This window comes from Carassius gibelio, chromosome B24 (assembly GCF_023724105.1).
Source record: "Carassius gibelio isolate Cgi1373 ecotype wild population from Czech Republic chromosome B24, carGib1.2-hapl.c, whole genome shotgun sequence".
Taxonomy (NCBI): domain Eukaryota; kingdom Metazoa; phylum Chordata; class Actinopteri; order Cypriniformes; family Cyprinidae; genus Carassius; species Carassius gibelio.
Window position 1 is genome coordinate 23574777 of NC_068419.1, and position 144179 is coordinate 23718955.

The 144179-nt window shown below is 37.8% G+C and overlaps 1 protein-coding gene and 2 long non-coding RNA genes across 5 annotated transcripts; all 3 read left to right on the forward strand.

Moving 5' to 3' along the window:
- Positions 1–11553: 11553 nt before the first annotated feature.
- On the forward strand, positions 11554–71147 carry LOC128012873 (uncharacterized). 2 transcript variants are annotated; one of them, XR_008183200.1, is made up of 4 exons: positions 11554–11695; positions 42374–42608; positions 57732–58035; positions 70470–71147. It is a non-coding gene; the product is annotated as an uncharacterized LOC128012873 (long non-coding RNA). The 2 variants fall into 2 exon arrangements; XR_008183199.1 differs by lacking the exon at positions 11554–11695 and having other exon boundaries at positions 42115–42608.
- Positions 71148–74353: 3206 nt separating this feature from the next.
- On the forward strand, positions 74354–93000 carry LOC128012874 (uncharacterized). 2 transcript variants are annotated; one of them, XR_008183201.1, is made up of 3 exons: positions 74354–74512; positions 82099–82326; positions 92930–93000. It is a non-coding gene; the product is annotated as an uncharacterized LOC128012874 (long non-coding RNA). The 2 variants fall into 2 exon arrangements; XR_008183202.1 differs by lacking the exon at positions 74354–74512 and adding an exon at positions 80023–80146.
- Positions 93001–98243: 5243 nt separating this feature from the next.
- LOC128012857 (uncharacterized) lies at positions 98244–100994 on the forward strand. Its single transcript, XM_052595424.1, has 2 exons — positions 98244–98417; positions 98510–100994. Exon 2 carries the CDS (start codon positions 98739–98741, stop codon positions 100737–100739), a length of 2001 nt encoding a protein of 666 aa, XP_052451384.1. The 5' UTR covers positions 98244–98417; positions 98510–98738; the 3' UTR covers positions 100740–100994.
- Positions 100995–144179: the final 43185 nt, after the last annotated feature.

A 144179-nucleotide genomic window follows, 5' to 3' on the forward strand; every position in this document is an offset into this window, starting at 1 on the left:
AGTGGTGGCGCTAGAGAGTAGGAGATAGAGACTTCAAATTTGCTATAGTTAATGTTGGGACTGTCCTCTATCAGTGTGCCAAATTATACAACTTTCCCGCAATCGGTTCTATGGGCTGCCATAGACTTGCGGCGGAAGAAGAAGAAGAAGAAGAAGAAGAAATATAGCTGCAAGCAGCAATAACGGGGCCAAGCACTACAGCAGCAAGCTTCAGACGAACGGCAGGAATGAGTAATTAAGACAGTTTTAAGATTATTTTAGGCAAAATGGTTTGAAAACAATAAACACAACAACTAGTAATAGGATTTATTTGCTTATCACGTGTAACCAATAGGTGGCGCTGTTACCAAATTAGTTTGGAAAGGTCAGTGTGAGGTGACGATGACACATACAAAGTTTGGTGCAAATATGTCAAAGCTTTGCAGAGATACAGCCTCAAAGGCATTTTGGCACCCTTCCAGCAGATTTGTTGATGCGCTAAATGAGAACCGCTTCGTATATCGATACGAAATCCATAACATTTTGCCAGGATGGTCTGAAAATGATCCACGTCAAATTTGGTGAAAATCAGACAAACGGTCTAGGAGGAGTTCGAAAAAGTAGGTTTTCAACATTCATCAAAATGGCGGACAGGAAGTTCAGCCAAATAAGAAAAACTTTATATCTATGTTCTCGGCGTGACCCAAGGAATCTATGAAGACCAGCATGATGTCAATAGCCAGATTTATTCAAAAGTTATTAGCCTTTATGTAAATTGAGTTATAACTTTTGACCACTAAGTGCGGCTGTTTCAAAATATTTTGAGTACCTTCAGGGGATGGTGTTGTTGGCACATTCTGAGTTTCGTAACATTACACCAATGCATTTGTTTAGTATAGCATTTTATTTCTCAAAACTGTATTGAAGTCAATGAGAATTTCATGTTTTGTTCTATTATAGCGCCACCAAGAGGCTCAGTCCCACCATTTTTTTTATGTTTGCTCAGAGTGAGCCCATACATATGTGTGTCAATTTTGGTGAAAATATCTCAATTCACTTCAGAGTTATGGACATTTATATGAAAAAGCATGTAAAAATTGACTGACTCTTGACTTTGATTGAATATTACTACCCCTTACTATCAATATTTTGGCATTTGGGCATTGGCATATAGCTATCGACCTATGTTTTCGAACTTCTGACGGTGGTTTCGTCTCGATCAGACAAGCGGTTTCAAAGATATAGCCAGATGTTTTTTAAGCGCTAAATCACAACGCTACACAAACCATAAGGCGAAACCTAGCATGTTGGGTATCATAGGACTCAGTAAGGTTTCAGGAGTCTAATTTGGTGAGTCTCGAGAAAATAAGTTGACCACACCCAAGGTTATAAGCATTTTAAATAGAATGATCACCACTAGGTGGCGCTGTTTCGAAACTTCTCACGCTCCTTCAGGACATTGTGCTGATGACCCATACCATGTTTCGTAACAATCCGTTGATGCGTTATGAAAATACAGCATTTTAGCACAAAATTCAAAATGGCCGACAGTCAAAATGGCCGAGATGGTAAAATTGGATAGCAGTCGACTCGGCATGTTGCCCTGAATCTAACAAGACCAATGTTATGATTTTTGGACAAACTGTTTAGAAGTTATAAGCAAAAATAGCAATTTTCCATATCTCTGGACCAGTAGGTGGCGCTGCGCCGAAACGCAGCAAGTTGCCTCAGGTCATGCTTGTTATGACATGTACCAGGTTTGGTCTGAATACGATAAATTGTTGCAGAGATACAGCCTTACGACTGTTTTTGTAAGCGTTTCGTAAAATTTGTTTGAGCATTTATCGAAAACGGTTTGACGAATCAATTTGATTTGCATAACTTTTGGTCAGCACTGCCTGAAGATGATCTGGTTCAATTTTCGTGTGAATCGGACAAACCGTCTAGGACGAGTTCGAAAAAGTAGGTTTTTCAAAAAATTCAAATTGGCGGCCATATTTATATGATGGAAAATGACGTCATAGGGTGCAATCGAATTGGCATGAGCTCAGAAATCAGAGGAAAAAAGAATTTTGTTGATTGGCCTTACGGTTAAAAATGTATTAACAAAATTAAAGTGAAATTTTGGACAGTTGGTGGCGCTAGAGGGAATGTCTTAGACACACCAAAATTGGTGTATTTAATGTTGGCACTGTCCTCTATCAGAATGTCAAACCAAAACAACTTTCCCGCATTCGGTTCTATGGGCTGCCATAGACTCCCAGTCGGAAGAATAATAATAATAATAATAATAATAATAAGAACGCCAACAAAAACAATAGGTGCCTCGCACCTTCGGTGCTTGGCCCCTAATAATAACGCCAACGATTACAATAGGTGCCTACGCACCTTCGGTGCTTGGCCCCTAATAATAATAAGAACGCCAACAAAAACAAGAGGGTCCTACGCACCTTCGGTGCTTGGCCCCTAATAATAATAAACGAAGCAGATACAATAGGGTCCTCACACCTTCGGTGCTCGGGCCCTAATAATAATAAACAAAGCAGATACAAGAGGGTCCTCGCACTTCGGTGCTCGGGCCCTAATTAAAGCTGCAAGCAGCGATGAACGGGCCCTCGCACCCGGGCTCACCGCCATCGTGTGGCTTTAGTAAAAAGGTGAACATTGAGAAATATGCATTTAATGTCCTAAATATAAGTGGAATATATCAAAGTATATCCCATATATGTGCCAATCTTACCGTTGCCAGCAGGTGGCGCTATCATTATAATAGAATATTGGCCTTCAGATGTGTTCAGGCCAAGACTCTTATCAAACATGTGAAGTTTGGGGAAGATTGAACATTTTATGCTTGAGCTACAACAACTTCTCTTGCTGTGGCAAGACATCCAATTTTGTCATGGCGCCATGGAAACGCCCTTTAACAAAAACTCAAGATCTCCAAAAGTTAACATTGCACAGGCCTTTAGATTAGACTGACCACAAAATATATGTTAATCTCAAAATATTATAGGAGTAGTTTGTCGCAGCGTAAAACATGTCACTTCCTGTTGCCAATAGGTGGCGCTATGAGTATAACTGAATGTGGGCATGTAGATCTGTTAAGGGCAGAAGTTTTATCTAACATGTGAAGTTTGGGGCAGATTGGACATTGTATGTCTGAGTTACAGCAACTTCCTTTTCCATGGCGAAACATCGAAATTTGTCAGGCCGCCATGGACACGCCATTTAACGAAATCTAAAGATCTTCGCAATTTAATATCGCAAAGGGCTTAAGATTACACTGACCAGGTTTGGTGTTGATCTGAAAAAATCTCTAGGAGGAGTTCGTTAAAGTACAACCCCTGAAAATGGCAAAAACAACGCCAATTTTGCAGAGAAAATTCTAAATAACCGACTTCCTGTTGGGATTCGGATTTCGTACCAAGAGACTTTTTTGTAGGTATTGGTGTGTTACATGTGTACACCGATTTTTGTACATGTACGTGAAACATAGCTCGAGGCGCACTCTGTTGAAAGTGTATAGGTGGCGCTATCGAGCCATTTTGCCACACCTGATGGAATATTGGCCTTCAGATGTGTTCAGGCCAGGGCTCTTATCACACATGTGCAGTTTGGGGAAGATCGGACATTTTATGCCTGTGTTATAATATATTTTATTCCCATGGCGAGACATCGAACTTCGTGACGGCGCCATGGACACGCCTTTTAACAAAAACTAAAGATCTTCACAACTTAACATCACACAGGCCTTTAGATTAGACTGACCACAAAAAATACATTGATGTCATAAAATTTCTAGGAGTAGTTCGTCGCAGTATAAAATATGTCACTTCCTGTTGCCAATAGGTGGCGCTATGACTATAACTGAATATGGGCATGTCAATCTGTTCAGGTCAGGAGTCTCATCAAACATCTGAAGTTTGGGGCAGATTGGTCATTGTATGTCTGAGTTATAGCAACTTCCTGTTTCATGGCGAATCATCAAAATTCGCCAGGCCGCCACGGACACGCCCATTAACGAAAACTCAAAAGCTTCGCAATTTAACATTGCAAAGGCCTTCAGATTAGGCATACCAAATTTGGTGTTGATCTGAATGAATCTCTAGGAGGAGTTCGTTAAAATACAACGCATGGAAATGACAAAAATGACACAAAATTTGTTCATAATATTAGCAATAACTGACTTCCTGTTGGGTTTCGGATTTTGCTCCAAGAGACTTTTTTGTAGGTATTGGAGAGTTACATGAGTATACCGATTTTCATACATGTACATGAAACGTAGCTCGAGGCGCACACCGTTGAACGTGTATAGGTGGCACTGTTGAGCCATTTTGCCACACCCACTTCTGAAACCCATATCAGACGTACATTTTCGCCAGTTCTGAGGTGTGTGCAAAGTTTCATGACTTTTCAAGCATGTTTAGGCCCTCAAAAATGCGATTCATTTTGGAGAATAATAATAATAATAATAATAATAATAATAAACGGAGCAATTCCAAGAGGGTCCTCACACCATCGGTGCTCGGGCCCTAAATATAGCTGCAAGCAGCGATGGCGGGCTCAAGCCACCAATGCCATCGCCACCCCGGTGGCATCAGGTAAACTGTGCCCAGCGGGCACATGCATTCACAATATCCCTCTGGCGGTGAGGTTTTAAAGGATATTGCAGTTAAAGAGTTAATCTGAATCATCTAGACTTTAAAATGATATTCACAGAACAATATATATATATATATATATATATATATATATATATATATATATATATATATATATATATATATATATATATATATATATATATATATATATATTTATTTATTTAGTAACACTTTACAATAAGATTTCATTTATAAACATTATGTTAACGCGAACAAGATTTATATAGCATTCATTCATGTCAGTTAATATTCCAAACTTAAACATTAAAACATTGTTTTATTGTGATTTTTTTCCAAGCACATTTTACCAATTCCAAACCATATCAATCTTAATAACTACCATTATTTTTTATTTAATCATTTATGAGTGCCATACAATAGTCCAGGAAAGCTGGAAGAGAAAAACTCCTTATATTCATGTGTGCAGAATTATTAGGCATGTTTTCTTTTACAGATGAAATGCGCTAAAAAAGAGTTTTAACTCAAACTGTTTTAACTCAAAGTCGAAAATTATGAAATACCCATGAGAAATATCAAACACAAATGCAATACAGAAATGGATAAGTTAAGACTTGACCATTGTACAAAAATGCTGACTGGGTCATGAGGTCAGAAAAGAAGAAGAAAAAAAAAACAGGTCAAGAAGAACTGACAAAAATAATTGCAAAATAATTAAGAATTAATGTGAAGATTAATTTTTAGTCAATTCTGCAAGACAGACTTTCAGGAAAGGAGGTGGAATAAAAATGAGCTCCTAAATCTTAATCCCGGATTCAGGAAAATATATTCCTCAAACCATCGGACAAGAGGAGGTGGTGCTGGTCCTTCACGAGTCACTCTAATCTGTTCATAAAGCCTACATATAAAGTCTTAATATATAGTATTTCACAATACTTCATGGTATTCTAATTAAATCATTTTTTGGAATCTTAGATCTCTCAGAACCTGACACATTGTAATTCTGAGACTCCAGAAAAGTGGCAGTTCTGTAAAATGTTGGCGCTGGAGACTAAATGCTCCCTGATAGTTTCACACCTAATTCACTTAACACACACACACACACATTACCCACATGACAGAGTGACATCAGATGTATGATAGTTTTTTAATTTTCTATCATCCATATAGTGTTGTATAGTCATGAAACTATGCATATTTCCTCAGAATGACTTGTCTTCTATGTGTACATTTTTTTGAAATGTTTAGAAGCTGCACTTAAAAAAAATAAAAGACATTTACTGGTTACTTTTTTACTGTTATTTCAAAAAATCACCACGACAAAACCATTCAAGCTATTCAAAATTCATCCGCACCTGTTCTGTAAGATACATTCTTTAAACAGTGGTAAAAGAGGGTGTGGTGCTGATCCTTCGAGACTCACTCAAAACATATCTGTCCAAAAAGCCTATAAAGAATTATTCTTAATATACGGTTCACAATACTTCAGCTTGTTATTCTAATTAAGTGAGGGTCATTTTATCAGTAAAATACATAAAATTCATATTATTTTTCTTTGAAAAATTTCTATAAATGATTTAAATCATACTTGTTTCTACAATAATTATTTAAAAGTAATCCTAGCTCCATCTGGTGGTCATTATTGGTAGTAAGAATTGTAAGCTTGATTTATATGTTATGATAGTTTTAATTTTATGCTGGCTCTTGAAAATGATAAAGCTATGAAACTCACTGTGCTTCCTTCAAATGATGACTTCAACGTATATAAAAAATTATGAAGAGTTGGAATTAAAAATTTTAAAGATATAGTAAAATAACTATTGTATTTTTTTATGTTACTTTAATAAATCGCTATGGCCACACCATTTAAGGTATCCTAAACCCATCTTCAGTATATTGGCTTCATGTTAAAAAAGTTTGGTGTGAACTACTTGTGTCTTCTTGGAGGAGAATGAATTCATTTACAGGCTGAGTTTATCATAAATCCACAATAACATTTCTGAGTTCTGTATCAATCTGTGTTGTTGTTTGTTTATTTTTATTTTTTTATTTTTCATAGGAAGATAACTGACCCTTTACTCTCCTTTTTAATAAATGTGCTTATAAACCAAGAACAAGCTATTTATAGCTGTATTTATAAACTGCTTACTACTGACTATTAATATTGGGACAAGGCTTTATGAAGAATGAACTGACTATTTACTAATGAGTGCAGTTATTATAAAGTGTTATCAATGCATTTGCTAATGTTAACAAATTAGACATTATTTTAAAGTGTTATTAAATCCGTTAAATGATTTGTAAGTGTTTTGTAATGATTATTGACTTATAAGCATTTGTGAAAGTTCTGCTTGCATTACAGCTTAGTCTTGATCTGTGAGCTGAACAGATTTACTGTTACATCCATGAGATTATGTAAATTCAAATAAATATCATGTCACAGGATGTCATAGGTCAGTATCAAATGAGTTTGGAGTGGCTACATTTATTTATGTTTTTATAATTATAATAAATAAACTATGAAATTATACAAAATGTATAAAAAAGTAAATAAATAAATACGCACACACATTTAAAAAAAGCAGCCAAGACGAATGAGTTTCCTTTTGTATATATATAGATTAAAATTGAAAACAGAAGCAGGTAAATGCGGTCACTTAATATTCAAACCCAGTAGATCCACTTCAGATTTACTTCTCAACCGTTTATGTTCACGTGGCTGTTTTCGTTAATATTAGCCAAGCTATTATGTATTTTGAAATAATCTTGTCCGTGATGTGTTCGTTCGTACGACGAAAGGCAGGATCCTGCAGCTCGAGAGATGTTATTCTGCCAGTCGCGCTTTCAAATAGTCTTGCACACTTAAACGGGTCACAAACACCTGCGTTTAGTTCTTGTTGTGTTATAATGGGTGTATTGTGTGCATTTGTGGCAATATTCTATTTTAAAAAGCTCTTAAACAAGAATAAATTTGCTTGTTTTGACATCGTGACACTGTACGCGCTGATCGGAGCGGTGATTTCAGATATAGGCAGCCTCAAATATTTCATTTTCACACAAACAGTTAAAAAACATCTGAATTTAGCTCTTGGTGTGTTCTAATTGGTGAATTGTGTTTTATCGCTTTAATATTTTAATTTTAAAAGCTATAAAACAAGAATAAACTCATTTTTCTGAGCTCGTCATTCCACACGCTGGTGCTCAGAGCCGTGATTCATCTCTCGTGTTTCTCACGTATCACTGACCACACATCCATTATTAATGAGCCCTGACCCGGTAATAATCATATATGTTGGTTTAGCTTGTCAGTGTGATTTAAATCTAAGTATTTATTTGTATTTTAACCGATTTAAAAGTGAAACCAAAAGAGAAAGTCTCCTCCCTTTCAGTCGAATTTCCCTTTCAGGAATTGCACCTGTAGGGGCGCATTTTCTCTCAGACAATGTAAGTCTCAGCACATAATACTCAAACAGAGGGACAGAGTGAGATGAGATGTCTGACAGTTTTTTAATTTTCTGTTACCCATACAGTTTTGTAAAGTCGTGAAACTATCCATATTTACTCAGAATTACTTTTTTTTCTGTATGAAAAAAGGTTTTGAAGTGTTTGGAATTTAAAAATGCAGGATAATTAATAATTCCCTTTTTACTGTCATTTAAAAAAATCACCACGTCAAAACCATTCAAGCTATCCAAAATCCATTGGTAATTTAAGTTCCTCAATGTTTTTTCAACATGTAGACAAAGTTTGGTGTGTATAGTGTTACTCTCCGCTGAGCAGTATGCATTAATTCACAGCTAAATGTAAAAAAAAATCCACATTCAAATCAAAATAGCCGACTTCCTGTTGGTCGTAGCTGATGACTGTGAATTAGAAAGTTGTCCGTCTTAATAAGAACAATTTATGTACCGAGTTTGGTGTCTGTAGCTAAAACTAACCCCCCCACTTTTGACAAAAGGTGGCGCTATAGAGTGCCTCTTCCACGCCCTCTTATGAACTTTTGCCAGTGTCTAGCTGTCACTAATACTGATATGTGTTCTGAGTTTTATGAAATTCTAAGCATGTTATATGCCTCAAAATCACCTGAGAAGTATTCCAGTTTGGCATGTTGCCACGTCAACAATATTATTAGATATCAATATCCCCCCAGCAGATTCATATCGGCTGTGTTTTTACATTATTCTGATGAAGTTTGAAGCAAATCGAGTAAAAATAAGATGCTGAATTCAAAGCATTTTGAAAATGACACACTTCCTGCTGCCAGTTGGTGGCGCTATAACTTTGACTCCTAATAGTCACATATATGCGATCAACATCATACAACGAATAATCTAAGTGAAGTTTGATTAAAATCAAGAAATGTATGTGGATGGTATTAGACACTCCCTGTTTCTCATTTCTCACCATAATTTCAATGCCTCGCCACGAGCAAACCGTTCGAGATATCAAAAATCCCCTGGCAATTTTTCATCCCCAATGTCTTGAGATCATGTTGACCGAGTTTGGTGGCAATCGTGTAAAAAACCTATGACAAGTATTTCAAATTCCAGAGCATGCGCTTTTTACATAACTCTAAATAGTTGACTTCCTGTTGGGCGGAGCCTATGACATGCAATACGCAAGTTGTTCGGCACGATGAGATCTATATGTGTACTGAGTTTCATATTAATAAGTGCAAGTATGTGTGAGCTATACATCAACATTTATGACTGTGTTCCAGGGGGCGCTGTAGAGCCCCTGTGCCACGCCCGGGTCCCAGCCTCTGCAGGCTCCTTAAGGCCACAGATTCCAAAGTGTGCACAAATTTTCAAGAGTTTTTGAGTATGTTAAGGACCCCAAAAGCCCCCACAACTTTGACAACAAATATGAATAATAAACCCCAAATAGCCAACTTCCTGTTGGGCGGAGCCTATGATATGCAATACAAAAGTTGTTTGTATTGATGAGTTCTATATGTGTACCGAGTTTCGTATGTCTACGTGCAAGTATGTATGATATATGGCCCTCAGTATTCCAGGGGGCGCTGTAGAGCCCCTGTGCCACGCCCGTGTATCAGTCTCTGCCCGGCCCTAATGGCCGCAGGTTCCAATCTGTGTGCCAATTTTCAAGACTTTTTAAGCATGTTAAGGGCCCCAAAAGCCCCCGAAACCTTGAAGAAAAATAATAATAATAAATAATAATAATAATAATAATAATAATAGCAAATAATCCTAAGGAAAACAATAGGGCTCTCGCCCTCCAGGCTTGAGCCCTAATAATAATAATAATAAACAAAGCAGATACAAGAGGGTCCTCGCACCTCGGTGCTCGGGCCCTAATAAGAATAATAAGAATAATAATAAACAAAGCAGATACAAGAGGGTCCTCGCACCTCGGTGCTCGGGCCCTAATTAAAGCTGCAAGCAGCGATGAACGGGCCCTCGCACCGGGCTCACCGGCAGCGAGCGGCTTTAGTAAATAGGTGAGCGGTGAGAAATATGCATTTAAACTCATAAATATAAGTGGAATATATCAAAGTTATTCCATATATGTGCCAATCTTCCTGTTGCCAGCAGGTGGCGCTATCATTATAATGGAATATTGGCCTTCAGTTGTGTTCAGGGCAGGACTCTTATCGAACATGTGAAGTTTGGGGAAGATCGAACATTTTATGCCTGAGTTACAACAACTTCCTTTACTGTGGCGAGACAACAAATTTTGTTATGGCGCCATGGACACGCCCTTTAAAAAAAAACAAGATCTCAATAATTTAGCATTGCACAGGCCTTTAGATTAGACTGACCACAAAAACAAAAACATTAATGTCATACTATTTCTAGGAGTAGTTTGTCGCAGCGTAAAACATGTCACTTCCTGTTGCCAGCAGGTGGCGCTATGAGTATAACTGAATATGGGCATGTAGATCTTTTAAGGGTCGAAGTCTTATCTAACATGTGAAGTTTGGGGCAGATTGGACATTGTATGTCTGAGTTACAGCAACTTCCTTTTTCATGGCGAAACATCAAATTTTGTCAGGCCGCCATGGACACGCTCTTTAACGAAACCTCAAGATCTTCGCAATTAAATATCACAAAGTCCTTTAGATTTAACTGACCAAGTGTGGTGTTGATCTGAATAAATCTCTAGGAGGAGTTTGTTAAAGTACAACCCCTGAAAATGGCAACAAAAAAAAAAATAACCGACTTCCTGTTGGGATTCGGATTTCGTACCAAGAGACTTTTTTGTAGGCATTGGTGTGTTACATGTGTGTACCGATTTTTGTAACTGTACGTGAAACATAGCTCGAGGTGCACTCCGTTGAAAGTGTATAGGTGGCGCTATCGAGCCAATTTGCCACACCCAATAGAATATTGGCGTTCAGTTGTGTTCAGGCCAGGACTCTTATCAAACATGTGAAGTTTGGGGAAGATCAGACATTTTATGCCTGAGTTACAAATTTTATTCCCATGGCGAGACATCAAACTTTGTCACGTCGCCAAGGACACGCCCTTTATTGAAAACTCAAGATATTCACAATTCACTATCGCAAAGGCCTTTAGATTAAACTGACCATAACACAATTTTGATTTTATTCGATTTCTAGGAGTAGTTCATTGCAGCGTAAAGCATTCACTTCCTGTTGCCAGCAGGTGGCGCTATGTCTATAACTAAATTTGGGAATGTTGATCTGTTCAGGTCAGGAGTCTTATGAAACATGTGAAGTTTGTTGCAGATTGGACATTTTATGTCTGAGTTATAGCAACTTCATTTTTCATGGCGAATCATCGAAATTCGCCAGGCCGCCACGGGCACACCCTTAAACGAAAACTCTAGATCTTCGCAATTTAACATCGCAAAGGCCTTTAGATTGGGCATACCAAATTTGGTGTTGATTTGAAGAAATCTCTAGGAGGAGTTCGTTAAAATACAACACATGGAAATGACCAAAATTACACAAAATTTGCTCATAATATTACAAATAACTGACTTCCTGTTGGTTTTAGAATTTTGCTCCAAGAGTCTTTTTTGTAGGTATTGGTGTGTTACATATGTGTGCCAATTTTCGTGCATGTACCTGAAACATAGCTCGAAGGCTGTTGATTTTCTTGGTATAGGTGGCGCTGTCGAGCCATTTTGCCACACCCTCTTCTGAATCCTATATCAGACGAAAATTTTCGCCAGTTCTGAGGTGTGTGCAAAGTTTCATGACTTTTTGAGTATGTTTAGGCCCTCAAAAATGCGATTCATTTTGGAGAAGTATAATAATAATAATAAATATAGCTGCAAGCAGCGATGGCGGGCTCAAGCCACCAATGCCATCGCCACCCCGGTGGCATCAGGTAAACTGTGCCCAGCGGGCACATGCATTCACAATATCCCTCTGGCAGTGAGGTTTTAAAGGATAAGGCAGTTAAAGGGTTAATCAGAATCATCAAGACTTTAAAATCACATTCACAGAACAATATATATATAACTTTAGTGACACTTTACAATAATATTTCATTTCTAAACATTATGTTAACATGAACAATATTTATATAGCATTCATTCATGTCAGTTAATATTCCAAACTTAAACATTAAAACATTGTTTTATTGTGATATTTTTCCAAGCACATTTTACCAATTCCAAACCATATCAAACTTAATAACTACCATTATTTTTTATTTAATCATTTATGAGTGCTATACAATAGTCCAGGAAAGCTGGAAGAGAAAAACTCCTTATATTCATGTGTGCAGAATTATTGGGCATGTTTTCTTTTACAGATGAAATGCGCTAAAAAGAGTTTTAACTCAAACTGTAAAGCCCATGAGAAATATCAAACACAAATGCAATACAGAAATTGATAAGTTAAGACTTGGCCATTGTACAAAAAATGCTGACTGGGTCATGAGGTCAGAAAAGAAGAAGAAAAAAACAGGTCAAGAAGAACTGACAAAAAGAATTGCAAAATAATTAGGAATTAATGTGAAGATTAATTTTTAGTCAATTCTGCAAGACAGACTTTCAGGAAAGGAGGTGGAATAAAAATGAGCTCCTAAATCTTAATCCCGGATTCTGGAAGATATATTCCTCAAACCATCGGACAAGAGGAGGTGGTGCTGGTCCTTCACGAGTCACTCTAATCTGTTCATAAAGTCTATATATAAAGTCTTAATATATAGTATTTCACAATACTTCATGGTATTCTAATTAAATAATTTTTTGGAATCTTAGATCTCTCAGAACCTGACACATTGTAATTCTGAGATTCCAGGAAAGTGGCAGTTCTGTAAAATTTTGGCACTGGAGACTCAATGCTCCCTGATAGTTTCACACCTAATTCACTTAACACACACACACACACACACACACACACACCCACAAACACACACAAACACACACACACACATTACCCACAGTGACAGGGGGACAGAGTGACATCAGATGTATGATAGTTTTTTAATTTTCTATCATCCATATAGTGTTGTATAGTCATGAAACTATGCATATTTCCTCAGAATGACTTGTCTTCTATGTGTACATTTTTTTGAAGTGTTTAGAAGCTGCACTTTAAAAAAATAAAAGACATTTACCACGACAAAACCATTCAAGCTATCCAAAATTCATTCACACCTGTTCTGTAAGATTAATTCTTTAAACAGTGGTAAAAGAGGATGTGGTGCTGAACCTTCAAGAGTCACTTAAAACGTATCTGTCCATAAAGCCTATTAAGAATTATTCTTAATATACAGTTCACAATACTTCAGCTTGTTATTCTAATTAAGTGAGGGTCATTTCATCAGTAAAATTCCTAAAATACATATTATTTTATTTGAAAGATTTCTATAAATTATTTAAATCATACTCGTTTCTCCAATAATTATTTAAAAGTAATCCTATAGCTCCCTCTGGTGGCCATTATAGGTACTAAGAATTGCAAGCTTGATTTATAAGTTATGATAGTTTTAATTTTATGCTGGCTCTTGAAAATGATAAAGCTATGAAACTTACTGTGCTTCCTTCAAATGAGGACTTCTACTTATATAAAAAATTATGAAGAGTTAGAATGAAAAATTTTAAAGATATAGTAAAATAACTATTGTATTTTTTATGTTACTTTAATAAATCTCTATGGCAACACCATTTAAGCTATCCTAAACCCATTCACAATTTAACATCTCAGTATATTGGCATCATGTTGAAAAAGGAGTATGGAGTAGTATGAGGAGGAGTATGAATTCATTTACAGGCTGATTTTATCATAAATCCACAATAAAATTTCTGAGTTCTGTATCAATCTGTGTTGTTGTTGTTTGTTTATTTTTATCTTTTATTTTTCATAGGAAGATAACTGACCCTTTACTCTCCTTTTTAATAAATGTGCTTATAAACCAAGGACAAGCTATTTATAGCTGTATTTATAAACTGCTTACTACTGACTATTAATATTGGGACAAGGCTTTATAAAGCATGAACTGACTATTTACTAATGAGTGCAGTTATTATAAAGTGTTATCAATGAATTTGCTAATGTTAACAAATTAGACATTATTTTACAGTGTTATCAAATCCTTAAATGACTCATAAGCATTTGTGAAAGTTCTGCTTGCATTACAGCTTAGTATTGATCTGTGAGCTGAACAGATTTACTGTTACATCTATGAGATTATGTAAATTCAAATAAATATAATGTCACAGGATGTCATAGGTCAGTATCAAATGAGTTTGAAATTATTATTTGCAGCACAAATAAGTTTTTTTTTAGGATTTTTAAAAATCCCTAAAACTGTCAGAAAAAGGTTAAGGCCTAAGCTATTTCTATGTGAGTGGCTAAATTTATTTTTGTTTTTATAATTGTAATACACAAACTATGAAATTATACAAAATGTATAAAAAGGTAAATAAATAAATACGCACACATTAAAAAAGCAGCCAAGTCGAATGAGTTTCCTTTTTTATATAGATTAAAATTGAAGACAGAAGCAAGTGGTAAATGTGGTCACTTTAATATTCAAATCCAGTAGATCCAGTTTATGTTCACGTGGCTGTTTTCGTTTATATTCTCCAAGCTATTATGTATTTTGAAATAATCTTGTCCGTGATGTGTTCATTCGTACGACGAAAGACAGAAACCTGCAGCTCAAGAGATATGTTATTCTGCCAGTCGCGCTTTCAAATAGTCTTGCACACTTAAACGGGTCACAAACACCTGCATTTAGCTCTTGTAGTGTTACAATGGGTTTATTGTGTGCATTTGTGGTAATATTTTATTTAAAAAAGCTCTTAAACAAGAATAAATTCGTTTGTTTTGAGCTCGACACTGTACGCTCTGATCGGAGCGGTGATTTCAGATAGGCAGCCACAAATATTTCATTTTCACACAAACAGTTCAAAAACATCTGAATTAAGCTCTTGGTGTGTTCTAATTGGTTGATTGTGTGATATCGCTGTAATAATTTATTTTTAAAAGCTTTAAAACAGGAATAAATTCGTTTTCTCTGAGCTCTTTACTCCAGACGCTCGTGATCACAGCGGTGATTCATCTCTCCTATTTCTCACGTATCTCTGGCCAGAAATAATTTATCCATGAGCCCTGAACCGGTAATAATCAGATATGTTGGTTTAGCTTGTCAGTGTGAATTAAATCTAAGTATTTATTTGTATTTTTAACCGATTTAAAAGTGAAAGTAAAAGTTCGGGAATTGAACCTGTAGGGGCGCAATTTCTCTCAGACAATGGAAGTCTAAGCACATACACTCAAACAGAGGGACAGAGTGAGATGAGATGTCTGACAGTTTTTTAATTTTCTGTTATCCATACAGTGTTGTAAAGTCGTTAAACTATGCATATTTACTCAGAATGACTTTTTCATCTGTATGAAAAAATTATTTGACGTGTTTGGAAGCTGCAATTTAAAAATACAATAATGATTCCCTTTGTAAGGTCATTTAAAAAAATCACCACGGCAAAACCATTCAAGCTATCCAAAATCCATTCACAATTTAAGTTCCTATCAGAAATACTGATGTGTGCTCAGAGTTTTGTGAAATTCTAAGTATGTTATTTGCCTCAAAATCACCTGAGAAGTATTCCAGTTTGACATGTTGCCACGCCAACAATTTTTTAGATATCAATATCCCCCTTGCAGATTTATATCGGCTGTGTTTTAACATTATTCTGATGAAGTTTGAAGCAAATCGAGTAATAATAAGATGCTGAATTCAAATCATTTTGAAAATGACACACTTCCTTCTGCCAGTTGGTGGCGCTATAACTTTGACTCCTAATAGTCACATATATGCGATCGACATCATACAACGAATAATCTGATGAAGTTTGATTAAAATCAGGAAATGTATGTGGACGGTATTAGACACTTCCTGTTTCTCATTTCTCACAATAATGTCAACGCCTCGCCACGAGCAAACCGTTCGAGATATCAAAAATCCCCTGGCAATTTTTCATCCCCAGTGTCTTGAGATCATGTTGACCGAGTTTGGCGGCAATCGAGAAAAAAACCTATGACAAGTATTTCAAATTCCAGAGCATGCGCTTTTTACATAACTCTAAATAGCTGACTTCCTGATGGGCGGAGCCTATGACATGCAATATGAAAGTTGTTTGGCACGATGAGATCTATATGTGTACTGAGTTTCATATGAATATGTGCAAGTATGTGTGAGCTATACATCAACATTTCTGACTGTGTTCCAGGGGGCGCCGTAGAGCCACTGTGCCACGCCCGGGTCCCAGCTTCTGCAGGCTCCTAAAGGCCACAGATTCCAAAGTGTGCGCAAATTTTCAAGAGTTTTTGAGTATATTAAGGACCCCAAAAGCCCCCACAACTTTGACGAAAAATTTGAATACTAAACCCTAAATAGCCAACTTCCTGTTGGGCGGAGCCTATGATATGCAATACAAAAGTTGTTTGGATTGATGAGATTTATATGTGTACCGAGTTTCATACGTCTACGAGCAAGAATGTATGATATATGGCCCTCCATATTCCAGGGGGCGCTGTAGAGCCCCTGTGCCACGCCCGTGTATCAGTCTCTGCCCGGCCCTAATGGCCGCAGGTTCCAGTCTGTGTGCCAATTTTCAAGACTTTTTAAGCATGTTAAGGGCCCCAAAAGCCCCCGAGACGTTGGAAAATAATAATAATAATAATAATAATAATAATAATAATAATAATAATAATAATAATAATAATAATAATAATAATAATAATAAAAAATATTCCTAAGGAAAACAATAGGCCTCTCGCCCTTTGGGCTTGAGCCCTAAATATAGCTGCAAGCAGCGATGGCGGGCTCAAGCCGTCAGTGCAACACCACCCCGGTGGCATCGGGAAAACTGTGCCCAGCGGGCATAAGCATTTACAGTAACCCTCTGGCAATCAAATTTTAAGGGATATGGCAGTTAAAGGGTTAATCCGAGCCGTCTAGACTAGACTTTTCCCTAAATTTGAGACTCTCGAATGTCCAAAGTCAAGCCAACTTTATGCCTGTTTTTGTTTTGTTTTTTACTTTATTTTTCTTTTCTCTGTGCCGGATTGCTGATGTCTTTTACCCGGGCATAGATGTCCATCCATCAATTACGAACATTCATCCGCAAATGTCCGAGCGGTCGCGAGCACAGATGGGAGAATGGCGCATGGTTTTTTTTTTTTTTTTTGAGCAACTGGGATGGTGCCCCCTCTGGGAGTTGGTGCCCTACGAAGACTGCGTATTCTGCATATAGGGAGCGGCGGTACTATCTGGAAGATATATTCCTCAAACCGTCGTACAAGAGGAGGTGATGCTAGTACTTCAAGAATCTCCCAAAACCTATCTTTTCATAAAGCCTATATATAAAGTCTTAATATAGTATTCCACAATATGTTGTGCTATTCTAATATTATTGTGTTTTTTTATTGACATTGTTTTTTGCTGTTATTTTTTGTTTTAATATTGTTACTGTTGTTACTTGTTGTACGGTGACCTTGAGTGGTTTGAAAGGCGCCTTAAATAAAATGCATTATTATTATTATTATTATTATTATTAGCTGTACACTTGATAAAAAAAATTTAATATTAACTTATGCAATTATATATATATATATATATACATATATATATATATATATATATATATATATATATATATATATATATATATATATATATATTATATATATATATATATATATATATATATATATATATATATATATATATATATATATATATATATATATATAGTGTACAGTTTTCTTTTATTGCATCTTGAAATAAATGTTTCTGAGTTCTGTGTTTGTTTATTTTTTATTTTTATTTTTTATTTTTTTTTAGGAAGATTACAGCCTTTAATCTCCTCAAAATAAATGTGCATATAAACCATGAACAATTTAATTATAGCTGTATTTATAAAATGCTTACTAATGACTATTAATTTTGGGAGTAGGCTAGCAACAGTTGATGTTGAGGCCTAAGATATTTCTTAAGCTGTAATGATGAAAAAACAACAACAACACCAAATTGCTTTTTTTTCTGCTGGTGATTAAAGAGATGATTAAGTCTCCCTCCCTCTCTCTCTCTCTCTCTCTCTCTCTCTCTCTGACACCAAGCCCATCCCCTCTCCCACACATTCACACAAACTCAGCACACACACTTAACACACACACACTTAACACACAAACAGACACACACACACACACACACACACACACACACACACACATTACCCAGAGGGACAGTGACATCAGATGTATGGTAGTTTTTTAATTTTCTATCATCCATATAGTGTTGTATAGTCATGAAACGATGCATATTTCCTCAGCATGACTTGTCTTCTATGTGTACATTTTGTTGAAGTGTTTAGAAGCTGCACTTAAAAAAATAAAAGACATTTACTGGTTCCTTTTTTACTGTTATTTCAAAAAATCACCATGACAAAACCATTCAAGCTATCCAAAATTCATTCGCACCTGTTCTGTAAGATAAATTCTTTAAACAGTGGTAAAAGAGGATGTGATGCTGATCCTTCAAGAGTCACTCCAAACTTATCTGTCCATAAAGCCTATAAAGAATTATTCTTAATACACAGTATTTCACAATACTTCAGCATATTATTCTAATTAAGTGAGGGTCATTTTATCAGTAAAATACATATTATTTTTCTTTGAAAGATTTCTATAAATGATTTAAATCATACTTGTTTCTACAATAATTATTTAAAAGTAATCATATAGCGCCATCTGGTGGCCATTATTGGTACTAAGAATTGCAAGCTTGATTTATATGTTATGATAGTTTTAATTTTAAGCTGGCTCTTGAAAATGATAAAGCTATGAAACTTACTGTGCTTCTTTCAAATGATGACTTCTACGTATATAAAAAATTATGAAGAGTTGGAATGAAGAATGTTAAAGATATAGTAAAATAACTATTGTATTTTTTTATGTTACTCTAATAAATCGGTATGGCCACACCATTTAAGGTATCCTAAACCCATTCGCAATTTAACATCTTCAGTATATTGGCATCATGTTGAAAAAGTTTGGTGTGAACTACTTGTGTCTTCTTGGAGGAGTATGATTCATTTTCAGGCTGAGTTTATCATAAATCCACAATAAAATTTCTGAGTTCTGTATCAATCTGTGTTGTTGTTTGTTTATTTTCATTTTTTTATTTTTCATAGGAAGATAACTGACCCTTTACTCTCCTTTTTAATAAATGTGCTTATAAACCAAGATCAAGCTATATATAGCTGTATTTATAAGCTGCTTATTAATGACTATTTAAGTTGGGACAAGATTTTATAAAGCATGAACTGACTATTTACTAATGAGTGCAGTTATTATAAAGTGTTACCAATGCATTTACTAATGTTAACAAATTAGACATTATTTTACAGTGTTATAAAATCCTTTAATGACTTATAAGCATTTGTGAAAGTTCTGCTTGCATTACAGCTTAGTCTTCATCTGTGAGCTGAACAGTTTTACTGTTACATCCATGAGATTATGTAAATTAAGATAAATGTCATGTCACAGGATGGAATAGGTCAGTATCAAATGAGATTGAAATTATTATTTGCAGCACAAGTAAGTATTTTTAGAATTTTGTTTTTAATTCCTGAAACTGTCAGAAAAGGATAAGGCCTAAGAGATTTCTTAAGCTGTAATGAAAACAGCAATGTTAGCAAAAGCAACAAAAAATAACAATTTAAAATACTTTTTTTTTCTGGTGATTAAAGAGATGATTAAGTCTCTCTCTCTCTCTTTCTCTCTCTCTCTCTCTCATTGTGTCTGCCACTCAGCTCATGCCCATCCCCCACTCACACACACACACACACACACACTCAGTCAGCACACATACATTCCTCAAACAGAGGGACAGAGTGAGTTGAGATGTCTGACAGTTTTTTAATTTTCTTTTAATCATACAGTGTTGTAAAGTCATGAAACTATGCATATGTCCTCAGAATGATTTGATCTCTGTATGAATTTTTATTTTTTTTTTAAGTGTTTTTTTTTAAGTGTTTGGAAGCTGCAATTTAAAAATACAAGACAATTAATGATTCCCTTTTTACTGTCATTTCAAAAAATCACCACGACAAAACCGTTCAAGCTAACCAAAATCCGTTCGCAATTTAAGTTCCTCAATGTTTTTTCAACATGTAGACAAAGTTTGGTGAGTATAGTGAACATTTCCTGTGAGGAGTATGCATTAAATCAGAGCTCAATTTAAATATTCAAATCAAAATAGCCGACTTCCTGTTGGTCGTAGCTGATGACTGTGAATTAGAAAGTTGTCCGTCTTGAAAAGAACAATTTATGTACCAAGTTTGGTGTCTGTAGCTAAAACCAACCCCCCCACTTTTGACAAAAGGTGGCGCTATAGAGTGCCTCCTTCACGCCCTTTTAAAAGCTTTTGCCATTGTCTAGCTATCACTAATACTGATATGTCTTTTGAGTTTCATGTAAATCTGAGCTTGTTGTCTGCCTCAAACTCACCATAACAGAACATTCAAGTTTGACACGTTGCCATGGCAACACTATATCAGATATCAATATCCCCACAACAGATTTACATCGGCCGTGTTTTGTCATTATTCTGATGAAGTTTTAAGTAAATAGAGTAAAAATAAGATGCTGAATTCAAAGCATTTGGAAAATGACTCACTTCCTGCTGCCAGTTGGTGGCGCTATAATGTTGACTCTTAATAGTCACATATATACGATCGGTATCATACAACGAACAAACCAATGAAGTTTGATCAAATTCAGGAAATGTATGTGGATGTTATTAGACATTTCCTGTTTCTCATTTCTAGCCATAATTTCCAAGCCTCGCCACGGGCAAACCGTTCGAGATATCAAAAATCCCCTCGCAATTTTTCATCCCCAATGTCTTGAGATCATGTTCACAGAGTTTCGTGGCAAATGGGTTGAAAACCTCAGAGGAGTATTTCAAATTCCAGAGCATGCTTTTTTTAAACAGCCCTGAATAGCTGACTTCCTGTTGGGCGGAGCCTATGACATAAAGTGTGAAAGTTGTTCGGCTCAATGAGATCTATAAGTGTACCGAGTTTCATATAAATACATGCTAGTGTGTGTGAGCTATGGTTCAAGATTTCTGACTGTGTTCCAGGGGGCGCTGTAGAGCCCCTGTGCCACGCCCGGGTCCCAGGCTCTGCAGCGTCCTGATGGCCGCAGATTCCAATGTGTGTGCCAATTTTCAAGAGTTTTTGAGCATGTTAAGGCCCCCAAAAACCCCCGGAAGGTTTAATAAAAAATAAAAAAAATAATAAGAAGAAGAATAATCCTTAGAAGAACAATAGGGCTCTTCGCCCCTTCGGGCTTGAGCCCTAATTAAAGCTGCAAGCAGCGATGAACGGGCCCTCGCACCCGGGCTCACCGCCATCATGTGGCTTTAGTGAAAAGGTGAATGTTGAGAAATATGCATTTAATGTCCTAAATATAAGTGGAATATATCAAAGTATATCCCATATATGTGCCAATCTTACCGTTGCCAGCAGGTGGCGCTATCATTATAATGGAATATTGGCCTTCAGAGGTGTTCAGGCCAGGACAACTCTTATCAAACATGTGAAGGTTGGGGAAGATTGAACATTTTATGCTTGAGTTACAACAACTTCTCTTGCTGTGGCAAGACATCACATTTTGTCATGGCGCCATGGAAACGCCCTTTAACAAAAACTCAAGATCTCCAAAAGTTAACATTGCACAGGCCTTTAGATTAGACTGACCACAAAATATATGTTAATCTCAAAAAAATTATAGGAGTAGTTTGTTGCAGCGTAAAACATGTCACTTCCTGTTGCCAATAGGTGGCGCTATGACTATAACTGAATGTGGGCATGTATATCTGTTAAGGGCAGAAGTTTTATCTAACATGTGAAGTTTGGGGCAGATTGGACATTGTATGTCTGAGTTACAGCAACTTCCTTTTTCATGTCGAAACATCGAAATTTGTCAGGCCGCCATGGACACGCCCTTTAACGAAATCTAAAGATCTTCGCAATTTAACATCGCAAAAGGCTTAAGATTACACTGACCAGGTTTGGTGTTGATCTGAATAAATCTCTAGGAGGAGTTCGTTAAAGTACAACCCCTGAAAATGGCAAAAACAACACCAATTTTGCAGAGAAAATTCTAAATAACCGACTTCCTGTTGGGATTCGGATTTCGTACCAAGAGACTTTTTTGTAGGTATTGGTGTGATACATGTGTATGCCGATTTTTGTACATGTACGTGAAACATAGCTCGAGGCGCACTCTGTTGAAAGTGTATAGGTGGCGCTATCGAGCCATTTTGCCACACCTGATGGAATTTTGGCATTAAGATGTGTTCAGGCCAGGACTCTTATCACACATGGCAGTTTGGGGAAGATCGGACATTTTATGCCTGAGTTATAACATCTTTTATTCCCATGGCGAGACATCGAACTTCGTGATGGCGCCATGGACACGCCTTTTAACGAAAACTCAAGATCTTCACAACTTAACATCGCACAGGCCTTTAGATTAGACTGACCACATAAAATACATTGATGTCATAAAATTTCTAGGAGTAGTTCATCGCAGTGTAAAATATGTCACTTCCTGTTGCCAATAGGTGGCGCTATGACTATAACTGAATATGGGCATGTCAATCTGTTCAGGTCAGGAGTCTCATCAAACATGTGAAGTTTGGGGCAGATTGGTCATTGTATGTCTGAGTTATAGCAACTTCCTGTTTCATGGCGAATCATCGAAATTCGCCAGGCCGCCACGGACACGCCCTTCGATGAAAACTCAAAATCTTCGCAATTTAACATCGCAAAGGCCTTTAGATTAGGCATACCAAACTTGGTGTTGATCTGAATAAGTCTCTAGGAGGAGTTCGTTAAAATACAATGCATGGAAATGGCAAAAATGACACAAAATTTGCTCATAATATTAAAAATAACCGACTTCCTGTTGGGTTTAGAATTTTGCTCTAAGAGACTTTTTTGTAGGTACTGGAGAGTTACACATGTGTACCGATTTCCATACATGTACGTGAAACATAGCTCGAGGCGCACACCGTTGAACGTGTATAGGTGGCGCTGTCGAGCCATTTTGCCACACCCACTTCTGAAACCCATATCAGATGTAAATTTTCGCCAGTTCTGAGGTGTGTGCAAAGTTTCATGACTTTTTGAGTATGTTTAGGCCCTCAAAAATGCGATTCATTTTGGAGAAGTATAATAATAATAATAATAATAAACGGAGCAATTCCAAGAGGGTCCTCACACCATCGGTGCTCGGGCCCTAATTAAAGCTGCAAGCAGCGATGAACGGGCCCTCGCACCCGGGCTCACCGCCATCGTGTGGCTTTAGTAAAAAGGTGAACGTTGAGAAATATGAATTTAATGTCCTAAATATAAGTGGAATATATCAAAGTATATCCCATATATGTGCCAATCTTACCGTTGCCAGCAGGTGGCGCTATCATTATAATGGAATATTGGCCTTCAGATGTGTTCAGGCCAGGACTCTTATCAAACATGTGAAGTTTGGGGAAGATTGATCATTTTATGCTTGAGTTACAACAACTTCTCTTGCTGTGGCAAGACATCAAATTTTGTCATGGCGCCATGGAAACACCCTTCAACAAAAACTCAAGATCTCCACAAGTTAACATTGCACAGGCCTTTAGATTAGACTGACCACAAAATATATGTTAATCTAAAAAAAATTATAGGAGTAGTTTGTCGCAGCGTAAAACATGTCACTTCCTGTTGCCAATAGGTGGCGCTATGACTATAACTGAATGTGGGCATGTAGATCTGTTAAGGGCAGAAGTTTTATCTAACATGTGAAGTTTGGGGCAGATTGGACATTGTATGTCTGAGTTACAGCAACTTCCTTTTTCATGGCGAAACATCGAAATTTGTCAGGCCGCCATGGACACGCCCTTTAACGAAATCTAACGACCTCCGCAATTTAACATCGCAAAGGGCTTAAGATTACACTGAACAGGTTTGGTGTTGATCTGAATAAATCTCTAGGAGGAGTTTGTTAAAGTACAACCCCTGAAAATGGCAAAAACAACGTCAATTTTGCAGAGAAAATTCTAAATAACCGACTTCCTGTTGGGATTTGGATTTCGTACCAAGAGACTTTTTTGTAGGTATTGGTGTGTTACATGTGTGTACCAATTTTTGTACATGTACGTGAAACATAGCTCGAGGCGCACTCTGTTGAACGTGTATAGGTGGCGCTATCGAGCCATTTTGCCAAACCTGATGGAATTTTGGCCTTCAGATGTGTTCAGGCCAGGACTCTTATCACACATGTGCAGTTTGGGGAAGATCGGACATTTTATGCCTGAGTTATAACATATTTTATTCGCATGGCGAGACATCGAATTTCGTGACGGCGCCATGGACACGCCTTTTAACGAAAACTCAAGATCTTCACAACTTAACATCTCACAGGCCTTTAGATTAGACTGACCATAAAAAATACACTGATGTCATAAAATTTCTAGGAGTAGTTCATCGCAGTGTAAAATATGTCACTTCCTGTTGCCAATAGGTGGCGCTATGACTATAACTGAATATGGGCATGTCAATCTGTTCAGGTCAGGAGTCTCATCAAACATGTGAAGTTTGGGGCAGATTGGTCATTGTATGTCTGAGTTATAGCAACTTCCTGTTTCATGGCGAATCATCGAAATTCACCAGGCCGCCACGGACACGCCCATTAACGAAAACTCAAAAGCTTCGCAATTTAACATCGCAAAGGCCTTCAGATTAGGCATACCAAATTTGGTGTTGATCTGAATGAATCTCTAGGAGGAGTTCGTTAAAATACAACGCATGGAAATGACAAAAATGACACAAAATTTGCTCATAATATTAGTAATAACCGACTTCCTGTTGGGTTTCGGATTTTGCTCCAAGAGACTTTTTTGTAGGTATTGGAGAGTTACATGAGTATACCGATTTTCATACATGTACATGAAACGTAGCTCGAGGCACACACCGTTGAGCGTGTATAGGTGGCGCTGTTGAGCCATTTTGCCACACCCACTTCTGAAACCCATATCAGACGTAAATTTTCGCCAGTTCTGAGGTGTGTGCAAAGTTTCATGACTTTTCGAGCATGTTTAGGCCCTCAAAAATGCGATTCATTTTGGAGAAGAAGAATAAATATAGCTGCAAGCAGCGATGTCGGGCTCAAGCCGTCAGTGCAACGCCACCCCGGTGGCATCGGGAAAACTGTGCCCACCGGGCATAAGCATTTACAGTAACCCTCTGACAATCAAGTTTAAAGGGATGCGGCAGTTAAAGGGTTAATCCGACCAATCTAGACTTTGAAATCACATACACAGAACAATATATATAACTTTAGTAACACTTTATTTTTATATTTATTTATAGATGTATTACTGCTTAATAATGACTATTATTAAGGGAAAAGGCTTTATAATCATGAACTATTTACTAATGCTTAGCTAATGAGTGCAGTTATTATAAAGTGTTACCAATGCATTTACACAAATGCTATTGAGCTTCAAATTTGCATTTGAGCCCATGTGAAAAAGTAGGATAATTTACATATGACTTACAGTTTGTTATAATAAATATCAAACATTCAAATTAATTGTGCATTATAGCTGTCACCTAGATGAACAATTACAGTTGTTTTTATGACTGTAAGTCATTCTCTTCAAATGCTACTGATGTTAGAAAAGTGTATAACAATATCACATGTAACTTTAGAGACCGGCCCTAAATTTGAGACTCTCGAATGTCCAATGTCAAGACAACTTTATGCCTGTTTTTTTTTTCTTTAGTTTTCTTTTCTCTGTGCCGGATTGCTGATGTCCTATACCCAGGCATAGATGTCCATCCATCAATTACGAACATTCAGCCGCAAACATGAGGTGTGAGCGGTCGCGAGCACAGATGGGAGAATGGCGCATGTTTTTTTTTTTTTTTTTTTTTTTTTTTTTTTTGAGCAACTGGGATGGTGCCCCCTCTGGGAGTTGGTGCCCTACGAAGACTGCATACTCTGCATATAGGGAGCGGCAGTACTATCTGGAAGATATATTCCTCAAACCATCGTACAAGAGGAGGTGATGCTAATCCTTCAATAATCGCTCAAAAGCTATTCAAGTGTACAGTTACCTTTTATTGCATCTTGAAATAAATATTTCTGAATTCTGAATCAAACTGGGTTGTGTTTATTCATTTATTTTATAAGACAACCGAGACTTTAATCTATTTTGTAATATATGTGCTTTTAAACCAAGAACAATTTATTTATAGATGTATTACTGCTTAATAATGACTATTATTAAGGGAAAAGGCTTTATAATCATGAACTATTTACTAATGCTTAGCTAATGAGTGCAGTTATTATAAAGTGTTACCAATGCATTTACTAATGTTAACAAATTAGACATTATTTTACAGTGTTATCAAATCCTTAAATAATTTATTAGTGTTTTGTAATGATTTTAATGACCTATAAGCATTTGTGAAATAGTTTTGCTTGCATTGCAGCTTTATCTGTCAGTTGAATAGTTTTACTGTTACATCCATGAGATTAATAAATGTCATGTCACGTCACAGGTTGTCATAAGTCAGTATCAAATGAGTTTGAAATTATTATTTGCAGCACAAATAAGGATTCTTAGGATGTTTTTAAATCCCTAAAACTGTCAGAAAAGGATAAGGCCTAAGAGATTTCTTAACCTGTAATGAAAGGAAAAAACACCACCATTAGCAACAACAAAAACAATAAACATTGAAAATACTGATTTTTTTCCCCCTGATGATTAAAGAGATGATTAGGTATCTCTCTCTCTCTCTGTCTCTCTCTCTGCCAGATAGCACCTCCCCTTCCTACAATCCACACACACTGTCAGTCACCAAAAATGCAGTCAGTCACCAACCCCCTCACACTCCCCCTCCCTCTTCCCCTCCCTTCCCTCACACAGACAGGGTGGCCAGAGTGAGATCATGTCAGTTAAGAAGTCTGACAGTTTTTAAATCTTCTGTTGTCCATACAGTGTTGTAAAGTCGTGAAACTATGCATATTTCCTCAGAATAACTTTTTTTCTGTATGAAAAAATGCTTTGAAATATTTGGAAGCTGCAATTTAAAAATACAAGCCAATTAATGATTCCCTTTTTAGTTCTGTGTTTGTTTATTTTTATTTTTTTATTTATTTTTTATTTTGGATGATAACAGCCTTTAATCTCCTCAAAATAAATGTGCATATAAACTATGAACAATTTAATTATAGCTGTATTTATAAAATGCTTACTAAAATATTAATTTTGGGAGAAGGATATATAAAGCATGAACTGGCTATTTACTAATGCTTAGCTAGGAGTGCAGCTATTATGAAGTGTTACCAATGCATTTACTAATGTTAACAATTGAGACATTATTTTAAAGTGTTACCAAATCCTTAAATAATTTAAAAGTGTTTTGTTATGATTTCATTAACCTTTAAGCATTTGTGAAATAGTTCTGCTTGCATCACAGCTTAGTCTTCACCTGTGAGCTGAACAGTTTTACTGTTACATCGTTGAGATTATGTAAATTCAAATAAATGTCATGTCACAGGGTGTCAGAGGTCAGTATCAAATGAGTTTGAAATTATTATTTGCAGCTAAAATAAGTATTTTTAGACTTTTTTTAATCCCTGAAACTTTCAGAAAAGGATAAGGCCTAAGATATTTCTTAAGCTGTAATAAAAACAGCACAATTAGCAACAACAACAAAAAAAATAACAATTTAAAATAATATTTTTTTCTGGTAATTAAAGAGATGTTTAAGTCCCTCTCTCTCTCCCTGTCTTGTCTGCCACTCACCTCACACCTCACACCTCTCCCCCACTCACACTCACTCACACACACACACACACACAGTCAGCACACATACATTCCTCACACAGAGTGACAGAGTGAGATCAGATGTCTGACAGTTTTTTAATTTTCTGTTAATCATACAGTGCTGTAAAGTCATGAAACTATGCATATTTCCTCAGAATCACTGGTTTTCTAAATGAAAAATGTTTTTTAAAGGTTTGGAAGCTGCAATTTAAAAATACAAGACGATTAATGTTTCACTTTTTACTGTTATTTCAAAAAATCACCACGACAAAACCGTTCAAGCTATCCAAAATTCATTCGCAATTTAAGTTCCTCAATGTTTTTTCTTAATGTAGACAAAGTTTGGTGTGTATAGTGTACTTCCCCTGGGAGGAGTATGCATTAATTCACAAAAGAAAATTCCCAAAAATCCATATTCAAGTCAAAATAGCCAACTTCCTGTTGGTCGTAGCTTATGACTGCGAATTAGAAAGTTGTCCGTCTTGATAAGAACAATTTATGTACCAAGTTTGGTGTCTGTAGCTAAAACTAACCCCCCCCACTTTTGACAAAAGGTGGCGCTATAGAGTGCCTCTTCCACGCACTTTTAAAAGCTTTTGCCATGGTCTAGCTATCTTTAATACTGATATCTGTTTCGAGTTTCATGTAAATCTGAGCTAGTTATCTGCCTAAAAATCACCAGAACAGAACATTCAAGTTTGACACGTTGCCATGGCAACACTATATTAGATATAAATATCCCCACGACAGATTTTCTTCGACCGTGTTTTGTCATTATTCTGATGAAGTTTGAAGCAAATCAAGTAAAAATAAGATGCTGAATTCAAAGCGTTCTGAAAATGATTCACTTCCTGCTGCCAGTTGGTGGCGCTATAACTTTGAGTCCTAATAGTCACATATATACGATCGGTATCATACAACGAACAAACCAATTAAGTTTGATCAAAATCAGGAAATGTATGTGGATGTTATTATACATTTCCTGTTTCTCATTTCTCGCCATAATTTCAACGCCTCGCCACGGGCAAACCGTTCGAGATATCAAAAATCTCTTCGCAATTTAGCATCCCCAATGTCTTGAGATCGTGTTCACCGAGTTTTGTGGTGAACGGGTGGAGTTCCTCAGAGGAGTATATCAAATTCCAGAGCATGTGTTTTTCATAAAACCCTAAATAGCCAACTTCCTGTTGGGCGGAGCTTATGACATGCAGTGTGAAAGTTGTTTGGTTTGATGAGTTATATATATGTACCAAGTTTCATATCTATGCGTGCAAGTATGCATGATATATGGCCCTCGGTACTACAGGGGGCGCTGTAGAGCCCCTGTGCCACGCCCGTGTATCAGACTCTGCACGGCCCTAATGGCCGCAGGTTCCAAGGTGTGTGCCAATTTTCAAGAGTTTTTGAGCATGTTAAGGACCCCAAAAGCCCCCGAAACCTTAGAAAAAAATTAGAAGAATAAAGAAAAAAAATAAAAATAATAATCCTAAGGAAAACAATAGGGCTCTCGCCCTCCAGGCTTGAGCCCTAATAATAATTAAAGCTGCAAGCAGCGATGAACGGGCCCTCGCACCCGGGCTCACCGGCAGCGAGTGGCTTTAGTTAATAGGTGAACGGTGAGAAATATGCGTTTAAACTCATAAATATAAGTAGAATATATCAATGTTTATTCCATATATGTGCCAATCTTCCTGTTGCCAGCAGGTGGCGCTATCATTATAATGGAATATTGGCCTTCAGATGTGTTCAGGGCAGGACGCTTATCACACAAGTGAAGTTTGGGCAAGATCGGACACAACATCCTATTTCATGGCGAAACATCGAAATTTGTCAGGCCGCCATGGACACGCCCTTAAACGAAACCTCAAGATCTTCGCAATTTATTATCGCAAAGGGCTTTAGCTTACACTGACCAAGTTTGGTGTTGATCGGAATAAATCTCTAGTAGGAGTTCGTTAAAGTACAACCCCTGAAAATGGCAAAAACAACACCAATTTTGAAGGGAAAATTCAAAATAACCGACTTCCTGTTGGGATCCGGATTTCGTACCAAGAGACTTTTTTGTAGGTATTGGAGTGTTACATACGTGTACAAATTTTTGTACATGTACGTGAAACATAGCTTGAGGCGCACTCCGTTGAAAGTGTATAGGTGGCGCTATAGAGCCATTCTGCCACAACCGGTGGAATATTGGCCTGCAGATCTGTTCAGGCCAGGACTCTTATCACACATGTGAAGTTTGGATAAGATCGGACATTTTATGCCTGAGTTATAACATCTTTTATTCACATGGCGAGACATCGAACTTCGTGATGGCGCCATGGACACGCCTTTTAACGAAAACTCAAGATCTTCACAACTTAACATCGCACAGGCCTTTAGATTAGACTGACCACAAAAAAGACATTGATGTCATAAAATTTCTAGGAGTAGTTCGTCGCAGCGTAAAATAAGTCACTTCCTGTTGCCAATAGGTGGCGCTATGACTATAACTGAATATGGGCATGTCTATCTGTTCAGGTTCGGAGTCTCATCAAACATGTGAAGTTTGGGGCAGATTGGACATTGTATGTGTGAGTTATAGCAACTTCATTTTTCATGGCGAATCATCGAAATTCGCCAGGCTGCCACGGACACGCCCTTCAACGAAAACTCAAGATCTTCGCAATTTAACATCGCAAAGGCCTTTAGATTAGGCATACCAAATTTGGTGTTGATTTGAAGAACTCTCTAGGAGTAGTTCGTTAAAATACAACACATGGAAATGACCAAAATTACACAAAATATGCTCATAATATTAAAAATAACCGACTTCCTGTTGGGTTTAGAATTTCGCTCCAAGAGTCTTTTTTGTAGGTATTGGTGTGTTACATATGTGTGCCAATTTTCGTGCATGTACGTGAAACATAGCTGGAAGGCTGTTGATTTTCTTGGTATAGGTGGCGCTGTCGAGCCATTTTGCCACACCCTCTTCTGAATCCTATATCAGACGAAAATTTTCACCAGGTTTGACGCGTGTGCAAAGTTTCATGACTTTTTGAGCATGTTAAAGCCCTCAAAAATGCGATTCATTCGGGAGAAGAAGAAGAAGAAGAAAAATAATAAATATAGCTGCAAGCAGCAATGGCGGGCTCAAGCCACCAATGCCATCGCCACCCCGGTGGCATCAGGTAAACTGTGCCCAGCGGGCACATGCATTCACAATATCCCTCTGGCAGTGAGGTTTTAAAGGATATGGTAGTTAAAGGGTTAATCCGAATCATCAAGACTTTAAAATCACATTCACAGAACAATATATATAACTTTAGTGACACTTTACAATAATATTTCATTTCTAAACATTATGTTAACACAAACAATATTTATATAGCATTCATTCATGTCAGTTAATATTCCAAACTTAAACATTAAAACATTGTTTTATTGTGATTTTTTTCCAAGCACATTTTACCAATTCCAAACCATATCAATCTTAATAACTACCATTATTTTTTATTTAATCATTTATGAGTGCTATACAATAGTCCAGGAAAGCTGGAAGAGAAAAACTCCTCATATTCATGTGTGCAGAATTATTGGGCATGTTTTCTTTTACAGATGAAATGCGCTAAAAAAAGAGTTTTAACTCTGTAAAGCCTGTGAGAAATATCAAACACAAATGCAATACAGAAATTGATAAGTTAAGACTTGGCCATTGTACAAAAAATGCTGACTGGGTCATGAGGTCAGAAAAGAAGAAGAAAAAAACAGGTCAAGAAGAACTGACAAAAAGAATTGCAAAATAATTAGGAATTAATGTGAAGATTAATTTTTAGTCAATTCTGCAAGACAGACTTTCAGGAAAGGGGGTGGAATAAAAAAGAGCTCCTAAATCTTAATCCCGGATTCTGGAAGATATATTCCTCAAACCATTGGACAAGAGAAGGTGGTGCTGGTCCTTCACGAGTCACTCTAATCTGTTCATAAAGCCTATATATAAAGTCTTAATATATAGTATTTCACAATACTTCATGGTATTCTAATTAAATCATTTTTTGGAATCTTAGATCTCTCAGAACCTGACACAGAGTAATTCTGGAGACTCCAGGAAAGTGGCAGTTCTGTAAAATGTTGGCGCTGGAGACTAAATGCTCCCTGATAGTTTCACACCTAATTCACTTACACACACACACACACACATTACCCACAGTGACAGAGGGACAGAGTTACATCAGATGTTTGATAGTTTTTTAATTTTCTATCATCCATATAGTGTTGTATAGTCATGAAACTATGCATATTTCCTCAGAATGACTTGTCTTCTATGTGTACATTTTTTTGAAGTGTTTAGAAGCTGCACTTTAAAAAAATAAAAAGACATTTACTGGTTACTTTTTTACTGTTATTTCAATAAATCACCACGACAAAACCATTCAAGCTATCCAAAATTCATTCGCACCTGTTCTGTAAGATAAATTCTTTAAACAGTGGTAAAAGAGGATGTGGGGCTGAACCTTCAAGAGTCACTCAAAACTTATCTGTCCATAAAGCCTATAAAGAATTATTTCTTAATATACAGTTCACAATACTTCAGCTTGTTATTCTAATTAAGTGAGGGTCATTTTATCAGTAAATACATAAAATTCATATTATTTTTCTTTGAAAGATTTCTATAAATGATTTAAATCATACTCGTTTCTACAATAATTATTTAAAAGTAATCCTATAGCTCCATCTGGTGGCCATTATTGGTACTAAGAATTGCAAGCTTGATTTATAAGTTATGATAGTTTTAATTTTATGCTGGCTCTTGAAAATGTTAAAGCTATGAAACTTACTTTGCTTCCTTCAAATGATGACTTCTACATATATAAAAAATTATGAAGAGTTGAAATGAAAAATTTTAAAGATATCGTAAAATAACTATTGTATTTTTTTATGTTACTTTAATAAATCGCTATGGCCACACCATTTAAGGTATCCTAAACCCATTCGCAATTTAACATCTTCAGTATATTAGCATCATGTTGAAAAAGTTTGGTGTGAACTACTTATGTCTTCTCGGAGGAGTATGAATTCATTTTTACATGCTAATTTTATCATAAATCCACAATAAAATTTCTGAGTTCTGTATCAATCTGTGTTGTTGTTTGTTTATTTTTATTTTTTTTATTTTTCATAGGAAGATAACTGAAAAGATTACTCTCCTTTTTAATAAATGTGCTTATAAACCAAGAACAAGCTATTTATAGCTGTATTTATAAACTGCTTACTACTGACTATTAATATTGGGACAAGGCTTTATAAAGCATAAACTGACTATTTACTAATGAGTGCAGTTATTATAAAGTGTTACCAATGCATTTACTAATGTTAACAAATTAGACATTATTTTACAGTGTTATTAAATCCTTTAATGACTTATAAGCATTTGTGAAAGAAGCTTAGTCTTCATCTGTGAACTGAACAGTTTTACTGTTACATCCATGAGATTATGTAAATTAAGATAAATGTCATGTCACAGGATGGAATAGGTCAGTATCAAATGAGTTGAAATTATTATTTGCAGCACAAATAAGTATTTTTAGAATTTTGTTTTTAATTCCTGAAACTGTCAGAAAAGGATAAGGCCTAAGAGATTTTTTAAGCTGTAATGAAAACAGCAATGTTAGCAACAGCAACAAAAAATAACAATTTAAAATACATTTTTTTTTCTGGTGATTAAAGAGATGATTAAGTCTCTCTCTCTCTCTCTCATTGTGTCTGCCACTCAGCTCATGCCCATCCCCCACTCACACACACACTCACACACACACATGCACTCAGTCAGCACACATACATTGCTCAAACAGAGGGACAGAGTGAGTTGAGATGTCTGACAGTTTTTTTTTTAATTTTCTTTTAATCATACAGTGTTGTAAGGTCATGAAACTATGCATATGTCCTCAGAATAATTTGATCTCTGTATGATTTTTTTTTAAAGTGTTTGGAAGCTGCAATTTAAAAATACAAGACAATTAATGATTCCCTTTTTACTGTCATTTCAAAAAATCACCACGACAAAACGGTTCAAGCTAACCAAAATCCGTTCGCAATTTAAGTTCCTCAATGTTTTTTCAACATGTAGACAAAGTTTGGTGAGTATAGTGAACATTTCCTCTGAGGAGAATGCATTAAATCAGAGCTCAATTTAAATATTCAAATAAAAATAGCAGACTTCCTGTTGGTCGTAGCTGATGACTGTGAATTAGAAAGTTGTCCGTCTTGATAAGAACAATTTATGTACCAAGTTTGGTGTCTGTAGCTAAAACTAAACCCCCCACTTTTGACAAAAGGTGGCGCTATAGCATGCCTCCTTCACGCCCTTTTAAAAGCTTTTCCCATTGTCTAGCTATCACTAATACTGATATGTGTTTTTAGTTTCATGTAAATCTGAGGTTGGTGTCTGCCTCAAACTCATCATAACAGAACATTCAAGTTTGACACGTTGCCATGGCAACGCCATATCAGATATCAATATCCCCACAACAGATTTACATCGGCCGTGTTTTGTCATTATTCTGATGAAGTTTTAAGTAAATCGAGTAAAAATAAGATGCTGAATTCAAAACATTTTGAAAATGACTCACTTCCTGCTGCCAGTTGGTGGCGCTATAACGTTGACTCTTAATAGTCACATATATACGATCGGTATCATACAACGAACAAACCAATGAAGTTTGATCAAATTCAGGAAATGTATGTGGATGTTATTAGACATTTCCTGTTTCTCATTTCTCGCCATAATTTCCACGCCTCGCTACGGGCAAACCGTTCAAGATATCAAAAATCCCCTCGCAATTTTTCGTCCCCAATGTCTTGAGATCATGTTCACCGAGTTTCGTGGCGAACGGGTTGAAAACCTCAGAGGAGTATTTCAAATTCCAGAGCATGCTTTTTTTAAACAGCTCTGAATAGCTGACTTCCTGTTGGGCGGAGCCTATGACATAAAGTGTGAAAGTTGTTCGGCTCAATGAGATCTATAAGTGTACCGAGTTTCATATAAATACATGCAAGTCTGTGTGAGCTATGGTTCAAGATTTTTGAAGGTGTTCCAGGGGGCGCTGTAGAGTCCCTGTGCCACGCCCGGGTCCCAGCCTCTGCGGCGTCCTGATGGCCGCAGATTCCAATGTGTGTGCCAATTTTCAAGAGTTTTTGAGCATGTTAAGGCCCCTAAAAACCCCCGGAAGGTTAAATAAAAAATAAAAAAAATAATAAGAATAATCCTTAGAAGAACAATAGGGCTCTTCGCCCCTTCGGGCTTGAGCCCTAATAATAAACAAAGCAGATACAAGAGGGTCCTCGCACCTCGGTGCTCGGGCCCTAATAATAATAATAATAATAATAATAAACGGAGCAATTCCAAGAGGGTCCTCACACCATCAGTGCTCGGGCCCTAATAATAATAATAATAATAATAATAATAATAATAATAATAATAAACGGAGCAATTCCAAGAGGGTCCTCACACCATCGGTGCTCGGGCCCTAATAATTAAAGCTGCAAGCAGCGATGAACGGGCCCTCGCACCCGGGCTCACAGCAATCGTGTGGCTTTAGTAAAAAGGTGAAGGTGAGAAATATGCATTTCAAATCGTTAATATAAGTGGAATATGTCAAAGTCATTTATATGTGCCAATTTTCCTGTTGCCAATAGGTGGCGCTATCATTATAATGGAATATTGGCCTTCAGATGTGTTCAGGCTAGGAGTCTTATCGAACATGTGAAGTTTGGGGTATATCGAACATTTCAAGCCTGAGTTACAACAACTTCTCTTGCTGTGGCGAGACATCAAATTTTGTCATGGCGCCATGGACACGCCCTTTAACAAAATCTAAAGATCTCCACAATTTAACATTGCAAAGACCTTTAGATTAGAATGACCAAAATAAAATGTTGATGTCATAAAATTTCTTGGAGTAGTTCTTTGCAGTGTAAAACATGACACTTCATGTTGCCAGCAGGTGGCGCTATTACTATGTCTGAATATGGGCATGTAGATCTGTTAAGGGCAGAAGTCTTATCTAACATGTGAAGTTTGAGGCAGATTGGACATTGTATGTCTGAGTTACAGCAACTTCCTTTTTCATGGCGAAATATCGAAATTTGTCAGGCCGCCATGGACACGCCCTTTAACAAAACCTCAAGATCTTCGCAATTTAACATCTCAAAGGGCTTAAAATTACACTGACCAAGTTTGGTGTTGATCTGAATAAATCTCTAGGAGGAGTTCGTTAAAGTACAACCCCTGAAAATGGCAAAAACAACACCAATTTTGCAGGGAAAATTCAAAATAACCGACTTCCTGCTGGGATTCGGATTTCGTACCAAGAGACTTTTTTGTAGCTATTGGTGTGTTACATATGTGTACCGATTTTCGTACATGTACGTGACACGTAGCTCGAGGCGCACTCCATTGAAAGTGTATAGGTGGCGCTATCGAGCCATTTTGCCACACCCAATGGAATATTGGCCTCCAGATGTGGGCAGGTCAGTACTCTTATCAAACATTTGAAGTTTGGGCAAGATCTGATATTTTATGCCTGAGTTACAACAACTTCTACTCCCATGGCGAGACATCGAACTTTGTCACCGCGCCATGGACACGCCCTTTAACGAAAACTCAAGATCTTCACAATTTAACATTGCACAGGCCTTTAGATTAAACTGACCACGAAAAAGACATTGATGTCATAAAATTTCTAGGAGTAGTTCTTCGGAGCATAAAATATGACACTTCCTGTTGCCAATAGGTGGCGCTATGAATATAACTGAATATGGGCATGTCAATCTGTTCAGTTCCAGAGTCTTATCAACCATGTAAAGTTTGAGGCAGATTGGACATTGTATGTCTGAGTTATAGCAACTTCATTTTTCATGGCGAATCATCGAAATTCGCCAGGCCGCCACGGACACGCCCATTAACGAAAACTCAAAATCTTCGCAATTTAACATCGCAAAGGCCTTTAGATTAGGCATAGCAAATTTGGTGTTTATCTGAATAAATTTCTAAGAGGAGTTCATTAAAATACAACGCATGGAAATGACAAAAATGACACAAAATTTGCTCATAAAATTAAAAATAACCGACTTCCTGTTGGGTTTAGAATTTTGGTCCAAGAGTCTTTTTTTGTAGGTATTGGAGAGTTACATGTGTATACCAATTTTCATACATGTACATGAAACGTAGCTCGAGGCGCACACCGTTGAACGTGTATAGGTGGCGTTGTTGAGCCATTTTGCCACACCCACTTCTGAAACCCATATCATATGTACATTTTCGCCGGTTCTGAGGTGTGTGCAAAGTTTCATGACTTTTTGAGTATGTTTAGGCACTCAAAAATGCGATTCATTATGGAGAATAATAATAATAATAATAATAATAATAATAATAATAATAATAATAATAATAATAATAATAAACGGAGCAATTCCAAGAGGGTCCTCACACCATCGGTGCTCGGGCCCTAATTAAAGCTGCAAGCAGCGATGAACGGGCCCTCGCACCCGGGCTCACCGGCAGCGAGTGGCTTTAGTAAATAGGTGAACGCTGAGAAATATGCGTTTAAACTCATAAATATAAGTGGAATATTTCAAAGTATCTTCCATATATGTGCCAATCTTCCTGTTTCCAGCAGGTGGCGCTATCATTATAATGGAATATTGGCCTTCAGATATGTTCAGGCCAGGACTCTTATCAAACATGTGAAGCTTGGGGAAGAACGAACTTTATATACCTGAGTTAAAAAAAAAACTTCTCTTCACATGGTGATACATCAAATTTTGTCATGGCACTATGAACATAACCTTTAACAAAAACTGAAGATCTCCACAATTTAACATTGCACAGGCCTTTAGATTAGACTGATCACAAAAAATACATTCATGTCAAAAAATTTCTAGGAGTAGTTTGTTGCAGCGTAAAATGTGTCACTTCCTGTTGCCAGCAGGTGGCGCTATGACTATAACTGAATATGGGCATGTAGATCTGTTAAGGGCAGCAGTCTTAACTAACATGTGATTTTTGGGACAGATTGGATATTGTATGTCTGAGTTACAGCAAGTTCCTTTTTCATGGCGAAACATCGAAATTTGTCAGGCCGCCATAGACACGCCCTTTAACGAAACCTCAAGATCTTCGCAATTTAACATTGCAAAGGCCTTTAGATTACACTGACCAAGTTTGGTGTTGATCTGAATAAATCTCTAGGAGGAGTTCGTTAAAGTACAACCCCTGAAAATGGCAAAAACAACACCAAATTTGCAGAGAAAATTCTAAATAACCGACTTCCTGTTGGGATTCGGATTTGTACCAAAATACTTTTTTGTAGGTATTGGTGTGTTACATGTGTGTACCGATTTTTGTACATGTACGTGAAAAATAGCTCGAGGCGCACTACATTGAATGTGCATATGCACTCCGTTGAAAGTTTATAGGTGGCGCTATCGAGCCATTTTGCCACACCCAATGGAATATTGGCCTTCAGATCTGTTCAGGCCAGGACCCTTATCACACATGTGAAGTTTGGGCAAGATCAGACACTTTATGCCTGAGTTATAACATCTTTTATTCCCATGACGAGACATCGAACTTCGTCACGGCGCCATGGACACGCGTTTTAACAAAAACTTAAGATCTTCACAACTAAACATCACACAGGTCTTTAGATTAGACTGACCACAAAAAAGATATTGATGTCATAACATTTCTAGAAATAGTCTGTCACAATTTAAAATATGTCACTTCCTGTTGCCAATAGGTGGCGCTAGGACTATAACTGAATATGGGCATGTAGATCTGTTCAGGTCAAGAGTCTCATCTAACATGTGAAGTTTGGGGCAGATTGGACATTGCATGTCTGAGTTACAGCAACTTCCTTTTTCATGGCGAAACATCGAAATTTGTCAGGCCGCCATGGACACGCCCTTTAACGAAACCTCAAGATCTTCGCAATTTAACATCGTAAAGGCCTTTAGATTTAACTGACCAAGTTTGCTGTTGATCTGAATAAATCTCTAGGAGGAGTTCGTTAAAGTACAACCCCTGAAAATGGCAAAAACAGCGCCAATTTTGCAGAGAAAATTCTAAATAACCGACTTCCTGTTGGGATTCGGATTTCGTACCAAGAGACTTTTTTGTAGGTATTGGAGTGTTACATTTGTGTACCGATTTTTGTACATGTACGTGGAACATAGCTCGAGGCACACTCCGTTGAAAGTGTATAGGTGGCGCTATTGAGCCATTTTGCCACACCCGTTGGAATAATGGCCTTCAGATGTGTTCAGGCCAGGACTCTTATCACAGATGTGAAGTTTGGGGAAGATCGGACATTTTATGTCTGAGTTATAACATATTTTATTCCCATGGCAAGACATCGAACTTTGTCACGCTGTCATGGACACGCCCTTTAACGAAAACTCAAGATCTTCACAATTTAACATCACACAGGCCTTTAGATTAGACTGACCACAAAAAAGACATTGATGTCAAAAATTTCTAGGAGTAGTTTGTCGCAGCGTAAAATATGTCACTTCCTGTCGCCAATAGGTGGCACTATGACTATAACTGAATATGGTCGTGTCAAACTGTTCAGGACAGGAGTCTCATCAAACATGTGAAGTTTGGGGCAGATTGGTCATTGTATGTCTGAGTTATAGCAACTTCCTGTTTCATGGCGAATCATCGAAATTCGCCAGGCCGCCACACACAGGCCCTTCAACGAAAACTCAAAAGCTTCGCAATTTAACATCGCAAAGGCCTTTAGATTAGGCATAGCAAATTTGGTGTTGATTTGACGAAATCTCTAGGAGGAGTTCGTTAAAATACAACGCATGGAAATGGCAAAAATGACACAAAATTTGCTCATAATATTAAAAATAACCGACTTCCTGTTGGGTTTAGAATTTTGCTCCAAGAGTCTTTTTTGTAGGTATTGATGTGTTACATGTGTGCACCGATTTTCATACATGTACGTGAAATGTAGCTCGAGGTGCACACCGCTGAACGTGCATAGGTGGCGCTGTCGAGCCATTTTGCCACGCCCACTTCTGAAACACATATCAGAGGTAAATTTTCGCCAGTTCGGAGGCATGTGCAAAATTTGGTGACTTTTTGAGTATGTTTAGGCCCTCAAAAATGAGATTCATTTTGGAGAAGCGGAATAATAATAATAATTAAAGCTGCAAGCAGCGATGAACGGGCCCTCGCACCCGGGCTCACCGGCAGCGAGTGGCTTTAGTTAATAGGTGAACGGTGAAAAATATGCGTTTAAACTCATAAATATAAGTAGAATATATCAATGTTAATTCCATATATGTGCCAATCTTCCTGTTGCCAGCAGGTGGCGCTATCATTATAATGGAATATTGGCCTTCAGATGTGTTCAGGGCAGGACTTTTATCGAACATGTGAGGTTTGGGGAGTATTGGACATTTTATGCCTGAGTTACAACAACATCCTATTTCATGGCGAAACATCGAAATTTGTCAGGCCGCCATGGACACGCCCTTTAACGAAACCTCAAGATCTTCGCAATTTAAGATCGCAAAAGGCTTTAGATTACACTGACCAAGTTTGGTGTTGATCTGAATAAATATCTAGGAGGAGTTCGTTAAAGTGCAACCCCTGAAAATGGCCAAAACAACACTAATTTTGCAGAGAAAATTCGAAATAACCGACTTCCTTTTGGGATTCGGATTTCGTACCAAGAGACTTTTTCGTAGATATTGGTGTGTTACATATGTGTACCGATTTTTGTACATGTACGTGAAACATAGCTCGAGGCGCACTCCGTTTAAAGTGTATACGCACTCCGTTGAAAGTGTATAGGTGGCGCTATCGAGCCATTTTGCCAGACTCTATGGAATATTGGCCTTCAGATCTGTTCAGGCCAGGACCCTTATCACACAAGTGAAGTTTGGGCAAGATCGGACATTTTATGCCTGAGTTATAACATCTTGTATTCCCATGGCGAGACATCGAACTTCATCACGGCGCCATGGACACACCTTTTAACAAAAACTCAAGATCTTCACAACTAAACATCAAACAGGTTTTTAGATTAGACTGACCACAAAAAAGACATTGATGTCATAAAATTTCTAGGAGTAGTTTGTCGCAGTGTAAAATATGTAACTTCCTGTTGCCAATAGGTGGCGCTATGACTATAACTGAATATTGGCATGTAGATCTGTTCAGGTCAAGAGTCTTATCCAACATGTGAAGTTTGGGGCAGATTGGACATTGTATGTCTGAGTTACAGCAACTTCCTTTTTCATGGTGAAACATCGAAATTTGTCAGGCCGCCATGGACCCGCCCTTTAACGAAACCTCAAGTCCTTCGCAATTTATTATCGCAAAGGGCTTTAGATTACACTGACCAAGTTTGGTGTTGATCTGAATAAATCTCTAGGAGGAGTTCGTTAAAGTACAACCCCTGAAAATGGCAAAAACAACACCAATTTTGAAGGGAAAATTCAAAATAACCGATTTCCTGTTGGGATCCGGATTTCGTACCAAGAGACTTTTTTGTAGGTATTGGAGTGTTACATGTGTGTACCAATTTTTGTACATGTACGTGAAACATAGCTCAAGGCGCACTCCGTTGAAAGTGTATAGGTGGCGCTATAGAGCCATTCTGCCACACCCAGTGGAATATTGGCCTTCAGATCTGTTCAGGCCAGGACTCTTATCACACATGTGATGTTTGGGGAAGATCGGACATTTTATGCCTGAGTTATAACATCTTTTATTCCCATGGCGAGACATCGAACTTCGTCGCGGCGCCATGAACAAGCCTTTTCACGAAAACTCAAGATCTTCACAACTGAAAATCGCACGGGCCTTTAGATTAGACTGACCACAAAAAAGACATTGATGTCATAAAATTTCTAGGAGTAGTTTGTCGCAGCGTAAAATATGTCACTTCCTGTTGCCAATAGGTGGCGCTATGACTATAACTGAATATGGGCATGTCAATCTGTTCAGGTTCGGAGTCTAATCAAACATGTGAAGTTTGGGGCAGATTGGAAATTGTATGTCTGAGTTATAGCAACTTCATTTTTCATGGCGAATCATCGAAATTCGCCAGGCCGCCACGGACACGCCCTTTAACGAAAACTCAAGATCTTCGCAATTAAACATCGCAAAGGCCTTTAGATTAGGCATACCAAATTTGGTGTTGATTTGAAGAAATCTCTAGGAGGAGTTCGTTAAAATACAACATATGGAAATGACCAAAATTACACAAAATTTGCTCATAATATTACAAATAACCGACTTCCTGTTGGTTTTAGAATTTTGCTCCAAGAGTCTTTTTTGTAGGTATTGGTGTGTTACATATGTGTGCCAATTTTCGTGCATGTACGTGAAACATAGCTCGAAGGCTGTTGATTTTCTTCGTATAGGTGGCGCTGTCGAGCCATTTTGCCACACCCTCTTCTGAATCCTATATCAGACGAAAATTTTCACCTGGTTTTACGCGTGTGCAAAGTTTCATGACTTTTTGAGCATGTTTAAGCCCTCAAAAATGCGATTCATTTTGGAGAAGCGGAAGAATAAGAATAATAATTAAAGCTGCAAGCAGCGATGAACGGGCCCTCGCACCCGGGCTCACCGCCATCGTGTGGCTTTAGTAAAAAGGTGAACGTTGAGAAATATGCATTTAATGTCCTAAATATAAGTGGAATATATCAAAGTATATCCCATATATGTGCCAATCTTACCGTTGCCAGCAGGTGGCGCTATCATAATGGAATAATGGCCTTCAGATGTGTTCAGGCCAGGACTCTTATCAAACATGTGAAGTTTGGGGAAGATTGAACATTTTATGCTTGAGTTACAACAACTTCTCTTGCTGTGGCAAGACATCAAATTTTGTCATGGCGCCATGGAAACGCCCTTTAACAAAAACTCAAGATCTCCAAAAGTTAACATTGCACAGGCCTTTAGATTAGACTGACCACAAAATATATGTTAATCTCAAAAAAATTATAGGAGTAGTTTGTCGCAGCATAAAACATGTCACTTCCTGTTGCCAATAGGTGGCGCTAGGACTATAACTGAATGTGGGCATGTAGATCTGTTGAGGGCAGAAGTTTTATCTAACATGTGAAGTTTGGGGCAGATTGGACATTGTATGACTGAGTTACAGCAACTTCCTTTTTCATGGCGAAACATCGAAATTTGTCAGGCCGCCATGGACACGCCCTTTAACGAAATCTAAAGATCTTCGCAATTTAACATCGCAAAGGGCTTAAGATTACAATGACCAGGTTTGGTGTTGATCTGAATAAATCTCTAGGAGGAGTTCGTTAAAGTACAACCCCTGAAAATGGCAAAAACAACGCCAATTTTGCAGAGAAAATTCTAAATAACCGACTTCCTGTTGGGATTCGGATTTCGTACCAAGAGACTTTTTTGTAGGTATTGGTGTGTTACATGTGTTTACCGATTTTTGTACATGTACGTGAAACATAGCTCGAGGCGCACTCTGTTGAAAATGTATAGGTGGCGCTATCGAGCCATTTTGCCACACCTGATGGAATTTTGGCCTTCAGATGTGTTCAGGCCAGGACTCTTATCACACATGTGAAGTTTGGGGAAGATCGGACATTTTATGCATGAGTTATAACATCTTTTATTCCCATGGCGAGACATCGAACTTCGTGACGGCGCCATGGACACGCCTTTTAACGAAAACTCAAGATCTTCAAAACTTAACATCGCACAGGCCTTTAGATTAGACTGACCACAAAAAATACATTGATGTCATAAAATTTCTAGGAGTAGTTCATCGCAGTGTAAAATATGTCACTTCCTGTTGCCAATAGGTGGCGCTATGACTATAACTGAATATGGGCATGTCAATCTGTTCAGGTCAGGAGACTCATCAAACATGTGAAGTTTGGGGCAGATTGGTCATTGTATGTCTGAGTTATAGCAACTTCCTGTTTCATGGCGAATCATCGAAATTCGCCAGGCCGCCACGGACACGACCATTAACGAAAACTCAAAAGCTTCGCAATTTAACATCGCAAAGGCCTTTAGATTAGGCATACCAAACTTGGTGTTGATCTGAATAAGTCTCTAGGAGGAGTTCGTTAAAATACAACGCATGGAAATGGCAAAAATGACACAAAATTTGCTCATAATATTAAAAATAACCGACTTCCTGTTGGGTTTAGAATTTTGCTCTAAGAGACTTTTTTTGTAGGTACTGGAGAGTTACACATGTGTACCGATTTTCATACATGTACGTGAAACATAGCTCGAGGCGCACACCGTTGAACGTGTATAGGTGGCGCTGTCGAGCCATTTTGCCACACCCACTTCTGAAACCCATATCAGATGTAAATTTTCGCCAGTTCTGAGGTGTGTGCAAAGTTTCATGACTTTTTGAGTATGTTTAGGCCCTCAAAAATGCGATTCATTTTGGAGAAGTATAATAATAATAATAATAATAATAATAATAAACGGAGCAATTCCAAGAGGGTCCTCACACCATCGGTGCTCGGGCCCTAATTAAAGCTGCAAGCAGCGATGAACGGGCCCTCGCACCCGGGCTCACCGGCAGCGAGTGGCTTTAGTTAATAGGTGAACGGTGAGAAATATGCGTTTAAACTCATAAATATAAGTAGAATATATCAATGTTTATTCCATATATGTGCCAATCTTCCTGTTGCCAGCAGGTGGCGCTATCATTATAGTGGAATATTGGCCTTCAGATGTGTTCAGGGCAGGACTTTTGTCGAACATGTGAGGTTTGGGGAGGATTGGACATTTTATGCCTGAGTTACAACAACATCCTATTTCATGGCGAAACATCGAAATTTGTCAGGCCGCCATGGACACGCCCTTTAACGAAACCTCAAGATCTTCGCAATTTAAGATCGCAAAAGGCATTAGATAACACTGACCAAGTTTGGTGTTGATCTGAATAAATCTCTAGGAGGAGTTCGTTAAAGTCCAACCCCTGAAAATGGCCAAAACAACACTAATTTTGCAGAGAAAATTCTAAATAACTGACTTCCTGTTGGGATTCGGATTTCGTACCAAGAGACTTTTTCGTAGATATTGGTGTGTTACATGTGTGTACCGATTTTTGTACATGTACGTGAAACATAGCTCGCGGCGCACTCCGTTTAAAGTGTATACGCACTCCGTTGAAAGTGTATAGGTGGCGCTATCGAGCCATTTTGCCACACTCGATGGAATATTGGCCTTCAGATCTGTTTAAGCCAGGACCCTTATCACACAAGTGAAGTTTGGGCAAGATCGGACATTTTATGCCTGAGTTATAACATCTTTTATTCCCATGGTGAGACATCAAACTTCATCACAGCGCCATGGACACACCTTTTAACAAAAACTCAAGATCTTCACAACTAAACATCACACAGGTCTTTAGATTAGACTGACCACAAAAAAGACATTGATGTCATAAAATTTCTAGGATTAGTTTGTCGCAGTGTAAAATATGTAACTTCCTGTTGCCAATAGGTGGCGCTATGACTATAACTGAATATTGGCATGTAGATCTGTTCAGGTCAAGAGTCTTATCCAACATGTGAAGTTTGGGGCAGATTGGACATTATATGTCTGAGTTACAGCAACTTCCTTTTTCATGGCGAAACATCGAAATTTGTCAGGCCGCCATGGACCAGCCCTTTAACGAAACCTCAAGTCCTTCGCAATTTATTATCGCAAAGGGCTTTAGATTACACTGACCAAGTTTGGTGTTGATCTGAATAAATCTCTAGGAGGAGTTCGTTGAAGTACAACCCCTGAAAATGGCAAAAACAACACCAATTTTGAAGGGGAAATTCAAAATAACCGACTTCCTGTTGGGATCCGGATTTCGTACCAACAGACTTTTTTGTAGGTATTGGAGTGTTACATGTGTGTGCCAATTTATGTACATGTACGTGAAACATAGCTCGAGGCGCACTCCGTTGAAAGTGTATAGGTGGCGCTATAGAGCCATTCTGCCACACCCGGTGGAATATTGGCCTGCAGATCTGTTCAGGCCAGGACTCTTATCACACATGTGAAGTTTGGGGAAGATCGGACATTTTATGCCTGAGTTATAACATCTTTTATTCCCATGGCGAGACATCGAACTTCGCCATGGCGCCATGAACAAGCCTTTTAACGAAAACTCAAGATCTTCACAACTGAACATCGCACAGGCCTTTAGATTAGACTGACCACAAAAAAGACATTGATGTCATAAAATTTCTAGGAGTAGTTCGTCGCAGCGTAAAATATGTCACTTCCTGTTGCCAATAGGTGGCGCTATGACTATAACTGAATATGGGCATGTCAATCTGTTCAGGTTCGGAGTCTCATCAAACATGTGAAGTTTGGGGCAGATTGGACATTGTATGTGTGAGTTATAGCAACTTCATTTTTCATGGCGAATCATCGAAATTCGCCAGGCCGCCACGGGCACGCCCTTCAACGAAAACTCAAGATCTTCGCAATTTAACATCGCAAAGGCCTTTAGATTAGGCATACCAAATTTGGTGTTGATTTGAAAAACTCTCTAGGAGGAGTTTGTTAAAATACAACACATGGAAATGACCAAAATTACACAAAATATGCTCATAATATTAAAAATAACCGACTTCCTGTTGGGTTTAGAATTTCGCTCCAAGAGTCTTTTTTGTAGGTATTGGTGTGTTACATATGTGTGCCAATTTTCGTGCATGTACGTGAAACATAGCTGGAAGGCTGTTGATTTTCTTGGTATAGGTGGCGCTGTCGAGCCATTTTGCCACACCCTCTTCTGAATCCTATATCAGACGAAAATTTTCACCAGGTTTGACGCGTGTGCAAAGTTTCATGACTTTTTGAGCATGTTAAAGCCCTCAAAAATGCAATTCATTCGGGAGAAGAAGAAGAAGAAGAAGAAGAATAATAAATATAGCTGCAAGCAGCGATGGCGGGCTCAAGCCACCAATGCCATCACCACCCCGGTGGCATCAGGTAAACTGTGCCCAGCGGGCACATGCATTCACAATATCCCTCTGGCAGTGAGGTTTTAAAGGATAGAGGGGAGCGTAGAGGGGAGCGTGCATTTGCAGTGGCTGGGCCACGACTCTGGAATACCCTGCCTTTAGAGATCAGACTGGCCCCTTCCTTGTCTATTTTTAAATCTTTGCTAAAAACTTTTTTATTTTCCTTAGTGTACTGACTACTGTGTTATGCTACATTTTGAAATGGGTGGTTTTAAATTTTTTGTCTGGTCTATTTTTATGTATGTGTAATATTCTTGCTCTTATGTTAAAGCACTTTGGTCAGCCAGGAGGCTGTTGTAAATGCGCTATACAAATAAATTGAACTTGAACTAGAACTTGAACTTGATATGGCAGTTAAAGGGTTAATCCGAATCATCTAGACTTTAAAATCACATTCACAGAACAATATATATATATATATATATATATATATATATATATAACTTTAGTAACACTTTACAATAAGATTTCATTTATAAACATTATGTTAACATGAACAATATTTATATAGCATTCATTCATGTCAGTTAATATTCCAAACTTAAACATTAAAACATTGTTTTATTGTGATTTTTTTCCAAGCACATTTTACCAATTCCAAACCATATCAATCTTAATAACTACCATTATTTTTTATTTAATCATTTATGAGTGCTATACAATAGTCCAGGAAAGCTGGAAGAGAAAAACAGGTCAAGAAGAACTGACAAAAGAATTGCAAAAGAATTAGGAATTAATGTGAAGATTAATTTTTAGTCAATTCTGCAAGACAGACTTTCAGGAAAGGAGGTGGAATAAAAATGAGCTCCTAAATCTTAATCCTGGATTCTGGAAGATATATTCCTCAAACCATCGGACAAGAGAAGGTGGTGCTGGTCCTTCACGAGTCACTCTAATCTGTTCATTAAGCCTATATATAAAGTCTTAATATATAGTATTTCACAATACTTCATGGTATTCTAATTAAATAATTTTTTGGAATCTTAGATCTCTCAGAACCTGGCACATTGTAATTCTGAGACTCCAGGAAAGTGGCAGTTCTGTAAAATGTTGGCGCTGGAGACTAAATGCTCACTGATAGTTTCACACCTAATTCACTTAAAACACACACAAACACACACACACAGTGACAGAGGGACAGAGTGACATCAGATGTATGTTTTTTAATTTTCTGTCATCCATATAATGTTGTATAGTCATGAAACTATGCATATTTCCTCAGAATGACTTGTCTTCTATGTGTACATTTTTTTGAAGTGTTTAGAAGCTGCACTTTTTTTTACTGGTTCCTTTTTTACTATTATTTCAAAAAATCACCACGACAAAACCCTTCAAGCTATCCAAAATTCATTCACACATGTTCTGTAAGATTAATTCTTTAAACAGTGGTAAAAGAGGATGTGGTGCTGAACCTTCAAGAGTCACTCAAAACGTATCTGTCCATAAAGCCTATTAAGAATTATTCTTAATATACAGTTCACAATACTTCAGCTTGTTATTCTAATTAAGTGAGGGTCATTTTATCAGTAAAATTCCTAAAATACATATTATTTTATTTGAAAGATTTCTATAAATTATTTAAATCATACTCGTTTCTCCAATAATTATTTAAAAGTAATCCTATAGCTCCCTCTGGTGGCCATTATAGGTACTAAGAATTGCAAGCTTGATTTATAAGTTATGATAGTTTTAATTTTATGCTGGCTCTTGAAAATGATAAAGCTATGAAACTTACTGTGCTTCCTTCAAATGAGGACTTCTACTTATATAAAAAATTATGAAGAGTTAGAATGAAAAATTTTAAAGATATAGTAAAATAACTATTGTATTTTTTATGTTACTTTAATAAATCTCTATGGCAACACCATTTAAGCTATCCTAAACCCATTCACAATTTAACATCTCAGTATATTGGCATCATGTTGAAAAAGGAGTATGGAGTAGTATGAGGAGGAGTATGAATTCATTTACAGGCTGATTTTATCATAAATCCACAATAAAATTTCTGAGTTCTGTATCAATCTGTGTTGTTGTTTGTTTATTTTTATCTTTTATTTTTCATAGGAAGATAACTGACCCTTTACTCTCCTTTTTAATAAATGTGCTTATAAACCAAGGACAAGCTATTTATAGCTGTATTTATAAACTGCTTACTACTGACTATTAATATTGGGACAAGGCTTTATAAAGCATGAACTGACTATTTACTAATGAGTGCAGTTATTATAAAGTGTTATCAATGAATTTGCTAATGTTAACAAATTAGACATTATTTTACAGTGTTATCAAATCCTTAAATGACTCATAAGCATTTGTGAAAGTTCTGCTTGTATTACAGCTTAGTATTGATCTGTGAGCTGAACAGATTTACTGTTACATCTATGAGATTATGTAAATTCAAATAAATATAATGTCACAGGATGTCATAGGTCAGTATCAAATGAGTTTGAAATTATTATTTGCAGCACAAATAAGTTTTTTTTAGGATTTTTAAAAATCCCTAAAACTGACAGAAAAAGGTTAAGGCCTAAGCTATTTCTATGTGAGTGGCTAAATTTATTTTTGTTTTCATAATTGTAATACACAAACTATGAAATTATACAAAATGTATAAAAAGATAAATAAATAAATAAATACGCACACATTAAAAAAGCAGCCAAGTCGAATGAGTTTCCTTTTTTATATAGATTAAAATTGAAGACAGAAGCAAGTGGTAAATGTGGTCACTTTAATATTCAAATCCAGTAGATCCAGTTTATGTTCACGTGGCTGTTTTCGTTTATATTCGCCAAGCTATTATGTATTTTGAAATAATCTTGTCCGTGATGTGTTCGTTCGTACGACGAAAGACAGAAACCTGCAGCTCGAGAGATATGTTATTCTGCCAGTCGCGTTTTCAAATAGTCTTGCACACTTAAACAGGTCACAAACACCTGCATTTAGCTCTTGTAGTGTTACAATGGGTTTATTGTGTGCATTTGTGGTAATATTTTATTTAAAAAAGCTCTTAAACAAGAATAAATTCGTTTGTTTTGAGCTCGACACTGTACGCGCTGATCGGAGGCGTGATTTCAGATAGGCAGCCACAAATATTTCATTTTCACACAAACAGTTCAAAAACATCTGAATTTAGCTCTTGGTGTGTTCTAATTGGTTGATTGTGTGATATCGCTGTAATAATTTATTTTTAAAAGCTTTAAAACAGGAATAAATTAGTTTTCTCTGAGCTCTTTACTCCAGACGCTCGTGGTCACAGCGGTGATTCATCTCTCCTATTTCTCACGTATCTCTGGCCAGAAATAATTTATCCATGAGCCCTGAACCGGTAATAATCAGATATGTTGGTTTAGCTTGTCAGTGTGAATAAGTATTTGTTTGTATTTTTAACCGATTTAAAAGTGAAAGTAAAAGTCCGGGAATTGAACCTGTAGGGGCGCTATTTCTCTCAGACAATGGAAGTCTGAAGCACATATACTCAAACAGAGGGACAGAGTGAGATGAGATGTCTGACAGTTTTTTAAATTTTCTGTTATCCATACAGTGTTGTAAAGTCGTTAAACTATGCATATTTCCTCAGAATGACTTTTTCATCTGTATGAAAAAATTCTTTGACGTGTTTGGAAGCTGCAATTTAAAAATACAATAATGATTCCCTTTGTAAGGTCATTTAAAAAAATCACCACGGCAAAACCATTCAAGCTATCCAAAATCCATTCACAATTTAAGTTCCTATCAGAAATACTGATGTGTGTTCAGAGTTTTGTGAAATTCTAAGTATGTTATTTGCCTCAAAATCACCTGAGAAGTATTCCAGTTTGACATGTTGCCACGCCAACAATTTTTTAGATATCAATATCCCCCTTGCAGATTTATATCGGCTGTGTTTTAACATTATTCTGATGAAGTTTGAAGCAAATCGAGTAATAATAAGATGCTGAATTCAAATCATTTTGAAAATGACACACTTCCTTCTGCCAGTTGGTGGCGCTATAACTTTGACTCCTAATAGTCACATATATGCGATCGACATCATACAACGAATAATCTGATGAAGTTTGATTAAAATCAGGAAATGTATGTGGACGGTATTAGACACTTCCTGTTTCTCATTTCTCGCCATAATTTCAACGCCTCGCCACGAGCAAACCGTTCGAGATATCAAAAATCCCCTGGCAATTTTTCATCCCCAGTGTCTTGAGATCATGTTGACCAAGTTTGGCGGCAATCGAGAAAAAAACCTATGACAAGTATTTCAAATTCCAGAGCATGCGCTTTTTACATAACTCTAAATAGCTGACTTCCTGATGGGCGGAGCCTATGACATGCAATACGAAAGTTGTTCGGCACGATGAGATCTATATGTGTACTGAGTTTCATATGAAAATGTGCAAGTATGTGTGAGCTATACATCAACATTTCTGACTGTGTTCCAGGGGGCGCCGTAGAGCCCCTGTGCCACGCCCGGGTCCCAGCCTCTGCAGGCTCCTAAAGGCCACAGATTCCAAAGTGTGCGCAAATTTTCAAGAGTTTTTGAGTATGTTAAGGACCCCAAAAGCCCCCACAACTTTGACGAAAAATTTGAATACTAAACCCTAAATAGCCAACTTCCTGTTGGGCGGAGCCTATGATATGCAATACAAAAGTTGTTTGGATTGATGAGATTTATATGTGTACCGAGTTTCATTCGTCTACGAGCAAGAATGTATGATATATGGCCCTCCATATTCCAGGGGGCGCTGTAGAGCCCCTGTGCCACGCCCGTGTATCAGTCTCTGCCCGGCCCTAATGGCCGCAGGTTCCAATCTGTGTGCCAATTTTCAAGACTTTTTAAGCACGTTAAGGGCCCCAAAAGCCCCCGAGACGTTGGAAAAAAATAATAATAATAATAAATATAGCTGCAAGCAGCGATGGCGGGCTCAAGCCACCAATGCCATCGCCACCCCGGTGGCATCAGGTAAACTGTGCCCAGCGGGCACATGCATTCACAATATCCCTCTGGCAGTGAGGTTTTAAAGGATATGGCAGTTAAAGGGTTAATCCGAATCATCTAGACTTTAAAATCACATTCACAGAACAATATATATATATATATATATATATATATATATATATATATATATATATATATATATATATTTAGTAACACTTTACAATAAGATTTCATTTATAAACATTATGTTAACATGAACAATATTTATATAGCATTCATTCATGTCAGTTAATATTCCAAACTTAAACATTAAAACATTGTTTTGTGATTTTTTTTCCAAGCACATTTTACCAATTCCAAACCATATCAATCTTAATAACTACCATTATTTTTTATTTAATAATTTATGAGTGTTATACAATAGTCCAGGAAAGCTGGAAGAGAAAAACTCCTTATATTCATGTGCAGAATTATTAGGCATGTTTTCTTTTACAGATGAAATGCGCTAAAAAAGAGTTTTAACTCAAACTGTTTTAACTCAAAGTCGAAAATTATGAAATACCCATGAGAAATATAAAACACAAATGCAATACAGAAATGGATAAGTTAAGACTTGACCATTGTACAAAAATGCTGACTGGGTCATGAGGTCAGAAAAGAAGAAGAAAAAAAAAAAACAGGTCAAGAAGAACTGACAAAAAGAATTGCAAAATAATTAGGAATTAATGTGAAGATAAATTTTTAGTCAATTCTGCAAGACAGACTTTTCAGGAAAGGAGGTGGAATAAAAATGAGCTCCTAAATTTTAATCCCGGATTCTGGAAGATATATTCCTCAAACCATCGGACAAGAGGAGGTGGTGCTGGTCCTTCACGAGTCACTCTAATCTGTTCATAAAGCCTATATATAAAGTCTTAATATATAGTATTTCACAATACTTCATGGTATTCTAATTAAATAATTTTTTGGAATCTTAGATCTCTCAGAACCTGGCACATTGTAATTCTGAGACTCCAGGAAAGTGGCAGTTCTGTAAAATGTTGGCGCTGGAGACTAAATGCTCCCTGATAGTTTCACACCTAATTAAATTAACACACACACACACACACACACACACACACACACACATCACCCACGGTGACAGAGGGACAGAGTGACATCAGATGTATGATAGTTTTTTTAATTTTCTATCATCCATATAGTGTTGTATAGTCATGAAACTATGCATATTTCCTCAGAATGACTTGTCTTCTATGTGTACAATTTTTTTAAGTGTTTAGAAGCTGCACTTTAAAACAATAAAAGACATTTACTGGTTCCTTTTTTACTATTATTTCAAAAAATCACCACGACAAAACCATTCAAGCCATTCAAAATTCATCCGCACCTGTACTGTAAGATACATTCTTTAAACAGTGGTAAAAGAGGATGTGGTGCTGATCCTTCAAGAGTCACTCAAAACATATCTGTCCCTAAGCCTATAAAGAATTATTCTTAATATACAGTTCACAATACTTCAGCTTGATATTCTAATTAAGTGAGGGTCATTTTATCAGTAAAATACATAAAATTCATATTATTTTTCTTTGAAAGATTTCTATAAATGATTTAAATCATACTTGTTTCTACAATAATTATTTAAAAGTAATCCTATAGCGCCATCTGGTGGCCATTATTGGTACTAAGAATTGCAAGCTTGATTTATATGTTATGATAGTTTTCATTTTATGCTGGCTCTTGAAAATGATAAAGCTATGAAACTTACTGTGCTTCCTTCAAATGATGACTTCTACGTATATAAAAAATTATGAAGAGTTGGAATTAAAAATGTTAAAGATATAGTAAAATAACTATTGTATTTTTTATGTTACTTTAATAAATCACTATGGCCACACCATTTAAGGTATCCTAAACCCTTTCGAAATTTAACATCTTCAGTATATGGCTTCATGTTAAAACAGTTTGGTGTGAACTACTTATGTCTTCTTGGAGGAGAATGAATTCATTTACAGGCTGATTTTATCATAAATCCACAATAACATTTCTGAGTTCTGTATCAATCTGTGTTGTTGTTTGTTTATTTTTATTTTTCATAGGAAGATAACTGACCCTTTACTCTCCTTTTTAATAAATGAGCTGTATTTATAAACTGCTTACTACTGACTATTAATATTGGGACAAGGCTTTATGAAGCATGAACTGACTATTTACTAATGAGTGCAGTTATTATAAAGTGTTATCAATGCATTTGCTAATGTTAACAAATTAGACATTATTTTACAGTGTTAATAAATCCTTTCAATGATTTGTAAGTGTTTTGTAATGATTTTATTGACCTACAAGTATTTGTGAAAGTTCTGCTTGCATTACAGCTTAGTCTTGATCTGTGAGCTGAACAGATTTACTGTTATATCCATGAGATTATGTAAATTCAAATAAATATCATGTCACAGGATGTCAGAGGTCAGTATCAAATTAATTTGAAATTATTATTTGCAGCACAAATAAGGTTTTTTAGGATTTTTAAAAATCCCTAAAACTGTCAGAAAAGGATAAGGCCTACGATTTCTATGTGAGTGGCTAAATTTATTTGTTTTTATAACTATAATGCATAAACTATGAAATTATACAAAATGTATAAAAATGTACAACAGTTATTCTTTTCCAATGTTTTTTATTTATTTATTTATTTTTTTTATTTACATTTAAAAAAAATTAGCCTACGCAATCATTCTAAACAGCTTGAATAAAACCTGTTAATAGTTATTATAGACCACTATAACTGTGTATAATCTAACAAACAAGTTTATTATGAAAATATAAGTGTGTACACCAGATAAATTGGACGATAAAGAAATTGCTAACAATAATATAATAGAGCATGTTTTAGGTTTTTAGGCGTTTAGATGCAGAAATGGACAAATCAAATGTAAAATAAAATGTAATTGATTTAATTAAATATAGATTAAGTCTTGTTAGAGCAAAATAATAAATAAATACCTACACACATTAAAAAAGCAGCCAAGATTAATGAGTTTAATTTTTTATATAGATTAAAATTGAAGACAGAAGCAGGTATATGCGGTCACTTAATATTAAAATCCAGTATATCCACTTCAGATTTATTTCTCAACAGTTTATGTTCACGTGGATGTTTTCGTTTATATTAGCCAAGCTATTATGTATTTTGAAATAATCTTGTCCGTGATGTGTTCGTTCTTATGACGAAAGGCAGAATCCTGCAGCTCAAGAGATATATGTTATTCTGCCAGTCGCGCTTTCAAATAGTCTTATACACTTAAACGGGTCACAAACACCTATATTTAGCTCGTGTTGTGTTATAATGGATGTATTGTGTGCATTTATGGCAATAAGTTATTTAAAAAAGCTCTTAAACAAGAATAAATTCGTTAGTTTTGAACTTGTGACACTGTGCGCGCTGATCGGAGCAGTGATTTCAAGATAGGCAGCCGCGAATATTTCATTTTCACACAAACAGTTCAAAAACATCTTAATTTAGCTCTTGGTATGCTCTAATTGGTGAATTGTGTGATATCGCTGCAATACTTTATTTTTAATAGCTATAAAACAAGAATAAACTCGTTTTTTCTGAGCTCATCATTCCACACGCTCCTGCTCAGAGTGGTGATTCATCTCTCGTGTTTCTCACGTATCACTGACCACACATCAATTATTAATGAGCCCTGACCTGATAATAATCATATATGTTGGTTTAACTTGTCAGTGTGAATTAAATCCAAGTATTTATTTGTATTTTAACCGATTTAAAAGTGAAACCAAAAGACAGTCTCCTCCCTTTTTAAGTCCGGTAACTGCACCTGTAGGGGCGCTATTTCTCTCAGACAATGGAAGTCTAAGCACACTCACTCAAACAGAGGGACAGAGTGAGAGGAGATATCTGACAGTTTTTTAATTTTCTGTTATCCATACAGTGTTGTAAAGTCATGAAACTATGCATATTTACTCAGAATAACTTTTTTTTCTGTATGAAAAAAGGTTTTGAAGTGTTTGGAATTTAAAAATGCAGGAAAATTAATAATTCCATCTTTACTGTCATTTAAAAAAATCACCACGACAAAACCATCCAAGCTATCCAAAACCCATTCACAATTTAAGTTCCTCAATGTTTTTTCAACATGTAGACAAAGTTTGGTGTGTATAGTGTTACTCTCCTCTGAGCAGTATGCATTAATTCACAGCTAAATGTAAAAAACAATCCACATTCAAATCAAAATAGCCGACTTCCTGTTGGTCGTAGCTGATGACTGTGAATTAGAAAGTTGTCCGTCTTGATAAGAACAATTTTTGTACTGAGTGTGGTGTCTGTAGCTAAAACTAACCCCCCCACTTTTGACAAAAGGTGGCGCTATAGAGTGCCTCTTCCACGCCCTCTTATGAACTTTTGCCAGTGTCTAGCTGTCACTAATACTGATATGTGTTCTGAGTTTGATGAAATTCTAAGCATGTTATTTGCCTCAAAATCACCTGAGAAGTATTCCAGTTTGACATGTTGCCACGGCAACAATATTTTTAGATATCCAATTTCCCCCAGCAGATTCATATCGGCTGTGTTTTAACATTATTCTGATGAAGTTTGAAGCAAATCGAATAAAAATAAGATGCTGAATTCAAAGCATTTTGAAAATGACACACTTCCTGCTGCCAGTTGGTGGCGCTATAACTCTGACTCCTAATAGTCACATATATGTGATCGACATCATACAATGAATAATCTGATGAAGTTTGATTGAAATCAGGAAATGTATGTGGATGGTATTAGACACTTCCTGTTTCTCAATTCTCGCCATAATTTCAACGCCTCGCCACGAGCAAACCGTTCGAGATATCAAAAATCCCCTGGCAATTTTTCATCCCCAATGTCTTGAGATCATGTTGACCGAGTTTGGTGGTAAACGAGTAAAAAACCTATGACAAGTATATCAAATTCCAGAGCATGCGCTTTTTACATAACTCTAAATAGCTGACTTCCTGTTGGGCGGAGCCTATGACATGCAATACGAAAATTGTTCGGCACAATGAGATCTATATGTGTACTGAGTTTCATATGAATATGTGCAAGTATGTGTGAGCTATACATCAACATTTCTGACTGTGTTCCAGGGGGCGCCGTAGAGCCCCTGTGCCACGCCCGGGTCCCAGCCTCTGCAGGCTCCTAAAGGGCACAGATTCCAAAGTGTGTGCAAATTTTCAAGAGTTTTTGAGTATGTTAGGGACCCCAAAAGCCCCCACAACTTTGACCAAAAATATGAATAATAAACCCTAAATAGCCAACTTCCTGTTGGGCGGAGCCTATGACATGCAGTACGAAAGTTGTTTGGATTGATGAGATCTACATGTGTACCGAGTTTCATGTGTCTACGTGCAAGTATGTATGATATATGGCCCTCAGTATTCCAGGGGGCGCTGTAGAGCCCCTGTGCCACGCCCGTGTATCAGTCTCTGCCCGACCCTAATGGCCGCAGGTTCCAATCTGTGTGCCAATTTTCAAGAGTTTTCGAGCATGTTAAGGACCCCAAAAGCCCCCGTAACGTTAGAAAAAAAAAAAAATAATAATAATAATAATAAAAAATAATCCTAAGGAAAACAATAGGGCTCTCGCCCTCCAGGCTTGAGCCCTAATAATAATAATAATAATAATAATAATAAAAAATAATCCTAAGGAAAACAATAGGCCTCTCGCCCTTTGGGCTTGAGCCCTAATTAAAGCTGCAAGCAGCGATGAACGGGCCCTCGCACCCGGGCTCACCGCCATCGTGTGGCTTTAGTAAACAGGTGAACGTTGAGAAATATGCATTTAAACTCATAAATATAAGTGCAATATATCAAAGTTTATTCCATATGTGTGCCAATCTTCCTGTTGCCAGCAGGTGGCGCTATCGTTATAATGGAATATTGGCCTTCAGATGTGTTCAAGCCAGGACCCTTATCACACATGTGAAGTTTGGGCAAGATCGGACATTTTATGCCTGAGTTATAACATCTTTTATTCCCATGGCGAGACATCGAACTTCGTCATGGCGACATGGACATGCCTTTTAACAAAAATTCAAGATCTTCACAACTAAACATCACACAGGTCTTTGGATTAGACTGACCACAAAAAAGACATTGATGTCATAAAATTTCTAGGAGTAGTTTGTCACAGTGTAAAATATGTCACTTCCAGTTGCCAATAGGTGGCACTATGACTATAACTGAATATTGGCATCTAGATCTGTTCAGGTGAAGAGTCTTAACAAAAATGTGAAGTTTGGGGCGGATTGGACATTGTATGTCTGAGTTATAGCACCATCATTTTTCACGGCGAATCATCGAAATTTGTCAGGCCGCCATGGACACGCCCTTTAACGAAACCTCAAGTCCTTCGCAATTTAACATGGCAAAGGGCTTTAGATTACACTGCCCAAGTTTGGTGTTGATCTGAATAAATCTCTAGGAGGAGTTCGTTAAAATACAACCCCTGAAAATGACAAAAACAACACCAATTTTGCAGGGAAAATTAAAAATAACCGACTTCCTGTTGGGATTCGGATTTTGTACCAAGAGACTTTTTTGTAGCTATTGGTGTGTTACATATGTTTACCGATTTTCGTACATGTATATGACATGTAGCTTGAGGCGCACTCCATTGAATATGTATAGGTGGCGCTATCGAGCCATTTTGCCACACCCAATGGAATATTAGCCTCCAGATGTGTTCAGGTCAGTACTCTTATCAAACATTTGAAGTCTGGGCAAGATCTGATATTTTATGACTGAGTTACAGCAACTTCTACTCCCATGGCGAGACATCGAACTTTGACATGGCGCCATGGACACGCCCTTTAACGAAAACTCAAGATCTTCTCAATTTAACATTGTACAGGCCTTTAGATTAGACTGACGACAAAAAAGACATTGATGTCAAAAATTTCTAGGAGTAGTTTGTCGCAGCGTAAAATATGTCACTTCCTGTTGCCAATAGGTGGCGCTATGACTATAACTGAATATTGTCGTGTCAAACTGTTCAGGACAGGAGTCTCATCCAACATGTGAAGTTTGGGGCAGATTGGTCATTGTATGTCTGAGTTATAGCAACTTCCTGTTTCATGGCGAATCATCGAAATTCGCCAGGCCGTCACACACAGGCCCTTCAACGAAAACTCAAAAGCTTCGCAATTTAACATCGCAAAGGCCTTTAGATTAGGCATACCAAATTTGGTGTTGATCTGAATTAATCTCTAGGAGGAGTTCGTTAAAATACAACGCATGGAAATGACAAAAATGACACAAAATTTGCTCATAATATTAGAAATAACCGACTTCCTGTTGGGTTTAGAATTTTGCTCCAAGAGACTTTTTTGTAGGTATTGGAGAGTTACATGTGTATACCGATTTTCATACATGTACATGAAACGTAGCTCGAGGCGCACACCGTTGAACGTGTATAGGTGGCGCCGTTGAGCCATTTTGGCACACCCACTTCTGAAACCCATATCAGACGTAAATTTTCGCCAGTTCTGAGGTGTGTGCAAAGTTTCATGACTTTTCGAGCATGTTTAGGCCCTCAAAAATGCGATTCATCTTAGAGAAGAATAATAATAATAATAATAATAATAATAATAAACGGAGCAATTCCAAGAGGGTCCTCACACCATCGGTGCTCGGGCCCTAATTAAAGCTGCAAGCAGCGATGAACGGGCCCTCGCACCCGGGCTCACCGGCAGTAAGTGGCTTTAGTAGATATGTGAACGGTGAGAAATATGCATTTAAACTCAGAAATATAAGTGGAATATGTCAAAGTTTATTCCATATATCTGCCAATTTTCCTGTTGTAAGCAGGTGGCGCTATCATTATAATGGAATAATGGCCTTCAGATGTGTTCAAGCCAGGACTCTTATCGAACATGTGAAGTTTGGGGAAGATTGAACATTTAATGCCTGAGTTACAACAACTTCTCTTCCTATGGCGAGACATCAAATTTTGTCATGGCGCCATGGACACACCCTTTAACAAAATCTCAAGATCTCCACAATTTAACATTGCAAAGAACTTTAGATTAGACTGACCAAAATAAAATGTTGATATCATAAAATTTCTTGGAGTAGTTATTTGCAGTGTAAAACATTGACACTCCCTGTTGCCAGCAGGTGGCGCTATGACTATGACTGAATATGGGCATGTAGATCTGTTAAGGGCAGAAGTCTTATCTAACATGTGAAGTTTGAGGCAGATTGGACATTGTATGTTTGAGTTACAGCAGCTTCCTTTTTCATGGCGAAACATCGAAATTTGTGAGCCGCCATGGACACGCCCTTTAACGAAACCTCAAGATCTTCGCAATTAAACATCGCAAAGGGCTTAAGATTACACTGACCAAGTTTGGTGTTTATCTGAATAAATATCTAGGAGTAGTTCGTTAAAGTACAACCCCTGAAAATGGCAAAAACAATGCCAATTTTGCAGAGAAAATTCTAAATAACTGACTTCCTGTTGGGATTCGGATTTCGTACCAAGAGACTTTTTCGTAGATATTGGTGTGTTACATGTGTGTACCGATTTTTGTACATGTACGTGAAACAGCTCGAGGCGCACTCTGTTGAAAGTGCATATGCACTCCGTTGAAAGTGTATAGGTGGCGCTATCGAGCCATTTTGCCACACCCAATGGAATATTTGCCTTCATATCTGTTCAGGCCAGGACCCTTATCACACATGTGAAGTTTGGGGAAGATTGGACACTTTATGCCTGAGTTATAATATATTTTATTCCCATGGCGAGACATCGAACTTCGTCACGGCGCCATGGACACGCCTTTTAACAAAAACTCAAGATCTTCACAACTAAACATCACACAGGTCTTTAGATTAGACTGACCACAAAAGAGACATTGATGTCATAACATTTCTAGAAATAGTTTGTCGCAGTCTAAAATATGTCACTTCCTGTTGCCAATAGGTGGCGCTATGACTATAACTGAATATGGGCATGTAGATTTGTTCAGGTCAAGAGTCTTATTCAACATATGTAGGTTGGGGCAGATTGGACATTGTATGTCTGAGTTACAGCAACTTCCTTTTTCATGGCGAAACATCGAAATTTGTCAGGCCGCCATGGACACGCCCTTTAACGAAACCTCAAGTCCTTCGCAATTTAACATCGCAAATGGCTTTAGATTACACTGACCAAGTTTGGTGTTGATCTGAATAAATCTCTAGGAGGAGTTTGTTAAAGTACAACCCCTGAAAATGGCAAAAACAGCACCAATTTTGCAGGGAAAATTCAAAATAACCGACTTCCTGTTGGGATTCAGATTTCGTACCAAGAGACTTTTTTGTAGATATTGGTGAGTTACATGTGTGTACCAATTTTTGGACATGTACGTGAAACATAGCTCGAGGCACACTCCGTTGAAAGTGTATAGGTGGCGCTATCGAGCCATTCTGCCACACCCAGTGGAATATTGGCCTTCAGATGTGTTCAGGCCAGGACTCTTATCACACATGTGAAGTTTGGGGAAGATCTGACATTTTATGCCTGAGTTATAACATCTTTTATTCCCATGGCGAGACATCGAACTTCGCCATGGTGCCGTGGACACGCCTTTTAACGAAAACTCAAGATCTTCAAAACTGAACATCGCACAGGCCTTTAAATTAGACTGACCACAAAAAAGACATTGATGTCATAAAATTTCTAGGAGTAGTTCATCGCAGTGTAAAATATGTCACTTCCTATTGCCAATAGGTGGCGCTATGACTATAACTGAATATGCGCATGTCAATATGTTCAGGTTCAGAGTCTCATCAAACATGTGAAGTTTGGGGCAGATTGGACATTGTATGTGTGAGTTATAGCAACTTCATTTTTCATGGCGAATCATCGGAATTCGCCAGGCCGCCACGGACACGCCCTTCGACGAAAACTCAAGATCTTCGCAATTTAACATCGCTAAGGCCTTTAGATTAGGCATACCAAATTTGGTGTTGATTTGAAGAAATCTCTAGGAGGAGTTCGTTAAAATACAACACATGGAAATGACCAAAATTACACAAAATTTGCTCATAATATTAAAAATAACCGACTTCCTGTTGGGTTTAGAATTTTGCTCCAAGAGTCTTTTTTGTAGGTATTGGTGTGTTACATATGTGTGCCAATTTTCCTGCATGTACGTGAAACATAGCCGGAAGGCTGTTGATTTTCTTAGTATAGGTGGCGCTGTCGAGCCATTTTGCCACACCCTCTTCTTAATCCTATATCAGACGAAAATTTTCACCAGGTTTGACGCGTGTGCAAAGTTTCATGACTTTTTGAGCATGTTTAAGCCCTCAAAAATGCGATTCATTCGGGAAAAGAAGAAGAAGAATAATAATAAATATAGCTGCAAGCAGCGATGGCGGGCTCAAGCCACCAATGCCATCGCCACCCCGGTGGCATCAGGTAAACTATGCCCAGCGGGCACATGCATTCACACTATCCCTCTGGCAGTGACGTTTTAAAGGAAACGGCAGTTAAAGGGTTAATCCGAATCATCTAGACTTTAAAATCACATTCACAGAACAATATATATATATATATATATATATATATATATATATATATATATATATATATATATATATATATATATATATATAACTTTAGTAACACTTTACAATAAGATTTCATTTATAAACATTATGTTAACGTGAACAATATTTATATAGCATTCATTCATGTCAGTTAATATTCCAAACTTAAACATTAAAACATTGTTTTATTGTGATTTTTTTTCCAAGCACATTTTACCAATTCCAAACCATATCAATCTTAATAACTACCATTATTTTTTATTTAATCATTTATGAGTGCTATACAATAGTCCAGGAAAGCTGGAAGAGAAAAACAGGTCAAGAAGAACTGACAAAAATAATTCCAAAATAATTAGGTATTAATGTGAAGATTAATTTTTAGTCAATTCTGCAAGACAGACTTTCAGGAAAGGAGGTGGAATAAAAATGAGCTCCTGATAGTTTCACACCTAATTCAGTTAACACACACACAAACACAAACACACACACACACACACACACATACATTACCCACAGTGACAGAGGGACAGAGTGACATCAGATGTATGATAGTTTTTTAATTTTCTATCATCCATATAGTGTTGTATAGTCATGAAACTATGCATATTTCCTCAGAATGACTTGTCTTCTATGTGTAAATTTTTTTGAAGTGTTTAGAAGCTGCACTTAAAAAAAATAAAAGACATTTACTGGTTACTTTTTTACTGTTATTTCAAAAAATCACCAAGACAAAACCATTCAAGCTATTCAAAATTCATCCGCACCTGTTCTGTAAGATACATTCTTTAAACAGTGGTAAAAGAGGATGTGGTGCTGATCCTTCAAGAGTCACTCAAAACGTATCTGTCCATAAAGCCTATAAAGAATTATTTCTTAATATACAGTTCACAATACTTCAGCTTGTTATTCTAATTAAGTGAGGGTCATTTTATCAGTAAAATACATAAAATACATATTATTTTTCTTTGAAAGATTTCTATAAATGATTTAAATCATACTTGTTTCTACAATAATTATTTAAAAGTAATCCTATAGCTCCATCTGGTGGTCATTATTGGTACTAAGAATTGCAAGCTTGATTTATAAGTTATGATAGTTTTAATTTTATGCTGGCTCTTGAAAATGATAAAGCTATGAAACTTACTGTGCTTCCTTCAAATGATGACTTCTACGTATATAAAAAATTATGAAGAGTTAGAATGAAAATTTTAAAGATATAGTAAAATAACTATTGTATTTTTTAATGTTACTTTAATAAATCTCTATGGCCACACCATTTAAGGTATCCTAAACCCATTCGCAATTTAACATCTTCAGTATTTTGGCTTCATGTTAAAAAAGTTTGGTGTGAACTACTTGTGTCTTCTTGAAGGAGTATGAATTCATTTACAGGCTGATTTTATCATAAATCCACAATAACATTTCTGAGTTCTGTATCAATCTGTGTTGTTGTTTGTTTATTTTTATTTTTTTATTTTTCATAGGAAGATAACTGACCCTTTACTCTCCTTTTTAATAAATGTGATTTATAAACCAAGAACAAGCTATTTATAGCTGTATTTATAAACTGCTTACTACTGACTATTAATTTTGGGACAAGGCTTTATGAAGCATGAACTGACTATTTACTAATGAGTGCAGTTATTATAAAGTGTTATCAATGCATTTGCTAATGTTAACAAATTAGACATTATTTTACAGTGTTATCAAATCCCTTAAATGATTTGTAAGTGTTTTGTAATGATTTTATTGACCTACAAGCATTTGTGAAAGTTCTGCTTGCATTACAGCTTAGTCTTGATCTGTGAGCTGAACAGTTTTACTGTTACATCCATGAAATGATGTAAATTCAAATAAATATCATGTCACAGGATGTCAGAGGTCAGTATCAAATTAGTTTGAAATTATTATTTGCAGCACAAATAAGGTTTTTTAGGATTTTTAAAAATCCCTAAAACTGTCAGAAAAGGATAAGGCCTAAGATTTCTATGTGAGTGGCTAAATGTATTTGTTCTTATAACTATAATGCATAAACTATGAAATTATACAAAATGTATAAAAAAAGTACAACAGTTTTTCTTTTCCAATTATTTTTTTTTTTTTTTTTTGATTTACATTTAAAAATATTAGCCTACTGCAATCATTCTAAACAGCTTGAATAAAACCTGTTAATATTGATTATAGACCACTATAACTGTGTATAATCTAACAAACGAGTTTATTATGAAAATAAAAGTGTGTACACCAGATAAATTGGATGATAAAGAAATTGCTAACAATAGTATAGAGCATGTTTTAGGTTTTAAGGCGTTAAGATGCAGAAATGGACAAATCAATTGTAAAATAAAATGTAATTGATTTAATTAAATATAGATTAAGTCTTGTTAGAGCAAAATAATAAATAAAAACGTACACACATTAAAAAAGCAGCCAAGATGAATGAGTTTAATTTTTTATATAGATTAAAATTGAAGACAGAAGCAGCTGGTATATGCGGTCACTTAATATTAAAATCCAGTAGATCCACTTCAGATTTATTTCTCAACAGTTTATGTTCACGTGGCTGTTTTCGTTTATATTAGCCAAGCTATTATGTATTTTGAAATAATCTTGTCCGTGATGTGTTCGTTCTTACGACGAAAGGCAGAATCCTGCAGCTCGAGAGATATATGTTATTCTGCCAGTCGCGCTTTCAAATAGTCTTGCACACTTGAACGGGTCACAAACACCTGCATTTAGCTCGTGTTGTGTTATAATGGATGTATTGTGTGCATTTATGGCAATAATTTATTTTAAAAAGCTCTTAAACAAGAATAAATTCGTTTGTTTTGAACTTGTGACACTGTGCGCGCTGATCGGAGCGGTGATTTCAGATAGGCAGCTGCAAATATTTCATTTTCACACAAACAGTTCAAAAACATCTTAATTTAGCTCTTGGTGTGTTCTAATTGGTGTATTGTGTGATATCGCTGCAATAATTTATTTTTAATAGCTATAAAACAAGAATAAACTCGTTTTTTTCTGAGCTCATCATTCCACACGCTCCTGCTCAGAGCGGTGATTCATCTCTCGTGTTTCTCACGTATCACTGACCACACATCCATTATTGATGAGCCCTGACCTGATAATAATCATATATGTTGGTTTAGCTTGTCAGTGTGAATTAAATCCAAGTATTTATTTGTATTTTAACCGATTTAAAAGTGAAACCAAAAGACAGTCTCCTCCCTTTTTTATTCCGGTAACTGCACCTGTAGGGGCGCATTTTCTCTCAGACAATGGAAGTCTAAGCACACACACTCAAACAGAGGGACAGAGTGAGATGAGATGTCTGACAGTTTTTTAATTTTCTGTTATTCATACAGTGTTGTAAAGTCATGAAACTATGCATATTTACTCAGAATGACTTTTTTTCTGTATGAAAAAAGGTTTTGAAGTGTTTGGAATTTAAAAATGCAGGAAAATTAATAATTCCATCTTTATTGTCATTTAAAAAAATCACCACGACAAAACCATCCAAGCTATCCAAAACCCATTCACAATTTAAGTTCCTCAATGTTTTTTCAACATGTACACCAAGTTTGGTGTGTATAGTGTTACTCTCCTCTGAGCAGTATGCATTAATTCACAGCTAAATGTAAAAAACAATCCACATTCAAATCAAAATAGCCGACTTCCTGTTGGTCGTAGCTGATGACTGTGAATTAGAAAGTTGTCCGTCTTGATAAGAACAATTTTTGTACTGAGTTTGGTGTCTGTAGCTAAAACTAACCCCCTCACTTTTGACAAAAGGTGGCGCTATAGAGTGCCTCTTCCACGCCCTCTTATGAACTTTTGCCAGTGTCTAGATGTCACTAATACTGATATGTGTTCTGAGTTTGATGAAATTCTAAGCATGTTATATGCCTCAAAATCACCTGAGAAGTATTCCAGTTTGACATGTTGCCACGGCAACAATATTTTTAGATATCAATATCCCCCCAGCAGATTTATATCGGCTGTGTTTTAACATTATTCTGATGAAGTTTGAAGCAAATCGAGTAAAAATAAGATGCTGAATTCAAAGCATTTTGAAAATGACACACTTCCTGCTGCCAGTTGGTGGCGCTATAACTTTGACTCCTAATAGTCACATATATGCGATCGACATCATACAACGATTAATCTGATGAAGTTTGATTAAAATCAGGAAATGTATGTGGATGGTATTAGACACTTCCTGTTTCTCATTTCTCGCCATAATTTCAACGCCTCGCCACGAGCAAGCCGTTCGAGATATCAAAAATCCCCTGGCAATTTTTCATCCCAAATGTCTTGAGATCATGTTGACCGAGTTTGGTGGCAATCGGGTAAAAATCCTATGACAAGTATTTCAAATTCCAGAGCATGCGCTTTTTACATAACTCTAAATAGCTGACTTCCTGTTGGGCGGAGCCCAATGACATGCAATACGAAAATTGTTCGGCACAATGAGATCTATATGTGTACTGAGTTTCATATGAATATGTGCAAGTATGTGTGAGCTATACATCAACATTTCTGACTGTGTTCCAGGGGGCGCTGTAGAGCCCCTGTGGCACGCCCGTGTCACAGCCTCTGCAGGCTCCTAAAGGGCAAAGATTCCAAAGTGTGTGCAAATTTTCAAGAGTTTTTGAGTATGTTAGGGACCCCAAAAGCCCCCACAACTTTGACGAAAAATATGAATACTAAACCTTAAATAGCCAACTTCCTGTTGGGCGGAGCCTATGACATGCAGTACGAAAGTTGTTTGGTTTGATGAGATCTACATGTGTACCGAGTTTCATGTGTCTACGTGCAAGTATATATGATATATGGCCCTCAGTATTCCAGGGGGCGCTGTAGAGCCCCTGTGCCACGCCCGTGTATCAGTCTCTGCCCGGCCCTAATGGCCGCAGGTTCCAATCTGTGTGCCAATTTTCAAGAGTTTTCGAGCATGTTAAGGACCCCAAAAGCCCCCAAAACCTTGAAGAAAAATAATAATAATAATAATAATAACAAATAATCCTAAGGAAAACAATAGGGCTCTCGCCCTCCAGGCTTGAGCCCTAATAATAATAATTAAAGCTGCAAGCAGCGATGAACGGGCCCTCGCACACGGGCTCACCGGCAGCGAGTGGCTTTAGTAAATAGGTGAACGGTGAGAAACATGCATTTAATTTCATAAATATAAGTGGAATATATCAAAGTTTACTCCATATTTGTGCCAATCTTTGTGTTGCCAGCAGGTGGTGCTCTCATTATAATGGAATATTGGCCTTCAGATGTGTTCAGGGCAGGACCCTTATCACACAAGTGAAGTTCGGGGAAGATCGAACAAATTATGCCTGAGTTATAACAACATCCTATTTTATGGCGAAACATCGAAATTTGTCAGGCCGCCATGGACACGCCCTTTAACGAAACCTCAAGATCTTCGCAATTTAAGATCGCAAAAGGCTTTAGATTACACTGACCAAGTTTCGTGCTGATCTGAATAAATCTCTAGGAGGAGTTTGTTAAAGTACAAACCCTGAAAATGGCCAAAACAACACTAATTTTGCAGAGAAAATTCTAAATAACTGACTTCCTGTTGGGATTCGGATTTCGTACCAGGAGAGTTTTTCGTAGATATTGGTGTGATACATGTGTGTACCAATTTTTGTACATGTACGTGAAACATAGCTCGAGGCGCACTCCGTTTAAAGTATATACGCACTCCATTGAAAGTGCATAGGTGGCGCTATCGAGCCATTTTTCCACACTCGATGGAATATTGGCCTTCAGATCTGTTTAGGCCAGGACCCTTATCACACAAGTGAAGTTTGGGCAAGATCGGACATTTTATGCCTGAGTTATAACATCTTTTATTCCCATGGCGAGACAACGAACTTCATCACGGCGCCATGGACACACCTTTTAACAAAAACTCAAGATCTTCACAACTAAACATCACACAGGTCTTTAGATTAGACTGACCACAAAAAAGACATTGATGTCATAAAATTTCTAGGAGTAGTTTGTCGCAGTGTAAATTATGTAACTTCCTGTTGCCAATAGGTGGCGCTATGACTATAACTGAATATGGGCATGTAGATCTGTTCAGGTCAAGAGTCTTATCCAACATTTGAAGTTTGTGGCAGATTGGACATTGTATGTCTGAGTTACAGCAACTTCCTTTTTCATGGCGAAACATCGAAATTTGTCAGGCCGCCATGGACCCGCCCTTTAACGAAACCTCAAGTCCTTCGCAATTTATTATTGCAAAGGGCTTTAGATTACACTGACCAAGTTTGGTATTGATCTGAATAAATCTCTATGAGGAGTTCGTTAAAGTACAACCCCTGAAAATGGCAAAAACAACACCAATTTTGAAGGGAAAATTCAAAATAACCGACTTCCTGTTGGGATCCGGATTTCGTACCAAGAGACTTTTTTGTAGATATTGGTGAGTTACATGTGTGTACCAGTTTTTGTACATGTACGTGAAACATAGCTCGAGGCGCACTCCGTTGAAAGTGTATAGGTAGCGCTATAGAGCCATTCTGCCACACCCGGTGGAATATTGGCCTTCAGATCTGTTCAGGCCAGGACTCTTTTCACACATGTGAAGTTTGGGGAAGATCGAACATTTTATTCCTGAGTTATAACATCTTTTATTCCCATGGCGAGACATCGAACTTCGTCGCGGCGCCATGAACACGCCTTCTAACGAAAACTCAAGATCTTCACAACTGAACATCGCACAGGCCTTTAGATCAGACTGACCACAAAAAAGACATTGATGTCATAAAATTTCTAGGAGTAGTTCGTCGCAGCGTAAAATATGTCACTTCCTGTTGCCAATAGGTGGCGCTATGACTATAACTGAATATGGGCATGTCAATCTGTTCAGGTTCGGAGTCTCATCAAACATGTGAAGTTTGGGGCAGATTGGAAATTGTATGTCTGAGTTATAGCAACTTCATTTTTCATGGCGAATCATCGAAATTCGCCAGGCCGCCACGGACACGCCCTTCAACGAAAACTCAAGATCTTCGCAATTTAACATCGCAAAGGCCTTTAGATTAGGCATACCAAATTTGGTGTTGATTTGAAGAAATCTCTAGGAGGAGTTCGTTAAAATACAACATATGGAAATGACCAAAATTACACAAAATTTGCTCATAATATTACAAATAACCGACTTCCTGTTGGTTTTAGAATTTTGCTCCAAGAGTCTTTTTTGTAGGTATTGTTGTGTTACATATGTGTGCCAATTTTCGTGCATGTACGTGAAACATAGCTCGAAGGCTGTTGATTTTCTTCGTATAGGTGGCGCTGTCGAGCCATTTTGCCACACCCTCTTCTGAATCCTATATCAGACGAAAATTTTCACCTGGTTTTACGCGTGTGCAAAGTTTCATGACTTTTTGAGCATGTTTAAGCCCTCAAAAATGCGATTCATTTTGGAGAAGCGGAAGAATAAGAATAATAATAATAAACAGAGCAGATACAATAGGGTCCTCACACCATCGCTGCTCGGGCCCTAATAATAAACAAAGCAGATACAAGAGGGTCCTCGCACCTCGGTGCTCGGGCCCTAATTAAAGCTGCAAGCAGCGATGAACGGGCCCTCGCACCCGGGCTCACCGCCATCGTGTGGCTTTAGTAAAAAGGTGAACGTTGAGAAATATGCATTTAAACTCATAAATATAAGTGCAATATATCAAAGTTTATTCCATATGTGTGCCAATCTTCCTGTTGCCAGCAGGTGGCGCTATCGTTATAATGGAATATTGGCCTTCAGATGTGTTCAAGCCAGGACCCTTATCACAGATGTGAAGTTTGGGCAAGATCGGACATTTTATGCCTGAGTTATAACATCTTTTATTCCCATGGCGAGACATCGAACTTCGTCATGGCGACATGGACATGCCTTTTAACAAAAACTCAAGATCTTCACAACTAAACATCACACAGGTCTTTAGATTAGACTGACCACAAAAAAGACATTGATGTCATAAAATTTCTAGGAGTAGTTTGTCACAGTGTAAAATATGTCACTTCCAGTTGCCAATAGGTGGCGCTATGACTATAACTGAATATTGGCATGTAGATCTGTTCAGGTGAAGAGTCTTATCAAAAATGTGAAGTTTGGGGCGGATTGGACATTGTATGTGTGAGTTATAGCACCATCATTTTTCATGGCGAATCATCGAAATTTGTCAGGCCGCCATGGACACGCCCTTTAACGAAGCCTCAATTCCTTCGCAATTTAACATGGCAAAGGGCTTTAGATTACACTGACCAAGTTTGGTGTTGATCTGAATAAATCTCTAGGAGGAGTTCGTTAAAGTACAACCCCTGAAAATGACAAAAACAACACCAATTTTGCAGGGAAAATTAAAAATAACCGACTTCCTGTTGGGATTCGGATTTCGTACCAAGAGACTTTTTTGTAGCTATTGGTGTGTTACATATGTTTACCGATTTTCGTACATGTATATGACATGTAGCTCGAGGCGCACTCCATTGAAAATTTATAGGTGGCGCTATCGAGCCATTTTGCCACACCCAATGGAATATTAGCCTCCAGATGTGTTCAGGTCAGTACTCTTATCAAACATTTGAAGTTTGGGCAAGATCTGATATTTTATGACTGAGTACCAACAACAACTACTCCCATGGCGAGACATCGAATTTTGACATGGCGCCATGGACACGCCCTTTAACGAAAACTCAAGATCTTCTCAATTTAACATCGTACAGGCCTTTAGATTAGACTGACGACAAAAAAGACATTGATGTCAAAAATTTCTAGGAGTAGTTTGTCGCAGCATAAAATATGTCACTTCCTGTTGCCAATAGGTGGCGCTATGACTATATCTGAATATGGTCGTGTCAAACTATTCAGGACAGGAGACTCAGCAAACATGTGAAGTTTGGGGCAGATTGGTCATTGTATGTCTGAGTTATAGCAACTTCCTGTTTCATGGCGAATCATCGAAATTCACCAGGCCGCCATGGACACGCCCTTTAACGAAGCCTCAATTCCTTCGCAATTTAACATCGCAAAGGGCTTTAGATTACACTGACCAAGTTTGGTGTTGATCTGAATAAATCTCTAGGAGGAGTTCGTTGAAATACAACCCCTGAAAAATAGCTCGAGACAAAAACAACACCAATTTTGCAGGGAAAATTAAAAATAACCGACTTCCTGTTGGGATTCGGATTTTGTACCAAGAGACTTTTTTGTAGCTGTTGGTGTGTTACATATGTTTACCGATTTTCGTACATGTACATGACATGTAGCTCGAGGCGCACTCCATTGAAAATGTATAGGTGGCGCTATCGAGCCATTTTGCCACACCCAATGGAATATTAGCCTCCAGATGTGTGCAGGTCATTACTCTTATCAAACATGTGAAGTTTGGGCAAGATCTGATATTTTATGCCTGAGTTACAACAACTTCTACTCCCATGGCAAGACATCGAACTTTGACATGGCGCCATGGACACGCCCTTTAACGAAAACTCAAGATCTTCACAATTTAACATCGTACACGCCTTTAGATTAGACTGACCACAAAAAAGACATTGATGTCATAAAATTTCTAGGAGTAGTTCTTCGCAGCGTAAAATATGACACTTCTTGTTGCCAATAGGTGGCGCTATGAATATAACTGAATATGGGCATGTCAATCTATTCAGTTTCAGAGTCTTATCAACCATGTGAAGTTTGGGGCAGTTTGGACATTGTATGTCTGAGTTATAGCAACTTCATTTTTCATGGCGAATCATCGAAATTCGCCAGGCCGCCACTGACACGCCCATTAACGAAAACTCAAAATCTTCGCAATTTAACATCGCAAAGGCCTTTAGATTAGGCATACCAAATTTGGTGTTGATCTGAATAAGTCTCTAGGAGGAGTTCGTTAAAATACAACGCATGGAAATGGCAAAAATGACACAAAATTTGCTCATAATATTAAAAATAACCGACTTCCTGTTGGGTTTAGAATTTTGCTCTAAAAGACTTTTTTGTAGGTACTGGAGAGTTACACATGTGTACTGATTTTCATACATGTACGTGAAACATAGCTCGAGGCGCACACCGCTGAACGTGTATAGGTGGCGCTGTCGAGCCATTTTGCCACACCCACTTCTGAAACCCATATCAGATGTAAATTTTCGCCAGTTCTGAGGTGTGTGCAAAGTTTCGTGACTTTTTGAGTATGTTTAGGCCCTCAAAAAGGCGATTCATTTTTGAGAAGTATAATAATAATAATAATTAAAGCTGCAAGCAGCGATGAACGGGCCCTCGCACCCGGGCTCACCGCCATCGTGTTGCTTTAGTAAAAAGGTGAACGTTGAGAAATATGCATTTAATGTCCTAAATATAAGTGGAATATATCAAAGTATATCCCATATATGTGCCAATCTTACCGTTGCCAGCAGGTGGCGCTATCATTATAATGGAATATTGGCCTTCAGATGTGTTCAGGCCAGGACTCTTATCGAACATGTGAAGTTTGGGGAAGATTGAACATTTTATGCTTGAGTTACAACAACTTCTCTTGCTGTGGCAAGACATCAAATTTTGTCATGGCGCCATGGAAACGCCCTTTAACAAAAACTCAAGATCTCCAAAAGTTAACATTGCACAGGCCTTTAGATTAGACTGACCACAAAATATATGTTAATCTCAAAAAAATTATAGGAGTAGTTTGTCGCAGCGTAAAACATGTCACTTCCTGTTGCCAATAGGTGGCGCTATGACTATAACTGAATGTGGGCATGTAGATCTGTTAAGGGCAGAAGTTTTATCTAACATGTGAAGTTTGGGGCAGATTGGACATTGTATGTCTGAGTTACAGCAACTTCCTTTTTCATGGCGAAACATCGAAATTTGTCAGGCCACCATGGACACGCCCTTTAACGAAATCTAAAGATCTTCGCAATTTAACATCGCAAAGGGCTTAAGATTACACTGACCAGGTTTGGTGTTGATCTGAATAAATCTCTAGGAGGAGTTCGTTAAAGTACAACCCCTGAAAATGGCAAAAACAACGCCAATATTGCAGAGAAAATTCTAAATAACCGACTTCCTGTTGGGATTCGGATTTCGTACCAAGAGACTTTTTTGTAGGTATTGGTGTGTTACATGTGTATACCGATTTTTGTACATGTACGTGAAACATAGCTCGAGGCGCACTCTGTTGAAAGTGTATAGGTGGCGCTATCGAGCCATTTTGCCACACCTGATGGAATTTTGGCCTTCAGATGTGTTCAGGCCAGGACTCTTATCACACATGTGAAGTTTGGGGAAGATCGGACATTTTATGCCTGAGTTATAACATCTTTTATTCCCATGGCGAGACATCGAACTTCGTGACGGCGCCATGGACACGCCTTTTAACGAAAACTCAAGATCTTCACAACTTAACATCGCACAGGGCTTTAGATTAGACTGACCACAAAAAATACATTGATGTCATAAAATTTCTAGGAGTAGTTCATCGCAGTGTAAAATATGTCACTTCCTGTTGCCAATAGGTGGCGCTATGACTATAACTGAATATGGGCATGTCAATCTGTTCAGGTCAGGAGTCTCATCAAACATGTGAAGTTTGGGGCAGATTGGTCATTGTATGTCTGAGTTATAGCAACTTCCTGTTTCATGGCGAATCATCTAAATTCGCCAGGCCGCCACGGACACGCCCATTAACGAAAACTCAAAAGCTTTGCAATTTAACATCGCAAAGGCCTTCAGATTAGGCATACCAAATTTGGTGTTGATCTGAATGAATCTCTAGGAGGAGTTCGTTAAAATACAACGCATGGAAATGACACAAAATGACACAAAATTTGCTCATAATATTAGTAATAACCGACTTCCTGTTGGGTTTCGGATTTTGCTCCAAGAGACTTTTTTGTAGGTATTGGAGAGTTACATGTGTATACCGATTTTCATACATGTACATGAAACGTAGCTCGAGGCGCACACCGTTGAACGTGTATAGGTGGCGCTGAGGTGTGTGCAAAGTTTCATGACTTTTCGAGCATGTTTAGGCCATCAAAAATGCGATTCATTTTGGAGAAGAAGAATTATAATAATAATAATAATAATAATAAACAAAGCAGATACAAGAGGGTCCTCGCACCTCGGTGCTCGGGCCTTAATAAACAAAGCAGATACAAGAGGGTCCTTGCACCTCGGTGCTCGGGCCCTAATTAAAGCTGCAAGCAGCGATGAACGGGCCCTCGCACACGGGCTCACCGGCAGCGAGTGGCTTTAGTAAATAGGTGAACGGTGAGAAACATGCATTTAAACTCATAGACTGATCACAAAAAATACATGAATCTAAAAAAAAATCTAGGAGTAGTTTGTCGCAGCGTAAAACATGTCACTTCCTGTTGCCAGCAGGTGGCGCTATGAGTATAACTGAATATGGGCATGTAGATCTGTTAACCCCTTACTAGTAACCCCCCTTTTTTGGCATGGAGACCGAAATTACATACCCAAAATAAAAAGGTTTCTGCTCATGATTCTTTCTGACTAGATACATATTCAACATATGTTCACAAAGCTGACACTTTAAAGTTTACTGTTCAGGAATCAGAATCACTCAGACTGTTATGATAATAGAGATATATAAGCTCAAACATAAAAACAAAAATAAAAATATTAAAAACATATGTTTTAAATGTATTTAAAAAAATGTTGATGTAGGAAATGAGTTTGAAAACACAGTGTAGCTAAGGCCACAAGTCTTCCAAGACTTCATAAAAAATTTCATAATCGAATCTGTAAAACTGTGAATTTTATGAAATATTTTCTAAGGCCATGTCATGTGTGTTTTTAGAGAAGGCTAATCAGATTGATTTATGGCCCTTGTCATCTCTGTAAGATCTCACATGTAAACTTTCCTGTGCTCTTTGTGTATGTTTCACTGTTGAAAACTGCCCGAATCATGATTGTATTGTTCTCACCAAACGGTTCTTTCACACCTCCGCCAAGTATGACACATTATCCGCATTATTCTTTTATCATTATTCTTTTGTTTTTATTCCACCTTTATTAGCCTTGATTGTGGTTTTTCAGGCTTTACAAAGCAACAAAGCAGCGATCTCACTTAAGTCTCTCTTTGCATTTAGCCCTTATTTATCAAAAGTCTTACTATAAAAATACAACAAAACATTTTCTTACGACCTTACGTGAATTATTGAGACAAAAATGCATTATGAAGAAGAAAAGCACCTGCTATTAGTAGCATTGGTGCTAACGTTAGCATCAAGCTACATCTGACAATTTATGAAATTATTAGTACACTTTTACTCAAAACTCACTTTAAACCCCGATCGAGTGTTTATAATAACTTCCTTTAGCGATCAGGGGTGGAATTTGGTCGTTTACTGTTGTAAAAATATGTTATTTGTTGCCTTTTTCATCGCTGCACAAGTTAGCATTTCCGATGTACATTTTCGATTTTTTTTATAAAAACGCCCCAGATCTCAAGAAATTCTCATACCAAGCTTTACTATCGTAATCGCGGGTTTATTATTCGGATATTTTGTGTGTACAGAGGTGTTTCAGTGTTGTTTTGGCAAGATAACTACCAGGAAGTGTGCAGGAAGCATGTGACACGATGGGGCGGTGTCCAGATATGAAACTCTAAGATTGATGTTTGAAAGACCCAATCAGAGTCTGAGTCACACACCGCACGAGCTGACACCACTGCACACACACACACAGATCGCTGGGAGAGGCTGTTTATCATCTGATCGCGTAAATCCGTGGAAAATGAATAGAAATGACGATTCTGTCTGAAGAAATATGAAGTAAACATCAGTAAATATATCCATATATCTCCGCAGATATGCATCTTTGGTCTGTAAATCCTTATTGACGCTGTTCAGTGAGTCTATGTGAACACAAATAAACCGCTCTTGACGTGACTGAATATGAGTGAGTTGTGAATTTCTATTCAAAATGTGGCATAATACGGATTTATTATTTTGCACTCCTGACATAAATCACTAAATATCTGTCACTGCAACAATGTTTTATCAAAATATTGGTCAAATATCGAAGCTTGAGTCTTTAAACTTTCCATTGATGCACAGTTTGTCCAGATGAAGTAAGACAGTGATGTTTAATGTGCTGTGAAAGTGGAACAATAATAAACTGGGGCCGTCAGCGATGTTTGCACGCAAAGGGGTTAAGGGCAGACGTCTTATCTAACATGTGAAGTTTGGGGCAGAATGGACATTGTATGTCTGAGTTAAAGCAACTTCCTTTTTCATAGCGAAACATCAACATTTCTCAGGCCGCCATGGACACGCCCTTTAACGAAACCTCAAAATCTTCACAATTTAACATCGCAAAGGCCTTTAGATTTAACTGACCAAGTTTGGTGTTGATCTGAATATATCTCTAGGAGTAGTTTGTTAAAGTACAACCCCTGAAAATGGCAAAAACAACGCCAATTTTGCAGAGAAAATTCTAAATAACCGACTTCCTGATGGGATTCGGATTTCGTACCAAGATACTTTTTTGTAGGTATTGGTGTGTTACATGTGTGTACCGATTTTTGTACATGTACGTGAAAAATAGCTCGAGGCGCACTCCATTGAATGTGCATATGCACTCCGTTGAAAGTTTATAGGTGGCGCTATCGAGCCATTTTGCCACACCCAATGGAATATTGGCCTTCAGATGTGTTCAGGCCAGGACTCTTAACACACATGTGAAGTTTGGGGAAGATCGGACACTTTATGCCTGAGTTATAACATCTTTTATTCCCATGACGAGACATCGAAATTTGTCACGGCGCCATGGACATGCCTTTTAACAAAAACTCAAGATCTTCACAACTAAACATCACACAGGTCTTTAGACTAGACTGACCACAAAAAATACATTGATGTAATAAAATTTCTAGGAGTAGTTCTTCGCAGTGTAAAATATGTCACTTCCTGTTGCCAATAGGTGGCGCTATGACTATAACTGAATATTGGCCTGCAGATCTGTTCAGGCCAGGACTCTTATCACACATGTGAAGTTTGGGGAAGATCGGACATTTTATGCCTGAGTTATAACATCTTTTATTCCCATGGCGAGACATCGAACTTCGTCGCGGCACCATGAACAAGCCTTTTAACGAAAACTCAAGATCTTCACAACTGAACATCGCACAGGCCTTTAGATTAAACTGACCACAAAAAAGACATTGATGTCATAAAATTTCTAGGAGTAGTTTGTCGCAGCGTAAAATATGTCACTTCCTGTTGCCAATAGGTGGCGCTATGACTATAACTGAATATGGGCATGTCAATCTGTTCAGCTTCGGAGTCTCATCAAACATGTGAAGTTTGGGGCAGATTGGACATTGTATGTCTGAGTTATAGCAACTTCATTTTTCATGGCGAATCATCGAAATTCGCCAGGCCGCCACGGACACGCCCTTCAACGAAAACTCAAGATCTTCGCAATTTAACATCGCAAAGACCTTTAGATTAGGCATACCAAATTTGGTGTTGATTTGAAGGACTCTCTAGGAGGAGTTCGTTAAAATACAACACATGGAAATGACCAAAATTACACAAAATATGCTCATAATATTAAAAATAACCAACTTCCTGTTAGGTTTAGAATTTTGCTCCAAGAGTCATTTTTGTAGGTATTGGTGTGTTACATATGTGTGCCAATTTTCGTGCATGTACGTGAAACATAGCTGGAAGGCTGTTGATTTTCTTCGTATAGGTGGCGCTGTCGAGCCATTTTGCCACACCCTCTTCTGAATCCTATATCAGACCAAAATTTTCACCTGGTTTTACGCGTGTGCAAAGTTTCATGACTTTTTGAGCATGTTTAAGCCCTCAAAAATGCGATTCATTTTGGAGAAGCGGAAGAATAAGAATAATTAAAGCTGCAAGCAGCGATGAACGGGCCCTCGCACCCGGGCTCACCACCATCGTGTGGCTTTAGTAAAAAGGTGAACGTTGAGAAATATGCATTTAAACTCATAAATATAAGTGCAATATATCAAAGTTTATTCCATATGTGTGCCAATCTTCCTGTTGCCAGCAGGTGGCACTATCGTTATAATGGAATATTGGCCTTCAGATGTGTTCAAGCCAGGACCCTTATCACACATGTGAAGTTTGGGCAAGATCGGACATTTTATGCCTGAGTTATAACATCTTTTATTCCCATGGCGAGACATCGAACTTCGTCATGGCGACATGGACATGCCTTTTAACAAAAATTCAAGATCTTCACAACTAAACATCACACAGGTCTTTAGATTAGACTGACCACAAAAAAGACATTGATGTCATAAAATTTCTAGGAGTAGTTTGTCACAGTGTAAAATATGTCACTTCCAGTTGCCAATAGGTGGCGCTATGACTATAACTGAATATTGGCATGTAGATCTGTTCAGGTGAAGAGTCTTAACAAAAATGTGAAGTTTGGGGCGGATTGGACATTGTATGTCTGAGTTATAGCACCATCATTTTTCACGGCAAATCATCGAAATTTGTCAGGCCGCCATGGACACGCCCTTTAACGAAACCTCAATTCCTTCGCAATTTAACATGGCAAAGGGCTTTAGATTACACTGACCAAGTTTGGTGTTGATCTGAATAAATCTCTAGGAGGAGTTCGTTAAAATACAACCCCTGAAAATGACAAAAACAACACCAATTTTGCAGGGAAAATTAAAAATAACCGACTTCCTGTTGGGATTCGGATTTCGTACCAAGAGACTTTTTTTGTAGCTATTGGTGTGTTACATATGTTTACCGATTTTCGTACATGTATATGACATGTAGCTCGAGGCGCACTCCATTGAAAATGTATAGGTGGCGCTATCGAGCCATTTTGCCACACCCAATGGAATATTAGCCTCCAGATGTGTTCAGGTCAGTACTCTTATCAAACATTTGAAGTCTGGGCAAGATCTGATATTTTATGACTGAGTTACAGCAACTTCTACTCCCATGGCGAGACATCGAACTTTGACATGGCGCCATGGACACGCCCTTTAACGAAAACTCAAGATCTTCTCATTTTAACATCGTACAGGCCTTTAGATTAGACTGACGACAAAAAAGACATTGATGTCAAAAATTTCTAGGAGTAGTTTGTCGCAGCTTAAAATATGTAACTTCCTGTTGCCAATAGGTGGCGCTATGACTATAACTGAATATTGTCGTGTCAAACTGTTCAGGACAGGAGTCTCATCCAACATGTGAAGTTTGGGGCAGATTGGTCATTGTATGTCTGAGTTATAGCAACTTCCTGTTTCATGGCGAATCATCGAAATTCGCCAGGCCGCCACACACAGGCCCTTCAACGAAAACTCAAAAGCTTCGCAATTTAACATCGCAAAGGACTTTAGATTAGGCATACCAAATTTGGTGTTGATCTGAATTAATCTCTAGGAGGAGTTCGTTAAAATACAACGCATGGAAATGACAAAAATGACACAAAATTTGCTCATAATATTTGAAATAACCGACTTTCTGTTGGGTTTCGGATTTTGCTCCAAGAGACTTTTTTGTAGGTATTGGAGAGTTACATGTGTATACCGATTTTCATACATGTACATGAAACGTAGCTCGAGGCGCACACCGTTGAACGTGTATAGGTGGCGCTGTTGAGCCATTTTGGCACACCCACTTCTGAAACCCATATCAGACGTAAATTTTCGCCAGTTCTGAGGTGTGTGCAAAGTTTCATGACTTTTCGAGCATGTTTAGGCCCTCAAAAATGCGATTCATCTTAGAGAAGAATAATAATAATAATAAGAATAATAATAAACGGAGCAATTCCAAGAGGGTCCTCACACCATCGGTGCTCGGGCCCTAATTAAAGCTGCAAGCAGCGATGAACAGGCCCTCGCACCCGGGCTCACCGCCAGCGAGTGGCTTTAGTAAAAAGGTGAACAGTGAGAAATATGCATTTAATGTCCTAAATATAAGTGGAATATATCAAAGTATATCCCATATATGTGCCAATCTTACCGTTGCCAGCAGGTGGCGCTATCATTATAATGGAATATTGGCCTTCAGATGTGTTCAGGCCAGGACTCTTATCAAACATGTGAAGTTTGGGGAAGATTGAACATTTTATGCTTGAGTTACAACAACTTCTCTTGCTGTGGCAAGACATCAAATTTTATCATGGCGCCATGGAAACGCCCTTTAACAAAAACTCAAGATCTCCAAAAGTTAACATTGCACAGGCTTTTAGATTAGACTGACCACAAAATATATGTTAATCTCAAAAAAATTATAGGAGTATTTTGTCGCAGTGTACAACATGTCACTTCCTGTTGCCAATAGGTGGCGCTATGACTATAACTGAATGTGGGCAAGTAGATCTGTTAAGGGCAGAAGTTTTATCTAACATGCGAAGTTTGGGGCAGATTGGACATTGTATGTCTGAGTTACAGCAACTTCCTTTTTCATGGCGAAACATCGAAATTTGTCAGGCCGCCATGGACACGCCCTTTAACGAAATCTAAAGATCTTCGCAATTTAACATTAAAAAGGGCTTAAGATTACACTGACCAGGTTTGGTGTTGATCTGAATAAATCTCTAGGAGGAGTTCGTTAAAGTACAACCCCTGAAAATGGCAAAAACAACGCCAATTTTGCAGAGAAAATTCTAAATAACCGACTTCCTGTTGGGATTCGGATTTCGTACCAAGAGACTTTTTTGTAGGTATTGGTGTGTTACATGTGTATACCGATTTTTGTACATGTACGTGAAACATAGCTCGAGGCGCACTCTGTTGAAAGTGTATAGGTGGCGCTATCGAGCCATTTTGCCACACCTGATGGAATTTTGGCCTTCAGATGTGTTCAGGCCAGGACTCTTATCACACATGTGAAGTTTGGGGAAGATCGGACATTTTATGCCTGAGTTATAACATCTTTTATTCCCATGGCGAGACATCGAACTTCGTGATGGCGCCATGGACACGCCTTTTAACGAAAACTCAAGATCTTCACAACTTAACATCGCACAGGCCTTTAGATTAGACTGACCACATAAAATACATTGAGGTCATAAAATTTCTAGGAGTAGTTCATCGCAGTGTAAAATATGACACTTCCTGTTGCCAATAGGTGGCGCTATGACTATAACTGAATATGGGCATGTCAATCTGTTCAGGTCAGGAGTCTCATCAAACATGTGAAGTTTGGGGCAGATCGGTCATTGTATGTCTGAGTTATAGCAACTTCCTGTTTCATGGCGAATCATCGAAATTCGCCAGGCCGCCACGGACACGACCATTAACGAAAACTCAAAAGCTTCGCAATTTAACATCGCAAAGGCCTTCAGATTAGGCATACCAAATTTGGTGTTGATCTGAATGAATCTCTAGGAGGAGTTCGTTAAAATACAACGCATGGAAATGACAAAAATGACACAAAATTTGCTCATAATATTAGTAATAACTGACTTCCTGTTGGGTTTCGGATTTTGCTCCAAGAGACTTTTTTGTAGGTATTGGAGAGTTACATGTGTATACTGATTTTCATACATGTACATGAAACGTAGCTCGAGGCGCACACCGTTGAACGTGTATAGGTGGCGCTGTTGAGCCATTTTGCCACACCCACTTCTGAAACCCATATCAGACGTAAATTTTCACCAGTTCTGAGGTGTGTGCAAAGTTTCATGACTTTTCGAGCATGTTTAGGCCCTCAAAAATGCGATTCATTTTGGAGAAGAAGAATAATAATAATAATAAATATAGCTGCAAGCAGCGATGGCGGGCTCAAGCCACCAATGCCATCGCCACCCCGGTGGCATCAGGTAAACTATGCCCAGCGGGCACATGCATTCACACTATCCCTCTGGCAGTGACGTTTTAAAGGAAACGGCAGTTAAAGGGTTAATCCGAATCATCTAGACTTTAAAATCACATTCACAGAACAATATATATATATATATATATATATATATATATATATATATATATATATATATATATATATATATATATATATATATATAACTTTAGTAACACTTTACAATAAGATTTCATTTATAAACATTATGTTAACGTGAACAATATTTATATAGCATTCATTCATGTCAGTTAATATTCCAAACTTAAACATTAAAACATTGTTTTATTGTGATTTTTTTTCCAAGCACATTTTACCAATTCCAAACCATATCAATCTTAATAACTACCATTATTTTTTATTTAATCATTTATGAGTGCTATACAATAGTCCAGGAAAGCTGGAAGAGAAAAACAGGTCAAGAAGAACTGACAAAAATAATTCCAAAATAATTAGGTATTAATGTGAAGATTAATTTTTAGTCAATTCTGCAAGACAGACTTTCAGGAAAGGAGGTGGAATAAAAATGAGCTCCTGATAGTTTCACACCTAATTCAGTTAACACACACACAAACACAAACACACACACACACACACACACACACATACATTACCCACAGTGACAGAGGGACAGAGTGACATCAGATGTATGATAGTTTTTTAATTTTCTATCATCCATATAGTGTTGTATAGTCATGAAACTATGCATATTTCCTCAGAATGACTTGTCTTCTATGTGTAAATTTTTTTGAAGTGTTTAGAAGCTGCACTTAAAAAAAATAAAAGACATTTACTGGTTACTTTTTTACTGTTATTTCAAAAAATCACCAAGACAAAACCATTCAAGCTATTCAAAATTCATCCGCACCTGTTCTGTAAGATACATTCTTTAAACAGTGGTAAAAGAGGATGTGGTGCTGATCCTTCAAGAGTCACTCAAAACGTATCTGTCCATAAAGCCTATAAAGAATTAGTTCTTAATATACAGTTCACAATACTTCAGCTTGTTATTCTAATTAAGTGAGGGTCATTTTATCAGTAAAATACATAAAATACATATTATTTTTCTTTGAAAGATTTCTATAAATGATTTAAATCATACTTGTTTCTACAATAATTATTTAAAAGTAATCCTATAGCTCCATCTGGTGGTCATTATTGGTACTAAGAATTGCAAGCTTGATTTATAAGTTATGATAGTTTTAATTTTATGCTGGCTCTTGAAAATGATAAAGCTATGAAACTTACTGTGCTTCCTTCAAATGATGACTTCTACGTATATAAAAAATTATGAAGAGTTAGAATGAAAATTTTAAAGATATAGTAAAATAACTATTGTATTTTTTAATGTTACTTTAATAAATCTCTATGGCCACACCATTTAAGGTATCCTAAACCCATTCGCAATTTAACATCTTCAGTATTTTGGCTTCATGTTAAAAAAGTTTGGTGTGAACTACTTGTGTCTTCTTGAAGGAGTATGAATTCATTTACAGGCTGATTTTATCATAAATCCACAATAACATTTCTGAGTTCTGTATCAATCTGTGTTGTTGTTTGTTTATTTTTATTTTTTTATTTTTCATAGGAAGATAACTGACCCTTTACTCTCCTTTTTAATAAATGTGATTTATAAACCAAGAACAAGCTATTTATAGCTGTATTTATAAACTGCTTACTACTGACTATTAATTTTGGGACAAGGCTTTATGAAGCATGAACTGACTATTTACTAATGAGTGCAGTTATTATAAAGTGTTATCAATGCATTTGCTAATGTTAACAAATTAGACATTATTTTACAGTGTTATCAAATCCCTTAAATGATTTGTAAGTGTTTTGTAATGATTTTATTGACCTACAAGCATTTGTGAAAGTTCTGCTTGCATTACAGCTTAGTCTTGATCTGTGAGCTGAACAGTTTTACTGTTACATCCATGAAATGATGTAAATTCAAATAAATATCATGTCACAGGATGTCAGAGGTCAGTATCAAATTAGTTTGAAATTATTATTTGCAGCACAAATAAGGTTTTTTAGGATTTTTAAAAATCCCTAAAACTGTCAGAAAAGGATAAGGCCTAAGATTTCTATGTGAGTGGCTAAATGTATTTGTTCTTATAACTATAATGCATAAACTATGAAATTATACAAAATGTATAAAAAAAGTACAACAGTTTTTCTTTTCCAATTATTATTTTTTTTTTTTTTGATTTACATTTAAAAATATTAGCCTACTGCAATCATTCTAAACAGCTTGAATAAAACCTGTTAATATTGATTATAGACCACTATAACTGTGTATAATCTAACAAACGAGTTTATTATGAAAATAAAAGTGTGTACACCAGATAAATTGGATGATAAAGAAATTGCTAACAATAGTATAGAGCATGTTTTAGGTTTTAAGGCGTTAAGATGCAGAAATGGACAAATCAATTGTAAAATAAAATGTAATTGATTTAATTAAATATAGATTAAGTCTTGTTAGAGCAAAATAATAAATAAAAACGTACACACATTAAAAAAGCAGCCAAGATGAATGAGTTTAATTTTTTATATAGATTAAAATTGAAGACAGAAGCAGCTGGTATATGCGGTCACTTAATATTAAAATCCAGTAGATCCACTTCAGATTTATTTCTCAACAGTTTATGTTCACGTGGCTGTTTTCGTTTATATTAGCCAAGCTATTATGTATTTTGAAATAATCTTGTCCGTGATGTGTTCGTTCTTACGACGAAAGGCAGAATCCTGCAGCTCGAGAGATATATGTTATTCTGCCAGTCGCGCTTTCAAATAGTCTTGCACACTTGAACGGGTCACAAACACCTGCATTTAGCTCGTGTTGTGTTATAATGGATGTATTGTGTGCATTTATGGCAATAATTTATTTTAAAAAGCTCTTAAACAAGAATAAATTCGTTTGTTTTGAACTTGTGACACTGTGCGCGCTGATCGGAGCGGTGATTTCAGATAGGCAGCTGCAAATATTTCATTTTCACACAAACAGTTCAAAAACATCTTAATTTAGCTCTTGGTGTGTTCTAATTGGTGTATTGTGTGATATCGCTGCAATAATTTATTTTTAATAGCTATAAAACAAGAATAAACTCGTTTTTTTCTGAGCTCATCATTCCACACGCTCCTGCTCAGAGCGGTGATTCATCTCTCGTGTTTCTCACGTATCACTGACCACACATCCATTATTGATGAGCCCTGACCTGATAATAATCATATATGTTGGTTTAGCTTGTCAGTGTGAATTAAATCCAAGTATTTATTTGTATTTTAACCGATTTAAAAGTGAAACCAAAAGACAGTCTCCTCCCTTTTTTATTCCGGTAACTGCACCTGTAGGGGCGCATTTTCTCTCAGACAATGGAAGTCTAAGCACACACACTCAAACAGAGGGACAGAGTGAGATGAGATGTCTGACAGTTTTTTAATTTTCTGTTATTCATACAGTGTTGTAAAGTCATGAAACTATGCATATTTACTCAGAATGACTTTTTTTCTGTATGAAAAAAGGTTTTGAAGTGTTTGGAATTTAAAAATGCAGGAAAATTAATAATTCCATCTTTATTGTCATTTAAAAAAATCACCACGACAAAACCATCCAAGCTATCCAAAACCCATTCACAATTTAAGTTCCTCAATGTTTTTTCAACATGTACACCAAGTTTGGTGTGTATAGTGTTACTCTCCTCTGAGCAGTATGCATTAATTCACAGCTAAATGTAAAAAACAATCCACATTCAAATCAAAATAGCCGACTTCCTGTTGGTCGTAGCTGATGACTGTGAATTAGAAAGTTGTCCGTCTTGATAAGAACAATTTTTGTACTGAGTTTGGTGTCTGTAGCTAAAACTAACCCCCTCACTTTTGACAAAAGGTGGCGCTATAGAGTGCCTCTTCCACGCCCTCTTATGAACTTTTGCCAGTGTCTAGATGTCACTAATACTGATATGTGTTCTGAGTTTGATGAAATTCTAAGCATGTTATATGCCTCAAAATCACCTGAGAAGTATTCCAGTTTGACATGTTGCCACGGCAACAATATTTTTAGATATCAATATCCCCCCAGCAGATTTATATCGGCTGTGTTTTAACATTATTCTGATGAAGTTTGAAGCAAATCGAGTAAAAATAAGATGCTGAATTCAAAGCATTTTGAAAATGACACACTTCCTGCTGCCAGTTGGTGGCGCTATAACTTTGACTCCTAATAGTCACATATATGCGATCGACATCATACAACGATTAATCTGATGAAGTTTGATTAAAATCAGGAAATGTATGTGGATGGTATTAGACACTTCCTGTTTCTCATTTCTCGCCATAATTTCAACGCCTCGCCACGAGCAAGCCGTTCGAGATATCAAAAATCCCCTGGCAATTTTTCATCCCAAATGTCTTGAGATCATGTTGACCGAGTTTGGTGGCAATCGGGTAAAAATCCTATGACAAGTATTTCAAATTCCAGAGCATGCGCTTTTTACATAACTCTAAATAGCTGACTTCCTGTTGGGCGGAGCCCAATGACATGCAATACGAAAATTGTTCGGCACAATGAGATCTATATGTGTACTGAGTTTCATATGAATATGTGCAAGTATGTGTGAGCTATACATCAACATTTCTGACTGTGTTCCAGGGGGCGCTGTAGAGCCCCTGTGGCACGCCCGTGTCACAGCCTCTGCAGGCTCCTAAAGGGCAAAGATTCCAAAGTGTGTGCAAATTTTCAAGAGTTTTTGAGTATGTTAGGGACCCCAAAAGCCCCCACAACTTTGACGAAAAATATGAATACTAAACCTTAAATAGCCAACTTCCTGTTGGGCGGAGCCTATGACATGCAGTACGAAAGTTGTTTGGTTTGATGAGATCTACATGTGTACCGAGTTTCATGTGTCTACGTGCAAGTATATATGATATATGGCCCTCAGTATTCCAGGGGGCGCTGTAGAGCCCCTGTGCCACGCCCGTGTATCAGTCTCTGCCCGGCCCTAATGGCCGCAGGTTCCAATCTGTGTGCCAATTTTCAAGAGTTTTCGAGCATGTTAAGGACCCCAAAAGCCCCCAAAACCTTGAAGAAAAATAATAATAATAATAATAATAACAAATAATCCTAAGGAAAACAATAGGGCTCTCGCCCTCCAGGCTTGAGCCCTAATAATAATAATAATAATAATAATAATAAACGGAGCAATTCCAAGAGGGTCCTCACACCATCGGTGCTCGGGCCCTAATTAAAGCTGCAAGCAGCGATGAACGGTCCCTCGCACCCGGGCTCACCGCCAGCGAGTGGCTTTATTAATTAGGTGAACGGTGAGAAATATGCATTTAAACTCATAAATATAAGTGGAATATATCAAAGTTTACTCCACATATGTGCCAATCTTCCTGTTGCCAGCAGGTGGTGCTCTCATTATAATGGAATATTGGCCTTCAAATGTGTTTAGGGCAGGACTCTTATCGAACATGTGAAGTTTGGGGAAGATCGAACAAATTATGCCTGAGTTCCAACAACTTCTCTTACTGTGGCGAGACATCAAAATTTGTCATGGCGCCATGGACACGCCCTTTAACAAAAACTCAAGATCTCCACAAGTTAACATTGCACAGGCCTTTAGATTAAACTGACTACAAAAAATACTTTAATCTCAAAAAAAATTCTAGGAGTAGTTTGTCGCAGCCTAAAACATGTCACTTCCTGTTGCCAGCAGGTGGCGCTATGACTATAACTGAAAATGGGCATGTAGATCTGTTAAGGGCAGAAGTCTTATCTAACATGTGAAGTTTGGGGCAGATTGGACATTGTATGTCTGAGTTACAGCAACTTCCTTTTCATGGCAAAACATCGAAATTTGTCAGGCCACCATGGACACGCCCTTTAACGAAACCTCAAGATCTTCACCATTTAACATCTCAAAGGCCTTAAGATTTAACTGACCAAGTTTGGTGTTGATCTGAATAAATCTCTAGGAGGAGTTAGCTAAAGTACAACCCCTGAAAATGGCAAAAACAATGCCAATTGTGCAGAGAAAATTCTAAATAACTGACTTCCTGTTGGGATTCGGATTTTGTACCAAGAGACTTTTTCGTAGATATTGGTGTGTTACATGTGTGTACCGATTTTTGTACATGTACATGAAACATAGCTAGAGACGCACTCCGTTGAAAGTGAATACGCACTCCATTGAAAGTGTATAGGTGGCGCTATCGAGCCATTTTGCCACACCCGATGGAATATTGGCCTTCAGATCTGTTCAGGCCAGGACCCTTATCACACATGTGAAGTTTGATCAAGATCGGACATTTTATGCCTGAGTTATAACATCTTTTATTCCCATGGCGAGACATCGAACTTCGTCATGGCGCCATGGACACGCCTTTTAACAAAAACTCAAGATCTTCACAACTAAACATCACACAGGTCTTTAGATTAGACTGACCACAAAAAAAGACATTGATGTCATCAAATTTCTAGGAGTAGTTTGTCACAGTGTAAAATATGTCACTTCCTGTTGCCAATAGGTGGCGCTATAACTATGACTGAATATGGGCATGTAGATCTGTTCAGGTCAAGAGTCTTATCCAACATGTGAAGTTTGGGGCAGATTGGACATTGTATGTCTGAGTTACAGCAACTTCCTTTTTCATGGCGAAACATCGAAATTTGTCAGGCCGCCATGGACCCGCCCTTTAACGAAACCTCAAGTCCTTCGCAATTTATTATCGCAAAGGGCTTTAGATTACACTGACCAAGTTTGGTGTTAATCTGAATAAATCTCTAGGAGGAGTTCGTTAAAGTACAACCCCTGAAAATGGCAAAAACAACACCAATTTTGAAGGGAAAATTCAAAATAACCGACTTCCTGTTGGGATCCGGATATCGTACCAAGAGACTTTTTTGTAGGTATTGGAGTGTTACATGTGTGTACCAATTTTTGTACATATACGTGAAACATAGCTCGAGGCGCACTCCGTTGAAAGTGTATAGGTGGCGCTATAGAGCCATTCTGCCACACCCGGTGGAATATTGGCCTGCAGATCTGTTCAGGCCAGGACTCTTATCACACATGTGAAGTTTGGGGAAGATCGGACATTTTATGCCTGAGTTATAACATCTTTTATTCCCATGGCGAGACATCGAACTTCGTCGCGGCGCCATGAACAAGCCTTTTAACGAAAACTCAAGATCTTCACAACTGAACATCGCACAGGCCTTTAGATTAGACTGACCACAAAAAAGACATTGATGTCATAAAATTTGTAGGAGTAGTTTGTCGCAGCGTAAAATATGTCACTTCCTGTTGCCAATAGGTGGCGCTATGACTATAACTGAATATGGGCATGTCAATCTGTTCAGGTTCGGAGTCTCATCAAACATGTGAAGTTTGGGGCAGATTGGACATTGTATGTCTGAGTTACAGCAACTTCATTTTTCATGGCGAATCATCGAAATTCGCCAGGCCGCCACGGACACGCCCTTCAACGAAAACTCAAGATCTTCGCAATTTAACATCGCAAAGGCCTTTAAATTAGGCATACCAAATTTGGTGTTGATTTGAAGAACTCTCTAGGAGGAGTTCGTTAAAATACAACACATGGAAATGACCAAAATTACACAAAATATGCTCATAATATAAAAAATAACCGACTTCCTGTTGGGTTTAGAATTTCGCTCCAAGAGTCTTTTTTGTAGGTATTGGTGTGTTACATATGTGTGCCAATTTTCGTGCATGTACGTGAAACATAGCTGGAAGGCTGTTGATTTTCTTGGTATAGGTGGCGCTGTCGAGCCATTTTGCCACACCCTCTTCTGAATCCTATATCAGATTAAAATTTTCACCAGGTTTGACGCGTGTGCAAAGTTTCATGACTTTTTGAGCATGTTATAGCCCTCAAAAATGCGATTCATTCGGGAGAAGAAGAAGAAGAAGAAGAAGAAGAAGAAGAAGAAGACGAAGAAGAAGAAGAAGAAGAAGAAGAATAAAAAACGAAGCAGATACAAGAGGGTCCTGGCACCTCGGTGCTCGGGCCCTAATAATAATAAACGGAGCAATTCCAAGAGGGTCCTCACACCATCGGTGCTCGGGCCCTAAGTAAAGCTGCAAGCAGCGATGAACGGGCCCTCGCACCCGGGCTCACCAGCAGTGAGTGGCTTTAGTTAATAGGTGAACGGTGAGAAATATGCGTTTAAACTCATAAATATAAGTAGAATATATCAATGTTTATTCCATATATGTGCCAATCTTCCTGTTGCCAGCAGGTGGTGCTATCATTATAGTGGAATATTGGCCTTCAGATGTGTTCAGGGCAGGACTTTTGTCGAACATTTGAGGTTAGGGGAGGATTGGACATTTTATGCCTGAGCTACAACAACATCCTATTTCATGGCGAAACATCGAAATTTGTCATGCCGCCATGGACACACCCTTTAACGAAACGTCAAGATTTTCGCAATTTAAGATCGCAAAAGGCTTTAGATTACACTGACCAAGTTTGGTGTTGATCTGAATAAATCTCTAGGAGGAGTTCGTTAAAGTCCAACCCCTGAAAATGGCCAAAACAACACTAATTTTGCAGAGAAAATTCTAAATAACTGACTTCCTGTTGGGATTCGGATTTCGTACCAAGAGACTTTTTCGTAGATATTGGTGTGTTACATGTGTGTACCGATTTTTGTACATGTACGTGAAACATAGCTCGAGGCGCACTCCGTTTAAAGTGTATACGCACTCCGTTGAAAGTGTATAGGTGGCGCTATCGAGCCATTTTGCCACACTCGATGGAATATTGGCCTTCAGATCTGTTTAGGCCAGGACCCTTATCACACAAGTGAAGTTTGGGCAAGATCGGACATTTTATGCCTGAGTTATAACATCTTTTATTCCCATGGCGAGACATCGAACTTCATCACGGCGCCATGGACACACCTTTTGACAAAAACTCAAGATCTTCACAACTAAACATCACACAGGTCTTTAGATTAGACTGACCACAAAAAAGACATTGATGTCATAAAATTTCTAGGAGTATTTTGTCGCAGTGTAAAATATGTAACTTCCTGTTGCCAATAGGTGGCGCTATGACTATAACTGAATATTGGCAAGTAGATCTGTTCAGGTCAAGAGTCTTATCCAACATGTGAAGTTTGGGGCAGATTGGACATTGTATGTCTGAGTTACAGCAACTTCCTTTTTCATGGCGAAACATCGAAATTTGTCAGGCCGCCATGGGCCCGCCCTTTAACGAAACCTCAAGTCCTTCGCAATTTATTATCGCAAAGGGCTTTAGATTACACTGACCAAGTTTGGTGTTGATCTGAATAAATCTCTAGGAGGAGTTTGTTAAAGTACAACCCCTGAAAATGGCAAAAACAACACCAATTTTGAAGGGAAAATTCAAAATAACCAACTTCCTGTTGGGATCCGGATTTCGTACCAAGAGACTTTTTTGTAGGTATTGGAGTGTTACATGTGTGTACCAATTTTTGTACATGTAAGTGAAACATAGCTCGAGGCGCACTCCGTTTAAAGTGTATAGGTGGCGCTATAGAGCCATTCTGCCACACCCGGTGGAATATTGGCCTGCAGATCTGTTCAGGCCAGGACTCTTATCACACATGTGAAGTTTGGGGAACATCGGACATTTTATGCCTGAGTTATAACATCTTTTATTCCCATGGCGAGACATCGAACTTCGTCGCGGCGCCATGAACAAGCCTTTTAACGAAAACTCAAGATCTTCACAACTCAACATTGCACAGGCCTTTAGATTAGACTGACCACAAAAAAGACATTGATGTAATAAAATTTCTAGGAGTAGTTCGTCGCAGCGTAAAATATGTCACTTCCTGTTGCCAATAGGTGGCGCTATGACTATAACTGAATATGGGCATGTCAATCTGTTCAGGTTTGGAGTCTCATCAAACATGTGAAGTTTGGGGCAGATTGGTCATTGTATGTCTGAGTTATAGCAACTTCATTTTTCATGGCGAATCATCGAAATTCACCAGGCCGCCACGGACACGCCCTTCAACGAAAACTCAAGATCTTCGCAATTTAACATCGCAAAGGCCTTTAGATTAGGCATACCAAATTTGGTGTTGATTTGAAGAACTCTCTAGGAGGAGTTCGTTAAAATACAACACATGGAAATGACCAAAATTACACAAAATATGCTCATAATATTAAAAATAACCGACTTCCTGTTGGGTTTAGAATTTCGCTCCAAGAGTCTTTTTTGTAGGTATTGGTGTGTTACATATGTGTGCCAATTTTCGTGCATGTACGTGAAACATAGCTGGAAGGCTGTTGATTTTCTTGGTATAGGTGGCGCTGTCGAGCCATTTTGCCACACCTACTTCTGAATCCTATATCAGACGAAAATTTTCACCAGGTTTGACGCGTGTGCAAAGTTTCATGACTTTTTGAGCATGTTAAAGCCCTCAAAAATGCGATTCATTCGGGAGAAGAAGAAGAAGAAGAAGAAAAAATATAGCTGCAAGCAGCGATGGCGGGCTCAAGCCACCAATGCCATCGCCACCCCGGTGGCATCAGGTAAACTGTGCCCAGCGGGCACATGCATTCACAATATCCCTCTGGCAGTGAGGTTTTAAAGGATATGGCAGTTAAAGGGTTAATCCGAATCATCTAGACCTTAAAATCACATTCACAGAACAATATATATATATATATATATATATATATATATATATATATATATATATATATATATATATATATATATATATATATATTTAGTAACACTTTACAATAAGATTTCATTTATAAACATTATGTTAACATGAACAATATTTATATAGCATTCATTCATGTCAGTTAATATTCCAAACTTAAACATTAAAACATTGTTTTATTGTGATTTGTTTCCAAGCACATTGTACCAATTCCAAACATGTCAATCTTAAAGCTGCGGTAGGGAACTTTTGACGCTCTAGCGGTTAATAAACAGAACTGCTCGCGTCTTGCGGAAGAACATTGTAGCTGGAGCTACTTCTCTCTGTTTATGTCTATGAAGAATCACAAAGGTACTGGGTTACTCCGCCACGGTATCCCCGAAGCAATCTAAAATAGTCCGAATATAAACACTTATTATAGGTGTACCCTAGTGATTCAGGACAAGCTAAAAACACGGTTTGGAAAATGGATTCATGGTGTACTCGCATATTATGTTCATTTTTCTACATTTTGAACACAAACAAAGTTACGGACCGCAGCTCTGATTGGTTGTTTTTTACCGGGAGCGCATGACTTTCTGCAAATGGCAATAGGACCACTGGGAGGAGCCAGAGGAGCTTGATTTTTTTCACAGATCATATGTCTCATATTCTACTGTCAGGACATAATGACAGGTTTAATAAATATGTAAAAAAATATTTTTTTACAAAAGTTCCCTACAGCACCTTTAATAACTACCATTATTTTTTATTTAATAATTTATGAGTGCTATACAATAGTCCAGGAAAACTGGAAGAGAAAAACTCCTTATATTCATGTGTGCAGAATTATTAGGCATGTTTTCTTTTACAGATGAAATGCGCTGAAAAAGAGTTTTAACTCAAACTGTTTTAACTCAAAGTCGAAAATTATGAAATACCCATGAGAAATATCAAACACAAATGCAATACAGAAATGGATAAGTTAAGACTTGACCATTGTACAAAAATGCTGACTGGGTCATGAGGTCAGAAAAGAAGAAGAAAAAAAAACAGGTCAAGAAGAACTGACAAAAATAATTGCAAAATAATTAGGAATTAATGTGAAGATTAATTTTTAGTCAATTCTGCAAGACAGCCTTTCAGTAAAGGAGGTGGAATAAAAATGAGCTCCTCAATCTTAATCCCGGATTCAGGAAAATATATTCCTCAAACCATCGGACAAGAGGAGGTGGTGCTGGTCCTTCACGAGTCACTATAATCTGTTCATAAAGCCTATATATAAAGTCTTAATATATAGTATTTCACAATACTTCATGGTATTCTAATTAAATCATTTTTTGGAATCTTAGATCTCTCAGAACCTGACACATTGTAATTCTGAGACTCCAGGAAAGTGGCAGTTCTGTAAAATGTTGGCGCTGGAGACTAAATGCTCCCTGATAGTTTCACACCTAATTCACTTAACACACACACACACACACATTACCCACAGTGACAGAGGGACAGAGTGATATCAGATGTATGATAGTTTTTTTAATTTTCTATCATCCATATAGTGTTGTATAGTCATGAAACTATGCATATTTCACATATTTCCTATGTGTACATTTTTTTGGAAGTGTTTAGAAGCTGCACTTAAAAAAATAAATAAAATAAAAGACATTTACTGGTTACTTTTTTTACTGTTATTTCAAAAAATCACCACGACAAAACCATTCAAGCTATTCAAAATTAATTCGCACATGTTCTGTAAGATACATTCTTTAAACAGTGGTAAAAGAGGATGTGGTGCTGAACCTTCAAGAGTCACTCAAAACGTATCTGTCCATAAAGCCTATAAAGAATTATTCTTAATATATAGTTCACAATACTTCAGCTTGTTATTCTAATTAAGTGAGGGTCATTTTATCAGTAAAATACATAAAATACATATTATTTTTCTTTGAAAGACTTCTATAAATGATTTAAATCATACTTGTTTCTACAATAATTATTTAAAAGTAATCCTATAGCTCCATCTGGTGGTCATTATTGGTACTAAGAATTGCAAGCTTGATTTATATGTTATGATAGTTTTAATTTTATGCTGGCTCTTGAAAATGATAAAGCTATGAAACTTACTGTGCTTCCTTCAAATGATGACTTCTACGTATATAAAAAATTATGAAGAGTTGGAATTAAAAATTTTAAAGATATAGTAAAATAACTATTGTATTTTGTTTATGTTACTTTAATAAATCGCTATGGCCACACCATTTAAGGTATCCTAAACCCATTCGAAATTGAACATCTTCAGTATATGGCTTCATGTTAAAACAGTAAAACACTTGTGTCTTCTTGGAGGAGAATGAATTCATTTACAGGCTGAGTTTATCATAAATCCACAATAACATTTCTGAGTTCTGTATCAATCTGTGTTGTTGTTTGTTTATTTTTATTTTTTTATTTTTCATAGGAAGATAACTGACCCTTTACTCTCCTTTTTAATAAATGTGCTTATAAACCAAGAACAAGCTATTTATAGCTGTATGGATTTACATTTAAAAAATTAGCCTACGGCAATCATTCTAAACAGCTTGAATAAAACCTGTTAATATTTATTATAGACCACTGTAACTGTGTATAATCTAACAAACAAGTTTATTATGAAAATAAAAGTGTGTACACCAGATAAATTGGACGATAAAGAAATTGCTAACAATAATATAATAGAGCATGTTTTAGGTTTTTAGGCGTTTAGATGCAGAAATGGACAAATCAAATGTAAAATAAAATGTAATTGATTTAATTAAATATAGATTAAGTCTTGTTAGAGCAAAACTAATAAATAAATACCTACACACATTAAAAAAGCAGCCAAGATTAATGAGTTTAATTTTTTATATAGATTAAAATTGAAGACAGAAGCAGGTATATGCGGTCACTTAATATTAAAATCCAGTAGATCCACTTCAGATTTATTTCTCAACAGTTTATGTTCACGTGGCTGTTTTCGTTTATATTAGCCAAGCTATTATGTATTTTGAAATAATCTTGTCCGTGACGTGTTCGTTCTTACGACAAAAGGCAGAATCCTGCAGCTCGAGAGATATGTTATTCTGCCAGTCGCGCTTTCAAATAGTCTTGCACACATAAACGGGTCACAAACACCTATTTAGCTCGTGTTGTGTTATAATGGGTGTATAGTGTGCATTTATGTCAATAATTTATTTTAAAAAGCTCTTAAGGGTCATTCTACAGAAACGTCCACATTTGGTATGGCAAGATCTCTTAAAATTGATTTCTTTTTCTAACATTTAAACTTAGACCACATTATTAGATTACCCTTTGACTTTATGAGTACACATAAATTACAGCTTAATGATTTTTTATTTTTTGTGTGCATGTATTTAAAGACCGCATACACCATTTTTTTTTGTCACTGGTGTTACCTTACTTCTTTAGCGATATTAAAGGTGTTATGAATTTTTTTTTTTATTTTTTTTTCAGCACATGCAGTCAGAGGTACAGAAAATTTATGATGATCTAACTAATACGGTGATTATGTTTTATTTATTTTAATCGGGTTTGTTAAAAGTGTGACTGAATGATGTTAGTTCAATTGCACAACCATGTATTTGCTATAACAATGAAAATATTTGAAAAAAAGGTTTTAAACAAGCAATAATACAATCATTTAAAGCTTAACTCTTAAGTGCAGCAGAATTCAATGAATTTAAAATGATCATTATGCCACATATGACAGATTTTATTTAATGTGAAAAAAAAAAAAAACAGTAACACCAGTGACACAACAAATCACCAGTGACATACATAACATATACAAATGACTCATTTCATAAGAACTGAAATCAGAGTTAGAAAAATATTATAGACAACATTTTAACTTATCATTTTAACTTCATTTCTTCACCATTTCATATCTTCGTTTCTAACCGATGATCTTGTCTTTCAGTTTCTCTATTTCCCTTTGTTTCCTTTGTGCATCTCTCCTACGTTGTCGAGTGAGTGAGAGAGAGTGTGTGTGTGTGTGTGTGAGAGTGAGCGAGAGAGAGTGCTCTTGTTTCTGTGTCATATCAGGACACAACTCTGTATAATGACATGGGTATGACACAGGTATTACAAGGAGAGGGTGACTTATGAGGACATAACCCTTGCCCCTATTTTTCAAAATGCATATAAATCATACAGAATGAGTTTTTTTGAGAAAGTAAAAATACACAAAGTTTCCTGTGAGGGTTAGGGTTAGGGGTAGGGTTGGTGAAGGGAGATAGAATATACAGTTTCTACAGTATAAAAACCATTACGCCTATGGGATGTACCCACTTTTCACAAAAACAAACATGTGTGTGTGTGTGAGAGTGTGTGTGTGAGAGAGAGAGAGAGAGAGAAAGAGAGAGAGAGAGAGAGAGAGAGAGTGTTTGTGAGTGAGCGTGAGTGTGTATGTGGAGGTACTGAATGCTATGCACTTTTATATCTCTTTCACCATTTATTTCTGTATTTGTAACAGTTCAGTTTGTACCTTGAAAAGCTGGGTGATCTATCTGGTGATGATTTGGGGGGGGGGGGGGGGGTCAATGCTCCTGCTCTGACTCTTTGCCTGCATCTTTGCTGACGGGCCCTCCATGCCTTTCGCTCATATCTCTTCTCCCTTTCACTCAAATCACTTACTCTCTTTCTTTTTTGTGTGTCAATGTCACGGACATAGCTTTGTTTCCTTTTCTGCAAATACTCTGCTCTGCGTTCAGAATCAGCATCCCTACGCTTTCTGTATAGTCGCTGTTTCTCAGCTGCGCTCAGTTTAGCCATACCCTCAATTTAGAAATACATGACCAAAGGAGGATTAACAATGACAAAGAAAAGTTAGAATCACAATTTTAGTGCTATTTTATGCAAAATAACTAAATGAATAGCTTTGAACAAAGTTTATCTATAAAAGGGAGTCACTGGTGTTACTGATCTTCACTGGTGTTACCCATAAGGAAGGTGACACCAGTGACAGTAACACCAGTGACAATTTTCATGAAAACTGCATTTTACAAAATGCCTGCTGCAAGGTATCAAACCACATGATGTCAATCATGGTGTACTCACTAAATTAAGTAGTTTAATCCTGTTGTGAATATTGACCCTTATCTTTAATTTTTTTTTCTTTCCCATATATATATATATTTGTACTACATATCCCACAATTCCAAGTAGACTACAATACCCATGCAAGTGCACTACATTACCCATACACTTCCTGGTCAAGGTCTATAAGTAGACCTCACTTCCTTTCATTGTTTCTCTTCCTTTGGTAAGGTGTGGGTGTTTGAATGGACACCCAACCATGTCCTTTGAGTCCTTTCCTTAAGATGTGTTAAGTAAGTTTGTTTGCCAATTTATTGTTTGGATCGAGTATATATATGTATTTGTTGATGAATTGAGTTGATTTATTTTATTCTACTGTTTGTAGTGACTTAAGACCATCTTGTACATCCTGTACATCTTGTACATGTTGCCCATCCAGTTCATCCTGAATAATCATCTTGAACTTAAAATAAAAGATAGCAAAGGACTGGTATCTCTCCGGTGTTTTAATCAGACACACCATCAAGTTTCTACACCTCCGATGAACTTTGGATATATTAACATCTGATATCCTACAAATGGTCCTTCGAGCCGGAACGTAGAAATTTGCTGGAATGGATTACCACTCAAGACCTGCAATCCGGCGCAGCCTAAGAAGGAGAAGACCTCCTGCCCGTTTTGCTGACTGTATGGTGAGAGAATGTGCTCCCCTTCCTCCTTCCTCACCAACATTAGTTGTAAGTGATCATCACCAAACCCAGTATGGAAATCCATCTTCAAGACCTGGCCCATGTTTATCTGCTCACCAACCGTCTCAACATGATTTAATCGATATGGATGTTAAACAAGAAATACTTGGACTTAAGGGTATGCTTGGTGAGATGATGTCTAAAATGTCACAGTTAGTAGTTTCCTCTAAACGTTCTGAATTTTCTGAGTCTTTTGATGATGCTTCTGATGATGATAATGCATTTGCTACTACATCTATTGTTCAGGAATTGTCTGCATGTATTAAGAATGCTGAACAGAAACGTACATGTGAGAAATGTAATTCCTCAACTGTTCTTTCACCACCTCCATTGAGTAGGCCTAGTTCTCTACCTCTTCCTCCTTCCTCATTGTTACGTAGTCCACCCCAACATATGCACACAGACGATAGAACTTTACAATTACAATCAAGTAATATGTTACAACCTTCTATTGTTCCATTGATTCCTAAGCCTCTTAACTGTCATTCCCTTCAAGTGCAAACATCGCCAGTGTTGGTACAAACAATTGGTTCACCACAGCCAGGTATATCATGTAGTCCCTTTTTCCCTTCGACGGCTCATACTCAGTTATCCTCACAAGTAACATCAGCACAGTTACCTCCTCAGCCACTGTATGCTGTTTCGCAGTATTCACAGCCGTTAGGACCATCTTCTAGTTTGGCAATTCCTCATGTATCCTCAGCTAATGTAAGTCCTCATGTTCAACCACAGTCTGTAGGTCAGGAAGGGAATTTGGTTGTACACAATCCTGCTTCCTATAGTCAACCAATTGCTCCCACTACCCAGATGAACACAATTCCATTCCTTCATCCGTATCCATATTCTCAGCCATATGTTTCATATCCTGTTTCTTCCTATCCTTCTTCTCGTGTTCAGGGACCTTCTTTTCCTTTCTTAGTGAATGACGACCCCCAAGAATTTGCAATGTTGCAGTTAGCCTTGACAAATTTGTTGTCATCCCATGAACCAGAACATTACAAATTCCATATCTTGCTGGATCATTTAAAATTTTCACAAGCTCGTGATCTAGCTTTAGCTTATGCTAATGATCCTAGGCCTTACAGCATGGCTCTTTTTGCACTACAGCAGAAATATGGGCAACCTCACCAACTAGTTTTGAGAGAAATCAAAGCCATCCTAGCTCTCCCCAGGGTGAGACCAGGTGACAGCAGAGCATTTAGTAGTTTCGCACTGAAGGTTCGAGCCTTGGTTGGCATGCTCCAATCTTTGGGCCAAGGCCAAGTTAAATCTGAATTATCCTGCGCTTCTCATGTACAGCAACTACTCGGTAAACTGCCCACAGAGCATGTGACCAACTTTGCCCGTTATGCCCGTACAATCCTAAAAGGTCAAAGCTACAATCTTATTACCTTTTCCGCCTGGCTCCAAGAAGAGGCTGAGTGTCAAGCAATGGCAGATCAGGTTAGTGACTTTCCAAAACCACTCTTGAGTAAACCTCAACCAAAGACCTATGTTAACACACGAACAGTCTTGTACGGAGTCAACGGTAATTCTGTTGATCCAAGATCCACAGCTAAGCAACCCCAGAATATGAGAGAGGGAGAATGGAGTTCCAAGTATTCATGCGCATATTGTTCCAGTAGAGAACATTTCATTGGCCTGTGCACTTCTTTTAAATCCTTAGATGACAGCAGGAAGGATGCATGGCTTAGAGAGAACAAAAGATGTTGGAGATGTGGGCTTAAACACCTAGCCGTCAACTGTGACTTAAAGAAGCCTTGTCCACAGTGCAAAGGCAGACATCTTGGTATTCTTCATGGAGTTAATTGTCGCGACCAGGATAATGGTACATTTTATCTTAGTCGCCTTGGAGGTTCTGGGTAGGTACTGCTTAAAGTTGTTGAAGTACTTCTCCATAACAAAGGTAGATCCTTGAAAACCTATGCCATCCTGGATGATGGATCAGAACGCACCATGTTGCTACCTCAAGCATCCGAGTATTTGGGCCTCAATGGTGTAACTGAGTCCCTAATCGTCAGAACTGTACGTCAAGACACTCTCGCACTTGAAGGCTCTTCTGTAACCTTTGAGATATCCTCCACGGTCAATCCAGAGAAGAAATATTCCATTTCCAATGCTTTTTCTGCCGCCAGATTGGGACTGGCAGAACAGACTTATCCTGTTGAGACCTTGCAGAGACGTTTCAGACATCTTCGGGACTTACCCCTTCCAGCTTTCACCAATGTCCAACCACTTGTTCTTATCGGTGCAGACTATCCACACCTGATAAACCCAATCGATCAGGTGTATTTTGGGCCTCCTAAATCTCCAGCAGCAATCCAGACCAGGTTAGGCTGGGTACTTCAAGGCCCAATACCGATTCCTAACACCCATGAGATGCAGTGTCTCTTTACCGCCGCTAATCCATTAGAAGAACTTCGCCACGAGGTGGAGAAATTATGGAAGGTAGACATCCTTCCTTTCCAGAATGAAAAGGTCATTATTAGGTCCAAGCAGGACCAAGGAGCTATGGACTTGTTGGCCTCCAAGTCAAAAATAGTTGATGTGGATGGTGTGAAAAGGTATGCCACTCCATTATTGCGTGCTGCTTCCGCCATAAAGTTACGAGCCTCACCAAATGCAGTCATGTCTTCTCTTCGATGTATCGAGCGTCGCCTTCAGAGAGATCCCACAACTGCTGCTGTGTATGACCAAGAAATTGTGAAGTTGGAGAAATTTGGGTATGTTTCCAAAGTGGAACCATCTCATGACTCATCAAAGGATTCATGGTATATTCCTCATCATATTGTGGAACATAATGGGAAGAAAAGAATAGTTTTCAATTGCTCCTATCAATATAAAGGTGTTTCACTTAACAGTCAACTTCTTCCTGGTCCACAATTGGGCCCTTCTTTACTTGGTGTCTTACTCCGGTTTCGTCAATTCCCAGTGGCAATTAGTGGGGACATCAAATCTATGTTCCATCAAGTTAGGCTATTACCAGAAGACCGTTCTCTTCTACGCTTCCTGTGGCGCAACATGCAGAGGTCAAACCCACCTGACATCTACGAATGGCAAGTTTTGCCCTTTGGCACAGTATGTAGTCCATGTTGTGCAATATATGCTTTACAAAGGCATGTCCATGATCATCAAGAAGGAAATGAAGATATAGTGAATTCTGTACTTCAGTCATTCTACGTGGACAACTGTTTAGAGAGTTTTCCAAACGTGCAAACTGCAAAAAACTTCCTAGACAGAATGTGTTCTCTACTGAGGAGTGGAGGATTTGAAATCAGACAGTGGGCAAGTAACCAGCCTGATGTTGTCAGACACCTTCCTCCTGAAGCCAGGTCTGAAAGTGCTGAACTGTGGATCAATCAAGATCGTTTGGATCCTAAAGAAGGAGCTCTGGGTCTGAGTTGGCACTGTCCCTCTGATTCATTGGGGTATCGATCCCGAGCAGTGGACTATAAAGCAACAACCCTACGCAATATATATAAAGTACTCGCTAGTCAGTATGACCCCTTGGGTTACATCTCCCCCTTTACAACACGAGCTAAAGTCATCATACAACAATGCTGGATGAAGTCCAGGGGCTGGGATGATCCCCTTCTGCCAGATCCTATTCAACAGGCCTGGAAGGCTTGGGAAAATGAGCTCCATGATCTGTCATTGATACAGCTTCCTAGATGTTATTCAACCTTGCCTTCCAATCAAATTGCATCCAGAGAGTTGCATATATTTTGTGACGCCTCAGAGAGTGCATATGGGTCTGTAGCCTATTTGCGAATGGAAAGTGACAAGGGTGTGGTACATACTTCTTTCATCATGGCAAGATCTCGAGTGGCCCCTAAAAGGCAAATATCCATCCCTCGTCTGGAACTTTGCGCTGCTCTAACAGGTGCACAGCTTTGTAAACTCCTGCAGAATGAATTGACTCATCCTTTGACAAATATTGTCCTATGGTCAGATTCAACAACCGTCTTGTCTTGGCTGCATTCCCTCTCCTGCCGTTACAAAGCTTTTGTAGCTAATAGAGTCACTGAAATTCTGGAACTTACTGATCCCTCTTCTTGGAGGTATATTCCTTCTGTACAGAATCCAGCAGATGACATTACTAGAGGTAAAACTCTAGTTGAGTTAGCCAATCCTGCTCATAGATGGCGTAAAGGCCCAACGTTTCTGAAATTTCCTACACATGAATGGCCCAAAAATCTAGTGCCCAGATCTGCTAGTCCTGATCCTGAGCTCCGCAAGCCACTCTTTTGTGGCTTAACACAAGTGGATGATTTCATACTCCCAGATCCTTCCAGTTTCAAATCATGGTCAGAGTTACAGTCCGCAACAAAATAGTTACTTCAAAAACATAGGGAGGACCCCTGTGATGCCTCTTCAGTCCAAATCCTTCTTTTGAGACAAGCCCAGCAACAAAGTTTTCCCTCTGAGTATCAGTGTTTGAAAGAAGGAAAGCCCATTGAACCTCAAAGCTGTCTCATTACACTTTCTCCTGAATTCAATGAAGAAACGGGGCTTATTGTAGTGGGAGGTAAGCTCAGACGTATAGAGGATATGGAACCTGGAATGGTTCATCCAATTGTACTCGACCCCAAACATCCATTATCCCATTTAATTATCAAGGACTGTGATGAGAAACTTTTCCATCCTGGTCCAGAGAGAGTTTTCTCAGAACTCCGCCGCAATTACTGGATAATTAGAGGTAGACAAGCTGTAAAAAAACATCAGTGGTCTTGTTTGCAATGTAGGAAGTGGAGAGCTAAGCCATCTATTCCTCAAATGTCAGATCTGCCAAGCTCCAAGCTCCGGTTGTTTAAACCTCCCTTTTGGTCCACCGGAATGGACTGTTTTGGTCCTTTTCATGTCAATATTGGCCGTAGAATGGAGAAGAGATGGGGCATTCTTTTTAAATGCCAGACCACTCGATGTCTGCATCTTGATTTGTTGAGCAGTTTAAATGTGGACAGCTTTCTAATGGCCCTACGCCGCTTCATATCTAGGAGAGGAAGGCCTTATGAGATTCTTTGTGATCAAGGAAGTAATTTTCGTGGAGCTGCAAGAGAATTAAAGGAAGCTTTTCAAAACCTTACAACTGAGCTGCAAGTCAAGTTGGAAAGTCAGCAGATTAAATTCAAGTTTAATCCACCACAAGCTCCTCATTTTGGGGGGGTCATGGGAAAGAGAGGTCCGTTCAGTTAAAACAGCTCTGCGGGTGGTACTTGGCAGTCAAACAGTATCAGAAGAAGTCCTACGAACAGTTTTGACTGAAGTTGAAGGAGTGTTAAATTCGAAGCCACTTGGTTACGCCTCTTCAAATATTTCAGATCTTGACCCCATCACTCCAAATCTCCTCCTCATGGGGCGGCGAGACTCTTCTCTACCTCAGGTGATTTATGCCAACACGAAGCTCTTTGGCCGCAGATCTTGGCGCCATAGCCAGGTCCTCGTGGACCAGTTCTGGACATCCTTTATTCGATATTATCTACCAGGTCTGCAGCTTCGTCAAAAATGGAACCGAGAACAACCTAATCTAAATGACTCCGCTGTCGTGTTAGTTATTGATTCTCAACTCCCAAGAGCATCATGGCCCATTGGTAGGGTAGTACGTCTCCTACCTAGTCAGGATGGGCGGGTTAGAGTAGTTGAGATTGTTATTAATGGAAAGACATATGTACGTCCAGTTGCTAAGTTGATTCCATTACCTAAAATAGATGAGTGATAGCAAATACATGACTGTATTTGAGGGCGGCTGTTGTGAATATTGACCCTTATCTTTATTTTTTTTTTTTCTTTCCCATATATATATATATTTGTACTACATATCCCACAATTCCAAGTAGACTACAATACCCATGCAAGTGCACTACATTACCCATACACTTCCTGGTCAAGGTCTATAAGTAGACCTCACTTCCTTTCATTGTTTCTCTTCCTTTGGTAAGGTGTGGGTGTTTGAATGGACACCCAACCATGTCCTTTGAGTCCTTTCCTTAAGATGTGTTAAGTAAGTTTGTTTGCCAATTTATTGTTTGGATCGAGTATATATATGTATTTGTTGATGAATTGAGTTGATTTATTTTATTCTACTGTTTGTAGTGACTTAAGACCATCTTGTACATCCTGTACATCTTGTACATGTTGCCCATCCAGTTCATCCTGAATAATCATCTTGAACTTAAAATAAAAGATAGCAAAGGACTGGTATCTCTCCGGTGTTTTAATCAGACACACCATCAAGTTTCTACACCTCCGATGAACTTTGGATATATTAACATCTGATATCCTACAAATCCATTTGTATTCTAGTTTTTTACAATGCCCAAACAATAAAAGAGGTCATACCAGTGACTTCAACTAAAAGCTTCATATGAAATCATGAGATAAATGAGAAGATTTCTGATAATTGAAAAGAGACAGTGGACTTACCATGGGCTTCTCTTCATAGATCTCCAGAAAATTGGAAGAAGGAAGTCGAGTGATGTCATCAGCGTGATTGTTATTTCAAAATAAGAGCTTTTTTGTTAAACGGTAACACCAGTGACACAACTCCAGGGGACCACTACTTTCTTTATATATTTTATAATATTTATTTATCATTTTGTTTTTTAATGTAATTTACATCATATATTTGATAGTTATGGACACATGGTTGTATTTCAAATGGAAGAAAACACTGTTTTTGACCTCAAAATAAAGCATTTTCCCTCTGTACATGACTGTGGGGACTAGCACTTCTGTGGTGCTTGGAATTCTAATTAATTAATAAAAATCAAATATTGCCACATTGATGGCTCAAGAAAGTGTAATTGTTCAAATAACATATTGTTTCATTTTAAAATATAAAAAAATTGTAAACCTAAAGTGTTTTTCAAGTGTAATATTTCTGTAAAGGCTAGGGACAGAAAAATGGACATTTCCGTAGAATGACCCTTAAACAAGAATAAATTCGTTTGTTTTGAACTTGTGACACTACGCGCTGATCGGAGGCAGTGATTTCAGATAGGCAACCGCAAATATTTCATTTTCACACAAACAGTTAAAAAACATCTTAATTTAGCTCTTGGTGTGTTCTAATTGGTGAATTGTGTGATATCGCTGCAATACTTTATGTTTAATAGCTATAAAACAAGAATAAACTCGTTTTTTCTGAGCTCATCATTCCACACGCTCCTGCTCAGAGCGGTGATTCATCTCTCGTGTTTCTCACGTATCACTGACCACACATCCATTATTAATGAGCCCTGACCTGATAATAATCATATATGTTGGTTTAGCTTGTCAGTGTGAATTAAATCCAAGTATTATTTTGTATTTTAACCGATTTAAAAGTGAAACCAAAAGAGAGTCTCCTCCCTTTTTTAGTTCAGGATATGCACCTGTAGGGGCGCTATTTCTCTCAGACAATGGAAGTTTAAGCACACACACTCAAACAGAGGGACAGAGTGAGATGAGATGTCTGAGAGTTTTTTTAATTTTCTGTTATCCATACAGTGTTGTAAAGTCATGAAACTATGCATATTTACTCAGAATAACTTTCTTTTCTGTATGAAAAAAGGTTTTGAAGTGTTTGGAATTTAAAAATGCAGGAAAATTAATAATTCCATTTTTACTGTCATTTAAAAAAATCACCACGACAAAACCATCCAAGCTATCCAAAACCCATTCACAATTTAAGTTCCTCAATGTTTTTTCAACATGTAGACAAAGTTTGGTGTTTATAGTGTTACTCTCCTCTGAGCAGTATGCATTAATTCACAGCTAAATGTAAAAAACAATCCACATTCAAATCAAAATAGCCGACTTCCTGTTGGTCGTAGCTAATGACTGTGAATTAGAAAGTTGTCCGTCTTGATAAGAACAATTTTTGTACTGAGTTTGGTGTCTGTAGCTAAAACTAACCCCCCCACTTTTGACAAAAGGTGGCGCTATAGAGTGCCTCTTCCACCCCCTCTTATGAACTTTTGCCAGTGTCTAGCTGTCACTAATACTGATATGTGTTCTGAGTTTGATGAAATTCTAAGCATGTTATATGCCTCAAAATCACCTGAGAAGTATTCCAGTTTGACATGTTGCCACGGCAACAATGTTTTTAGATATCAATATCCCCCCAGCAGATTTATATCGACTGTGTTTTAACATTATTCTGATGAAGTTTGAAGCAAATTGAGTAAAAATAAGATGCTGAATTCAAAGCATTTTGAAAATGACACACTTCCTGCTGCCAGTTGGTGGCGCTATAACTTTGACTCCTAATAGTCACATATATGCGATCGACATCATACAATGAATAATCTGATGAAGTTTGATTACAATTAGGAAATGTATGTGGATGGTATTAGACACTTCCTGTTTCTCAATTCTCGCCATAAATTCAACGCCTCGCTACGAGCAAACCGTTTGAGATATCAAAAATCCCCTGGCAATTTTTCATCCCCAATGTCTTGAGATCATGTTGACCGAGTTTGGTGTCAATCGGCAAAAAACCCTATGACAAGTATTTCAAATTCCAGAGCATGCGCTTTTTACATAACTCTAAATAGCTGACTTCCTGTTGGGCGGAGCCTATGACATGCAATACGAAAGTATACAATGTTTATGTAGGGATTTTATTTTCCCATCTAATTTGCATATTATGACGTCAAATGGGGGTGGTCATCTTGAATTATAGAATTTTCATGAAAAGTCACATGTCTGAATGATAAAATGCAGCACTTCTTTCCCCAAAAATTGTCCCTCACCTTCTGTGTGCTATATTGCACAATACTGAATGCTCAGGTAAATAGTAAGCAGTAAACAAACTGTGTAAATCATTACTAATAAATGGTAGAAACAAACCGAATGCATGTAGCGGTTTGGATTTTCAATTTACTACATGCAGCAGACACTCTGATTCCATGTATGGGGCACATATATATTATTCATATGACACACAAACACAAGTAGACAAGACCTGTTTAGTTCAAAAGCTGTGCCCCGTGTAGTGATGTGTCGTTCGTGAACGAATCGTTCTTTTTGAACGAATCTATTAAGTGAACGAATCGTTCTCGTTCACGTAATCCACTGACTCATATTTCTCGTTCAGTGAAGTTCCTCCCTCCACAGCAGCGCGGCGCTATAAGCAGCGCATGCGCAGCTCAGTGAACCGGGTAACAACTGTTTCATCCTGTCAAAGAATTACTCAACCTCGAGCCAATAGCCTTCGAGTATGAGTTGTGACAGAGTATTTGATTTGTTGAATGTAGTGAACGAATACGCCCTTCAATGAACGAGTTTCATATGAGTCTGAACTAGATCTAGAGATCTTATCGTTCGTGAACGAAATTACTGAACTGGTACCCATGTCGTTCGTGAATGAGTTGAATGAGCTATGGGAGGCCCTTTCAGCATAAAAACGTTCCAGCGTTACTCGTCGTAATTATATTTTTACTAGTAACAATTCAATTAAAGAGCTCTATAATTTAATTTCTACTAGTAACAATTACAATTATAGAGCTCTATAATTCAATTGTTACTAGTAACAATTATGATTATAGAGCTCTCTAATTGAATTCTTACTAGTAACAATTACAATTATAGAGCTCTCTAATTGAATTCTTACTAGTAACAATTACAATTATAGAGCTCTCTAATTGAATTTTTACTAGTAACAATTATGATTATAGAGCTCTCTAATTCAATTGTTACTAGTAACAATTCCAATTAGAGAGCTCTACAATTCATTTATTACTAGTCATATGTCTCCATTGACTTCCATTCATTTTTAATTATAGAGCTCTGCAATTCAATTGTTACTAGTAACAATTCGGATTATAGAGCTCTCTAATTGAATTCTTACTAGTAACAATTACAATTATAGAGCTCTGTAATTCAATTGTTACTAGTAACAATTATGATTATAGAGCTCTCTAATTGGATTCTTACTAGTAACAATTACAATTATAGAGCTCTCTAATTGAATTCTTACTAGTAACAATTACAATTATAGAGCTCTCTAATTGAATTCTTACTAGTAACAATTACCATTATAGAGCTCTCTAATTGAATTCTTACTAGTAACAATTGAATTACAGAGCTCTTCAATTGATTTATTACTAGTAAAAATACACATTAAAGATATGTGTAATTGCAGAGCTCTCTAATTGAATTACAGAGCTCTCTAATTCAATTGTTACTAGTAACAATTGAATTAGAGAGCTCTCTAATCGTAATTGTTACTAGTAACAATTGAATTACAGAGCTCTCTAATCATAATTGTTACTAGTAACAATTCAATTAGAGAGCTCTGTAATTCATTTATAGAGCTCTATAATCAAATTATTACTAGTAAGAATTCAATTGCAGAGCTCTCTAATTGCAATTCTTACTAGTAATAATTTAATTATAGAGCTCTCTAATTCAATTGTTACTAGTAACAATTTGATTATAGAGCTCTATAATTAAATTACAGAGCTCTCTAATTGAATTGTTACTAGTAAGAATTAAGTTAAAGAGCTCCATAATTCAGTTCTTACTAGTAACAATTAGAATTAGAGAGCTCTGTAATTGCAATCTTACTATGGGAGGCCCTTTCAGCATAAAAACGTGCCAGCGTTACTCGTCGTAATTATATTTTTACTAGTAACAATTCAATTAAAGAGCTCTATAATTTAATTTTTACTAGTAACAATTACAATTATAGAGCTCTATAATTAAATTTTTACTAGTAACAATTATGATTGTAGAGCTCTCTAATTGAATTATAGAGCTCTGCAATTGTATTCTTACTAGTAACAACTGAATTAAAGAGCTCTATAATTCAATTTTTACTAGTAACAATTCCAATTAGAGAGCTCTACAATTCATTTATTACTAGTAAGAATACAATTGCAGAGCTCTGTAATTCAGTTGTTACTAGTAATAATCCAATTGCAGAGCTCTACAATTCCACTAGAGAGCTCTCTAATTCAATTGTTACTAGTAAAAACTGAATTACAGAGCTCTCTAATTGTAATTGTTACTAGTAAAAACTGAATTAGAGAGCTCTTTAATTCAATTCTTACTAGTAACAATTCCAATTACAGAGCTCTATAATTGTATTATTACTAGTAGAAACTCCTATTCATGAGATGCAAAACAGATTGCAGATATCCCGCCTACAACAGTGCGTTTCAAAATAAAAGCCCTGTAGCGTGGTTCTAAAGTATCCTGAAATATTTTACAGACTTAGGTAACATTAATCATGTTCACATTAAAGCAAAATTAAGATGATGCCTGAGATGAATATTTACAGTGTTTAGAATTGATATGCAATAATAGAATGATTGTGTTTGTTGTTTAGTAAAATAGAAAACATTAGGCCAAATAGTCTTAAACTTTTTTATAAATTGTGACTCGAGGTTAAATCTAGCCTAAAGTTTTTTTCAAGTTTTTTTTTTTTTTTCTTCTTCTTTTTTTCTCCAGGTTGCAATATTTTTTTATATTTTGCCTTCAAATAAGCTTATGCCTGTTGTGGTTGCATGTGTTTGTTGTTAAGTAAAATGAACAAGCGAACACTGAGGAATTCTGACTGTGCATTTAACTCTTTTGTATATATAAATATATATATTATCGTTAGTCTCATATCATAATTGATAAAAGTTATATTTCAATGTTTTTGGTAGACAAGAAAAAACTAATTTTTTAGAAATCACATTGTTATTTTTTATTGATATTATAACAGTACATTCAACCAGATGTGTGAACAAGTATGCAAAAAGAAAAAGATCCATCATCAATTGCCTAACCAATAAAAGTGACTTAGGCAGAATATGCCATGACTTTCTCTTACATATAAAATGCAAACATAACAAAACTTGTTTTACTCTCCTAAATGTAACCAAGATGTTTAACTTGTGAACCCTAACCAAGTTGTTTCTTATTAATGTTTAACCTTAACCACTGTTTTCCTTTTCTACCCTTAATCAAAGTTCCACTTAGGTGCTGTGCAAACATAACCAAAGTTTTTTTTATTCTCCTAAATATAACCAAGATGTGTAATTTGTCCTGACGGCAGTAATGGGATGGGACTGTAGGCAGTCCAGAGAGCCATTCTTTCAGGAAGGTCTGGTCAACATCTGATATGGGCACACATGGGCCAGTCTTGTTGATCTCGGGTTTACACGGATCAGTTTTGGATTTTAACCATGATCCGATGGTTCTGGGGGCGATGCAAAGTGTTGAACAGAAAAGATTCTTACACACAGGTAGTTTACGTCTATCTGCCAGTTGCAGGTGGTATAATAGGGACATTGTTCTCCAAGATGCAACACCACCTTTCTTCTGTTTTATGGGCACATTTTGGACTAGAGTCTGGATATACAGCTTGCGTGTCTCCCAGAAAGGCATGTACCAGAAATTGTTGAAGATATCTGTTCCATACTCTTCAGTCAGTTTCTCTGAATTTAAGCAGTGATGTGATGTGCAGGGTGGGCCCATGGTCTTTGGTGGTCTCTCCTGTCCCATTGGATTCTTCTAATTCTCCCCCTTAAGACGCTTCTCCTTTATCAGCTCTCGCTTCCACATATCTGGCCTTGGGTGCCTATGACGTTGAACAGCAGAAGTTTCAAGTACATATCCTGCATCTCCTTCACTGACAGCTCCTTGAGCTGTGTCTGTATCACTACCATTATCTGGGCTGTCATCTTTCTCAGGTCTATAGTCCTCATCCAAGACAGTGTCATCGATTTCACTATTTGACGATAAATCAGGATCTGATTCTGCTCTGGAGGCTTTACTGGCCGTTTCCTCTTCTATTTGTTGCCCCATGTCTACGCCATTACCTTCTTTCTCAGATCTGCTCTCATCTAAATCCTCCAACTCCACTACATGGGTATCAACTTTATTTCCTGACATTAAAACAGAAAATGGAGTGCTGTTGAGTATTTTAACTCATTAAATCATGTTAAATTCATAGGTCCACTGCAAAAAAAAAAAAAAAAAATCTTACCAAATACTTCTCATGTTTAGTCAAAATGTCTAATTTATATATATAAAAAAACTATTTTACTATTTTTACTTTTATTTGCATTTAAAATAAAAAGTAAATCCTTGAAAAATTACTTCACTTTATTTTTTCCAGCATCTTTGCATATTTGAACCCATTCCAGCAGTGACTGTATGATTTTGAGATACATCTTTTCAGACTGAGGTCAATTGAGGGACTCAAACACAACTATTTAAAAAGATTCAAACATTCACTGATGCTCCAGAAGGAAACAAGATGCATTAAGAGCTGGGGGGTGAAAACTTTTGGAATTTGAAGATCAAGGTAAATTGTACTTAATTTGTGTACCGGGAAACATACAAGTATCTTCTGTTGCTTACGAAGGGCAGAACTAAATGGAAAACAATTATATTTCAACAAAATAAGAAAAATTTGGCCATATTCATCGTGTTCAAAAGTTTTCAACTCCAGCTCTTAATGCATCTTGTTTCCTTCTGGAGCATCAGTGAATGTTTGAATCTTTTTAAATAGTTGTGTTTGAGTCCCTCAAATGTCCTCAGTGGGATAAGATGTAACTCAAAATCATAAAGTCACTGCTGGAAAGGGTTCAAATATGCAAAGATGCTGGAAAACTGAAGAATCTGCAGGACCTTAAAGATTTTTCTGAAGAACGCTGCTCAGTTTAACTGTTCAGAACAAACAAGGGACTCATGCACAACCATCACAAAACAGAAAGACAGTCGAGGATCATCAGGTAACAGCACACAGTATTAAGAACCAAGGGTTCCCAAACTTTTGAGTGGGGTTATTTTAATAATTTCAGGAATTCTTTTGTCTTGTGGACTAAATGTTAATATCTTTTATGCACAATATCTTACTCAGGACAGTACTAAATAAAAAATAACATGCATTTAGTATGATCTCTCTTATTTTTTGAAAATTACTCATATTTTCACAGATTCTGCAAGGGGTGCCCAAACTTTCGATCCCCACTGTAAAAACATAAAAACTATCATATTGTATTATTTGTCTGATGATGTTCAATTATCAATCAATTCATCCATAACCAAGAGAATTACTAGATGATTTTCATTATCATTATTATTACTATCATCATTATCATAGATTTTGGCCTTTATCATAGACCTTTCAGTGTCCCACATCAAAATAAATTAAATGTTGGGTTTAATTAAAAGATGTTAAAGTAAACTTAAATTAACAAACCTTAGTAGAATCAACAAACAACAATTCAGTTCATTGTACATGAAAATTGTGATTAATGATGACTAAGAAAAATTACTGATTCCACTTCAGAAACACCGCCCCCTGCAATAAGGATTTTGTAAGACTTTAACACCGAATCAATAAACTAGAATGCAGTCGCTCAATACAATTCAACACCAGCATTGCTTCTTAAGGTTCATCAAACAAACCACAAACACACGTTTGAAATGCAATATTACATTTCTAACAACTTATTTGTGTGATTTATTCTAAATTACATTAGAACAAGTTCATTAACTCAACTGTGATCTGTTATTACTCAGGTACCTATCTAATGGTGCTACACTTCTGCAAGAGGGTGACAGAACAACAATTACCCATAATACACTGCAAAATCCTCAGCCAATGAGATTCAAGTCTGTATTGGTTTTATTAATCTGTTACTTTTATGCAACAGTTATGTTGGCTGAACAAATAATTTTTAAGTAAAGCTGACAATACACACTTTTTTTGTTGAATGAACTAGACTAAATTAAGTTCACATTGTTAAAGTAAATTGGCAAAAGTGAAAGTAAATTTTTTTGAGTGTAGGAAGCACCAGATTGTTTTTAGACAACTTGCACTAAGAGCACTAATATGTCTATAATTTCTTTTATGAATGTGTTATCTGCATTTTCTATTTTTATTTTGTTAGGAGACGTCCTGGGGGTTTTAAAATGGTATTGTGTTTGAATTTAATGTTTTGGCTACAAATCGCAGATATTGCAGACTGCTCAGCCCTGCCTCTCCACCGTGTACTTCGTCCATGTCAGCTGGGGGCGCCAAAGTTTCCAGCCTTCCTGTTTATATACCCCAGTTGAATATGCATAAGGCACGATTAGCATAATGATATGTCACCGATTACAGAGCTCTGTAATGCAATTGTTACTAGTAAGAATTGCTATTGTAGAGCTCTGTAATTCAATTTGAACTAGTAAGATTGCAATTACAGAGCTCTCTAATTCTAATTGTTACTAGTAAGAACTGAATTATGGAGCTCTTTAACTTAATTCTTACTAGTAACAATTCAATTAGAGAGCTCTGTAATTTAATTATAGAGCTCTATAATCAAATTGTTACTAGTAACAATTGAATTAGAGAGCTCTATAATTAAATTATTACTAGTAAGAATTGCAATTAGAGAGCTCTGCAATTGAATTCTTACTAGTAATAATTTGATTATAGAGCTCTATAAATGAATTACAGAGCTCTCTAATTGAATTGTTACTAGTAACAATTATGATTAGAGAGCTCTGTAATTCAATTGTTACTAGTAACAATTACGATTAGAGAGCTCTCTAATTCAATTGTTACTAGTAACAATTGAATTAGAGAGCTCTGTAATTCAATTAGAGAGCTCTGCAAATACACATATCTTTAATGTGTATTTTTACTAGTAATAAATCAATTGAAGAGCTCTGTAATTCAATTGTTACTAGTAATAATAATGACAATAATGACAATAATAATGGTAATTGTTACTAGTAAGAATTCAATTAGAGAGCTCTATAATTGTAATTGTTACTAGTAAGAATTCAATTAGAGAGCTCTATAATTGTAATTGTTACTAGTAAGAATCCAATTAGAGAGCTCTATAATCATAATTGTTACTAGTAACAATTGAATTACAGAGCTCTATAATTGTAATTGTTACTAGTAAGAATTCAATTAGAGAGCTCTATAATCCGAATTGTTACTAGTAACAATTGAATTGCAGAGCTCTATAATTAAAAATGAATGGAAGTCAATGGAGACATATGACTAGTAATAAATGAATTGTAGAGCTCTCTAATTGGAATTGTTACTAGTAACAATTGAATTAGAGAGCTCTATAATCATAATTGTTACTAGTAAAAATTCAATTAGAGAGCTCTATAATTGTAATTGTTACTAGTAAGAATTCAATTAGAGAGCTCTATAATTGTAATTGTTACTAGTAAGAATTCAATTAGAGAGCTCTATAATCATAATTGTTACTAGTAACAATTGAATTATAGAGCTCTATAATTGTAATTGTTACTAGTAGAAATTAAATTATAGAGCTCTTTAATTGAATTGTTACTAGTAAAAATATAATTACGACGAGTAACGCTGGAACGTTTTTATGCTGAAAGGGCCTCCCATAGTAGCAGAGACAATAGTGGAGGCAGGCAGGATCAAACACAGGTAAGCAATCAGGAACAGTGGAGGAATAACACTTGGTAAGGCAGATCAACTGGTGATACTTCGCAATCAGCACATGAACAGGTCTGAGTTTATATGGAAGTCAAACAGAAAGTAGAAACAGAGGGAGTGGAGCACGGTCAGTACTCGGACAAGGGCTCCCTCTGCTGGTTTTAGTATAAACACTAAAACTATGTGCCATATTTCTAGACAGAAGAGTGGCGCCACCCCAGGAGGGATGAAGACCATCTCTTTTAAACAGGTCAGGTCTGCCCCAAAAGCTCGTCCAATTGTCTATAAAACCTATGTTATTCTGTGGGCACCACTTAGACATCCAGCCATTGAGTGATGACAATCTGCTATGCATCTCATCACCACGGTAAGCAGGGAGGGGACCAGAGCATATTACAGTGTCTGACATCGTGCTTGTAAGTTCACACACCTCTTTAAAGTTATTTTTAGTGATCTCCGACTAGCGAAGTCGAACATCATTAGCGCCGGCATGAATAATCATCTTACTGTATTTACGTTTAGCATTAGCCAGCACTTTTAAATTTGCCAAGATGTCAGGCGCTCTGGCTCCCGGTAAACATTTGACTATGGTGGCTGGTGTCTCTATATTCACGTTCCGTACAATAGAATCACCAATAACTAGAGCACTTTCATCAGGTTTCTCAGTGGGTGCATCACTGAGTGGGGAGAACCTGTTTAATGTTTTGATCGGAACAGAAGAGCGGTGTTTTGACCCCCGACTACGCTGCCTCACCGTCACCCAGTTGCCCTGCTGCAGGGGCTCTGTTGCCGGAACCGGACAATGTACAGGAGTCCCTGAGCTAGACGCATCCAAAGCCGTATCTAGAGCCCTAACATTCTTACTGTCCTCAATTAAAGTTTGGATGCGTGTCTCTAATTCTGAAATCTTCTCTGTCAGCCTAACTATTTCCCTGCATTTATCACATGTGAATCATCAGCGACAGAGATAGATAAACTGTACATGTGGCAAGAGGTGCAAATAACGATAGTAGGCGAAGCCATTACTCACCATGCTTGATGAAATATTCTTACTGCGTTTGTTTAATGAACTTGTGAAAAACTTTTGTCTTGAATGGCTTTTTCTGATTGACTTATTTGTTGCTGGAATTCTTCGATGGATTCAATTTGCCATTGGTCTTCATCATTTGCAGCGGTTGTAGACATGGTCAGCAGTTGGGTGAGTACAGCAAAATATAAGCGTTATCTCATTGTATGCAAAAAAAGCTGCACATTTGCAAGCAATGCAGTGGAGGCAACCAAGCAGCAGACTGAAAATGCACTTAAATAGGGCGCCCTCTTTGAAATGGACCGATTGAGTGCTTTAGCTACCAGATCAGCTTTTAGATCTGGGTATCAGCTGATAGCAGAGCGTGACTATGTGGCCTGCCTGAACTGATGCTGAAACGCTATATTTATGATCAAAGAAGGTTGTGAAAAATTATCTGCATTGTTAATCCGACATATCATTATGAAATAAAACATTTTATCTAATATACATTGGCCACAATTAACAGCACCATTTTATTCAATGCTTTTTGAAACCTCCATTTGCCAGTTTAACAGCTCTGAGTTTTCTCCTATAATGCCTGATGAGGTTAGAGAACACCTGACAAGAAATCAGAGACCATTCCTTCAAACAGAATCTCTCCAGACCCTTCAGATTCACAGCTCCATGTTGGTGCTTCTTCTCTTTAGTTCAACTCACTCATTTTCTATAGGGTTCTATAGCTTGGTTTTGTGCCAAATGACCCATTTTTGTTGTTTTTCAAGTTTGTGTTTAGATTACTGTAAGGTTGGAAGATCCAAACATGGCCCATTAAAAAAAATCTAACGGAGTCAGGCCCTTTTTGATTTTTTGTTTTGTTTATCTGTTAGTATTTGATAGAATCAAAGAAAACTTTTTATCCCTTTGTTCACCAAACCCATCTTGAGTGTTTGCTAGAGATGGGTCCGAGTCCACCTCTGTCGAGTACGAGTCAAGACCAAGTCCACAAACATCGAGTCCAAGTCCGAGTCCAAAAGGGGCCGAGTTGGACTCAAGTCCGAGTTCTTAAAGGCCGAGTCCGAGTCGAGTCCGCCCGAGTCCATTAATTTAAAAAAGTAATTAAATGAAAAGTAATTAAATTAAAAAAGATTATAAATTGGTATTGTAAATTTTTACATTCTTTTAATATTTTAACCTTTCAACCCATTAAACCAATGGCAATATAAAAATGTAATTAAAAAATACCACTGTTACATCTAGTCATTGCCATTGAACATTTTTATTTTATGTCAACAGAACTAGATTCCTATCAAAAAAGGTTTCAAAGGTTTTATTGTATTACAAATGCATGAAAATACAAATGAACCTGTTTTATTATTGTATCTGTCACACACCTGGACTCATTTAGTGTGTTTTTGCCGTGACCCAGTTTCTGTCTTTCCGTGTTTGATTAGTTCCCAGGTGTGTCCATTATCTTCCTCATGTGTTCCATGTCCCTGTTAATTTAATGATTCCATCCACCTGTGTTTCCCCAATTATCTGTTGTTCATAAGCCGTGTCCCTTCAGTTCTGTGTTGTCGGGTCTTCTCACTTGTGCTCACTTGCAGCTCACTTGTGACATTTGCTACTTACGTGTGTCTACCTCTGTGCTCCATGTTGGATATCCCCTGTGTTGGATATATTAAAAACCTTATTCCGTTTATCCTCGACTCCGTATTCCTTCAGGCAGCGTAAAACCGTGACAGAAGACCCGACCTAAAGAGAAAATAGAAAACTGCGTGTTCTTCCCTCCGTTTTGCTTTTGTTTTTTCACAGTCTTTTCTTTTCTTAGTGTCTATGGATCCCCTCTATCGTCCCGAATTCCTCATCCTCCTGCTGAAGCAGGAAGGACGTTCTCTCGAGGACCATACCAAACAGTTTTTCCTATTAGCTAATGCCACCAGCTACCCGGACGGCGCGCTCTGCACCTTCTACAACACCAGCCTGAACTCCAAATGCAGAGCGTTGTCGTCCGAAGATGGTCCTCGAGAGGATTTCGCCGCATACGTGGAGTGGACTCTGGCGAGAAATGGGTCACCTCTCACCGTCTGCCCCATAGAGGACCTCGCCAGCCCCACTCCCGACCCAGAGACCAGCCAGCCACCATCACGCCGCACGGAGCCAGAGCCCACCGCAGCCGCAGAGTCCGAGCCATCCACTGACAGGGAGCCGGATCTCGAGAGCGCGACTGACCAGGTGTGTGAGCCGGCAACACTGTGCATCGTGGGAGTCCTCGTGGAGATCGAGGGCATGGAGGAAAGCCCTGCCCACACTCCTGCAACTGAGGGTGAGCTGTATACAGTCTCTGAAAGTTATATGGAGCAAGTTCTGGATCTGATGGACTGGTCTACGGAGGTAATCCCTAATATTCCTGTTTCCCCGCTGGTTCCGTCCAGCCCTGATTCCCCTGTATACCCTCTCAGTCTCCCACTCCTACCTCCTCCAGTCATTTCCTCTGCTCCATTTCCGCTGGTTCCGCCCGGCCCTGAGTTTCCTGTATCTCCGCTGGCTCCGCCCAGCTCTGAATCTTCTGTTTCTCCGCTGGTTCCGCCCAGCCCTGAGTTTTCTGTTTCTCCGCTGGTTCCGCCCAGCCCTGAGTTTTCTGTTTCTCCGCTGGTTACGCCCAGCCCTGAGTTTTCTGTTTCTCCGCTGGTTCCGCCCAGCTCTGAATCTTCTGTGTCTCCGCTGGTTCCGCCCAGCTCTGAATCTTCTGTGTCTCCGCTGGTTCCGCCCAGCTCTGAATCTTCTGTGTCTCCGCTGGTTCCGCCCAGCTCTGAATCTTCTGTGTCTCCGCTGGTTCCGCCCAGCTCTGAAACTTCTGTGTCTCCGCTGGTTCCGCCCAGCTCTGAATCTTCTGTGTCTCCGCTGGTTCCGCCCAGCTCTGAATCTTCTGTGTCTCCGCTGGTTCCGCCCAGCTCTGAATCTTCTGTGTCTCCGCTGGTTCCGCCCAGCTCTGAATCTTCTGTGTCTCCGCTGGTTCCGCCCAGCTCTGAATCTTCTGTGTCTCCGCTGGTTCCGCCCAGCTCTGAATCTTCTGTGTCTCCGCTGGTTCCGCCCAGCTCTGAATTTTCTGTGTCTCCGCTGGTTCCGCCCAGCCATGATTTTTCTGTTTCACCGCTGGTTCCGCCCAGCCCTGAATCTTCTGTGTCTCCTGTATTCCCTCCCAGCCTCCCTCTCCCGCCTCCTCCCAAACCTGCTGGTCCCTCTACTCCTCTTTCGCTGGTTCCGTCCAGTCCTGATCCTCCTGTCCTTCCTCCCACCCTTCTCCTCTCTCCTCCTCCTAGACCAGCCAGTTCCTCGTCATCCCTGCTGGTGCCAGTCAGTCCCGCAGCTCACCCTCATTCCGCGCCATCGGGGCGCGGTGGTTCGCCGCTGGACTGCCAGTCTCCAGCTCCGCCTTGGCGTGTTAAGGCCCTGTCTCCGCCTCCAGCCTCCGAGCCCTGGACTCCTCCTCGGTCCTTCGACCCAGCGGCTCCGCCTTGGCTCTTAGCTCCCTCGTCTCCACCGTGGCCTGTCATCCCACCTGCTCCACCGGGCTCCCTCGTCCCTCCGGCTCCACCTTGGTCAGTCGTCGACCATCCGCCGCCTCGGGACTCCACTCCTCTGGTTCCACCTCGTCACTCCATCCCTCCGGCTCTGTCAGGCTCCTCCTTCCCTCCGGTTCCACCTCCATCCTCGGTCACTCCGGCTCCACAGCGGTCTGCCGGGACCCCGCCTCCACCTTGGTCGCCTGAGCCTTCAGCTCCACCTAGGCCCTCCGGATCCTCGACGTCACCCTGGCTCTGCGGCTGTGCTGCTCCATCTTGGGCTCCTCACCCACCGGTGCAGTCTCCGCCTGTCGGCCCCCTGGTGTCGTCGACCCTTCCTTCACCATGGCTCCTCCCGCCGTCGACCCCACCTTGGATCTCCGTCCTGGCTGGTCTCTGGTGGACCATCTGGCTCCTCCTGCTCCTGTCTCCTCCCTGGCTCCTCCCTCCGTCGTCTCCTCCCTGGCTCCTCCTTCTGTGGTCCCTGTCTGCTGGCCCCCTCCTGGAAGTCCGTCCTCCACCGGAACCTCCTCCCAAGTTTCCACCTACGCCTCCCCCTGTTGTTTCTACGGTGCGAGGACGCACCTACCGGGAGGGGGGAGTACTGTCACACACCTGGACTCATTTAGTGTGTTTTTGCCGTGACCCAGTTTCTGTCTTTCCGTGTTTGATTAGTTCCCAGGTGTGTCCATTATCTTCCTCATGTGTTCCATGTCCCTGTTAATTTAATGATTCCATCCACCTGTGTTTCCCCAATTATCTGTTGTTCATAAGCCGTGTCCCTTCAGTTCTGTGTTGTCGGGTCTTCTCACTTGTGCTCACTTGCAGCTCACTTGTGACATTTGCTACTTACGTGTGTCTACCTCTGTGCTCCATGTTGGATATCCCCTGTGTTGGATATATTAAAAACCTTATTCCGTTTATCCTCGACTCCGTATTCCTTCAGGCAGCGTAAAACCGTGACAGTATCACACTATATTGTCCTCCAGTTAAAGCTGACATTTCAATTATTTAATGCCTCTCCCCCACATTTGACAGAGGTAAAGTGCAGCCAATGAGGAGATCCTTAATGATGACATTATGAATTTCTTGTTGTCTTGGAGAACTTGCTTCATAAAGTTGCATTGCTTGTTTGGTCAATTCTGGTCTTGCAAATCCTGCAATGCTGAGCTGTGCAGCATTTGTTGGTTGCTGCTGTTGTCTTTGGTACTCGGTTGCATCAGTTTTCGGATCACCAGTACACTGAACCGAAAACCGTTTCTTTCGGACAGTCCGATTTGAGAACCGAGGAACTGATGATACTGCACATTCGTGTAATATGTAATAAAGTACTTTGTTAAACATCGGATAACTATATATATATATATATATATATATATATATATATTTTTTATATATGTTTCTAATCTGTATATTGTAGATTATGTATGGGCCAAAGGGGTTTTCAGCGAAGTTGGACAATAATTAAGACTCTAAAGACTCTATGTTTAATAGGAATAAGGGATGATTTATGAAATATCTGTACTGTATTTATAGTTAATGATGATAGATTCACAAATTGAGTTTGTAGTAAACAGAACATGAACACGAGTAGAGCAGCTGATGACACTGAACTGCAGCATGTGCCGGTTAGAGCGATTCTCGTACTCGAGTCAAGAACCGGTTGCATCGGTTTTCAGATCATCAGTACACTGAACCGAAAACCGTTTCTTTCAGGCGGGTCCGATTCGAGAACCGAGGAGCTGATGATACTGCACATTCGTGATTCAGCGTGAAGCCAACTGACTCACAGCGCGTCTGAACCGAACTGATTCTTTTGGTGATTGATTCTGAACTGATTCTGTGCTAATGTTATGAGTGCGGGTAATCCGAGGGCTTGAATGAAGGGCAATCTGACGAAACGTAAGTTCATTTAATAACAAATACATCGCAATGGATTATGTATAGTAAGTGAATCATGGTTTCTGCGCTGTTGACACCTAATTTACTTTATATCTTCAAGACTTAAATCCTCGTATGCACATTATTGCTGTTACTGTATTTGGGTGTGTTGTTGCAAAACTTAATTGTAAACTTTTCATGATTATGAGGTTTTTAACTGACTGAAGTTATGATTAGTGACTTTATATATTTGAATGTTTGATAGACTTGACGCCATAACGTCAAACCGTCCGAAAGAACCGGTTCGCGGAAAAGAATCGAACTTCCCAGCCCTAATCCACATTGATATCCAGTGAGTGATGCGTGTGTTTCGTCTGCAAGCATGAGATGATATGCCACTGCTGCCTGCCGGTGTGGTGCAGTAAAATTACAGAAGGGAAGACATTCATTAATTTATCATCTCAAATTTATGCTGGTTTTATTGTTACACATGACGCGGACTCGACTGTACTCTGAATATTTTCCGAGTCCAAAATGTTCAAGTCCGTGTCAAGTCCGAGTACAAATTCACCCGAGTGCGTGACAAGTCCGAGTTCATTCAAAATTGGACTCGAGTCCGAGTCCAAGTTCGAGTACCCCAACTCTAGTGTTTGCTGCTAAAAAGCTAATTCTTTTGTTTCATATGACCATAGAATCCAGTCCGTTTGAAGTTCCTGTCATGTCTGATAACTGAATATGCTGGGGATTGTTTTTGGATGAGCTAAGATAATTTTTCCTGAATCCCTCCCAAACAACATGTGGTCATGTAGGAGCTGTTTGACATTTATTTAAAGGTCTTCTGGCCCCGAGACTCAATTATTGCAGTTCTACAGCTGTGATCCTTAAAGAGTCTTTGGCCCCTCAAACTCTCCGTCTTACCATGCATTACGACGATATAGACACATGTCTTCTTCCAGGCAGTTTCTTAACATTTTCTGTTGATTGGAACCAATCAATCATTGCCCTGATGGTGGAAATGGGAATTTCACTGCTCTTGCTCTAATTCATTAATTTGTGAAGCTCAGTTATCTTTTGCTGCACATTCAATTCAGTTCAATTCAATTCAAGTTTATTTGTATAGCGCTTTTTACTATACAAATCATTGCAAAGCAACTTTACAGAAAATTTAGTTTCTACAATATTTAGTAGTAGCTTATAAGTGGTGATCAGTTTATGTGCAAATGACAGGAATTTTCAGAAAAAAATTATACAAGACATAGTCAATCAGACGATGAACGCTATTAACAGCAATTGCAATGTCATTGCATAGTAAGTACCAATAATTATTAGTTCTATTGTTGTTTCTGGGTAAGCATCATCTGAGGTCCTCTGAGGGGTTGGCATCATCTCTTCTCAGGTGTTCTGGATCCAGGCTGGAGCTTGTGTAAATCCTAGTTGCAAAACAGAGAAACAAATAAAGACATCATTAGCGTAGCTGCTATTCCAACAAAGTAAAATGTATTAGTTTAACTCAAGCTAAAGAATAAGAATGCACATTTGATCAGATACAACTGTGTGATGGTTCAATTACCCCTAACCTCAGCATTTCCTGTACCTCTTCCTCGATGGCGTGTCGCAGAGCCTCCGGGACATGGTAGGGCCACTGCCGGATGATGGTCCCCGGTGGTGCGCAGATGTTGTGCTCCAAGACGTGGGTCCGCCCAGGCTGGGGGGAGAACACATCCGGAAACTGATTGACCAGGTGTTGCAGCTCCGACTTCTGGGCGGCCGAGAGTTAATGGTCCATATCAACAACCACGGGAGCCGAGCTGGTGTAGGCAGAGAGCTGAGGCCCAGTTCAAACCCAGCACTTCAGGAGGTTGACGTGGTAGAGCTGGTCCTTTTTCCACTTCCCCAGTTGCCGCACACTGTAAGTAACGGGGCCAACCTTTTTTGTTGACGGTGTACGGCCCCTGCCAGGTGGCCAAGCACTTGCAGGCGGCCGTGGGGACCAGAACGGGGACATGGTCTCCTCGCTGGAACACCGAAGAGCACTGGTAGCATCTTGTCCCAGTCCTGCTTATCTTCGGCCTCCACTCGGTGCAACATCTGTTTCAGGGTCTGGTTAAACCACTCGATGAGCCCATTGGTCTGGGGTGGTACACCGTGGTGCAGAGCTGTTGGACCTTCAAGAGTTTGCAGAGGTCGGCCATCATCCGGGACATGAACGGGGTGACCTGGTCAGTCAGAATCTGGGACGGGATGCCGACCCGACTACTTAGCAGGAACAGCTCGTGGGCAATAGCCTTGGTGGTGGCTTTACGGAGGAGAATGGCCTCAGGGTAGCGGGTGGCATAATCCACGATGACGAAGATGTGTTCGTGCCCCCGGACGGACTTTGGCAGCGGCCCCACCAGATCCATCCCAATTCACCTCAATGATGGGCAGCGATATCAGCGGGCTGGGGGGAGGGGTCCGAGGAGAGGTCCGTTGGCAGGTCGGACAGGCCTGGCAGAACCACCGGACTTCGGCCTCTAGGCCCAGCCAGTGGAACCGGTCGCGGAGGCGCTGGATCGTGTTTTGAGCACCCAGGTGGCCTGCCATAGGGTGTGCGTGGGCTATTTCAAAAACCACCCCCGTCTTGCTGCGAGGGACGACTAAAAGGGTTTTCTCCTCCCCCCTCCGCTGTGCGACACAGTAAAGCAGGCCATTTTTCACCATGAAGCGAGGAGTCGGGTGGGGTGTTGGCTGGAGCTCTGTTCCTTCCGCAACTCTCACTTGGGCCCAACAGTGTTTTAGAAAAACACTCTTTGGAAAAACCCACGGACCCAGTCACCTGCTGGTAGAGATCAAAGTAGAGGTTAGGAGATGGAGGGGGTGAATCCTGTAACACTTTATTTCCTTGCTCAAATCTATTAAGTTACATGATTAAAACTGATCTTGTAAAACAGATCAACATTATTGCTACGTAAAACTCAAGAGACCAACTAAAGCAAATGCTTATCTCTTCAATGGTGACTTTAAAAGAAACATGATCTACACCTCTGTTCTCAATAATGACATTTTAGACATACTGTAGACATAGAGAAATAAAGTCAACTATTTTTTTTGTCTGATTGTTTGATTGGGTTCTCTTTGTCTACTTTCGCAACATATTCTCACTGTCAAATCATCACATATTAATTATTAGGGCCAGGACCCTTTGGCATCATTTTTCGACATGCAGGGTTCTTTACTGCTTTAAACAAGAAACTCTTGGCATCAATATGCTGATGTGAAATGGACCAAGAATTTTATCATCATGACTAAGTTATATATTCGGTAATACACATATATGTTGGGGTGTGACATTCCAGTGTAAACAGTCACAACTTTTTTTTTATTACACTATTTACACATTTATGAGTGCGTAACCAAACCCCTGCTCCTAAACTTACCATTTGTAAGCGTTAGCCACGATTTTACTACTCTAATAACAGCATTTCAATCCGACATTCAAACTAAAATATTTTGAGAGTATGTTGACTGGGTTCTCTGTACCACCGGTACTTAAAAAAATCTGATACCATAACGTTTTAATTTTTTTTTAGTACCGACTTGGTACCGAAGTACCGGGTCTTCTGACAGCACTAGTGCAGAGTATACAGGTGCATCTCAATAAATTAGAATATTGTGTAAAAGTTTATTAATTCAACTCAAATTTTGAAACTTGTGTATTAAATTCAGTGCACACAGACTGAAAGAGTTTAAGTCTTTGATTAAGTCTTTTGAAAGTTTTAATCCATAATCTCTCAAACGTCCTAAAACACGAAGACTTCTTTCGTGCTCTTCTAGGGTATCTGAGAAGACAATCAAATCGTCCAAGAACACTAGGACTTCTGAGAGGTTGATGTCACCCATGCAATTCTCCATCAGCTTTTTGAATGTGCTGGGAGCATACAACATTTTGACCTGCAGGAACAACAGTAGGGGTAACAGCAGGAAGCCTGGTGATTCCTATGCTGCTGTCTACTTTCTGCTGGCGTCTGTGCTCGATGGTCTGGATTACAGCTTGGTAACCAAATGGAATTTGTTTCAATATGTTTCTCAAATGCAAGATCCAAGGTGTTCATGGCTATTAGCACCTTTGGTTGAGCAGTGCCTCTGGTTTCGGGAATAACCAGGGCGAGAGTAGACACTTCAACGTCAGATCCAAGAAAGTCTCTGGGGAATGCAATTTTTACTTCAACAAACCCCAGGTAGGGTACTGCTTGACCATTAGCTGCTTCTATTTCCAGTAGGTCATCTAAAGAAGTTATGCTTAGTCCAGGCAAATTCTGCTCATAAAATGAATGGGAAATGGTGGTCACTTGCGACCCTGTGTCGAGTAGACAAGAACAAGGTCTTCCCTCAATGTTCACTTGAGCAGTGCATTTTGTACCAATTAATCAATTGAACCATGGGGCTTCAAGTTGCTTATATTCACTGTTTTTTTTTGAGAATATTCTGACAGGTGACAGCCTCTTTGACTCAGAGTTCTTTTGTATGCTGAGCTTTGTCATCTGACTCTGGAGCTCTAAACTTGCTGCTTTAGCTCAAGAACAGCATCATTTGATGGCAGTTCACTTTGTCTTGTTGGTCTGCTCTTCTGCTAAGCAACCTGGATCTGAAGTTTAGCGATTTGTTTCTTTAATTCGGCCACTTCTGTATGTTCTGATACGTCATTGTGGTTCAGATCAAGATGATTAGCAGTGACGACATGGGAACTGGCTCTTTGTCTCTGCACTCCTAAGTGCTGCTTCATGCGACTTTCTTTTGTGAAGTATTTGCTTTCTTCACTGCGCAACTGCAGAAGTAGCTCAGTAAATGGAGGTGGTTTGTTCCTTTTATGTTCAAGCTGAAGGTTGGTTATTAGCGTGTCATCCCAACAGCCCTGACAGAATTGTTTCAGGAGCTGTCGGTCAGCTTCATCAACAGGAATCCTGCCTCTTTTCATCACTTTGAGAAGGTTGGTGTACAATCGTTGCAAGTACAAAGAAGGTTTTTTCCCTGCATTCTGCAGCATGTTCAGAAGGTTTTTCCCCTGCATTCTGCAGCATGTTCAGAAACTTAGCAAAGAGATCATCACCATCTTCTATGGTTTCAAAACAGAATCTAGGACATCAAGGTAAGCAGCAGGTAAAGCCTTTGCACCTAACTGCTTAACAATCTCTGACACTGCTTAACAATCTCTGACACTGGTGGCAGCAGGCTGTCTAAGATCTTCCTGGAACGATGCAAGTCAGACAGTGAAGAATCTTGGAGAATTAACTCTACACTGTTCCGCCAGGTGTCATAATCAACTTCACCAACAGGTCGGGGAACTTTGCGTGAGAACACCCTTAGCCTGAATGATGCACTAGAGCTTGAAGCGGCATCCCTTTTCACAATATGCTCAATGATCATTCTTTGGACTTCAGGTGGGTTCACATGTTTTGTCTCAAGTGTGGGTAAAATACTTCCTGTACTAGCTCTTTGGACTGTATCGGAGTTCCTTCTCTCATCTGAATGGTCAGTTTGCTTGGTTGGAAGTGGAATGTCAGAGGAAGAATGACCAGTCATTTGAGATGACTCAAGATCATTGGCATCAGCCGGATTGTCAGAGATATCAGTCGTGTTTGCAAGAAGCTGCTCTTTCAAGAGATCGTCAAAAGTTCTGCCACTGAGCTTTGCTATCCTCTTCAATTCAACAAAATAATGGGTTGTGGCACTCTCAGTTACAGCTGATTTATAGACATCTGATACAAACTTTATGTGGTAAGCAACATTGTGTGGGCTCTTGAAAGTGTAGGCCAACAGGGGTTTGAGTGCTACTATTGCAGAACAACTGCCATACTCTACGATAGCTTCTTTATGGTAAGGCGATTTGGGATCATCTACGATAAGGTGTCTATGGATAGGACCATATTTATTCAGGAAGACAGTTAGATCTTCGTCAATTTCTGTGTCGGTCAGTCCACTAATTATTACTGAGTTTTCAATTACAACATTTTCATGCTCAATTAATTCCATTTCGACTATTTGCACCACTTAGTTTGATTTCTCTTTTCTTCTTTTTTTTGCCCTTCAAATTTTTTTAATTACAAACTATACCACTCCTGGCTGCTGGCTCGCCACTTCTGTAGCAATAAGTTACTTGACACAGGGACAGGTCACTCTAAGCACCTGATATTGGACCAGTGATTAGGTTCGTTACATGAGGGTAAGTGATCAAGGCACACAAGGACACAGATAATAGCTGGGAATGACTCAATGTATTTTGTGCAAAAATGATAATAAAAGACAGATGTAATACAACCGCAACAACAATTGAAGAAAAATAAATAAAAACAAATGAAATACTTGTTCTTTGCAATCCCTTTTTCTTCTTTTTGGTATCTTTGAGCTCTTTTAACTATTTCAATAGTTTTCTTTTTCTATTTGCTTCTAGTTATTCAATTTATATTTCAGTTGTTTAGTTTCTATTTTGGTTTATAGATATTTAGTTTTACTAACTTTTAGTTTAATAAGAGCTTTTCTTATTATTAGGTTTTTCTACTTTTTTTGTTCAAGCCTTTATATCAAATATCATAGACAAGATTAACCCAAATTAAAACAATTGAAATAAGAAAAATAAAAGTACAGTATCACAATAGTTCAATTTGACAACAATTCCAAAAATATAACAGTCAATAACTTCTCAGTATGTGTATAAATGAATGTATCTTTGTCAACCAAAGTGTGTGCAAAAGTCTCTTGGTGTAGATGAAAGCTTTGTTTCCACAGTCAATGGTGCAAAATAATTGCTTAAGGAAAAGTCAGATCCTACCGATCAGAATATATTCAATGAATTGGATTCCACCTGATCAGTAGAAGCACTAACCCACTGGAACACACAGGATGACTCCATCTGCATTTCTCAAATCCACAGAAGTTCGGTTGGGAGGCTTGCCATCTCGTTGTCTGAAAGGTTTGATCCAATCACCCCAAAAAAACCTGACCAAATCCGGGGTTCATATGCTTTTAACCCACATTGGATTTCACAGGGGTTCTCAATCAACAATCATCAGCGGCAATATCAACAATCACATTCTAAAAATAACCCAATATAATTAAATAATAGGTCTGCAGTATATTATACATCATATTATTCGAATATTAGAAAGGATTATTTAGATATTTCCCTCAGATTAATCTTTGCTTTTTCTCTCGCTATCATCAATGCATGTGTCTCACGTTGCTTTCGCGTCTCGTCTCAATGACGTCACGTGCAGTCTCCGTCCAGATTAAATGTCAATCAGGCATTTAGTCATTTTATCAATTTATTTTATTATCTTAAACCGCAATGACTTAATTCAGTTTTTTGTTTAATACTTTCAGTTTTTTATTAGAAATATAATTATTTGAAAATTATATATTCTTCCTTTCTGTTTCTTATATAGGTGAATTCTAACCTGTGTTACACCAGGGACTCAGTCTGGTTTAGCAAAGAAGTGTCCAAGACAAGATTACACAAGCGAGTGTTAATAAAAAGTGCCGTGCAAATTAAATTTGAATAAACTTTACACGTTGAAGTAGAACAATTTTTTTTTTTTTTACTAAGGTTTTTTTTTTTTTTTACAATGTACATTGTACTGGATTATATAAAATTGGTTTGTTTTTAAAACAAAAACTTGTCTTGTACAGAAAATTGTCTTGAAACATGCACTTTCTGTCTATGGCAGTTATGGCATAATTCTAACCTTTTAAAAGATCAGCAATAACCTAATGAATCGAATTAAATTATTCTTATTAAATAGAGGGAACAATTAAATAAAGAATAGTATAGTATAGAAATAGCAAAATTATTTGCTTTCTGTAGAATGATCTTTATCATCTTGAAGGGCCGGTCTCCAGCCCTTGCAGGTGTAGTCAATCTAAATACTGGCTGAAGTGTAACAGGGTATGTAAACAATACCATCAGTTCCAAATGACTAAACTAATCCCTAATCCCCACCAATGTTTCAGATTCTGTGTTTACTAAATGGACCTGATTCCCCATTCCAAAAATATCAGTATTCATCCTTGATGTCATCTACAGAATTGTTTAGCATTTTAGATAACAATAGAAAAGCAAAGACTGTACAGTCTATCACAGTCTACCTGACAAATGTATCATCTTAAACTACATTTATTTAGGAGCCTATGTGCGAATTGACTTACAACAACAACAATAATTATTATTATTGACCTTGACCTTGAATAATAATAATAATTATTATTATTTAATAATTATTGGGTGGGGGGTGGTTGCATGTTCCAGTTTAAGTGCTAATTTCTCGTTTTGAACAAGGACTTGACAGAATGTATTAGTAAGCATCATGCACACATGATCTGCTCTATTTTACATGTGTAGCATGAGCAGTCATCAGATGGTATCACAAGTTTCAGTATGATTCATAATTACTGTGGAAGTGAGGCATGAATCAGAGCAGCAGCCACATACTAAAGCATTTCATGTCATCATTCAAACTGAAGTGATTCATTTTGAACAGGTTTTGACAGCTTAAACAGTCTTTTACCTCTTCAAGAAAAGTTAACTTGTTCATGTCTACATAACTGGTTATCAGTGAACCAAAAACACTTCCTTTGTTGACAATACCTGTATAGTTTGGGGGTTGGGGTTGGGGGGTAGGTTTGGGCTGTTGGCTGTTTTTCAGTGAGAAATTGAACTATGTTTTGGACAATAATACTATCATGAAAAAGGTCTCTTAAAAAATATCACACATTATTTTGCTTTAAAACTCACAACCGAAAGCGCTCTACCTAACTTATAATTGTAATAGTTTCCTACTTCAGTGTGTTACAAACATAATTGTGGTGCCTTTAGAAAGAAGACCCTTTGGGCTTTACTTTTTATCAACCAGAGTTGATAATGCTCAAAAATATTAAAAGTTATAGACACTGAAGTGCCTTGAATTTTTTTTTTTTTACCATTCTTAAATATGTTTTTTTATTTGATATAAAAATACATGAAATTAGTCCTGGAACAATCTATAAAAGTAATGGGTTGAAAGCCACATGTCTCATGAGTTTCTATTTCAAATCTGAATAAAATATCATGAAAAATGAGACTCCTGCAAATATTTTTATGAGACTATGTCTACACCCACCACCCCCCAAATATAAGAAAATATATTTCCCAATAGTATTGAAGGCTTCTACAAACTATTTAGTCAGTAAACATACCACTGCATAGTTTTTTTTTTCTTTTTTCAATTATAAAACACTAGACATAACTTAGACATCATATAAGTGATTTATTTGAGCACTTGAAAAATAAAATAAGAATAATTTGAGTAAGAAAAAAAAAAAAAAAAGATTGGTCCCACTTTATATTAGGTAGCCTGAACTACTATGTACTTACATAAAAAAATAAGTGCAATATACTTATTGTGTTCATATTGTATTGTAAAACACTTTTGCTGCTATTGAGGTGGGATAGGGGTAAGGTTAGGGAGAGAGTTGGAGGTATGGGTAAGTTTAAGGGTGGGTTAAGGTGTATAGTATGGGTCAACAGTGTAATTATAAATGTAATTACAGAAATTAAATACAGATGTAATTACATGTAGTTTTTTTTTAAAATATAAGTACAATGTAAAAACATGTATGTATACAATAAGTACATTGTACTTAATTATTAATTAAAATGTAAGTACATAGTAAGGCCACTTAATATAAAGTGGGTCCAAAAGTTTTAACTTTGTTCGCCAATTACAGAACATCCTGAGATTGCTAGAAATGCATCATTTACAATGAATTACGATGCAAATAAGTGCTGATGGCCACTTATACAGATGGTAATAACACAAATGTGCCATAAAGTAAATAATCCACTCTCTCTATTCATATAGACACGTTCACTTTGATAGCCGTGATCATGCAGTAATAGCGAGCTGATTTGGGCTGATTTGCACTCAAACAGACGGTAATCATGCAGATACATTCACATTAGGGCTCCACGATGTGTTGTTTAAGCATCGATATCGCGATATACAAATCCACGATAGTCACATCGCAGGAGTTGATCCGTTATTCATTAACTGTATGGTCCAGAGTGCGCGCGCGCGAGAGAGAGCGCGAGTGCGCGGCCGGCGACACACTAGATGCGTGGCGCAAGCGTCTCAGCTGCGTGGCGTATCCGTTTTTATTTCGGCTCCCATGTTAACCATAGACAGTAAAAGAAATGGACACAGCGACCCCATTGGAACTCAATTGAGACAAGTGAAGCACATTTTTAGCGTTTTTTAGCACTTCCGTTTCTGACGCGCAGACTCAAACGAAGCTTGACGACGTCAGCAACCTGTCTGACAGATGTAAATCTTCTAAGTGGCTGTGCGTGCAAACTGCCATCGTTAATCTTGCAGAGACGGCAAGCTTGTTCGGGGAGTTCTTTGGCGTGAGTGAGCAGGAGTAAGTATTCTGATTAATTATTTTGTATAGTATTTTAAAATGTAACGCCAGTACGCCATATTAAGTTAATTGCCTGCGAGCTTCTCCTCCTGTCTGCACGGTAATGCGACAGAGAGACGAGTGGTTATGACGCAATCGTTAGCCTATTTTTTACAAAAACTGTTTATACGGGGCCATAATGTAACATAGAAGGTAATGGAGCCCTTTATACATTGTTGTGTACCTTTAGAAATAAATAATGGACAAACGGAGTCTTTAAACGCCTCAGATGTAAAGTTATTCGCTGTCAAAGTGACGCCAAAATGAATGGGAGTCAATGGGAATGCTAACGCAAGTGAAGTTCTGCTAAAAGATGGCAGCCCTCACCCGACTTCAACTTCCGGTCGAGTTCCTTGCCCCCTGATGTTAACAGGTTAGAGCTTGCAGACTGCCTGCGTGAGACGCGCTCTCAGGCACGGCTTAAAACACGTGCATGCTAGAAATAGAACCGACGCCAATTTTTCACGCGACACGCAAGTGTTCTGGAAGCGTTTCCAGGCAAAATAGAATAGGAAAATATGTTTATATGTCATTTTGTACACAGATACATATTAATTCATGACACTTAGATGTTTGAAAGTCTATAGATTGACATATTTTCAGATATAAATGTAATTAAAAAAATTAATTAATAATTAGATTTTCAAATATTGCACCTGTCACCGGCCTGAGAGAGAGCGCGCGCGCAAGAGAGAGAAAGAGAGAGCAAGGCCCGGCCGCACGCTCTCTCTCCCTCGTGCATATTATTCAATTGACACGATGGTGTCGATGTTTAAATCATTTAAAATGAGAATGTAAGTGTGCTCACCCCATTTTTGTTTGTAAGAAAAAATTTGATTTCATATCACAATAAAAATCCCAGAAAAATAAAATATCACAATGTAAATTTTTCCCAATATTGTGCAGCCCTAATTCACATTCAACATAAAACACACTCTCACAAAAACTGTTTAAAAATAAAACAAACCAAGGAAAAGGCAATCGCTGTAAGTTCCGCCTTCATCAGCTGACAGGTGCATCAGAGCGCGTCACGAGGGAGCGCCAAATTCAAATATACTATCTTTCACCTATCTTTCATTCATTCTTTTTTTCGGTGGATCGCCTCATTCTGTTTGTGACACTGTATGCTTTAAAACCATGCTGTGTTTTTACTACCAAGACGCAGTTTCCGACCGTGAGTTATTCCATAACTGACGCAAACAAATCTGTCGCTGAACAAATGAAACGTAAACAAAGGAATTATGATCCATATTACAAGGTTATTGCTTCATTGGACTAAACGTGCTTCATGAGATGTCGTTCAGTGGACCCTTACCTTTCTAACTAAACCTGGATTTACGGCTGTGGATGTGTTTATGACTCATTATTACGACGGATCTGGTATGTACAGCGTTTCTAATGTTCATGTTTGTATGTGTACTGCTTACACAAATGTAACAAATACAGTCTTTATAAGCTCTCCATTGAAAAACAGCGATCTATCGTCAATGCTTGAGGCTTAGATCTTTATAATGATACATAGGTTGTCAAGATTAAATTTGTCCCATTTCATTTAATCTATTCATAAACACTGACACGTGTGAGTTGAGTGGCTTTGAGGACGAGGGCATCGGGGTGCGGGCTATAACAGTCTACTCAGCCTGACAGTTTATACATCTAAACACTACACACACACACAAAAAAAACCCAAACCAAATCAACAACAAAAAATACCCACAAAATACTGGCATAAATTCTGTCTGTAGTTACTTTTGCATAAATGCCCTTGACCCAGGTCAAACTACTGTTGAGTACTTTCAAAATTGTTCCCTTTGATATTCATACGAAGAGTTTACAGTAGCTACATTGTCACGTTAGAGTGAAATTCAGACTTCCTAACAGATGTGTTTTGGTGCTGTGGTAACAGAGCACATTAGACATGGAAATATGCATGCTGTTAGAATTAATTTTAAGCATAATAAAATATTTTAATTTGTGACTTTAAATGCCAAATGGCAGTTAAAAAACTATACAAAACAGGAACTGAACTTTTGCACGTGTACAGCAGCAGATAGCAGAATATGTAAACAACAAAACACTGTTGTAATTATATTGTAATGTGGTCTTTTCGGTCATCGTTATTCTAGCTGTCAACTTTGTCTCAGACAACACATGTTGAAAAGCATCGTTAGCTATTGTCCCAAGTTCTGTCGTTACTAACAAAGTTCAACAATTCAGGGATTCCTGAAACCATAGTTCAAACAAACATTCATAATCAGCATCACAAACTTGGTTGGAGCTACAGTTTTCGACCTGTGGATAGAAACATAGTTTATTGTTCATAAGACATACGGCTTTAAATAAATTATGCCATTGGGTACAATAAGCAAGCTAACATGCAGTACAATCTATATCTTAAGTTCTATCTAAATATAAATGCATTTTAATCTGTGTATTTTTGCAAGTCCTAAAAACAGTGGGAATGTAAGGTATGACGTAAGAGGGAATCCGCGATGAGTCATACATAAAATATAGCAAAATGACAGGAAACAAAAACTTGGGTAAACTTATCAGGTAAATTAGTCATTGCAGCATGTTTAATGCAGCATTTTAGAGAAGTCTAATCAGTTATAGCAGAAGTTATTACTATGACTGTGGAGAGTTCGTGGGAGGAAAGGAAGAGGTCGACGGGTCGGCTTGACTGCTGACGATCTTTATTTAATAAACACACTCTTTTTAAAGCTCACGGTGTCTCCTACACCAACATAAACACGCTATTGTAATCCCTTCCGGATTACTTCTTCCGGGTCAGGTGTACTCGCCAGCAGTCCTTCTCTCTCTCACCTACTCCTGTTACTGAAACAAGACACAGGTGTTGATTATTTTCGTCCAAACCACTCCCTCACCGTTCGTCTCCTGATTCTCTCTCCCGCTGAAGATTTCGCTAAACCACGCCAACCCCCCGCCCCCCCCCACCGCCACAAGGACTTACGGTATTATTTCTATATTATTGAATTCAGTGGCTTCCATCAACTGTTTGTTTACCTACATTATTCAAAATATATTATCATGTTGAAGAAATAAATTCATATTTGTTTGGAACAACTTCAGTGAGAGTAAATAGTAACAGAATTTTCATTTATTGATTAAACTGTTTATATTGTTGTATTCACACGACTGCTACAGTGAATGAATAATAATCGTAGTTGCTTGCTTTAAAAAATTTGACTACTGTGCCATTATGTCATAGTTTTTTACAAAAAGTATACCTTATATCAGAAAATATACCCAGTGATAAATCTTACCTGATTTAATCATTAGTAATGTAACAAGTTCCATATAATGTTGCTGATAAAATAAATAAATAAATAAAATACAAAATAAAAAAAACAAGAAAAAGACTGATAGGCACCTTTCAGAATTAAGCTGGAATGTGTTTCTGAAGCCTGTGCAAACTTTTCAGCACTTCAGCCCTCTCAGCGCATACACAGTGATTACTTTTACATGAACACTGAGAGGACTGAACCTTACCGTCAGTCAGCAGGTTACCAACATTACTTTGGTAAAATGAGAAGCCAAGCAGGTGAGTGTCTCAAACACTTCCCTCTCCCCTAAAGTTTAGATTTTTTTTTTTTTTTTTTTTCTTTCTTTCACTTTCTTGATATAATTCTTATTGTTCTTTAAGCTGTTTATATAGTAGTTTTCTGGTTCATGGAGAGAGCATAGTACATTGGCCAGGTTTTGTGTTTTTGAGTGATAGAACATTGTGCAAACAGATTTTTGAACAGCAAAACTTGTACTTTACTCACTTTTGTTTGATCTTTGGGTAAGGGAACCATGGTTGATTTGCAAATTTTTTTTGTAATGTATAGTTGATATTTACACTGGTAAATTTTTTTTTTTTTTTGAATAATTAAGATTTTTTTAACCAAGTCCATATTTATTTGATCACTGAAATATAAGTTAAAAGAGTTATATTGAGTAATATTATTACAATATGATATACTTTATTTTCAATTTAAATATGTTTTAAAAAGTGATTTACACCCATTACATTTACAAAGTGGGATACTACCAAAAAAAAAAAAGTAAAATATTATAATGAGTGCAATATTGTTCTAGTTGCAAAAAAAAAAAAAATATATATATATATATATATATATATATAATATAAATCACGATAAATCATATCATGTTGTGTTTAAAGAATAAAAGTTGCATTTTTGTAACTGGTATTTTTAATATTATAATGTTAAATTGCCTGTGCAGTTTTCTTGTTCACGTAGTGTTGGACAATCTAACACAAGAAATGAGACATGCATTTTAGCATACTTAATGTTTACTGAATGTACACATATTATAAATTAAAGAATACTCTTATGTATTAATTAAATATAATGTATATTATATGTAATTGATTTCAAATATATTATGGTTTAAATGTATATTAAATGCAATTAATTTATTTTTAGAGTCATTTTTTGACCAACATAATTGGAACTTTAACTTTAATAATTTACATTATATAGTCTGATTAAAATTAAATGTAAATAAATTTAAATTAAATCAATTTTGTTTTAATGACCATGTCAACTATGAGACCCAGAGTCAGATCCCCTCCAAAGACCTCATCACCTTGACGGCCATCGGGACAAGACCACATGAACCAGATGAATCCTCTGCACAGTCTGACTCATAGTCTGACTGTTGCAGCCTAGAATTAAACTGCCAGTTTGGTCTGGCCAGAGGAGAACAGCACACTATTTTTGACACACTGTTTCCCTGTTTAATGCTGTAAAGTTGCTTTGACACAATTTGCATTGTAAAAAAGTGCTATATGAATAAACAATAGTGTGACAGTGGCTAAATCAATGAAATATAAAGCTTTAGCAGGCACAGACATTTCCCAACAGCACAGCAGTAATGACTTTATAAACTTCTTTACTCCCAAGATCGATCCTTGTAGAGATAAAATTACAACCATGCACCCATCAGCTACATTACTGCATCAGATACTTGACTATAGATGCCCTGCAGAACAATTCCACTCATTCTCTGGTATAGGACAGGAAGAATTGTATGTTAAATCATTTAAAAACAACAACATCTATACACAGAACGAATTTGCAAAACTAACATAATTCATAGCTGAAAAAAAAAAAAAAAAAAAACTGGATTGAGTAATTTCCTACTGATTACTTCTGAAAATTATTTTTGTTTAATTATTGGACTAAAAACCTCTGCTTGTAATAATATAGAACACTGTCTAAGACTCTATGGCTTTGCTGTTACTTCATCATCAGTAAGGAACCTAGGTGTGCTATTTTAATAGCAATATTACCTTTGAAAGCCATGTTTCTAGCATTTTTCCATATTAAAAATACATCTAAATCAAGAGCTCTGCCTTGAATGTCAAAATGCAGAAATGTTAATTCATGCGTTCATGACATTAGTGTTAGATTATTATAATGACTATTGGGTGGTTGTTTTCTGTGGTTGAGTTCTTACTATAACAAGGAATTATGTCCATATTATTCCAGTTCTGACAAAAGTGTACTGGCTCCCTATAAAAACATTGTACACATTTTTAAATCTTGATAATTACAGGTGAACTCTAATTGCATTTTAGTCCTTCACATCCACTGCAATCTCAAAATGCTGGCGATTTGATAATACCTAGAATATCAAAATCATCTGTGGGCAGCATATCTTTTTACTATTTTAAATTTAGTCATTTAGTCAGTTTAAAGGTCACCAGGATTAGCTCTCGACTGACCTAAATAAGTGTACAAACAAATGGTTTGTCAGTGCTGTAAGCAGAACACTTGTGCTTCTGCTCAGACACTTGTGCTTCCGCTAGCGAAGTCACTTGCAGTCTTTATTTTTTCATTTTGTTCTATTTATTGATAACTTTTTGTTTGAATATCTCAACATTTTACAACAGTAGTCAGGTGGTGAAGACAAGAAAAAAATAAACTAAATTACAATGTCACTTGCACTCTCCGCTACCTGTGACGTCACTTGCAATCGACACAAAACGTGCGTGTTGGCAATGGAGACAAGATGCTGTGGTGGTGATTAAACCAGGGGGGCAGGGTTTCATATTTTTTTGAAGCACCCCTGGGAGCCGCCATTGGCTAGCAAGTAAGGGTAACTGCAGCCTGGAGTAAAGGCATGGCAAAAGGTGGGCGTCTCGAAAGGTTTCTCATTGGTGGATATAAAGGTAGGGGGCGTGGCAAAAGGTTTAGCTGTTCCGCCTAAAGGCGAGCCATACTCTCAATCGCTATTGGCCTATAGATTAATAGAAAGCGATAAATTAAAGGGGGGGTGAAATGCTATTTCATGCATACTGAGTTTTTTACACTGTTTTTTTTTTTTTTTGTTAACAACTGTTTATTGAATTTTCTTTTGTTTACAACAGCAGAAAACAAAAAGCAACTGAGCAAATGTAGAACCCATCCCAACCCATCCCACCCCCTGGTAGACTAAAGAGTAGAGAATAAAAATAATAAATAAATACATAAAGTAAAATAAACAATAATATAAATAAATTAAGTAATATTAATACATAAAATATAATAAAATAATACTTACAAAGATTTTAGAAAAGATGATACGACATTAAAAGATGAATGCCATAAATTAACAGTTTTCACATTAGATCCATGTATACGAGAAGTTGAGAGTTCCATTGAGATAATATCTAACAAATAAACCGCCCAGGTTCTTCTGTCCATTGTGTGAGGAGGATTCCAACGATTGACTAGCAACTTTTTTGCTGCAGTGAGAGCAGCTAACAGTAAACATCTTTGTTGGACAGACAAGGTGAGGTCCCAAAAGTCATTCATGAAAAAATGACGTGGAGACAAACATATCTCAGTACCCAACAAATAAGAAAGGTCCTGTGAGAGCTGAATCCAAAAAGGAGAGAGAGAGGGGCACTCCCAAAAAAAATGCAAAAATGTGCCTAAAAGTCCTTGCGGACAGAGAACACACTTAGGAGAAGACGACAGATTCATATGATAACGTTTCAGTGGGGTCAAGTAAACCGTATGCAGCAATTTCCAATGAATAATTTGGTGGTTTGGGTTTTTAGAAGACAGTTTAAACATTCCCCATATCTGATCTGAGAATAAAACCTGCACATCCTCATTAAGATCCTTAGCCCAAACAGTTGTAATAGATAGAGGTTTGTAAGAATGCTCAAGAAGAAAATACATAAAAAAGGAAGTGCCTGGCAGATTATATTGAGTTTTGAGATTCTGGAAGGATTGTAAACCACTGTCATCATAAATATCTCCCAGAGTATTTACTTTGTGATGAGTCCATTACGGACAATGGAATGGAGTGTTGCCTGACAAAAGATTATTATTGTGAAAAATTGGAGTATGCTTATGCCAAATTTCAACTAACTGTAAAGGTCTTTCAACATCCCTCCATGTAGAAAGGAGATGGGTTACAATGGGACCAAACCTAGATTTACACTGCCTAAGCGGAACCCCAGAAAAAACAAGATCCTTCAATTTATATGGATAGACAATAGATTCCTCAATTGCTCTCCAAGATACAGAAGCATCAGGGTCAAACCAAACTGATAAAGGGCGGAGGGAAAAGGCTTGGGCATACAATCTAAAATTAGGGAAAGAAAGACCTCCATGTAATCTACTTCGTTGTAAAGTAGTCAGTTTAATACGAGGACGTTTCCCATCCCACATATACCGTGAAACACATGCATCAAGTTTGTTCCAGTAACCAACTGGTGGAGCAAGATGAATCATAGAAGAGAAGAAATTAATACGTGGGAGAACATTCATTTTAATCACCGATATACGAGCCTGAAGAGAAGTAAGAAGACGAGACCAATTTTCTAAATCTGAGGATATTTTGCCTAGAATACTACTATAGTTTTTTAAAATAATTTCTTGCAGGGAAGGAAAAATATCTATCCCCAGGTACTTAAAGTTTTGAACTACTGGAATAGATACAGAAAGGGAAATGGGATCAAATTTAGAATTGAGGGGAAGTAGACATGACTTACTCCAATTAATTTTAAACCCAGTGAGAGATCCAAAATGGTCAAATAAATTCAATACATGGGGAATAGAATGTGACGGCTTCTCCAGAAACAATAAGATATCATCTGCGAATAAAGAAATATGATGATGAGTATTCCTTATACTTATGGGAGAAATAGTTTCAGATAGTCGGACCGCTTGTGCTAAGGGTTCCAAAGATAAGGCGAATAAAAGAGGAGAAAGCGGGCAACCCTGACGAGTACCTCGATGTATAAAGAATGGGTTAGAGCAGACAGAACCTGTGAGAACAGAGGCTGCTGGATTGGCGTACAGAACTTTAATCATGTTTATGAAACTTGATCCTAGACCCAGATGCTGTAGAACCGCCCATAAATAGTTCCATTCTAGCTGGTCAAAAGCTTTCATTGCATCTAGAGATAATACTGCACAAGGGGAGGACGAACTATTCGTTGAATTAATAATATGATATAACCTGCGTAAATTATCTGATGCTGAGCGAGATTTAATGAACCCTGTTTGATCATGGTGAACTAGTCTGTTCATATATTTCTCTAAACGACGAGATAGTACCTTAGCATATAATTTAACATCAGTCCCTATCAAAGAGAGAGGCCGGTAACTAGAACAGGAAGTCGGATCCTTATCTTTTTTTAACAAGAGAGAAATCACAGCTATATTAATAGATGGGTGAAATGAACCTTGAGTAACTGAAAAATGTATCATATCTAACAAGAGGGGGCCTAAATCCGAACAAAAAGTAATATACAATTCGACAGGAATACCACCTGGGGATTTCCCCTTGTTCATAGATCGAATTGCTGACTCCAGCTCTTGAAGGGTAATCGGTTCAGCCAGGTAATCAGAGTCCGAATCTGACAGCCTAGGTAAGTCAAGGTTGGACAGAAAAGATGCAAAAGTGTCATGGTCACCAACAGCAGAAGAAGTATAGAGGTTAGAGTAAAAAGAATGAAAAGAAATATTAATGTCTTTTGGATCTGTCACAATGAGCCCGGATTGGGATTTCACTGCTGAAATATTAGCAAATTTTTCACTGTTACGTATTCTTAAAGCTAAAAGGTGGCTAGGTCTACTTCCTTGAAAATAATAATTCTGCCTGCATCTTTGAATCAGGAATTCTGCCCTGGATCACAGTAATGAATTAAGCTTGGATCTAACCGCCATGATTTTGCTGAGTGTATTGTCTGAGAAACAACGCGTATTGTCTCTAGTCATAATTCTGGAGCTGTGATTCCAATTCAACTATCTTTTTATGTCTGTTTTTCTGAAGGAAAGAGGCATATGAAATTGAGTTATTCCTTATTAATCCTTTAACTGCATTCCAAAGTGTTCGTGGATCATCCACTGAGCCTTGATTAATTTCAATAAACTCAGCAAAATTATTTCTGAATTGACTACAGAAGTTTTCATCTTGTAACAATTTAGGGTTAAATCGCCATCTAGTCGCACGAGACGGTCGAGGGATCAAAGATAATCTGCACAAATTTCCATCATGATCAGACAAAGATGAGAAACAGCTGAAGATAAAGAAGTAGAAATGAAAATATAGTCAATTCGTGAATAGGATTTATGAGTAGCAGAAAAGAAAGTGAAAGACTTAGCAGAAGGATTTAGTAAACGCCAAGTATCCACCAATGAAGACGAGGTTACACATTGCCTAAGTTTGTCTGAACACAAGGCTTGAGAGTGTGATTCCTTTGGTCCAGATCTATCTAGGATATGCGACATTACAGAATTGGTGTCTGCACCTAATACAATTTCAAAATCTGAAAAATTTAAAAGATAGGAAGACAAAACAGAGAAAAAAGTAGGTTCAGGAGTACAAGGGGCATAAACTGAAATAAATACAATATTCCTATTCTCCACTATTGTTTTTATGTGTGTTATTCTACCGTCTGGATCACAACCTTTATCTAAAATAGTAATATTTAATGTCCTCCGCACCAATATTAGAACACCCTTGGTTTTAGCATCCGAAGATGAATGAGATACTACTTCATAAAACTTATTATTACACCTGTGTACATCCTCCTCTTTCAAATGGGATTCTTGAGCTAACACTATATCAATCTTTCTCCTTCGGAAAAAATCCAGAAAACCTGTACGTTTGTGTGGGCCATTTAGGCCATTAATATTACAACTTAGAATATTAAGGTCAGTCATAGGTATCAAACAGCATTACTACAAAATAAGACAACATACAAATTTGAAAACAAAACCAGTTGAGTCTACCATCAAACCACCCCCCATCCCCACCCTTCCCATCAGTTTTCAAAAATATATTAACATATTTCCATGAACTATGGCAGACCAAACCAAGAACGAACCTTGATCTGCCAGCACCCCTTAATATGATCCGTGGCGTCAACAAAAACCTGCACATTACAGAAGCACCAACATTGGCCCCAAAGTCACATTTTGACTAGATAGTATCTTTAGTGAAAAAAAATAAATAAATAATAATAATAATAATAAAAATATAAATAAATAAGTAAATAAAAAAATAAAATAAAGTAATAATAATAATAATAATAATAATAAATAAAGAAATAAATAAATAAATAATAAGAAATAAATAAATTAATTAATTGAAACAAGCGAGAAGAAATACAACGAACATAAATATTATACCACCGTGATCAGTAAGCGATACTGTATGTTCAATGAAACTATATAGTAACTATAAGTTCAAAAGTAAATATTAGAGTAAACAGTGAAAGACACGGTCGCCTAAGAGCATCTCTTCTCCGATTAGATAGCAAGCGCCCAGCTGGAGTTCAGTGAGAATTGGAGGATGAATGAGATCTGAAAAACACTCTTGCTTCTTCTGGGGAATATAACAATTTAGGTTCACCCTGATTGAGAATGACCTTCAGCGTTGAAGGATAGAGAAGAAAATTCTGGATGCCTGCCTCTCTCATTTCCTTTCTTACTGGCGCGAATGCACTTCTTCTTTTTGCGGTGGCCGGCGAAAAATCTGGAAAGAGAGACAGCGTTGCTCCGTCGGATGTTTTCACCGGGGCATGAAGTCTGGCGGCCCGCAAAATGAGCTCCCTATCTGTATACCGCAACAATTTAAAGATAAAAACCCGTGGTTTAGCGCGATCTGAGGAGAGCCTTGTGTACACGCGATGCGCTCGTTCCACTTCAATCTCTTTGCCTGTCAGAGACGGGAGCCACGTTGGCAGCGATCTCTTCAAAAAGCCCAAAGGGTCGTCCTTTTCGGACCCTTCAGGTAATCCAACCAGACGCAGATTGCCGCGCCTGTTGCGATCCTGTAAATCAACAACCTGTTGCTCGAGCGCTGCTACTCGCCTATCGTGATCCGTGACAACTTTCATTTGTTCTCTCATCTCCCCTGTAAGAAGATCCATTTTGGAGCATAGCGATTGAACAACTGACATGTGAGAAGCGAACTCGTTCCGCATCGCTGACAACTCAGATCTTAGAATCTCCTCAAAGTGCGCAACAGTATTCGCCATCTTATCCACCATATCATCCGTGGTCGGTGCCGGTGGTTTAGATTTCTTCTTAATCGGAGAAGCCGACGGAGACATCTCTTGCTACTTCCGATTGCCAGACATTTAAGAAAAGTGTTGTTAATGAAATAAGCTTAAAATAAAACGAAAAAATCAGCAAAAAGGGGCCAAACGTATGGGACTCAAGTTCGACTAGGTTCATGAGCACGTCACGTGACTCTCCGTTTTTTACACTGTTAAAGAGTTGGATTCCCATGCTAAACATGGACAAAGTTTAAAAAATTAAGTTGTACGTTTGAAGGAGTATTTTTGTTCCAAAAATACCTCTTCCGGTTTTTCATAAGTTTCAGAAAGTTTTTTTTCGAGTATGGCTATGTGTGACGTTAGATGGAGCGGAATTTCCTTATATGGGTCCTAAGGGCACTTCTGCCGGAAGAGCGCGTGCTCCTGTAGAGCAGAGCACAGACATTCACTGATC

Coding starts and splice junctions, on each gene's coding strand:
- LOC128012857 (XM_052595424.1), top strand. CDS start 98,739: ATGGATTACCACTCAAGACCTGCAATCCGGCGCAGCCTAAGAAGGAGA.